The 125,347-nt window shown below is 35.6% G+C and overlaps 1 protein-coding gene across 2 annotated transcripts; it reads right to left on the bottom strand.

Annotated features, from left to right (window-relative positions):
* Positions 1–31,435: 31,435 nt before the first annotated feature.
* On the bottom strand, positions 31,436–114,903 carry LOC149544002 (P-loop containing nucleoside triphosphate hydrolases superfamily protein). Of its 2 annotated transcripts, none has more exons than XM_089798641.1 (10): positions 114,841–114,903; positions 109,892–110,125; positions 109,318–109,426; positions 109,027–109,108; positions 106,423–106,508; positions 106,134–106,237; positions 105,867–105,997; positions 105,642–105,735; positions 31,970–32,025; positions 31,436–31,872 (listed from the first exon to the last, which is right to left on the bottom strand). In XM_089798641.1, exons 2-10 carry the CDS (start codon positions 109,934–109,936, stop codon positions 31,755–31,757), a joined length of 825 nt encoding a protein of 274 aa, XP_089654767.1. In that variant the 5' UTR covers positions 109,937–110,125; positions 114,841–114,903; the 3' UTR covers positions 31,436–31,754. The 2 variants fall into 2 exon arrangements, with proteins under 2 accessions (XP_089654767.1, XP_089654768.1); XM_089798642.1 differs by having other exon boundaries at positions 114,691–114,903.
* Between the last annotated feature and the right edge of the window lie 10,444 nt (positions 114,904–125,347).

The following is a 125,347-nucleotide window of genomic DNA, read 5'->3' on the forward strand; positions in this document are numbered from 1 at the left end:
ACTATTCTCTATTGTTTGCTTCTATTGTGTTTACTTTGCAAGGTGGTTTGGACATTTGGGTGTGCCCTTGGCCCTAGTTATTTTGTTCCTCCTTACATCAAGTGGTATCAGAGCTCAAGGTTCGTCCTTGTGTAGATTGGATTGTGTAGAACCCTAAGTGAATTTTGGTTGTGGGGTAGAAGATCTGAGGATTTGACCTACAACTTGTAGAGGATTACAATCTTGCAGGAACCTTATTTGTAAAGATGGTTTGAGGTAGAGGAAATGCTAATAATACAGTATTGGATACATTGAGACAGATTGTAGCTAAATTAGATGTTGTAGAGATCACCCAAAGGAGAGGAGTGCATCTTGATGATGTGACTGATGATGTGATTGATGATGAAGTAGTAGCACCAAACCCTAATCCAGAACATAAAGAAGTTCAAGATGAGACAAGATTGTTGAGGGTGTTGCCTAGGTCAAATTCGAAGCATACTATAGAAGTTGTTCCTTATGATGGAAAATTGGATACCAATGTTGTGTTGGATTGGATCTCTCAAATGGAGTTCTTTGAGTATGAAAACACTCCTAATAATAGGAAGGTGAATATTGTAGTTACTAGGTTGAAAGGACATGCCTCACTATGGTGGGAGAATTTGCAAACTGATAAAAAAAGGAGAGGAAAGGAGAAGATCGAAACTTGAGTGAAAATGGTGAGCAAGGTAAAGAACAAATTCCTTCCTATTGATTACCAAGTTAGCTTGTCGAGAAAGATGCAAAATTTGAGGCAAAGAGACATGAGTGTGAAGCAGTATAGTGAGGAAATATATAGATTGGATATCAAATCTGGACACGTGGATGATGATGTTGAGAAAATTGCAAGGTACATAAATGGATTGAGATCTGAAATTCAAGATGAGATAAGTTTTATGAAATTGGAAAGTGTGGAAGAAGCATACCAATATGCCTTGAAAGCTGAGGAGATCTTGACAAAGAACCATGAACAAAGACAAAGAGGTAGAGGTGGTAACTTCCAGAGAGGTAGAGGGAGATCTTATGGAGAAGGTGGTAGATCTGACAATTTTGTGCAAGATAAGGGAAAATTTGAATGGAAGAATGATGACAAAGGCAAGACTAAGTGGAAAGGTGGTGATTCTTACTGAGGAGGTATTGATTCTTACCAAGTAAGAGGTAATTCTTATTCTAGAGGTGGATTTCGTGGTAATTATGTCAAATGTGGTAAAGAAGGGCATAGATCCTTTGAATGTAGATCTTATGAAAGTGGGCAAGGTAATGAAAATGTTGTGATTCAAGGAGATACCAAGGGTTCACCAAGTGTACCTGAGGTTGGAGAAAATCTAATGGTTAAAAGAACCTTATGTAATAAGGGAAGTGATGAGGAACCTGTCCTAAGGAGAAGTCTTTTCAAAACCAAATGTAAGATGGATGAAAATGTTGCAAGGTAATCATTGACATTAGAAGTTCTACAAATTTGGCATCATAAGAGTTGGTTACAAAGTTGCAGTTGAAGAAGCTGAAGCATCCTAAGCCCTATCATGTTTCATGGATCAAGGATGAGCATAAGATATTGGTAAGTGAGAAATGTATTGTGAAGTTCAAGATTGGACATTACTTTGATGAAGTTCTATGTGATATTATGCCTATGGATTGTTGTCATATTTTGTTAGGTAGACCTTGACAATATGATAGAAATGCTATACATGATGGAAGATTGAATTAGTATACTCTTTGGGTGAATGAAAAAAAGAAAATATCATTGCCTTTGATTCAAAGTCCAGATGAGGTTAATTGTACTACTATGAAAATTTTCATGGTCAATAGGAAACAATTTGAAAAAGAAATGAAAAGAAACCAAGTTTTTTTTGCTATAATTCCTAGAGGACCAAGTTTTGGTAGTAATGATTGAGCAACAGAAGCTGGTAATGACCGAGTGACAGAAGAAATTGGTAAAGGTCGAGTACTAGTTGAAATTGAAAACTTGCTAAATGTGTATAAGGAGATTGTTGTAGAGGATATACCTAATGGTTTACCACTAGTAAGGAGTATAAGTCATTGTATGGATTTGATTCTTGGAGCTAGTTTTCCAAATAAAGCCCCATATAGATTGACACCTATAGAGAATGAAGAACTTAATAGACAAGTGCATGAGTTGTTGTAGAAAGGTTTGATTAGAGAAAGCTTGAGTCCATGTGTTGTACCTATTGTATTAGCACCTAGTAATGGAGAATGGAGAATGTGTACTGATTCTAGAGCTATTAACAAGATCACAGTGAAATATAAGTTTCTTATATCGAGGATGGATGGCATAATGGATTGTTTGAGTGGAGCAAAGTATTTTACCAAGATTAATTTAAAGAGTGACTATCATCAGATTAGAATTAGACAAGGTGATGAATGGAAGACTGCTTTCAAGAAAAAAAAAAATTATGAATGGTTGATTATGTCTTTTGGTTTGACTAATGCACCTAGTGCTTTCATGAGGTTGATGAATGAAGTTCTAAAAAGATTCTTGGGTAAGTTTGTGATTTTTTATTTGGATGATATACTGATATTCTGTAAGACTAAGGAAGAACATCTTGAGCATGTTAGACAAGTATTGTAGAGATTGAAAGAAGAGAAGTTGATAAATAATTTGAAAAAGTGTTCTTTTATGTAAGAAGAGTTTGTGTGTTTGAGATTTGTGATTTTAGTTGATGGTTTGAAGATGGATGATGAGAAGATTAAAGCAACTTTGGAACGGCCTACACTTGAGAATGTGAGTGAGGTAAGATGATTTCATGGTTTGGCTAGTTTTTATAGAAAGTTTATAAGGAATTTTAGTTCTGTTTGTAATGCTATGAATGAGACAACAAGAGGAGATAAAAAAGAATTTAAGTGGACACATGGAGCTAATAAAAGTTTTGAGACTTTGAAACAAAAGGTTTTTGAGTTACCTTTATTGGATTTTCCTGATTTCAATAAAGTATTTCAAGTTGAATGTGATGCAAGTGGTAGTGCAATAGGATTTATGTTGAGTCAAGAAGGTAAACCTGTTGCTTTCTTTAGTGAGAAGTTGAATGATACTAAAAGGAAGTATTCTATGTATGATCAAGAGTTTTATGTTATTGTTCAAGCATTGAAGAAGTGGAGGCATTATTTGATTCCTAAAGAGTTTGTGTTGTATACTGATCATAAAGCTTTATAGTAATTGGGAAGTCAACATAAATTGAATCAGAGAAGTGGGTTGAGTACTTATAGAGTTTCACATTTGTTATCAAGCATAAGAGTGGAGTTACTAATAGAGTTGTTGATGCATTGAGTAGAAGACATTCTTTAATTATTGAAATGAAGGTCAAAGTTCTTGGTTTTGATGAAATGAAAGAGTTGTATGATATTGATCCTGATTTTTCTGAGGTTTGGAGACAGTGCAGAGCACCAAATCTAACAGATCACATAAGTAAGTATGATGAATATTTCATTCAAAAAGGTATATTATTCAAAGGAATTCAGTTGTGTATCCCTAGAAGTTCTATAAGGTTAAATTTGATTAAAGAAAAGCATAGTGGTGGATTGGCTGGACATTTTGGAATTGATAAGACATTGACTTTGCTAAAAGAGAAGTATTACTGGCCATAAATGTATAAGGATGTTCAGAAATTTGTAAGGAGTTGTGGAGTTTGTTAAATTGCAAAAGGAGTAAGTCAGAATTCTGATTTTTATACACCTATTATTGATCCTAAGAAACCGTGGAGTGACATCAATATGGATTTTGTTCTTGGATTTCCTAAGATAGTGAAGGAGTATGATTCTATATTTTTTGTTGTGGATATATTTTTTAAGATGGTTCATTTCATACCACATAAGAAGACATCAGATGTTGAGCATATTGTTGAACTTTTCTTCAAAGATATTGTGAGATTACATGGATTACCAAGAAGCATTATTTCTGATAGAGATAGTAAGTTTGTTGGTTAATTTTGGAAGACTTTGTGTAAGAAGATGGGTATTGAGTTGAAGTTTAGTTCTATATTCCATCCACGGATAGATGGACAAATAGAGGTTGTGAATAGAAGCTTGGATAATTTATTGAGATGTTTAGTTGGAGACAAACCAGGTAATTGGGAGATGGTATTGGCACAAGCTGAGTTTGCATATACTAATTTTGTGAATAGGAGTACAAGAAAAACACCTTTTGAGATTGTTACAAGAATGTAGCCTAGAGGAGTATAAAATTTGAGGTATGTTCTTGGTGAAGAAAAGAGAATTGTTGTAGGGGAAGAATTTGTTGATTTCATGGGGTCTTTGCATAAGGAAGTAAAATTGAGGATGGAACAAAGTAATTAGAAGTATAAGGAGAATGTTGATAAGTCTAGAAGACATCATATTTGGTGATGGTTCATTTGAAGAAAGGAAGATTTCTTGTTGGAACATACAGTAAACTAAAGATGAAGAAGTTTGGACCTTGTAAGATCTTGAAAAAGTTTGACAATGGAAATGCTTATGAAGTTGAGTTACCTGATCACATGGATATATCTCCTATATTCAACGTTGTTGATTTGTATAAGTATCATGAGTCAGATGATGAGGTTGGTGTATCAGATAATTATCTAAGAAGTAGATTGAACAAGTTGAAAAGCTATTGGATTAAAGAGTTGGTAAAAGCACAAGAGAAAAAGACTAATGAGTATTTGGTGGAGTGGAAGAATAGATCAATTGAAGATGCTACATGGATTTCTCAATTTGAGTTGGATTCAGCTCAGGTTGTGACACTTTCATGATTCAGGAGAATCGTTTCTTTCAACCTTGGTTGTCTAATGCAGGAGCATCCTGGGTTGCCTTGTAATCCTGCACTTTTGTTTATTTTGCCAGTTGCTGTCGAGTTCTAGTTTCCAATTACTCCCAAGTTCTAGCTGTTGTTGAGTTCCAATTTCCAATTGCTATCAAGTTATCCAATGTATGTCAAGTTATCCTTCATGTGTCAAGTGAGCCTATTATTTGTTGATGCTTAGTTCCTTCTTTTCCCAAGTTGTTTGTATTTTGGTTCTTAGTGAGAGCTAACGTGTGTATTTAATTTCGATCATGAATTTAATGATAGGCTCTTTTTTAGGGATGAGTGTTGACCATTTTGGGGTCAGCCTTTCTCTTGTATAATATTCTAGAATCTTTTGTAAGCCATTTTGGCAAGTATAAATAGAGTGTTTAGGCTTAGGTTAAAGGAAGAACTTAGAGGGTTTTGAAGGTGGAATGCATATGTGTCTAGAAATGTGAAGTTGAAGCTAGATCGTGGATTTGGAAGTTGTATTTTCTATCCAGCTATAACCCAGAAGGCCTTACAGCTAGGCATGTATGTTGATTACGTGATGAATCAATAAAGTATTTTGCTCTCTCTCTCTCTCTCTCTCTCTCTCTCTCTCTCTCTCTCTCTCTCTCTCTCTCTCCTTGGAACTATTCTCTATTGTTTGCTTATGTTGTGTTTACTCTGCAAGGTGGTTTGGATAGTTGGGTGGGCCCTTGGCCCTAGTTATTTCATTCCTCCTTGCATCAAAAGGGAAAATGGAAAAATGTTGAACTCATGGAAAGGCATTAGAGTGTCATTTGGGTTACTTTCACCATGGAAAATTGGGCAGGGCACAAACCGATGAAAGGTTAAGTGGTCCCCTCCACAACAAAACTTTATTAAAATTAATTTTGATGGTTCTTCAAAGGGGAAACCAGGTATGTCAAGTATTGGGATATTCTTGTGAGACCATCAAGATAGTCTCATAGCAGCGAAAGCTTGTCCTATTCCCTTTGGTATAAATAATGCAACAGAGGTGACTGCATTATTACAGGGGCTAGTTCTAGCCAAAAGAAAAGGGTGAAAATTAATTCATATAGAAGTTGACTCTATGGTAATTTTAATGCATGTGTATAGAGATCCCCTGTCAATTGGAAGTTATATTATATTTAGATTCAATTTTGGCAGCACATTGTTTCATTACAAGTCTACAAGGCATCACATATATTTCGTGAGGGGAACAAAGTTGTTGATTTCTTAGAAAATTGGGATTGTGATGATAATTATAGAAGACCTTTGTATGGATGATGTGTCCCATGTTCTCCCTTAAATTTGGGATATCATTCAGCAAGAGTCCTTGCCCAATAGTTAATTTTCAATTCCAGTCATTTATGTGCAACATGCCCTTGTTCTTTGACTCTTTTGTTGCTATTGCTATCACAAAGCTTTCTTGAGAAGGATCGACCTGGAGGTGCCCATTGGGGTAACATAATTTGAGTTATTTATTGTTCACGGGCTAGGAATCAGAGTTTTCTTTCTATTTCTTTCTCTAAGGAGCCCCCTGAACTAGTTTATATTAATTAAATATTCAAATGCTCCGTAACTTTTTCTCAAAATAAAATAAAATTTAATATTATTAACATTAATTATACATGTTAATAATATTAACATGTAAATTTTTAGGAGCAAGACCAGTTCTTGAATCTCTTAGAAAAATGGTTTTAAAAAAATGGATTATTCGAGGAGAAGTTGATATTGCCCCAATGTTGAATGGTTTCTTCTCTTTTGTTTTCAATTGCATTGAAGATATGAATATGGTTCTTTGTGGGGGACCATGGTCTTTTGGTAAATGTTCTCTCACAATTAAAAAATGGGAGCCTAACATGGATCTTTCAGATTCTTTTTTCTTAACCACCCCCATTTGGGCTAGACTTCCTGGTCTCCCTTTAGAATTCTGGCATGAGGACATTTTCAAAGGTATTGCCAATTCTTTTGGTGAATTAGTGGCACTGGATAATGCTACGGTTTCCAGAACCAAACTTCAAAGTGCCAGACTTTATGTTAAAGTGGCTGACCTGAATCATCTCCCAGACAAGGTGGAACTAATTTCCAAACTTGGTAAAAAGACTCAAGAAATTATTTTTGAAGATCTGCCTAACTCTTGCTATGCTTGCAAGAAACAGGGGCATCTGGTCAAATATTGTCCTTCCAAAAGTAGAAAGCATCCAAACAATGTTCCGGATTGGAAAAAGACCAAGATCCAGCAAAAGAAAGTATGGAAACCCAAAGAAGATTCTAAATCATCACATGCAAAGGTGGATAAAGAGCCTTCATTTGAGAAAGAAATCTTTGAGGAAGAAGGACATGGTTTTCAATCTAATACCATAATGCCTAAGCAAAGAATAGATGATCTGGCTGATTTATCAAAACAAATTGTTATTTATCAAATGATAGAAGATCAAAGGAGAGAGTTAGATGATAAATCCATGCTTGAGGAAGGTGAATTCTTGGCTGAAGATGGAAATCAATCAGAGATGGGTGATCTTCCTGTTTCTTAGTCCAAGGAGTTCCAGATTTTATCTCAAACTGATGATGACCTTCCTTTGGATGAACCTCCCCCCTTAGATGTTGCGATTGAAAAAGGAGACAACTCAAAGCATAAACCAAACCAAAGAAAAAGAGCTGATATTAAGAACATTACTAAAGGGGTAGAGACTAGAAGCAGCAAAATGGTCCAGCAAACCAAGATAAATTCTCTTGCTTCTACTCTGGATAAATTTGGAAAAAGAGCAGAACAGCAGTCCAAGGTGAAACCGGATGTTGGTCGTCCAGAAAAATCTGGAAGAAGAACCACTAAGAAAACCAGAGAGTTAGAAAGTATGCAGAATATTGCTGATGGCAGACAGGCTACTATTCTAGATTTTACCCCTAAAAAATAGATATGAAAATTATTACTTGGCATATTAGGGGGTTGAACAGTATTCATAATCTGGATATTGTTAGGATTTTGTTAGATAACAAAAGTATGAGCTTTTCCTGCTTCAAGATAAGTGTTGGAGAAAGAACGTTTTTAAGGAATTTGTAACTAGAAGAACAAATTTGATCAGCAATCCTTGGTGATTTTCCTGGTCTGGGAGGCTTCTCAGGTCGCCTCGCTTTCCAGTCTATTTTTCCAGGTTCCAGTGTCCTCGTTGGTTTCTCTTTTTGATCACTTCTGTTGGTTTTAGGTCCTTGCTTGACCTAGTTTAATTGTATTGCTAGTTTCAGGTTCGCTTAAAACCTGATAGAGCTTCATGGTATATCTTTCTTTTTGATGTAAAGGGTTTCAGGGCCCCTTCAAAACCTGTTTTTACCTTAACCTAAAACATTAATTATACATGTAATGCATATTATTTATATACTTTAACTTATTTTATTTTATGTATTACTTAATTTATTGTATATAAGTATATTTTATTATTTGATATAATAATATTTAATTTCCATTTGATTCAATACTATAAGATTATTATTATGGTGTAGTATACTATGTGATATTATAATATGGTTATAATATTATAGTTATATCATTAGTTATATATAATTTATTTATATTTATTATGTAATTCTTATTTTGGTTGGAATTTTATAGTCCTACCCTCTCAAATTTTTCTTTCCCTCAAGCAAAAATCATTTATACATAACTTTTCTCATAGAGCCGACAAACAAAGAATATAAGATGCAGGAAGATCATGGTATGCTTGAAAAATGAATCTTAAAATAAATAAATGCACAAGTCCACAAAGACACAAAGTAGACATGAAGTAAACACATGAATGCATGAAGACACAAAGTCAACACATAAATGCATAAAGACACAAATCAGACACAAAGTGTAGATATTAAAACTTTGTTAGATTTCTTTTCACATTTTTTAATAAGAAAAGATAAAGAAAATGTTTTACCAACTTTGATTGTGAATGTCACACTTTCCCTATTTTGAAATCAAAAGTTCTTAAAGATTTTTCCTTTAGCAACATTCCCCTAGCTAGTACTATAATAGGGTGCCCTAGTAGTTCTCACTTAACTACCAAATTTCTCTCATGTGCCTAGTTTCATAATGGATGGTAGATTTACTACTCCTCGAGTTTGAAAACAATCTACTTGGAACTCCCTCAAATTTAAATCAATATTGGGACTCACTTGCCCTAGTGTGATTGAATTACTCCTCCCCTATGTAAAATCTCTACCCATTAATTATATAATGGATGGTAGAATTATTGTTGCTCGAGTTTGGAAATGATCTACTTGGGATTCCCTAATATATACATCCATATTGGGACTTCTTGCCCCAATGTGATCAATTACTCCTTCCCCAGTGCAAAATCCCTACCACTATGTACTTAAAAATAGTTCTTCTCTCTAGATTTGTGTTTCAAGTGTACTCATATTTGCCCTTGTTATCCTTGTTGGTGTTATACTTCTTGTTATGTTCTCATTGTTCTTTTGATTGTCTTTTATCTTTCTTTTGTATTTAATTACATAATAGACAGTATAATCATTACTACTTGAGGAAAGAAACAATCTACCCAAGGCTCCCTCATAGTTCTCACCCATATTGGGACTCAAATGCCTCAATGTGATTGAATTACTCTTTTCTATGTGCAAACTCTCTACCCATTACAAGATTTGACTCAAAGGCTTTTTATGAACCTACAGAATTTATTAATAACATTATCTTCTAAATTTAGAACAACATTAACATTGACATATTACAAAATAACTTTACTATTATTATTTAAAATATATGAATCTCTTTATAAAAAATGTGCTTAGTGAGTTTGATCCTTTCAAATAATATTCATTCATATAAATTTATAACTATTTATAATATCTATCTATATGTTTAATAAGTACCTTAGAAATGAATTACTTGCATTCCTTACCAAATAGGGTTCTTAATATTTATAGGTGTGGATGGATCACTATTTTCCACCTTCCACGTATGCTTTGTACATTTTTTCCAAGGCTTTGACTTGTCGTACCTTTTTCTTACTTCTTTTAGTCAAATCCAATATACATGGGTAAATGCTCTTATGTTATTACTGATTTTTTTTTGGTCCTACCTTTAACTAACTTTTATTAGCTGATAGGCTATTATAAGTGGAGATTCAATTCTAAACCTACCCAACACTTAAAACCAATATCATTTTTTAAAGTGGTTTGCAGTACAGCTTGGATTGCTTATCTTTCAATATCAAATTAATTTGGTAGTTTTATAATCCAACCAATCTTCTGATATTCGGATGAAAATGCAATCAGACCAAATATTTCATAAATATAGAAAAGGAAAAATACGAAGCTTTTAGCTTGTACTTTTTTTCATGCAATTGACGAAGGAAAATATTCACAAATGCAATTGATTGTATCTAGTTTACAAATCTAAATCAATTAATATTGAATCTATTCTCGATTTGGGGGAATACCATTTATGTTCTATGACTTCACTTCCATCCATGCTTTATTAGAGCTCTCTATTTAGCTCTTCCGGGTGAGTTCATAAGGGAGTTGCTTCTCGAGAAGTTTAGCTACTTCATGTCTACTTCGTGTCATTGTGGACTTACGTATTTATTTAGCTCTTCTAGGTGAGTTCATAAGGGAGTTTCTTCTCAAGAAGTTTAGCTACAACATATATTTGAAAGCCTGAAATTTATAAATCTCATTTTTATTTATTGGCCCGAGAAGCAAATTGACGATTTACTATAACTATTGTTTCCATTGTGTTATTTTTCAATTTTGGAGACCCTGTCTAGCAAGATATTAGATCGAAGATTGATGACTTCTGTATTTTTTTTGGGATCTTGAATTTCATTTCTATATTTTTTTAAAATCTTGTGTATATGAAACAACAGGTTGTTTGCGCGTAAAACCACTAAGATTGTTGGGTTTTCTTCTCCTAACTTCATCTCGATAAGTGCCTAGATAAATTTGATCAGATCCAAAGTTTCCTAAAATTGGACCCTCTCGGTCTTAAAACTGAAAGTTTTCCTTTAAAAATTAAGCATATTCGTTTCTTAAACTAAAGGAATTTTATATGGAGAACTGGGGTGCCCAATTATATCTCCATCAAATTCATGTGTGCATGCCCTACTGTAAATTCAAATAATACCAAGTTTTTTTTATATCAAATGATTTAGGATTGGGGTTGATGATGCTTGGAGGTTGTGATTCAATATAATCATGTTTGGAATTGCATAGATGAAGGTGGTTTTCAACTGACATGTGATTTAATATTGAATTTTTTGCTAGCATGAGGCTTCTTACATGTTTAGGCAAAAGAAGTGATACTATAATCACATCCATTTTGACTCAAGTTTTCAGGCAGTGCATCTAATGGCATACAAGTTCATCCAAACTTATTAGGATGTCTGAGTCTAAACCTCAATGGTGAAGAGATTCTCTAGCAAAGGTATGGTAGTGACCAATTGCTAGAGGTTAGTCAATGTAGGTGACATGTAGATTAGACCAATGTTCCATATAGTTTCTAGGTAGGGGATGACAATATGCATTTCTAAGAGACCAAAAAAATCATTCTTGTCAATGTGCACATAGGTTATGTCAAAAGTAGGGAGTGAGGAAGATTATATTATTTTCTCTACCATCACTAGATCTCGAAGGAACATTGTATTACTAGCTATTACAAACTACTTGAATTTGAATAATTTTTTAAACACTATAAGAAATAATAGGTATAAGTATGCTTACTTGGATATAATCAATAATCACTCATTCATCGTTGGCACTTTACCTCAGCTCCTTTTCTCAAAAAATTGTATTTAGGTTTCCTTCAGGTCACTTTGGTAGTCATTGTACTTATCTAATTGATGCCTCTAATGATGCACTCAAATCAACTGGTTATTCACTCAAAAGATTAATTTACCCCAACCCTACAAAAAGAATTTTTGTTTGATAAATTAGTATTTTCGAAGAGTGTATACCTGATAGAGTCTCCTAGTATGGAGGTATGCTAGAATGACATTACTGTAAATGGTGGGTGTTGGGGCATTAATGCCTTTCAGTGCTAGCATGAATATCATTGAGTACTCATAGAGAGAATCAAGTTATATTAGAAATGGTCATCCTCTAAAGATGCTCATAGCATGAATGACATCACTAGTGAATGGAGAATTCTTTTTATATTTTGGGCAAATGGGGACAACCATGGTGATCAGTTGTACCCTACCATCCTCAGGTCCTTTCTTTATATCCTAGAAACATTTGCATTTTTTTCATGTAGAGATGGCCCTTGCGATGTATGTCCCTACATCTAGAAACATCTTGGAAACATGAAATATGGATTTTCTAGTTGATTGGTCATTGTGTATCATAGGATTACACCTAATGGTAGGTTAAAGTCCATTATTCCCATTCATGTTTGCTGACAATGAATTTTAACATTGTACTTGAAGAAAGCACAACTCTATTCTTATAGAAAATTAGTGTCATATTGATTTTGGAAATAGAAATTTAGTAGCCAAGTAGAATCTATTTTGGAAATGGTTCCCATCTTGCATGTTATAGGAGTTATTTGGCCAACACGTGACTACTAAAGTAGGCCATCCAAGTTCAACATATTTTTACTTTAAAGAAATGTCAATGAATAATTAAAGTGCATAAGCAAACTACAAGTATTTGACTTTGAAATTTAAGATGATAGGGGGAAATTGATTAATGTTGTTGTAGATTCCTTATTGAGGCTATCTGAGCTACATGTAGCTTGGGACTAAAGGAAGAAATATTTGTGATGAAAGAGTTGGTCCTATGCTATGATGTCTAGAAAAAATACTAGAGGAAGATACTAGGTATACCTTTTCAAATGATATAATTCTCTATAATAATCGCATATATCTTTTACTAAATTCTCTAGTTAAAAAGAAAGCATTGGAGAATGGCATTCCTTAACTACTACTAATAAATATGTTTGGAAGGGACTGAAAGTATATGTAGAAATTTTTGTGGTTGCATGTGAATCTTGCAAAAAGACAAAGCATAAGTGAGGAATTAAAGTTTGTTGTAGTCCTTGCCCACTCCTGACCAAAAATTGTTGTTGATTGGAATGGACTTCTTGTGCGCAGAATGCCATTGGGAAAAAAACCAAAGCTCATGTAGTGAATGGTTGATTGATAAAGTATGTCCATTTTATTTCCATGGATATTATATGCATTGATAAAGCTTCACAGGTTATTGAACTATATTAAAATATTAGGTTGACCTTTGTTGAACTCTTGTTTTGTTGTTGGTCTCATAATTTTTGTAGTAATTTTTGGAATGAGTTGTTGAAATGTGGGAATTCTCAACCACCTGAAATAAAACCAACCACCATCACCCTGAATTGTATGGGCAGCTCTTGTAAACAATTGTCTAAAAGGTTACTTAAGGGACCATGTTGCAAAACAATAAGCTCTTGCCCAATATGGTTATATTTTGTTGAGAATGAGTAGAATGCATAATATCATACATATATTGGGATGTCTACCATAAAATATCTGTACAATTATTCTTGATACCCCTTATGGATTGATTGAGTCATCAAAGAGACCCAAGTGTGAGCTTCCATTATTTTGTATGATGGAAATTAACATATCTTGAAATAACCAATTAAAAATCATGCAATGGTCTAATATAAGATTAAATCTCAACAAGATGAGTATCAAAGTGAGAAAACTTGAGAGAAGTGGTTGGTTTTTATAAAGCTACAACACTATAAGCAAAAGTCTATTAAAGGGAAAGGAAATAAAGAAGCCTGGACCTTGTTACCACATAACTTACAATGTTTTTACACAAGTAGGAGAGGTTTCTTATACACCGGAGATGCAAATGTGAACAAGATTACATAATACCTATTATCCCTCATGTTCAAACAATGTATTTGGGAAAAATAAATAAAGTTTAAGATGCTTTGCCACCTCTGGATGATTAAGGTTGGGTTATTGGTTTTAAAATAATACTGGCCAACTATATGGGAAATAAGGTATTATAAGAGTACCATTTCTTGTTAATCGACCTCCAAAAGTATTACATTAAATACTGCAATTGCTAAGAAAGTAAGCATCTCAATGAGTAGGGATCGCTATGAACCTTAGAATCTATCTTCTAATCCTCTCATTTCTTCTTAGCAATGTGTGAAGTTTCCTTCTTTACAAAATGTTTCTCTTTTCATGTTTGACATCTTAGCTAGTTGTAGATTGAACAGATAAATTTTAGTGCTATTTAGTCAAAGCATCATTAAAATAATTTGTGTAGGACATCTGAGTGAAACCTGGAGCAGAGAATGGGTCTCCTACATCTTGGCTTTTAACATTGTATCTCATTAAAAGCAAATAACTTCATTTGTTTCAAGAAAGTGGCATATTTGAATTGTTGTTTACAAGAGTGTTGATAATGGCTCTAGAATCAAACATGAGATATTCTTTTGTTTGTTCAGAGAGTGTTTCTCTCTCTATGATTTCTTCAGCTACTATGATCAGAGATGCCTTGCACTGTATCTTCGTGAGGCTACTATGCTCAGGGATAGTATGATTCGGACTTCACTTCTACACCCACCCTCATCTACTCAGCTCATTACTGCCTTTTTTACACCTTTATCCCCCTTGCGTGGTGTGAAAAGGCCCTCTAGCTCTATTCGGCTTGATGAGCCTTCTAGACATGTCAGATCCCGTTTTGCTTATATGCACCAGCGACATTTTTTTGGGAATGGTCCGAGACAGTATAATATTTCTATGCATCGGCACATGTTTCATGCTGTGACTGATTTCTTTTTACCCATGAAAGCATCATAGTGCTTTTTGTTGTGTTTTGTTGCTTCTCTTCGGACACCTTTGCGTGCTCCTGCGAGTTTCTGTCCTACTTTGCTGTAATCTTTCAGTCCCATAGACCTCTTTCTGGTCTTTTGTTGGACATTAATATTTTTATCTTATCTTATTTCTGAAATTTAGTGCTAAATTTATTTACAAGCTTCTTTGGCCTCATCCTAAAGATGGATCATAGAGTGTGATTAGAAGCATTGATACAAAAATTTACACTGTTTTCTGCCGTAAGCTCTCTAATAAGAACCAACAAATATAATCATATAAGATTTGGTTCTAGAAATATCTAATAACTAAGTTTGGAACGTTCATTGCAAGAATTTAGGAGGGAAATACCTATTAACAAATTCAAAATTGATTTGTCAAACAAAAAATATTCAACATTTGTCTTTTAAAGGATGAGGTTTATTCCTAGGTTGGAAGAAAATGAATGTCTCTTTTTTGAACTCCATCAAGGACATAGTATCTTCATTTATTATCAGATTATTATTTTTGACTCTACATTGTCAATTATTGGAAAAACAAAAAAATCACATGTGAATACCCATGCCCTCGGGATTTATTAAACTCAAGTTTGATTATCTATAAAAGGAACTCAAATTCCATTTGAGAGGTGTAATACAATATGGAACTGGGAAGTTTAGTGATCCACATCATGGACATAGTAACTGAAACCAATAACCAAACAAATGCAATCACAAAGTTGAGGCACCTCTACGTTGCTAATGATACTGTGAGATAAGGTAATCATTGAAGACGATTGCAGCATTGAATAAAGGAGAAGCAACTTCATGACAAATTGAAAATGTCTTGGAAAAACATGTAACAACTTGGGATTCTGGTACCTTGTACAATCCCAGCTATGAAATTTCATCCAATATGAACTTGAGTAGTTTACTGATTTATATCATGAACATGTTACTAACACTAACGACCAACCAAAGGCAATGGCAAAGTCGAGGTGTAGCCATTTTGAAATTGGTAGCAATGGAATCAATTCATCATTGCAGATGATTGTTGTATTGAATAAAGGAAACTGGCTTCATGATAAATGAAGAAAGCTGTGGACAACGTAAAACTTATTTAATAACTTCATATTCTATTACCTTCCTCCTTAATTATTTAGCTATAAATTTTACCAATCTACCAACGCTCCTTAAAGATATTGATCTATATCACAGTAATAAATAAAATAATGTACAAGAGTCCATGTTTACAGGTTCTTATCTATAAACGTGCACTCCTTTAAAGCTTCAATTTATGGGTTTAGGTCCAATTCTATATGAAATGCCCTTCTGTAACTTATTTAAGCTTATACTGGAAAAGAAAAATAAGGTTTAAAAATTTTATTTGACTTATTCTTATAGAAGCCTTCTCATTCATTCCAAGATTAATTTGAAACAAGAATTACAACATATTGTCAAATTAATTTTTTTTTAAATAAAAACTTGAATAAGTAAACCTCATTTATTTATCTCCTTATTAAGAGTATGATAATAAATCTAGTGGTGGTACACAACCCAGTTGGCTACCATTTAATGAGTCTTTGCTAAAGATTCCTCGTCTACAACTAAAATCTTTGTAACCCTTGCAGTCACTACATTCAAGCTTTGCTACCTGAAGTCAGTCATGCGCTTTCTTTCAAACACTAAGTTTTTGAATCCTGTAATTATCTTAGCATATGTGGCTTGTATTCCTCCATGGCTAAAGTTTGTCCATTAACATCCAAGTTCACCAATTTCAAAGGGGTTCATCTTGGTAATATTGTAACCTTATTGCAGAATAAGAAAATATGAAAACATAGATAGTAGAATCCTAAATAATCTTCAGCGTTGTCTTATGAAGTTTTCACAATCCAAAAAATATTGAATAGCTGCAAAAGCCTAGATTTTAGGCAATTTTTCCAGAAGAAGAGCTTGCCATTTGGGTTCGAAGATTATGTTGCCTTAAGCTCATTAATTTTCCCATCGATAAGGGAGAATCCAAAGGCCTGTTGAAGATGACACAAAAGTGGGAGTCACTTTAAGTGACTTAAGTGGAACTGGCCCCACTTGCTCATATCATTGTTATCTCATCAAATTTACTAAGTCTAGGAGGCACACAACTGAAATGGACTTAGCAAAGAGATTATTGCAATTTGTCTCTTTGATTGAGGGGGGCATTTCAATATTTTCAATATTTCCTTCCTAAGATTTTTGGTATTGCAATTTGACTCTTCAATTGAGGGGGGACATCACATCCCTCCCTTCCTAAGATTTCTGGTCTATTGGTAATCACAAATTAGGATGTAGTAGTATCTCCTTACCTTAGCTTCTTTTCCTTCTAAATTAAAATACCTCCAAGCTTTAGAACTAACTATTTTTCTTCATCCAGTAGTGGCAACTCAAGAGAGGCAAATGTCTATTGTCCTAATAACTTCTTTAGACAAGAGACATGGAAAACATTATGAATCCTATTTTGCATTAGTAGTTCAAGTTCACATGCAACTTCTCCAATCTCCCTAAGTATTTTGTAGGGCCCATAAAACCATAGTTTCAGCTTTTCTACTCCACTTCTCTTCAACAAAGACTTTCTTTAGAGCTACAAGCGTAAAAAAACCAAGTCTCCTACCAAAAATGTCTTCTTAACTCTATATTAGTTTGTATTCAGTTTTTGTTGATTTTGTGCCTATAAGATATTATTGTCTTTTAGTACTTTGAGAATATATCTATAACTTTGTATGGTTTTCTTTGCCCATGAAATCTTTCTATCATCAAAAGCTAAATCTACAAATGACAAATAGTCTTTAGGTAGTATTGTAAGAATAATAATCTCAATGCAACTATTTTACCCAAACATGTTGCTTCCTTGAAACATAGTTTTTGAGGTAGCCTTTGACCCGTTTGTTCTGAATTTCAGTTTACCCATTCGTCTAAGGTGGTATCTAGTATTGGGTGTCAGGTCTGTCCCTGCCAAGCAAAACTAATCCTTCCAAAACATGATCATAAAATTGTTGTCCCTATCAATCATAATGGTCTTAGGAGGATCGTGCAATTTGAACACTTCACCAAAAAAATCACCAACCTGTGAATCTAAGTAATTTGTAGCAAGGGTGTAGAGATGGGAATATTTAGTCAACTTGTCTACCACCACAAATATACAATCTTTTCCCTATACTTGTGGAATCCCTATGATTAAATCCATTGATATGCCTTCTCACTTTTGTCCTGAAATAGGTAGTAGTTGTAGAACACCTACATAAAATATGTGTTTTGATTTGTTGTGCTAACATATTAGACATTTGTGAACATGTCACAACATCATTCTTAAGCTCCTTACAAGAAAACCTCTCTTACCTGCCTGTGAGTTTTGAAGAAGCCTAAATGTCCAACAAGAAGAGTATTGTGTAATGCATTCAAAATATTGTGCTCCAACTTGAACTCAGGTACAAGGTAGGTTCTATTTTTTGTAATATATCACATACTTACTCACAACATATATATTATCATGTACTTTCCCATCCATTAAATCACAAGTATATGAATTCTTAGTATACTCAAACAACAGTTGATAGTTTCAATAAGAAAAGAATGGGTCTCCTAGAGAGAGCATCAATAATCACATTCTTATTTACTTTAATATAAGGTACACCAATGTCATATGTTTGGAATTTTCTTACCCGCTTATGTTAACGTTCATTAAGATCCTTTTGTTCAAAGAAGTGTTTCAAACTACTATGATCAATTCTACTCTTACCAAATATTGTTTGAACTTGGCTAAAACACACATGATAGCCAACATATGTGTCATATATAGAATGCAATTTTTTTGGATCTCTAATTTTCTTGCTTTCAAATACAATGGGATGTCTATCCTACATTAACATTATTCCAATACCCTGTCTAGAAGCATCACACTCTATATTAACAGGTTTTGTAAAGTTAGCAAGTGTTAATACTAGACATTTACTCATGGCATTCTTGAGCCTTTCAAATGTATTTTGTGCCTCTAAAGACACCATGCTCTAGGGGATTCTTTCAAACCATATAACAAAGTTTTGTGCAACGTACATACCATATCACTTTTGTTTGGTTGAACAACTCCTTCAGGTTGTTCAATTTAGACTTCCTCTTCCAAAATTTCATTCAGAAATGCAAACTTGACATCCATCTAGTACACTATGAATCATTTTTAATCATAATATGCAAGTAGAGTTCTCACTCCTTCCAATTTTGCAATAGGGGAAAATGTCCCTCCATAGTCAATACCTTCTTCTTGTGCATATCCCTTACAAACTAGCATTGTTTTGTTTCTTGTTACTTCACCTTTTTCATTCAACTTGTTTCTGAATACCCGCTTTGTTCCAATAACATTCTTGTCTTTTGGTCTACGTAACAGTGAATAGGTTTTGTTCTTTTTTATTTGCTCAATCTCTTCACTCATTGGTTGGATCCAATGTTCATTATCCAAAGCATCTTTCATTAATTTACGCTCATATTCACATAGTAGGCATGTGTCATTTTTCATTCTTTGTCTTTTCAGAACTCCAAAGTCTTTCTTTAATGATTTGATCAGGTGTATGGTGTCTTACATATTTTTCTAATGTAGAATCTTTTCTTCTTTCTTCTTCTTCAGGTTTATCTTCCATATATGCACTTCATGTATTTCTACTTGTTCTTCTAGTTGTTTGGTATTCACCTGTTGATGTTTGACATGCTCAACATGACGCCTGACATGCATTTCCTAATGCACAGCACCAACTGCCTGTAACTCGACATGTATTGGCTACTGCTACTCGACAACTTTCTTCTTAGGTTTAGGTAAGGTGTTAGGCTCACCTTCAACAATGGATATAAAGCTTCTATAATCTTCAGGTTCCTTTTTACATCCAACTTCATCCTTTTCTACATATTCATCAACTTTCACATTTGCACTTTCCACAACTTTGTTTGTGTTAAAGTTCAAACACTTATATGCTTTTCTCTTAGTGGAATAACCTAAGAAGACGCCTTCACCACTTTTTGTATCAAGTTTTCCATTTCTATTATCTTTCAATATGTAGCATTTTCTTCCAATTTTTTCGAAATATTTCACATTAGGTGTATATCCATACTAGAACTCAAAAGGTGTAAGGTTTGTACCTTTCTTGACTTGTACTCTGTTCAAGGTATAAATAGTTGTACTTATAGCTTCTCTCCAATATTTATGTGCAACATTTTTTCTATCATACAGTCCATGATTGATCTATCCCTCCTTTCAGCTATACCATTCTGTAGAGTGGTCATGGCTGCAAACATATGTCTTTTGATTCCTTTGTCATTACAGAGTTTGTTGAATTCTCCAGATATGAATTCACCTCTGCTATCAAATTTCAAATACTTCAAGCTCTTACCTGTTTCATTTTCAACTCTATCCAAATACCACTTAAACATTTGAAATGCATCATATTTTTCTTTAAGAAACATTATAGTGATCATGCTAGAGTAGTCATCAACAAATAGAATAAATTATTTGTCACCACAGTAGCTTTGTATACCAATAGGTCAACAAAGGTCAGTATGAACAAGCTCTAAAATAACATCAGAAGTATACATCTTGTTCTTGAAACTAGACTTTGTCATTTTTCAAAACTAACATTGTTTGCACATCACATTATCAGATTTCTTCAATTCTGGTAACCCTCTTACTTTCTGCATCTTACTAATACTTACCAAATTATCAAAGTTCACATGACATAGCCTCTTATTCCATAACCATACATCATCACATTGTACAAACAAGCATGTATCATCAAATAGGTTTAGATAGAACAAGTTACATATTGTTCGATCTCCACTTTCAATCAATTCTCTTGAACCATTGTAGATCTTAGCCTTCTTGTGTTGAAATTCAACTTTGTATAGCTTGAGCTATTCAACTATGTCACAACAAATTGTAGTTAACTCCTTCAACCCAATAAGCATTATCACATCTGATCTTATCAAACAATTTTATTGATCATTTACCTTTCACAAGACACAGTGCATCATTACCAAACTTAACACAACCTCTTTTATAATGTTTGAGGTTTTCAAACATACTTTTATCACTAGTCATGTAATGAAGGCAACCACTATTAATTATCTATCTATCACCTTTACTCACATATGAAATAAGTGTAGTTTTCACATCTTCATTAGAATCATCTTTTATAGCAACATAAACTACTTCATCATTACTATCAGAATCACTATCATTCTCTTCTTCAGCACTGTAACAAGACTTCTTACATTTGCCTTTGTAGTCTTTGTATCTTTTCTTTTCTTTTCCATCTCTTCTAACTTTGAACTTGTTGTCTTTCCTCTCATCCTTGTCATCCATGTTAGGACATCATGCAACAATATGACCAACTTTATTGCATGAAAAACATATTAGAGGGAGTCTACCTTTGTATTTTCCTTTGCCTCTTGGTATTCTCCTAGCCATTAATGCTTCAAGATCATCAAGATCATCTTTAGAAGATTCACTTTCACTAACTTTATACTTTATTTTCTTCTTCTTAGACTTTATTTAAAACCATTGTGACTTGAAAGTAGATTCAATAGCAAGGGCATTAAAATCATCAAAATTTGACAATTCAAAAGCAATAAGTCTACCAACTAGACTATCCAAGGTTAGGTCATTACCAAGAGTACATCTCAGTTCTTGTATTGTAGAAACTCTAATAGCATAAATAGGAAATAAAGTTATCCATACATTGTTGATCACAATCTCATCACTAATCTTTCCATTAGCTCCTTTGATAGAATTCACAACTTCTTTGACTCTTTCAACATATTGGGCAATGTTCTTGTCTTCTACCATTCTCGTGTCATCAAACTTTCCTCTCAAGCTTTCTGATTTGGCTCTTAGTACATTCTTATCTCCTCCATAGATCTTTCCCAACTTTTCCCACATCTTTGCAAAGTTGCAATCCTTAATATCATCAAACTCTGAATAGCTTAGGGTAGATGCAATCTCCAACATTGCTTGATTGTGCTCTTGTTTCTCCTTTATTTGCTAGGTTGTCAAAGCTGCAAGGACAGTTTCATATTCATTTTCCAAATAGAGTACTATTGAATCTTCAATTCTAGCATTGTGCAGCTTCATCGGACTTTGTCATGCAGGAAAGTTCTCCTTGTTCAACTTGGGTATCTCCTTTTTGTACATCTTAATATTTAGCTTTAAGTCCCTTCAAACTTTTCTCTACAAGCACCAATGCTCTAGTACCAATTGTTAGAATGATTTAGAATAAATAAGAGTGGTGGGGGTGTGAATCAGTTATCCTCAAGTCCAGATGTACCAATTAAAGTTTTGAACTCATCAAACAACTTAGATCTAATCATTAAGTAGCTTAGTCTCTATAGTAACTTATGAGTGACATAAAATTGCAGTCTATTATCCCAATAATAACAAACTTGCAGAATGTAAAACATTAACAGTAAAACATCTCAAATAACATCCACACAAGTATGACACTAGATTTTACGTAGAAATCCAATTTGGGAAAAACCACCAGCAACATGTCACCAAGTTTTCACTCTTTTGAAGTGATCTCTACTAGGAGCCAATCCTGTTAAAGGTTACAATACACGTTGTTAGGTGTGACCTTGTTAAAGAATTTAATCACCTTGTTAGGAGTGCCTTGCTAGAGGACTTAAGAGCATTATATTAGCATGTCACCTTGATTAAATGATTTACAAATGTCTGCTTGGTCAACCTTGATTAAAGGATTTCAACTAATACAATGGTTAGAAAGTAACATTGGGTTGATCTGAATAAATACAACTCACTTTGCAAATACAGATCACAAATTTGGTTCAACAGTTGATTCATTGGCCGGCCTTCATTATCATCTCCATCATTGATTCACTTGGCAACCCTTCAAGCAATCACTCTTCACCTCAACACTTCATTGTTCAACCTTCTATTCAGTTTGCCAATCAATAGAATCAACAATTGCTCAAACCTTTTCAAGTCTGCTAACCTTTGCCAACCCTTTAGATTAGCCCTTATGCCTCCTTAAATAGGTAGCTTGATCTTTTCCCACTTAAACACCGCCATTGATCTTAGGGTTAGGTTAGATTCACCAAATTCTTCCATCTTTTCATTTCTATCTTCCTCTTCTAGAAACTTCTCCAAAGTAATCTTTGAATCCATGCATAGAAATGCTCAAACACGATTTCACTTGCATTAAATATTCCATCTCATCAATCTTTAACTTCAATGTGCTTTACATATTCTAAGAATTAAACTCTGTCAGCAAGGAATCTCAATTCCTTCACAAACTGTAAAATGTTGTCGCTTCGGCCCTGTTCCTTAGCCTCAGTCATCACTAAACTGTCTTGTTTGACTTACATTGTCTTTGCTCAGTCCATTTATTGGCGCTCAGTCCAACTTCTCTATTACTCTGTCCTTACTAATGCTCGTTCAACACTAAATTTTCTCGACTTCTACTATTCACTCGATCGACACTAGCACATCTCAACTTCAACTATAAGTTTCTTAATCTTCTTTTTAGAAGCTCGGTTAAGCCTAAGTATTTGTTCTTCATTGATCATCTCTTCTAGGCTTCAACTCAACTATCTTCTCCACTTAGTGTTATCATTAAACTACACATTACCTTGCCAAAGTCCAACTGATCAAGTGCCCATTGTAATTCCACATAACTCAACCTTTTCACTAGGTCCTCTTCTTATCTCTTCTTATCAAATCCTCTTCATCAATCATCTCAATGACAACTTAACAATTGTTCCAATTGTAGTTTCCAACAAATCTATCCACAACACCAAGTTATCCTCTGAATTTGGCAAGTTTATTAGGACCAAGAAGCTTGGTGAGAATGTCTACAGTCTGATCCGTTGTAGGAACATACTCCAAGTCTATTGTCTCATCTTCAATCGGTTGTCTTATGTAGTGACAATGAACATCCACATGCTTGGTTCATTCATCGAAGATTGAATTTTGTACTAATTTGATTTCGCCTTTGTTATCAAATAATAAAGTGGTTTATCTTGCAGGTGATATTTGTACATCCCCAAGCATCTAACAAAGCCAAACATCTTCTCATCTTGCCTTAACAATCCCTCTATGTTCAACCTCTATAGAGGAGAGAGAAATTGTATGTTGCTTCTTATTGGTCCATGTGAGGCCATTAGATCCCAAACTCAACACATATATATCCAGAAGTAGACTTTTTATCGTCAACAAAGTCTGTCAATCTAAACCTATGAACCCACTAAGTTTAGGATTAGAACTACGAGAGTAAAGAGGTCCATAATCTGTAGTGCCCTTCACAAAATGAAGCACTCACTTAGTTGCCATCCAATGATCGACATTAAGAGCTGTCATAAAATGTGAGATGTAGTTGATTGTGAAATTGATAGCGGGCCTAATAGATGGGAGGTAGATGAGGTTGCCCACTAGTTTCTTGTATGTAGTATCATCAATGGAGGGAGAATCAGACTTGGTTGATAACTTGACACCTTTCTCCATGGGTGTAGATGCAGGCTTGCAATCCTACATACATAATTTGTCTATTAGAGCTCTAACATATTTGGACTAAGAGATGAATATACCAAAAGATTGTTGCCAAACCTCAACACCTAGGCAATAATGCATGAGCCCAAGGTCAGTCACATCAAAAGACTGACATAAATTATGTTTGATTCCTTGAATCAAGGATGTTGAATTGCCAGTGATGATCAAATCATCCACATAAATAACCAAAAGGATTATGTCACTATTAGTAGTCTTGATGTACAAATTTGAGTCTGAAGAACTCCTTTGGAAGCCTTAATCACTAAGGTACTTGTCAATTTTCCATGCCCAAGGGGTTTGCTTCAAGTCATAGAGAGCTTTCACTAATCTGAGAACCCAATGTTCTTTACTGACAACCTTGAAACCAAGAGGTTGTGTCGTGTAGACCTCTTCTTGTATGTCACCATTCAGGAAAGTACTCTTGATGTCCATCTGATGGACCTTCCAGCCAATTAAGTTTCTTCCCTGGTGGAAGATCGGAAAGGACCTAGGTGTTATTCTTCAGCAGGCTCTGGTATTCAAATGTCATTGCCTATTCCCACTTTGAAATTTCTTTAGCTTTGGAGTATGTTTGAGGTTCAAACACACTGTGAATGTTGGCCATGAGAGTAAAGTTAATAGACTCTATTGGTTTGCTCTTTTTTCGAGAAGTTCTCCCATCAATGAGCTCATCATCACAAAGATCAACAAGTGTCTTAGCCCACCACTTAGGCCTAAGAGGAGAATAACCAACATTAGTACCATGAGATGGTCTGTGATCAGGTTCCTCATTAGAAGAATCTGGATCAAAGTCAGGTAAAGTATCTACAAATTTGGGTGATCATGTAAGAGAAGTTGAAGGTGTTTGTATAGGGATCACTAGTATAACTAGAGCTGCAAGATCTATTGAAGCCCTCGCATCAAGTGGACCTAATGAAAAGTCTAACTCCCAAATTATGAGCCTTCATAGGCTAGTCTGGTGGACCAAGAATAAGAGAAACAAGCATGAATGGTCCTTGCTACTCATAAAAGAATACATCACGACTCTACAGGAGACAAGATATCTAAGTGTCAATCAAGTGTTAGGCTTTGTGAATACTAATGTATCTAACAAGCATGAGTTTCTAACTCTTGGCATCCAACTTGGTGCGGGACACATCAGGGATCCAAACAAAAGCAAGGGAGCCAAAAACTATCAGGTGACTAATTCTAGGCTTGCGACCTACCTAGGCTTCTTCCAGAGTCTTACCTTTGACCGCCATTGTGGGTGACCGGTTCAAAATATAAACCACAATGTTAATTGCTTCTGTATAGGACTTCTTTATAACATGTCTGTGTTCGAGCATGGAGCGAGCCATGTCGGTGATTGTTCTATTCTAACATTCAACTACACTATTTTGTTGTTGTGTGCAAGGTGTGGTTAACTGGCATTTGATGTCATGAGTATCGAAGAAGCTAGAGAATTCATTAGAACAAAATCCCACCCCCCCCATTGTTTGACCTAAGGGTAATAATAGATTTCCCATACTCTTTTTCAACTAAAGATTTAAACTTTTGAAATACAATAAATGAATTTGATTTCTTTTTAAGAAAGTATAGCCACATTTTTCTACTAAAATCATCAACAAACAACAGAAAATATCTAGACCCAAGAATAGGAGTGGCCATAGGGCCACAGATATCGGCATGAACAAGTTGAAGTACCTAAGAAACTCGCCTTGAATTGCCACTAGTGAAAGGTGTGCAATGTTGCTTCCTAGCCTAGCATGCATCACAAACTCCAAGTTGTTGAGACTAAATCTTTGGCAAACCCAGGACAAGCTCTTCCTGAGCAAGCTGACAGAGATAATGCACATTTAAGTGCCCATACCGCTAATGCCAAAGTGTGCTGAGAGAATAGCACCAAGCAAGCATAGCTAAGTCCTAAGAATCACCAAAATCAGTAAGTATGAAAAGACCATGATCCTCAAGACCCACTGCAACAATAGATTGAGTCATCCTATCAATGATGATACACTAATGTGAACTAAAGGTGACATCCAACTGTGAAGAGTGTCACAACAATTGACTGATAAGAGTAGATTTAGTTTCATCCCTGGAATGTAGTACACATCGAGAAAAATGAAATTCCTCGCAGTAGACTGAATTTGGATGTTGTCTTTGTCAAAAACTGTGTGCTCTTCTTTGCCACCAAAAATAACAAAATCTGAATAAGGTTGGTAGTTAGTGAACCAGTCTCTATGGTGGGTCAAATGATGAGAGGCACCTGAATCAATATATCAAGCAGACGACTTCACATGATCTATAGGTCTTTCGGCCATGAAAGCTTAAACGACAAATTCCATTTTCTTAGTGGCCTTTGCACTATTCACTTTGGGCTACGAACCAGATTGCTTAGATTGGATAGCTAAGTGTTTTCGACATCAACCTTCATGTGACCAAAATTGTGGCAATAGTTGCAATAAATGTTCTTCTTTTGAGTCTTTTAAAGATGGAGTAGAGGACTTTTGCTAAGAAGACTATTGAGACTTGTCTTTATCGTTCTAAAAGGATTTTGCAACAAAGGCTTGCTCTATGGAGGGAGAGTTGAAATTGCTACCAAACTGTTATTTCCACCGATCTTGCTAAAGCAGAAATGTGCAAAGATATGTGAACTTTATATCAACACCAGTAGAAGTGATGTTGAGAGTGTCGATAAAATGCTTGTATGACTTGGGAAAACTTTTGAGAGTTATGACCACAATGTCCTCTTCCTCCATCTTGCGTCCAATGTCAAGCAATTGATTACGGATTTCCTAAATCCTATTTAGGTGTTCTTGGAATGATTTTCGCTCATCCATGACAATAGAAAATATTGTGTTCTTGAGAAAAAAAAATTTGCTTTTGTCTGATGTCTCATGAAGTTTCTTCAAATGCTCCCATATATTGGCAATTGTTTTGCCAGATGGAATCTAAGGGAGTTGATCATTAGCTATAGATAATTTGAGAAGCATCACCGCCTCCCAAATATTGAGATCTCATGTATCCTTATCAGTATTAGTTGCAGTCAAACGCATTGTAACACCAAGAACAATTTGATCGGTATTCTGATATTCAAAGATTGTTAGAAGCTATTGCTTCCATGTGCTATAATTCCGACCATTAAATTTTGAATTTCCCTCGAGTAGAATATTAGTCAAAGGTGTCATAGCTCATTTTTCAATAGAAAAGCATAAAAAATTATGAAGGCATGTACTTCGAAGCAAAACATAGAAGACCTTGAAAGATTGAAGGGGATCCCAAAAGAGACTTTGAAAAACCCAGAAAGAATATGTTGTCGATTTTTGCATTTTTTGGATCAAAAATTGAGACACCCAGAAAAATATGACAACCTAATTGAGCTCTCAAAAAACTCACCAAGAATTTGAAATCAAAAAAACATCTTAGCCCAAGAATTAGGGTTTTTGAACAAAACCCTTGAGGTAACATTTGAAGCAACAAACTATGCTATCAGTGATTCCACATTCAAAATGAGGGAAGTCAAAGCTATAACGTCTAACGGAGGCTATCCTCCATTATGCTTTGAGAGGTGTGCCTGAGAAGGACAAAGCTTCTTCAACCGTTTTGCACGAGTTATGGTTGCAAATCATCCATCAAAGCATTTCTAATTGCAAAATAGATCACCATTATACTCAAATGGATGCAAAGAATGGTTTTTTTTCATGGCACGAGCTAAGAATATTGGGACAACTTGTGTGGGTGCAACTGATTCTATGCCAATCGGTTGTATTGGTCTCATTACTATACATCTCGGTTAACAAGACTTCGGTCACCTCCTTGTCTGGTCATCCAACTCATTCTTATCACCAGTGCTTTCGATAAAAGGCTACCCCATATTGGGATGAGCAAACGAGTACTGTGGGTATTTGGTAGTGTAACTTATGACCAATCATATACACGTGGTTCCTGACTTATATCTGATCACATCCATGAGGCATTTTGTCAAACAATGTGTCTTGTCCTTGTGCTATGTCACTGTTCAAGACAACTTCCATGCATTTGGAATGCCAAACTTATTACAGGTGTGGATTACTAACTTCCCAATGCCATGGAACGTCGCGGACTAGAAACAAGATCAAAGTCATTGCTTATACTCCTTAGGATCCTAAATCTCCTACACCAACACTTTGAAACTATCCAATATGGGTGTGCATTAAAAGATACAAGGCGTTCTCACTGGAACTTCCTCTGACCGCGTGGAGTAATGACTCGCAATCTCCTTCAATCATGTTATATGTTGTAGCCTAAGTGTATGCTTCCATATTCTTTCAATCTACCATGGCTTATTGGTTTGTGTTCTTTGTTTGTGATTCTGCACTCACATATTTGCTAATTAGAGGTTTGCACCTACATTATCTGGCACACCTACTTTTAGTCATTGAGGGACACACGTGTCGCTAGCTGGAGCACCAAAATCAAAATCGAACTAGTTGGAGATGGTTCATCTTTTAATTTTTAAATCCCATTAACTAGGTCAAAAGGTTAATAACAATCTTTAAAATACGTGTTTTGAGCCCCACTCTTAATATTTTTTTATTTTTGGAGGCTAAAGTTGTTCAGGGTTCGATATGCATGTTTGGGATGCTATGCTTAATTCTTTTGAGATAAGAGGTAACAATCTTGGATCAATACACATGTTTTATACTCCTAACCTTAACCTCTTAAAGATAAAAGGTTAATATTGTGGATTAAAACACGTGATTTAACACCTTTCCTTAACCAATGATATCTTGAGACTCAAAGTACAAGAATTCAAAAACTTGAAATGCTGAGCGAAGCTGGAGGTAAGTCGATAACATTAATATAAAAAGACCATTGATTGCAAGATCCTTAAAACTTCGATGTCAACATACTTTGACCTCTTCCTGATGAATAAATCTGAAATTTTGTCAAATTGACGAGCGTAAAACCTAGGCAACAATTTCTAAACTTTGTAGAATTTTTTTTTAAAAAACTAACTTAAATGCAGTGGGCAACTCAGTCTATCCACGCTCATCTTGTCGCAACAAACAATAGTCAAAGCAAACAAGTATAGAATGTTCGTTCATCGCAGCAAGAAATCTGAGACTATCGTGTTTGGGAGCCACTTGCAAGCACAATCCGTTTGGAATGTAGCAATGTCTACCAACAGTCTATTTGGAAGTTGCGTTTAGGTTTTAAAACAACACAAAAATGTCAAATGGATATATTATCCAATATTTGTGCGGGGTCTTATGAATATGTTATTCAATCTTACCATACATTTTCACTATATACTATAATTAAATAATCCACATGTAAATTTAAAAAAATCAAATGTTGATAAAAATTAGAGCAATATTTGAACACATAAAAACTTACGAATATTATACTAAAAGCATATAAATAAATTCATTAACAAGTGAAATAAATAACTTTTTGCCTCAAATAAAATATCTTACCTATCTATTATATGTGTCACTTAAAAATTAATGTCTTCTACAAATACCTATTCTCGTGTACAACTATTAGAATAGAAACATATGCATTAGAATATTTCATATTAACAATTTATTTTATGCAATAAATGTCTTGTATTTTCCCATGAAATGTATGAGATTGTCTATTTATGTTGGATATAAGTTATATTAGTTATATTATTTTATATAATAATGTGTTACATATAACAAATATTTATGATTACTAATAACTATTGGGTCCATTTAAGTTGCATATATATTATATTTCATATAGTTATACAATATTCTATTAATAACAAATGATATTTTTTAATTCAATTACTAGAGATTTTTTAATTTAATTATGTTCAAATCTTTAAAAAGTCATTTTTGGGACACATTTCACTAGGTGTGCTATTTTAATGAGTTGTGTGATGAGTCATGCTTTCAAACCTTGAGTTTATAGGTAGTAAGTGTTTATTTTACATTTCTATGAAAAAAGGTCTTACGATATTCCATCCAAACTACATGTTGACGAAGTTAGCCCTCATGACTACAAGTCCCCCTCCCCTACAATGGCGCAGAAATGGACCTGTGAAAAGATTGTTCTTTTTAGATTTTCTCTTTTTTTTTGGTCACTTTCCTAGTCAAATGGATCGAAATCGATCTAGGATCAACATGGATTCACCACGTCATCACCTGAATAGCCTATCATCATTTCAATTTTATCAAAAATGATTCAGCATTGGAAAAAACGAGCCGTGTGTGTCCACAGGGATTCAATTTTGATTTCATTCATAACCGTTTCCAGAAACAATTGCTGCAAAGAGTTGATTCTGCTATATAGATCTCCTTATTCAGAGTATGCTAAGAAATTTGGTGGTGTTACACAGCCCAGCCAGCTACCATTTGCAGAGTATTTGCTGGATGTTCTTCATGTACAGTTCAAACCTCTCTAACCCCTGCAATCATTCCATGCAAGCACTGCTACCCCAAATCTATCCTGCACTTTCTTTCCAAACACTAAGTTTTTGAGTTGCATGACTTGTCTCAGCATCCATGCCTTGTATTCCTCCATGGCTGAAGCTTAGGTGGACATCCAAGTACACCAATTACCAAGGGTTTCATCCAGGTAATAGTGTAACCTTATTGCAGTATAAGAAACATTAAAACATAGATGATGGAATCCAAAAAATATCAAACAGCTGCAAAAGCCTAGATTTTAGGCTATTTTTCCAGAAGATGAGCACACCACTTTTGTTGGAAGATTATGCTGCCTTAAACTCATTAATTTGCCCATCAACAAGGGAAAACCCAAAGGCCCCACTCAACACGACTGAAAAGCAGGAGTCACTTAAGTGATTTGAGTGAAGCTGGCCTCACACACTCATCTCCTTTTATTTCATAAATTTGCCAAGTGTGGGAGACGGACAACTAAAACAGACTTAGCAAAGAGATTAATGAGGGTGGACACTATAATGTTGGAGGATGATTAATCCTCCACTAGATATAGATTCTAAGAATTTGTATGTGTTGGTTCACGATATATTTATTATGCTGCTATACTTCCTGATCCAAAGTAGTTTAGGAACCTTCAAACTTATCAAAACTGCAAGTAAATCATGTTTTCCTCTTGCCATGGCACAATCAAGTGACATAGTTTGTTCTTTATTAGCCAGAAAAGTTGAGGAAAATGTTGACTTGTTACTCAACAGGGATTAGGGATAAGTTTGTTCTTTAATAAGTAGAGTGCATATACAAAAATTAAAACAATTGTATATATCAGACATTCAAGAGTTAGATTGAACATATTTTTCAGAATATAATTAAGAAAATCCTGAAAGATAGGATAATATGGATTGGCAAGCTTGGTCTGATAACCAGAATTCATATAGAAAAGTTAGAACATTCATAGATATCACATATGCAAGGCTTCCAGTGGATGTCTTTTTTGGAAAATGACATGACGAAACTGGTGTTCTCAGATCAGAGCTAATTCATCTTAAAAGAAAATATGAACTACTATCAAATAGGGTTTACAAAATTTAGTACAAAATGTGTTTAATTTGGATCATAAATATGTATTTACAAGCCATAACTGATATTTTCAAAGTTCAAGTGTCAAACATCCCATCAAAAATTAAAAGCAAATAAATAGCATCACCAGATATCTCTCACTCAATCATCCTCTCCATTATTTGCATCATTAAAATCGGGATCAAAATCCTTGACCTTAACATCAGCATCTTCTCCAAACTGAATGGCATTGTCAATATGGGACAAGATGTATTGTATGCTGCAAAATTACATATATGCTTAGAAAGAATCATTAGTATTCAAAATGACCTATATAGTTTGCAATAACATGGTTACCAATCAGAGCTGGAACATACCTGTTTTCTTTTGTTATATCAAGAGGTAAGAAGTTCACCATACTGTAGTCATCAATCTGAAAAACAATTCACCACTCAGTTGACACTCAAAAACAAGAGCCAACCACAAGACACCTACTCAATTCCCAAAATCTGTGTTGTTTTATGCCAATTTTCTTTCAAAAAACAAATTTGTGGAGTAAGAAGGTTTGGTTTCCATACTTCAAAAATCTACCTCCAGTTACTACCCCTATCATAAATTCTTCCTGATGGTTGTTACAGTATAGATGTATTCTTGGAAGGAGAAAAAATTCAACTCCATATTTATGCATGGTTTCTAATGCACTAAGAGTGCAGACACAAAGTATTTCAGGGGTCCAGAGATGCAGCGGTGGAGAAAATTTCCTAAGCAGCGTAGGAATGGAGGCCGAGATCAGGGATTCAGAGGGGGGAGAAGTGTTTCTCAGAAGGAATTAGCAAATTGGATGATGGAATCAGGGAATCTGATTGACATTGAAGTTTCTGAAGAGATTGAGTTGAATATTGATCTTTGGAAGAAGATGGCAGTTATTGGTAGATTTATTGGTGCGAGGTTTAACAGATTGCAAATCAGAGAATGGATCTCTAAGTATTGGTGTGAAGAGAATGTTCTGAAATTCATTCCAAAAGGTTTCTTCATTGTTGTTTTTTGGAAAGAGTCAATCAGAAATTAAATCCTAGAGAAACAAAATTGGTTCTTCGACTCTTCCCTTTTATATTTGCAGTCATGGCAAATGAATTTTGATCCGGTCACATCAGCAGTATACAAGGAACCGATTTGGATCAGGTTGTATAATCTTCCTATTGAGTATTGGGGGGGATGAGTGTTTGGAGCATATTGGACGTTCAATGGAAGTGGATGAAGAAATCATCAATAATGATTCATATCTCTATGCAAGGATTAATATTGCAGCAGGCAAGTGAATCCTGTCAGTTATCAATCTCAAATCAGGAAGCGGAATTTGGAAGCAGAAAGTAGAAATTGAATTGCCTCCGACAATAGGAAACAGGCCAATGTTCTTCTTGGTAAAACCAAAGGTGGTAGGGGAAGCAGATCTAACAGGCAGAAAAGAGAAGAGAGGGCTAATGAGAAAGGGATCAACAATTTTTTTGATTATTTAAGGAAAGCCAAGGGAGTTGGATGCTCCCTTGGTGAGAAATGAAAATCTCTACATGGAATGTCAAGGGATTATCGGCCCCTAACAAGAAACACTTGGTAAAACAAGCGTTAAACAGAATGGAAGGGGATTTGGTTTTCTTACAGGATAGGAAAATCAATCTTTAATAAAGCTCTTAGTTTCTTGCGGTTTTGTCATAAGTGGGAAGGTTTTTTTCAGGAAGCGGTTGGGGCTTTGGGAGGTTTGGGTATATTGTGGAATCCAAATCTCATAAAGGTCTCAGAATTAGAAAGATCTTCCCATTGGATCTTTGGAAGAGTAATTTGTCCGAAGAATAACTTGGACTTCCCCTTTTTTAATGTCTATGGCCCCACAAAATCTGGTGACAAACTTAAGGTCTGGAGAGAGATTTCAGAGAGGCTCACCTTGATTGATAGCAACAAGGTGATTATAGCAGGGGATTTTAATGCCTTACTAGATCAAGAGGATAAGTCTGAGAGTTTAAGGATGTCTTCTCAAATCATGGAGGATTTTAGAATGTTTGTGCATCAAAATCATTTATTTGATGTAGTCCTAACAAACAGTAAATTCACATGGACTTTTAATGCCTTACTAGATCAAGAGGATAAGTCTGAGAGTTTAAGGATGTCTTCTCAAATCATGGAGGATTTTAGAATGTTTGTGCATCAAAATCATTTATTTGATGTAGTCCTAACAAACAGTAAATTCACATGGACTAACCGTAGGAAGAAATTCACCAAAATCTCGGAGAGATCAGATAGATTTCCAGTTGGTTCTTTTTGGGTTGAATCTTCTTTTAACATGGATTCTTGTATTCTTCCATTCTCTCTGTATGACCATTTCCCAGTTTAACTTTCTATTAAAGAATCTCCTCAAAGGGGCAAAGGAAGCTTCAGATTTCAAATCATGTGGTGGAGAGAAAAGGAGTTTTTGCCAAATTTGGAATCTTGGTGGCAAGAGAGTAATATTTTTATTGGGACACCGAGTTATTGCTTCTCAAAAAGATTGAAAATGCTAAAAAAAACTATTAGAAGATGGAATAAGGATTCCTTCAAAAACATATTTGTGGAGAAAATAACGATTGAAGCAGAAATGGATGTGCTTAACAACCACGTCATAGTGGACAGTATGTCTAACGAAGATTTCCTATAGGAAAAAAGGTTAAAGAATGATCTAGCAGAAATCCTACATCGAGAGGTGTTTTGGAGGGTTAAGTCCAAAGATAATTGGATTTGTGCTGGCAATCTCAATACAAAGTTCTTTCATGCTTTGGTTAAATCGAGGAGAGCCAGCAATAGGATCAGCATATTCAAAAGGACCAAGGAGTTTAATTAGAGGATGAAGGCATTATAGAAAATAAAGCAATTGATCATTTTATATCTCTATTAGGGGAATCTGTTGACTCTATTTTTTCGGATCCTCAATATTTGCTTGATGTGATTTTGAAAGTGGTTTCGGAAGAGGACAATTTGGATTTGATGCGTTCTTTTTCCATTTTGGAGGTTAAAAAAGTCGCCTTCGACAATCTACCGGATAAGACACCAAGCCCAGATGGTTTTCCTTCAAAAAAAATTCAAAAATGTTGGAGTTTTATGGGGGAAGACATTTTAAAAGTGGAGTATTTCAGGAGAAAAGGGAGATTTGTGAGAGAGATCAATAATACGGTCATCGTCCTGATTCCCAAGAAACAGGAATGCTTGTCAATGTTGGATTTTAGGCCAATTTCCCTCTGCAATTCTGTCTACAAAATCATCTCTAAGGCTATGGATAATAGATTGAAGACAAAGCTCGACAGGTATATTTCGGCTGAACAACATGGTTTTATCCCTGGGCACAAAATTTCAAACGGTATTCTAATGGCAGGGGAAGTTATTAATTCTATGAAGTCGGGCAAGAGACCAAGTATGATTGTCAAATTAGATGTTAATAAAGCATATGATAAAGTAAGATGGTCTTTCTATGTGAAGTTCTTTCCAGATTCAGCTTTTGCCAAGAGTGGATTAGATTTATCATCCACTGTTTATCCTATGTCCACTTCTCGTTTCTGGTCAAAAGTTCTTTGTGGTTTTTTTCAAGCAACCAATGGTTTGAGGCAAGACGATCCTCTATCTCCATTCCTTTTTGTTTTGATGACAAAAGTGTTTGGCAGGAACATTAGTAAACAAACAAATTTGGCTCAGTGGAAAGGGAGTCTTATCCATAATTTTTCTAAACCAATTTCACACTCAAAATTTGCTGATGATACTGTGCTGTTTGGGCAGGCTTTGGTTAGGGAAGTGTTGGTTGTCAGGGAGGTGTTGGAAAGTTATGAAAGGGGTTCAGGACAATGCATGAACAGGTTGAAGTCCAAAATTTATTTTCTCAATTCCAGCAAGTGCTTGCAGAATAATATTATTAATGTATTGAGATTCATAGTAGGTGAATTCCCCATTGTATATTTGGGGGTCCCTCTGTTCGTAAGTAAGTTTGACCCCAAGATATGGGAGGATATATCAAACAGATGTCAGCAGAAGTCTCTAGGGTGGAAAAATCGGTGGTTATCTCAAGCAGGTAGAATACAAATGATCAAATCGATGCTATTAGCCATTCCTATATACTACATGTCGATCTATCAAATGACTAACAAAGCAACAACATCCATTGATGGTTTGTTAAAAAAATTCTTGTGGGAAGGATCAAAGGAAGTGAAAAAGATCCTGCTCATAAGTTGGGTCATGGCCTGCAAATCCAAAAAAGATGGCGGTATTGGTATGAGAAAGATGGGACTACAGAATCGTGCTTTGGGAGCTAAATTGGCATGAAAGGTGTACAAATATTTGGAGAAACCATTGTGTAAAGTTATGTCAGCTAAATACTTGGGCTCTGCTAACCCTAGCAAAAAATTTATAGTGGCCAATGCAAACAAAGGATTTCACAGGTGGAGCTTCCTTTGGATCAATAGAAATCTTATTACTGAACATCTTACTTAGATAATTAGAGACGGGTAGAGCAAAGTTTTGGCACGATTCTTGGAACGGAGATCCTCAGCTAATTAATTATTTCGAGGATATTAATTGGGTGACTAAAACAGAAGTAGTGATGGGGGCCAAAGTAGCTGATTATTTTAGTAGTCAAGAGAAAAAATTTTGGTAAGTTGGAAATCGATGGGATCAGGCTTCCCAGAGTATTAGAGGAAATTGTCTAATCTCCTTTCAACTAGAATTGTGATTCCTTCGGATCTTGAAGATCAACTGTTATGGAGTGCATCTAAATCAAGGGATTATAAGGTCAATCTCGGTTATGAGTTGCAGAGGTTCAGAACAAGAGATGTTGAGTGACCTTCAATTCTTTGTTGAGGAAAATGGCTGGTTCCAAAAGCAGCAGCATCTCTATGGATTGCTCTTCACGACAGGATTCTCATAGGCAATCGTTTGAAGAGCATTGGTATTGAGGGACCGAGCTGGTGCATTTTGTGTAATAAAGATGAGATGGTGGATCATCTCCTTCTTTGGTGTCCTTTTGCACAGCAATGTTGGGAGTGGTTAGTACGTAGATTGAATTGGAATGCAGTCAAGAATGAATTGTTTAGAGATTTTCTGTTATCATGACCATTGGATAGGAGATTTTCCAAATGGGGAATTCTCTGGATAGTAAGTCCATCTATGCTAGTATGGCATATCTAGAAGGAGAGAAATTGTAGGATTTTTGAAGAGAAAGAGATGGGAGTTGAAGTTCTGCAGGAAAGGACTAAAGATGCCATTGAAGAAGTTGTTAATATCAGGACCCAAGGGCTGAAGTATAGATACCAATCTAAATGGGATCATGATATGGAAGTTTTATGGTAATTCAAATCCAGAGGGGATCACCTCATGAGAGATAAGAAGGCGGTCAGAAATTTGGTTACTTGGCAGCCTCCTCAATAGGGGTGGTTGAAATTGAATTTTGACAGGGCTAGTAGAGGTAATCCGGGTAGAAGTGGGATTGGTGTAATCATTTGAAATGAAGAAGGGTAGTTGGTTAAAGCAATTGCAAGTCCCATTGGCATCACTTCAAACAATGTTGTAGAGATCCCTGCATTGGAAATTGGTATTAGATGGTGTGCATCAAATAGAATATTCAACTTGGTCATTGAGGGAGATTCAAAGGGCGTCATCAAGGGAGTAGTGAAGAGGGATTTCCAATTGTGGAGACTGGTAGATTGGATCCCGAAAATCTCAGAAAATTTGAGGTCAATGGGCAAATTTCAGCTTCAGCATGTTTACCAAGAAGGTAATAAGGCGGCAGACCTGCTGGCGAATTTGGGGATTGATTGCAATGAAGTGTTGGGCTTTGAGTACGGTGATCATATGCCGTTGTATTTGAAGGAAATTCTTTCAGAGGACATTCGATCATTCACAAGTAAAGGCATTGGATAATGACAGAAGGTGGTGCTTCGCCTGCTGGAAGCGGAGTTTCTCGCAAGTTCAGGACCTTTCTCTTCCACTTTCAGATTGAGATAATCTTTTTTCAGAATTCATAGCAGAGATCAGTCAGTTCAAACGGCTTTGCAGAAGATTGTCACGTGACCCTTGTACATCCTTTGTCAAACCATACAGTCCAGAATCCGTGGCAGGAATTCTTTTTAAGGAGAAGCGTCTTCATCCATTTGCCTCACACAGATGGCGAGTGTCTTGGGTATCAGCTGTAGGTGTATGCGGGAAGTGGTGTTGGTGGAGACACCAAGGGAACAAGTATCCAGGATTTTCAAGCATGCCAATGATCAAGAAAAGGCAACCATGACCGATTTGTTGGGTGTTGACTATTGGACAGGAGGCCATGTGCACGATGGGAAGATGGTGTTTCATCTTTTTTAGCCCATTATCCAAGCATTGGGACATCCGGTGACTGCAAATGGCATGATATGGAGAATGATTGCAGAAGAGATTTATTTCAAGGTGACTATTGCCCTGGATTTGATTGACATCAGCCTCTCTGGTGGAGGTATGTTGAGCCTATTTTGTCTGGAAGCCGAAGGTAAGAAGAAACTGATGAAGAAGGCCTGGGAGCTGTTTAAGACTTGTGTCACCAAGGAGTATGACATAAGCAAGTTCGAGGCCTCTTGTCAAGCTAATGATAACCTATTCCCAGAAGAAGGAACAAGAAGGCTGCTTTCTATTGAAAAGGGGATTGGGTATCTCTTTCATTGAAATGGATAGCATAGCTTGTTTGTAACTGGTTTTGTAAATGGAGAGATAGCTCCTACATTCTATTTAATCTTTTCTGTTTTCAGTAATACAAAGGGTAATGCCCCCTAGGCAGAGCTTACCTAAAAAAATAAAAATTTAAAAAGCGCAAACACAAAATGTGCATTGATTCCATGAGTATGCTCGTATGTTTGTGCATATCCCAACTATGTATCAACAACAACAAATACTGAATATAACATTTAATCACTAATCCCCAAAGGAATGGCATGGATGAGAACAAAAGCTCATCTACTACGTCAGGCCCACTTGTGGTTGCTAGATTGAGATTTGATTTCAAGGCGACTTATAAAGACAATTTGAGGCTACAGGGATAGTGGTGTTCTCAGATACCAGGAAGAAAAACAACATAAGCTTTCTATGTAGATTATGGCATCGAACCTGTGTACACATAGCAATCTGACTTGGATGACCAGAAATTCTTCGCAAAGACGAATCTATAGTCATTTTATTGATGCAATAAACAACAGATGATATTGGATGATCAAACATTCCTTGCAAAGAAGAATCTAAAATCATTTTATTGATGCAATAAACAAGAGTTGGTATTGAAACTGGTATGTTAGTAAAATCACAGAGGGCAGATAATCCTGATTATCTGACAACCTACCTAAGAATACTTTTCAGCACTATAAAGGAGCAGGTACTCAAGTCGCAGTTGTGTTAGCAGCAGTTAGCCAATAAGGATGTGTCAGCGAGTTGGTTCAATGCCAAACTCTGCAGATCTCTAGGTTCAAACTTGCTTGGACTACTCAGAAAAGAGGATTCCTCGAAAAATGTTAATGGGACCATTCTCTTTGTTTATTTCTGACTGCTTGGAAGTTTCTGCTACTTTGTCTGGCATCATAAACCTCAGAGCTTGTTGATTATGATTTCATAATTTTAGATAAGACCTTAAGAAGGGATTGTAATAAAGGGTCCAACAGCCAATCCATGGTAGTCATTTTGGGCTAGCACCAATTTTGCTAGTGAGAGATCTTTTCAGGTACTCATAGCCCATATGTGAGCAGTTCAGCAATAACTATGCTTATTAAAACCAAATCAATAGTGGAAAAGCGGAAATTTCCATATATCCTTATTCAGAAGCCAATATACATGTTAGATAGAAGTCTATAAACAAACATCTCCATGTGGCTTCTTGCATTTTTAATGCAATATGGAGTAACAACAAAGGGACAAAACTAACGGTCCCTTTAAGGATGAATAGTATGCTTGACTGCCAACTGCATAAAGCACATTACCTTTCTGAAGTCAGTCCTATTCTTTTACATTCTCAGAGTTTGTTAGCTAAGTGAAATCTTTGTGAGCTGCCAACATTTACTTGGTTATGCTGTGGAGTCTGTTGATGTATAGCATCAATTGAAGTAATGATTGATGTTTATGTTTTATGTGAATACAGTTCTTCAGATAAAATACATTGATATGTGTGTGTGTGTAATTACATTTGAATCATTCACATAACAATCCGTATAGTTATTGGGCTGATGTTGTGAAGGCTATTATCATTATCGGGGGACCTTATGGTCTGCCACCGATCACAAAAAGGATATGTGTGAAGTTGTGTAAACAAACTAACTAATGTTTAGTTATGCATCCATAGAGGCATGACCCTACGTGGCACCACGTAGAGTCATGACTCTACGGAGAGTCGGAGACATGACTCTCCACAGTAATGTATATGTGCAAAGCAAATCGTTGGGACAGATATCAATCCATGGCAGTACAAGTCCCAGCGATCTGCCTACTTCTCTCTGCAGGTTAACACATTCAGATTTGTTGATTCTCCATTGGTGGTATAGACTAAAAATCAAGACACATTGATTGTCATTTGAAGACCAAGATCAAGATATTCATTATTGTTCATATCTGTTATAATAGTTTAATCTATCAGAGATCATTAAAACTAACATGGTATCAGAGCCATTTTGATAAGAAACTCTATTATTCAGAATTAAATCTAAAATCTCAGATTTATAACATTTAAATTATATCCTTAAATCAAAATGGTGAATCATGTAAGGTTAGAGGATAGACTTGAGAGAGCATCAAATTTTTCATCATGGAAAATTCAAGTCGTGATAATATTAAGAGAAATCGAATTAGAGAAGTACATAAAAACAAACAAATCCATGCCTAAAAACGATCCAAATAAAACGAAATGGAAAAGACACAATAACAAGGCAATGAAAATTATAATAGACTCCGTGAAAGATCATATTCTTCCCTCTATATCCAGTCTTAAGACTGCATTTGAGATGTTCTCTACTATCAAAGACACATTTGAAATCAACAATACTAATAGACTGTTAACCCTAAAACAAGACCTAATATACATAAAGATGAAAAATGGAGAATCTATTACATCCTATTTTCTAAGAATCTCTGAATTAAAAGATCAACATGCAACAATGTAAAATCGAGTTGATGACAAAAAACTTAGCATGATAGCATTAATAGGACTTCCTCTATCTTGGGAAACATTTATACAAGGTCTAAGCTCTCAACTCGAGCTTCTTAAATTTGAATTACTAAAAAATGAATGCACACAAGAAGAATCAAGATTAGGCTCAAGAGGACTAAGTATAAATCAAGAGGGAGACATTCAAGCTCTTCATGCAAATTCAAACAAGAAAAGAAAATCTAAACATAATAAAAGGGAAACTGACAAATCATATAAAAACATGATTGGTCCAAAGTTAGATGTTTCGAATGTGATAAAATTGGTCACTCATAACTTATGAACTGAACGGAAGAGAATTCAAGTAGCCCTAACAAAAATCAAAGAAGAGGAAGAGAAAAAAGAAAACTATGCATTTTATTTAGCTCTTTCAAGTGAATTAAACTCAAACAAGAACACTTGGGATTATAGGCAGTGGAGCATCTTGGCATATAATAGGTTTTAGAGACAAATTTGAAAATTTCTCAGAATTTCCTTAGAAGTCACCATTCTACTCATCCTATCAAAGGTATTGGCTCCTGCTCAATTCACCAAAATTCAGGAATTACTCTCCAACTCAAAAATGTTTTATATGTACCTCATATAAAAAGGAATTTGGTCTTTATTTCTAGTCTTGCTGATCAAGGATTTAGAATCACTTTTCAAGAGGACAAAGTTCTATTTTGGCCAAAGAACTCTAATATCAAAAAAGTTATTTCTATTAGATTTAGAGACGGAAGTCTATATAAACTTTGTAATAATCAAAACTTAGCCCTAAGTCATGAAACCTCAAATTCTACCGAAATTTGGCATAGGAGGCTAGGTAATCTTCACTATCGTACATTATCATCTATAGGAAAAATTGTAAAAGGTTGACCTAGTCTCAAAACTGATCACTTAAGCATCTGTAAAAGATGAGCCCTAGGCAAAAATACAAAGCAATCATTTCCTAAAAGTGTTCACAAATCAAAATCCATTCTTGAACTGATTCACACTAACCTTTGTGATCCTATGTCTGTACCTTCACTAAACGGTGTCTCTTTTATGTAATTTTTATTGATGATTATTCTAGAAGAACTTGGATCTACTTTCTAAAATAGAAGGAATCAAAGGAAGTATTATCAAAATTCAAGGAATTCAAAGCTCTAATTGAAACCAGTCAGGACAAAAAATAAAAATAATAAGGTTAGACAATGTAAGTGAATACATCTCCGAAATTATCAAAAACTTTTGCATTACTATTGGGATTAAGAGGGAGTTTTCTACACCATATAATCCTCAATAGAATTGAGTTGTGGAACGTAAAAATAGATCAATTGTTGAATCAAGCATAGCAATGATGCACAATCAAAACCTTCATACTTCCTTCTGGGTTGAAGCATCTAACACTACAATCTACATTCAAAACAAATGTTCACACTCAATATTAGAGAACACCACTCTTGAAGAAGCATTTACGGGCTATGTTCCACGGAGTTTCCGGGACGGGGACGTTTTAGGGGACGGGGACGTGTTTCCGGTACGGGTACGGGTCGAAGCCAAAATTTAGGGGACGGGACATCAGGGGACGGCGATTAAAAACATAGGGGATTTTTTTTAATATAGAGACAAAATTCAAATATGTATATCATAACATTGATAAACCATTCACCATAGACATTTTAGAAGATAAATACATGGAATATTATCAAATGGCAAATACTAAGTGCTTCCATTATAACAATATCACATACATATATAGCAAAAATTAAAATGCCTAAAGGCTTCAAGTATCATGCTGAAATCAGAATGAAATAAAGAGAAGTCCAACTAAAATAGTTGGTAAATAGTAAATACCGAACGCAGTCTTGCCTCACTAAACACAATCTTTGCTCATTGCTGCTACTGCTCTTATGTTTTTTTCCTTCCTCTTAGCAAGTATGTTAAATCGAAAAATGAGTAGAAGAGTTAGTGTTTTAATGGACCAAATATGGGTTGCATATTGTTATTATGTCTTTAAGATGACTAGGGGCCACACGAACAACAAAAATTAGGAAAAAATGTTTTTTTGGGGATGGTTTGCCTTTACCAGATTGATTGGAAAAAAGGGGACGGCCAGCAGTTTCGGGGACGGATAGGGGACGGCAAAACTGTCCCCGATACTGCTGGCCGTCCCCAAGTTTCCTGCCCAAAAAAATTGGCCGTTTCGGGGACGTTTCTGAATTCTTCAAAAAAGGGACGTCGCAGGGTACGGCCAAAATCCGTACCCGCGTCCCCGTTTCGTACCCGGTACGGGTACTAGGGTACAGAGGCAGGGGACGCGTCCCCGTGGAGCATAGTTTACGGGTATTAAACCAGATCTAAGTCACCTAAGAATATTTGGGTGTCCTGTTTATATCCACATTCCTAAAAAGAAAAGAACAAAACTAGAATCATCTAGAAAGAAGGGGATACTCATTGGATATAGTGAAAAAACCAAAGGCTACAGAGATTTTGTTCCGAGTCAAAGAACAATTGAGATTAGTAGAGATGTGAAATTTGAAGAAGATATTGCTTTTAATATTTCTAGAAACAGTGATGAATCTCTTACAGAACCTGTTCTTGAAATAGATGAAAATCACCCAGCAGATATTGAGAGGGAGAATGATATTGAACCATCTAAAAAATCATAACAATAAAAAGAGGCCACTTTGGGCTAGGAAAATGATAGAAGAAAATCAAGTTAAACCTAATGAAGTGATTCGAGAAAGTAAAAGAACAAGAAACCAGTCATGCTATGATGCATTATTAATTGAACTTACAAAAACAAAACCTTCAAATGTTAAAGAAGCACTATCAAGCCAACCTTGGAAAGAAGCAATGATTGAAAAATATAATTTCATACTAAAAAATGATGTATGGGATGTTGTACACAAACCTAAAAAAAATTAGTTGTTTCTTTTAAGTGGTTGTTTAAAATTAAGCATGCACCTGACGGCAGCATTGAAAAGTACAAAGTCAGATTTGCAACATGAGGTTTCTCACAAAAAGAAAGTATCGATTATGAAGAAACATTTGCTCTAGTTGGTTGATACACTTCAGTTAAAACTACCTTGGCTATTGCAGCATTCAAAGGATGGAAAGTTCATCAAATGGATGTTAAAACAACATTCCTAAATGGTAAAATTGAAGAAGTTGTTTATACCGAGCAATCAGAAGAGTTCTACATTCATGATAGTAAAATTCACATATGTAAGTTGAAGAAAGCACTATATGGTCCCAAACAGGCTCCCAGAGCGTGGCATGAAAGAATACACAACTATCTAACAAAGTTAGGATATTCTAAAAATGAAGCCGATCCTAACTTATATTTCAACATAGATGGCGATGATATGATTATTCTTGTGTTATATGTTGATGATTTGTTGATAACAGGTGAAGAACATCTCATAAAGAAATGCAAACAAAAACTAACAACAGAGTTTGATATGAAAGATTTAGGTCTTCTACACTACTTCCTAGGATTGGAAGTCTGGCAAAAGGGTAACTACATTTTTCTAAAGTAGCGAAAATATATAGTTGATATTTTAACGAAATTTGGAATGATGGAATATAAACTAGCTTCTACTCCTATGAAAGTCAATCTACACAAACTGAAGGATGATATGATCAAATATGAATCTACAGATCCTACTTACTATAGGCAAATTATGGATCTTTAATATACTTAGTGAATACTCGTCCTGACATATGTTATGCAACTAACACTTTGAGTCAGTTTATGTGTGCACCAAAGAAGATACATCTACATGCAACTAAATACATTTTGAGATATCTAAAAGGCACTATTGGCATGGGAGTCAAATATGATCAAATAAACATCAACTTTCATGGATATTTTGATTCTGATTGGGCAAGCAGCCCTACTGAATGTAAGAGTACTTTTGGATGTTGCTTCAGTCTTGGATCTAGAATGGTTTCTTAGTTCAGCAGAAAACAGTCTTCAGTTGTATTAAGTTCTACTAAAGCAGAATACATTGCCTCTTCTTTGGGAGCTAGAGAAGTTGTATGGCTATGAAAATTGCTACTTAATTTGTTTAAAAGACCTTTAAAGCCCACTGTGATTCATTGCGAGAATCAAAGTTGTATCAAGCTTTCAGCTAATCCAATCTTCCACAATTGTTCAAAGCTTATTGAAATTCCTTATCACTACATTAGAGATATGGTGGATCAAGGAGTTATTCAACTGGAGTACATCAATACTAATGAGCAAACAATAGATGTCTTTACTAAGCCTCTTGCTAAAGTGAAGTTGGAATACTTCAGAGGAAAACTTGGTATGATCAAATTGTAATATTGTATATTGAATTTTCAATTTTTAATTTATATGAGTTTATGCTTCTATTGTTGTTTAGTTACATCAGATATGTAATGAAAGGTAATGATCTTTCATAGACATATATATTCAGAAGGTAATCATTTGTAAGGTGACGATCTTGCAAATGATAGGCTTGTTATCATGAAAAACTCTAAATATTGTTTCGGACAATTAGAGATCATTGATAACTGTTGATGCGAGTTTTGTATCACTTACATAACATATTAGGATTTGAATATTCAATATGGGATATCAAACATGCAACTCCTCTCTTGAAAAGTTATTACTCATGAAGACATAAGCAATAGCTCCAATGTTCCTTACACCATTGGATACTCAATCAATTTTATCGATGTGATTCGTTGGTAATCACATAGGCGACCTTACGCAAATTGTTGAGGATGACTTGGACTTTGGTGGGATGAAGGTGATGGTGGCTCGGTTTGCGAAATGTGCGGAGGCAGATAATGTTGATGGTGGAGATGATGGAGGATGTGTCTGCCAATGGTGATGTTGATGGTAAAGTGATGGTGGTGGAAGGTGAGTGGATGTGTTCTAATACTCGACCTACTCTAACTTACTTCTCTCTAAACTTCAACTACTCAGCTACTCACTATTCTACTCCAACTCTTATGAATGGAAGGTTAGCAAATGGACGGGGATCAAACCTAATGAGAACTGATCAGCGGCCTCACTTCCACAGGTGCAATGATTCGAAGGAAAAATACAATAGTTTACCACACAAAGCTTACCAACCAGCCGCTAGGATGCTAGTGGCCTAGTATTGATCCCTATCAAACATTTACCAATGCTACCATACAACTATCCATCTACTTTAACTTCACTTAAACAACTTCAAATGCAACCAACTTTAACAACTTGAAAGGAAATCTAAGTAAGTGGAAGTAGAAAACATGCAATAACACCCAATGTTCTTAATAAACATGCAAATCGCAACAATGAAAAAGAGAGCAATTTTGGTATTATCTTTGCAACAATTTCTCCAACCCCTTTACAAATGAGAGCAAACGGCCTTTTATAGGGGCCAGAAATACAACGGACGGTGGAGATCAAAACAAGATCAACGATCCAAATTGGATCCTCAAAACCCTAATTAGGGTTGCCACCCCATCGACCAATGAGAAGCCGCCACCTCATCAATGAACCAATGAAAAAAGTGCAAAAAGTGGCAACCAATGAGAAGGCACCAAAATGGTGGCCAATCAGAAATAGACACTTGTCCTATTCTAAAAGAAAGGAAAATTTGCCACTTGGACTTGCATCAAATGATCTTCTAATATAAATCTTCCCTTTTCTTTCATCTTCTTAGTTAAGGCAATGAACTTAGCTAGCATTTCGTTAACTTCTTCTATAGGAGGACAAGGTGTGTGCTTTGCTCTGAGTTCCGCTGACTTCGCCACGTTGCTTGCTGCTTGTAGTATCTTTTCGTGATCCTTCTCATATTCTTTCGCAAATCCAATAAAAGCACTTAGAGAGGAAAGGGTGCCCAAATGCTTTTTCCTGATGGCAACCTTTCCCAACTCATCCATCCTCGATCCAAAATCTGTCTCATTGATATCCTTTTCTCTTATATCCACAAAATCAAGTGCCACCCCAACGTCGCTCATCATGGTTGAAATAGAAGTGTCGACGCTTGGACTGTGATGGGCAACTTCATTATGTATTTCCTCAAGTGTTATAAATTTGGTAGTTAATGCAACAAACCAAGATTCAACAATACTCAATCCTCCCTCATCAACCAACTTGGCCCTTTGCAAATATGCCTCTGGTAGCCCAATGAACGCCTGTAGCCTAGGAATAGCTAAATCTCTGATGGGAAGGAAACCTTTCCACTCCTCTTCGAATAATCTAAACTTGTCTCTAATGGCCACCAATGACTGAAATGTCGAGATGAAGGAAGGCAAGAAATTTTGCCCATCTTGGATTGTATCATGGATCCAATCCCTGACTTCATGTAGCTGAGCTGATATCTCTCCTGAATTGCTCCCGCTATCTTGAGGAAGGGCTGCCTGGTACAACTGTTGGATAGGCTGGCTATCTCTCCAATATTTGTTCTCAGCCTCCAACTTTACTATCCTTTCATTTGCCTTCCTTAACCTTTCTCTGATTGATGCCATACCGTCCTGGACCTCCTCACACTCCATATCATCTGTATTCCTTCCCAAGTTATGTTCTACTATCTCATATTCTTGGGCCACAATCTCATTTACTACCTTGTTGACTGTTGGAATAGCAATCTAAACCTTTCGGTCATCATCATTGTCGCTCCTGATTACCCTTGCCACTGTTCTTGCCATCTTTTATTGGTTCTTGCTAGCACCCTTTTCCGTTAACCCTTGGATGTCCTCAGCTATATGGGTCGTTACCACCTCGTCTCTTGGCATAAGCATTTGTCTTAACCATAGTGGTGCAGTGCATCTCCCCAAATCTGGATTTGGTTTGACTAACAAAGCATCACCAACAGCCTCGGGCTCCTGAATTATTGCCTCGATGTCGATTGGTCCATCTTCTTCTCTACTAGTTTCTTCCATATCATTTCCTTGCTGATTCTCCGAGAGAGGGGAGTACTCTGTGCTTTTACTATAGCCACTTGATTCCGAATCAGAGCTCACCTCCACCACGGCCCCTTTATCATTTGAATTGACCTCTTGGCTTCTAGCCTCAATTATACTCTCTCTTGATGGCGCTGCATGCTGTCTCTTGGCTAGAGGCTCTAGATGTTCTTTGCCCTTCTCTACCTCCAAAACTTTTTTCTTGCTATTTCTAATCATTTCCTGTTGCCGGCTATTTCCTTCATTCCTTTGCCTGATTGATTCTGTTTGTTTCTCTTTTGGCATCATCATCTCATAGGTAAGGGGAATCCTTTGTCTTTGTAGCTTCCTTAGTCCTTCATTATACCACGACTCAGTATGTAAATCCACTACCCTTGTGACTGCTTCCAAGGAAAGATCATGATGGTCATCCCAATCCACTGGATTCAATTCTGTTCCTTCTACTGTATCATAGTCTTCTCTCAACACATTTCCATCATCCTCCAGTTGATCCAGAATATCGAGGCCTCTCCATCTAATAGCCCTCATCATGTCACCGACAGACTTGAGAAAGCTAGCTTTCTCACATGAAATTCATCTTTGGCATTGGCCCAAAAGTCTTCTATGGTGGGAACATGCTTGAATTCATTTCCATGAGATACCTTGATAAGACCATTGGGATCGAATCCTTGCCTTGCTTTGTAACATCCTAGATGATACCATTCCAATTCCTTCTCTGCGGCTTCAAAGGAGGCCCAATTTGGGCAACTATCATTGCCAATTACGATTGAAAACGAAATACCCGTTTTCCCTTCGTTTCTCATTATTCTATCATAGTGCTCAAGTTGCCTCGCCAATTCTAACAAAACTACCTTGTCAGGTGGGTACCTTGGAAGCCTCTTAGGACAAACTGTACTTCCTGCCACTCTAATGTATGTAAATTGCGAAAATTGGATGAACCAACTCCCACATTTCTTTATCTTTGCTTCTGCTTCTGGTGAAAGTCTCTTAGCAAGTGTCCCTTGTAGTACCCTTACTGTCTTCATGGCGAAGGCATCACAAAATATCTTGTAATCCTTGTTGTTATGCAAATGGAGCTGCGGATAGCATTCATGTACCAAATATTGTCCCGGTCTGCTACCAACTTCTCCTACGGCCTTAAGTCCCCAACTCTTGTACAATCTAGCAATTAGGTAGAACAGATAGGAGCCCATGTAGAATTGCCTTTGGTTTTGATGGGTTCTAAGTTGCAATTCTAAGTTCTCGCTTATGATCTTGACCCAATCAAACCTTCTTTTCCCTTTCTCGATCTCATCAATGAAGAAGTACATCCAGTTTTCAAATTGCATCCCTTGAGCTAGGCCCATGATCTGACTGAGAAGAACAACGAGATCACCATATTCTGGTTTGAAATCTGCCATTGTGAGCCTCGATGATCTGTTAACTCCCTTCCTTCCCTCGCGTATCCAATTCTGCTTTAGATACGTGTAATAGGCCTCTTGGTTATCTTGAAATGATTTAGTTGCTTGGTCCATCATCACACCCGTCATGCCCTTGAATTGGGAAATGTTGAATGTTTCTTCGATTGCTTGTTCGCCAATGCTGGCCAACACTCTCTTCCCTTCATCAAAAATGATGGATTTACTGTTTAGATCAAATCTAGATGCACATTCCATAATCAATTCTGGACAAGGCAATGTGGTAGGAGAAGCCGTTGCATGTACAATTCTGCTCTTGTATATTCTTTTTGCCAAGGGGGATTCTCCGTCCTTTAGTCTGTCCCTCATCCGTATCATGTCCACTGTACCGATATTGGTGTCGGTTATTCTCTTCATTTTTGAGAAGAAGGATGTTTTGGACATCATATCCTCTTTGTCTTTCTTAGTGTTTGCTCGCTTCAAATTCTTACTTGCACTACCATTCTCATGCTCGTCACCCTATTACGGGATGGTAGAGTGGTGGACCAAAAGGCAAGAAGAACCAAGAGGAGCAATCCTTAGACTAGAACGAAAGATGGATGTCAGTTTAAGCACCCCTTGCAACTCTAGATGATGAAAATTCACCTTAACCAATGATCTTACAGCGACTTTTCAGAACCTAGGATGTGACTTCAAGAATTTCAAATCCCTTTGCAAATTAGAAATTTAAACTTCTAAAACTATCCAACACTTGCCCAACAAACAAAATCAAACCTTCATATGCATCCCTTTTCCCAATAAAATCGCCAATTCTGATATAAAAAAAAATGCAGTCCTAAATAGGGAAAAATCAGATCTGCCTCAAGAAAACGCCAAGAGTGGAAAGTTATGCCCTTGTCTTAATTCACCCAAGCATGGAAGTCCTCAATTTGCCCAAAAATATCACCTAGGGCACAAATTGCAGCACATAGAAGGAGAACAAATCACCAAAAGTCTGCAAAAATCTGCCCACAAGGAAAATCGCCAAGGCCTGAAATCTGCTCAAGAGAAATTCGCTCAACAATGGAGAGAAATCTGCCTTAGAACAAAATCGCCTAAGCATGGAAATCTGCTCCCAAGGAAATTCGCCCAACAAATGCAAGAAAACTGCCTTCCACAAACTCGCCAAGTCTAGAAAAATCTGCTCCTCAAGGAAATTCGCCCAAGTATGGAGAGGAAGAAATGAATTGTGAAAAAAGAAATGGGAAAGAGGTCTCTTTTATACCCAATTTCTTTTCCCTCTAAGCTGGCCGACCTGGTCCTGGAGGAGAGAAAAAACCAAAAATTAACTCCAAGTCATGGCCCATAATTAAGTGCTTAGCTCAAAAATTTAATTTTGCCCAAAAGAAAATTGCATTTTTAAATTTGCCAATTAGCTCCAAATTGCAAAACGAAATTAAATGGTACCTTGAGGGTGTTAAATATTTCCATTTAATGAGGGTTTAGTAATTAATGCATCATTAAATTTGAATTTTGGTTAACCAAAAGCCATTTTTTCAATATTAAATTACCAAATTCATTAAAAACTAAAAAGTTTTCAAGGCAAATTAATCCAATTAAAGCCAATTTTTTGCAACTTTCTACCAAATCGATTTTGCTATGCCAACCTAAAAAAAAAAAAAACAAATTGCATCTAGAACCAAAAATTGATTTTTTGCAATTTAGCCCTATTTCAACAAAATTAAAATTTTCACCAAAGAAAAATTTGAGATTTCCAAAACTTAAGTCTAATTAAAATTTCCCTTTTGAAAATCATCCAAATTTACACAATTAAAACCAAATTTTCAAAAGAAATCGTGTAAATACAAAATTCACAATTTTATCCTGCCAAGTTGAAATTAACTTAGAAAATTATTCGGCCTAAGGATAGAATTGATAGCTCTGAAAAATCAAATTGAAACGGGGTGAAAATAAGCTAAGCCTCCCCACATTTGTCCTGAAGGTGCCAAGGCATGAAATTTCAAAACTCAAAATTTTTAGGGCAATCCAAAAATTTGCCGAGGCGATAAAAAAAAAGGGGGTCCCCAAGATTTGGGGCGATGTGTGAAAACCTCACAACAATAACAAATGCATTATGCTTACTCTAGATATTGTTTTAGACAATTAGGGATCATAATATATGTTATGATAGTGTTCATAGCATGGTGATTTTAATTGTTTGACAAGTCACTATTTTAGAGTGTTAAAGTCAAATAATGTGCTCAGATATTCTATTCTGAAATCTATTAAAAGGTGTATTACTTCTCCCTTGCTAAGAGGGAGTGTTGATGTATAGCATCAGTTGAAGTAATGATTAATGTTTATGTTTTATGTGAATCTTGTTCTTCAAATAAAATACATACATACATACATACATACATATATATATAAATAATTAATTACATTTGAATTGTTCACATAACAATCTATATAGTTATCAGGCTGATATTATGAAGGCTATTATCATTATCGGGGACCTTATGGTCTGCCGCCGATTACAAAACGGATATTTGTGAAGTTGTTTAAACAAACAAACTAATGTTTAGTTATGCATCCATAGAGGCATGACCCTACGTGGCTGAAGGCCATGTAGAGTCATGACTCTACAGAGACATGACTCTCCACAGTAATATATATGTGCAAAGCAAATCGTTGGGACAGATATCAATCCACGATAATACAAGTCCCAGCGATTTGCTTACTTCTCTCTGCAAGTTAACACATTCAGATTTGTTGATTCTCCATTCGTGTTATAAACTAAAGATCAAGACACATCGATTGTCATTCGAAGACCAAGATCTATATCTCTATTTCTACAATCGATCAAGTAAGGATATTCATTATTGTTCTATCTGTTATAATAGTTTTATCTATCAAAGAGCATTAAAACTAACAGAGTTGCTAGTATTTCTTTATGAAGAACTAAAAATTCAAGGTAAATTCACCACTTCAAATTAAAAGTGAGAGAACCTACTCATCTTTAGCAACTCGACAAATGTCTTGTAGACATTCACAATGGTGAGTCTTCAAGACAAGGGCAATCAATTCATATATAATGGCATGTGCAAGGAGAACACAGATGGTCTTTATTATAGAGAACAAGATTGATTTTGTTGACATGAGAAGATCAGCCATAAAAACTTTCTTGAAGCATCTCTAATCATATGCTTCATCGTAACAAGTACTTGAATAAGCATTCCAGGGAACCCTTTGGAAGCCCTAAAACAACAATATTTTAAACCATAACTAAAGCTAGAAAAATTTAATCCAACACGTTGGTGTTAGGAGTTATTTGGAGGTGACGTACGAGGAGTTATTTAAATTTAATTATAGTGATGTCGATTTTTATGTGTTTAAACCGGTAGGGTAGTGGTACAAGACAATCATTTCCAACCCAGTCTAAAAAAGAACCAAAACAAGAAACGTGTACACAAAAACTCAAAAACAGTAAGTAAGAAACCAGGGAGTAGGAAAACGAAAAACAGAGAGAAGTAGGCTACTATTGGAGATTGTCGACCATCCATTAGTGTCAACGTTGTGCCACAACTCCACCAACTCATTCATGCAACAACTAAGTTGCTGGTTTGGATTTTGGTAGGAATGCGGGTTTGAGATTTAGGTTCAAAATTCGTCCAAATATTTTTTGGGTTGGGTTCGGATTCATTTTGGGTAAGTCTGTACCAAAAAATATCTTTTTAAAAAATGTGTGCGTGCACAAGAACAAGCAAGTCCATAAACCACTTTGCTAAAAGTAAAGCAACACAAGAAAATACACCACCATATCTAAGTTTCAATTTTATAGGATACTAATTGCATCATTTAGCCATGCATACATCATACACTTGCTTGGTCGCATGCATGGGACATATTTCCATATCAAGGGATAGTTGGAGAATGAAAGGAATCATCAAAAGATAAGCGCAGTTATCTGATGTATTTTTATATTGGTTAGAGGATTTCTAACCAAGCTAGATCAAAATTTGAGATTCAGATTGAAGCCCTAGATTCAAAGAATATATAATAGTTTTTTAAAGAAATTCCTCTATAATCGTCAATTTCGATTTCCTCTATAAGAAAATTTTCATTTTCACTCACAAATGCATAAATGACATATAAACCATATTTTTTGGCCTTTTTAGTGGTCACTTTTAGGGTTGGGAGGATCGAATAAACCAAATTTGGCAAAAAAAAACACTTTAAAATTTTAAAAACAATTTGTTTTGAGACCAAATTCAGCTCAAGTTCGGCTGTTGCGCAGCAAGTTCTTCACAATTCACTCTGAATTCTGCCCAGATTCCTTTGACAAAATTTGCAGCGAATCTATGGCTCTCTAGGACAATTTGGCGAGAATTTGACAAGGACCAAACTTTGGATAGGATTGAACCAAGCTTTGAGGATTGCTGGAGAGAATCAAGTACTTACTGCAACAAGACATTGATTCTTGCTTCTGGAAAATCCTTGCCACAATTGCCCGCCTTCTTCCTTTGTTTGAGTTTTTCCTAGAGGGCTTCATCATCCTCAATCCACCCAACATTACACTTCATTCTTTCAATGTCTTCATCAAGGAAATGGATCATGACCACCAATTTCACAGCAAACCAGCCTTCCCTGGCCTCTCCAACCATTTTGTTTCTGAACCTTTCATCAAAATGCTACACAAAGGGTATGAACTTTATGCCCTCAATTTTTGCAAGGCTGCTTTGTTTCAAAGTAACGTGACTCGCCGCGAGTACAGTGAGTCACACGAGTCAGCAAGTCACCACCTACTTGCTGAGTCAGAATGACCCGTGACCCATGAGCGGCGGGTTATGTGGCGTGACTCCCCTGACTCATGGGTCATGTCGTGACTCACAAGTCACGAGCCACTTGACTCGGCCGCAGCAACAGACGCCCAATTGGATTAAAAAATGACACTAATTTTTTAATATTTTTTGTGTTCTATGTTATGCTTATAACCCTAAAAGGCCTTTCATAACACTCTATTGTGAGAAGAAGAGAAATAGAGTGTCATTGTTTTGCAACTAGTTAAAAAGAAAAGGAGAAAAACTTGCATTTGTGACATTGGAGCTTGCATTTAGATCATCAAGGAGTTTATAGGAGCTCTTCTCAACAGTTCCCAAAGCATTTGAAAGAGGTAAGAGTTGATTTTGATGATTTTTTTCTCTATGTTTATGGGTTTTTTGGATGAATTTTTTTTGTATGTTTATGGGTTTTTTTTTTTTTGTTTTACTTTAGATCTTCATAAAATACAATGCTTAAATGGTAATATTTGGTCTAAAATGTCTTATTGCAGCAACTTTTACATTTTTCCTTACCCATAATGGCTCCTAAAGGTAAAAAACCCAAGCTCTCTAAAGGCAATAAAAAAGATGAGTGTTGAAAGTACACCATAGACTTTCCAGGTAGAGCTAGAACTCAAACAAAATGCCTATTTTGTAAAACCGTTAATAGTGGGGGGATAAATAGATTGAAATACCATATTGCTGGCATACGTGGTCATGATACTGAGCCTTGTAGAGCTGCAACTGTTGAGGCGCAACGTTTTTGTTATGTTGCCTTAGAAAAATATGAACAAGAAAAAGAATTTAAAAAAAAAAACAATTAGCAGAGTTAGCTTAGATTGGTTCCAATTCCCTTCCACGCTCATCTGGAAATGTTTCTAAGTCAGTAGGTTGTGTTGAAGAAGGTTCTTCCCTTCCCCACTATCGTCCTAGTGCTTCTGCTAGTTGTACTTCTTCTACATCTATTCCTTGCACTGCTAGTGGTGCTATGGCTACTGCCCCTTCTAGTAGTACTGGCTTTACCTTTTGTCCTAGAGTCAGAAAATCTAGGTTGGACAATTTTTTGTACCGCATTCCACTCCTGGTGCACAACCCTCACTTGAGCGCTTGGGCTGTAATAAGGAGATACATGAAGCTGGAAAAAAGAGCAATTTGCAAGTTTTGATTTTTCTACAATATTCCATTTATAGCAGCCAGGTACTTCAACTTCATTGATATTTGATTGTTTTACGTTTTAAACTTTTAAGTTTTAAAATTTTTATTCAATTTTATACTTTTAACTTGATGTTGAAAATTTGAAATATGCTTAATTAAAATGTTTTTATAAATGTAACAGGACTCCTTATTGGCAGGGGACGATTGATGCAGTTTCCATCTGTAGTGCAGGGTTTAAAGCCCCCACTAAAGATGAGTTGAGTGGCCCCCTCTTACTAGATATGATTGAGGAGATGAAACTTGAGTTGGAGGACCATAGAAGATTTGAAGCCAAAAGGGGTGTACCATTATGACGGATGGATGGACAGATAGGAGGAATAGGACCCTCCTAAATTCTCTTGTTTCTGGTGGAGGTAATTCATCATCCTCTACTTCTTGAAGTCTAAAATTTAATGTATTATTGAATAACGAAAATTTTGTTTTATTGACTATTGATTCTTGAATGATAATTATTTTGTCTAATTTTCACTTTCCGGATCCACCATGTTTTTGAGGTCTATAGATGCCTCCTCGCATGTGAAAAATGCAAAATTCTTATGTGAGGCTATTGAGCTCATAAGGGAGGTGGGAGAAGAGGATGTTCTCCAAGTGGTGACTGATAATGCAACTAATTATATTGCTGCAGGTAAAATTTTAACTTCTAACTTTCTAAGTTCTAAAAAATTTGTCTTAGTTTTTCATTAAATTTTAAATTAAAAGTTTTTTAACACATCACAAAATTGCATTGTTTATTAACTAATTTAAAATTGCTGCAAGAAAACTTTTAATGGAGAGACACCCAAAAATCTTTTGGACTCCATGTGCAGCCCATTGCATCGACCTCATGTTAGAGGATATTGGCAAGCTTGAATGGGTGAAATCATGTGTTGCTAAGACCAAAATTTTTTGTAAGTTCATCTATAATCATGCCTTGGTCCTCAGCACTATGAGGCAATACACGAAGAGAAAGGAGTTGACTCGTCCTGGTATCACAAGATTTGCCTCTAATTTTATCACACAAAAATCCTTGTTGAGTTCAAAGTTAGCTTTGAGGTGCATGTTTGTTGGTCCAGAATGGAGTTCCTCCTCCTTTGCCACTAGCCCTACAGGGATAGATGCAACAAAATGCATTTATGATAATGAAAGTTTTTGAGAGCCATGTTCGAAGATTGTGGAGGTAATTTAAATTTTAAAAGCTTAAAGTCTTAAAATTTTATAAATTAATTTATCTCATACATATTTTTGTTTTATTTTCATTGTGCAACTTTGCAAAGTTTCATCATTCACTAAATTGTTTTTTTGTTTAATTGTTTTATAGATCACTGAGCCCCTTGTAGCCCTCCTATGAGTTGTTGATGGGGAGAAGCCCTCTATGGGCTACATATATGAGGGCATGGATAGAGCCAAGGAGGCTATTAAGGCCAAATATGTAGGAGTTAAGGAAAACTATGGCCTTATTTGGGACATAATTGATAAGAGATGGCAAAATCAGCTTCGTAAGCCCATCCACGCAGCAGCCTATTACCTCAATCCAGCATACTGTTTACGTGGAGATTTCAAGGTAGATGAGGAGGTTCTTAGTGGCCTATACACTATGATATCAAAGATGGCCACTAATGCCATAGATATATTGCTTAAGATGTATGTCTATAATAATGCATTAGGGCCCATTTTTTCAAGTCAAATTTGCAAAGAAGGTCGTACAAAATTGCAGCCAAGTAAAAATTGCAGCTTAAGCCTTATAAAATCTAGTTTCTAAATTTTTAGCTCAAATGTTTGGGCCTTCAACCAAAAACCTTCAGCAAATTGCCATCTGCATCATGAGCCAGCCAAGTAGCGTTTTTGGATGTGAGCGCCACTAGAGCATGTTCGAGCACAGCCACTCGAAGAGGCATAACAAGTTGTCTGTGGAGAAAATGAATAGGCTAGTCTTTGTGCATTACAACCTGTGCATTAGGACCAAGGAGATTTTGGATAGTGACACCTCTCCGATTACTCTAGAGGAGGTTGATCCAAAGTCTGAGTGGATCACTGAGGCTATTGATCATGTCTTTGATAATGAGGACCTACTATAGGTTGACCAGGCAGATAGAGAGGGCCAAACTGAGGCTGTGGCTATGGCAACAGAGGACTAGAGAGCTCCAATTGTTCCTAGTGGCACCTCACAGGCATTGGTAGAGCCAGAGACTACAGTTGGTCCTAGTGGCACCTCACAAGCATTGGTAGAGCAGGAGAATACAGTTGATCCTAGAGGCACCTCACAGGCTGATGCTATGGCTAATTAGTCATCCAGGACCTAACTTCGACGCCTTACTAAGAGGCATTTTATAGATTATACTGAGCCTGAGGTTGAGGTTGAGGTTGGGGATGAGGATGACGATGACGATGACGATGACGACTAGGAGCCATAGCTATAGTCTTGTTTTAACTTTTTGTTTAACTTAACATATGATCAGAATTTGGAACATTTGATGATGACTATTGAATCTTGATGTGTTGGATTTCATAATACATATACATTTTGATGGGTTGCATGGATTTATCATTTTATATATGATTCTATGTTTTACTTTTATAATATTTCCTTTAGCTATTGTTTAATTACTAGTAATATAGAATTTAGCAATTTACCTTTGTAGTATTGTACTTATGTAATCGATGTATGTTTTACTTTTAACTTTAAGTATGTGCATTATGATCAATTATCTTCTATTTAATGATGTTATGATGTCTTTAAGCTTTATTCAATAATGGGTGCATGGAATGTTCTTTAAATCCTAAAAAATCCCAAAATTTCGAGGTCTTTTCACTTTGCGGAGTCACCGCTGAGTCACTTCCGAGTCTGAGCTAGGTCACGAGTCAAGTTGCCCTTGCCGAGTCCAAGCCAGGTCTGAGTCACGTTACTTTGCTTTGTTTAACTCCGAAATTAATTCCTTGTCCAAGAATAGATTTTGTTACAATCTCGTCAAATCCTCCTAGTGCCTCCCGAGGGAGAACATTTTCCATGATCAGCTTGATGATGAATTTATCTTCACCAAGCTGCAATGCACAAGCCAGCCTTAATTTTCTGCTATGCCCATAAAATGGGTTCAGCTGCTTGGTGCAAGTGAGGGTAAAGGAGGTTTCCATCTCTCCCAATTGCAAAGAACTTCAGAAATGAGGATGAAATTACCAGAAAAGAACTCCCATCAAAATTTTATTCCTGAAGGCACACAAACCAAACATTCCACATCGTAATCAATCTAATTGTCAGTTATTAATTGGCAAGCACAACAAAATTCACATTGTAGTCCCATCACATCTCTGTCATCACCTGCCTGCCACATTTAATGGTTGCACAATAGAGAGTTGTATTTATTATGGAGCATTGCCCACATCCATCCTTAAGTCTTGGAAATCCTCTCGTAGGATTTCATGCATGTTGAGAGTTAAGGCACAATTTGACAATGTGTTACAAGTGTCACGGACTTTGGGATCGGCCCGTACAGCACCACCAACCTAATCTCAAATTGCCAGCCTGGCTCAGTATGAAAAGGGATCCCAGAGTACCCCTATCCCAAGAGTAATGCAAAAGCTTAAAATTATTAACTGGTTACCTCCCAAGCAAGACTTAAATAATGCTATGGCATGGCAAAATGTGCTAGATGATACCACTGTTGCACAATTTAGTATGGCTTAAACAAAACGGCACAGTCCCAATCAGATATGCAATCAACACAGACCAAAGATGTATATAGTGGGGCAAATCACCCAGATCTTCTTTATAATTTGCAAACAAGGTCACAAATATAAAGACAGATCAATACTGTATTCACAAATACAGATCGCCCCAAGTAAGAATGAGACCTCACAGGTCTGTTACAAAAGAGCTATTGGCCCAAATACAAGTTTAAAGCAACACTACAGAAAGGTGCCAAGGTTGCTCGGCCTCCAAGTGTTCGCCACTGTTCATTTGGCATGATGATGGAATTCGGAAAGCATCGAAAGTTGGAGCAGCAAGAAGACAGTGAAGTGCAAAGGCCCAATTTGACAATGTGTTACTTCTTTATTGACCTACCTTCTTATATGTGTTAATTTGAAATCCTCCAAATAGGTTTATTCTGCAATATTTTGGTTGATGTAATTCTGCAGGTGCCAAGCATCTATGTCGCCATTGATAATTGCATTAACAATGATTTGTGAATCACCTTACTCATGTAGTTTCCAGACACCTAGCTTTGTTGCTGCTCGTACTGCTAGTAAAGCTACTTCTGCTTCAGCAACATTGTCAGTTTCATCCAATAAGTGTTTCCTGCTGCAAGCAATAATATCACCATTTGAATCTTGAACAATAAATCCTGCTCTTGAAGGTCCAAGGTTACCCTTCGGATTACCATTGAAATTACAATTCCACCACCCTTCAATAGATTTTTCCCAAAAAACATCAGCAAGCACACCAATACAAGGATTAAACCCATCCCTGCCCATTCACAGGCTTAGTATTTAGTTTATTAAGTAATTTCTATTATCGTATTTAGTTCATGATTGTTTCTATTGAAAACATCGTCTTTGTAAATCTATATAAGTTTCAGCTCCTCTATGTAATAACAACATCGATTTACCATAAACTTCTTTACATTTTGCATAAGACTCCTTGTGCTGGGAGACATTTTGTTTGAATGATAATAGGTAAATGGAAGTTTTACAAGGACAGCTTCATACATATTTTGCTGAAAAACTAATTTTTGGAAAGGGCATTCAAAGTTTAGCGGAGGACATCTCATGAGCTTGATTCATTAATATATTTCAATCTTATACTGGATGCAACTTCTCGTATTTGTGCAAAGTCTTGCTGGAGGCGAATTTAATATTTATATACAATCTCCACCAGCCCATAGTGCTGTGAGTTATGGAATTGTTTGTAACTCCACTGAAGGCCTCTTCCTTAGTTTTCTGATTCTTTTTGGAATGGCTAGATCTCTTTGGCAAGATCGCTGATGGTTTTATCACCCTTCTTCACTTACACACATGTTCTTTGACACAGGTTTATTCAATCTGAGAATGATACTTTGGCAGCAGCTTCTAATCTTGTTACTGAACGCTATTACTGTGTACTAATGATTTTGAAGGCTCTCTTTGTGACACAGATCCTTTCCTTTGGGGTAGCTGACTTACCTTTGGCATGATTTCAGATAAAGAGTTTGATTGCTGTTTCCTTGGGTATGGCTTCAGGTTGAGCATGGCATTAAGTTTACTTCACATTTGTAAGCCATCAATGAGGTCGCTATAAATGTTTTCAGCCTACATTATAATCTGATTCAAAACTACAGTTGCAATCCTTGTATGGAGGTGTTCACTAAAAGTGGAGAACTTTTTTGTCAAACACTGCATGTTTATGAGGTCAGAAGTTATTCATCTCTTATTCTGATACACTGTTTACCCAGCAAGTTGGAGAATGTCATAGCTTGTGAAGAATGCTTGGAATTCATACTCTCTGTTTAAGCATTACAGAGCATATCTGATTTCTTGAAACAGCAGGTAACATAAAATTCAGGACAACTTTAAATATTTCAGTAAGCTACCTTTCAAGGATTGAATGAAAACTGTTTCACAAAATTACTCGGGGAATATGAGTTAAATATTTGTTCTACAACAGGGCAGCCTATTACATTTTTGTGATTTTTCCCCAATCAGATTATCTTTCAGGCCCTTTTTACACCTAGTTTGTTATGCTTGCATAGGGCATTCAATTTGTGCCTCAAATCATGCAATGAGGACAACTGATCATGACACTTTCCCTAATATCATGTTGCCCTATGTCTCACCTTTGCTCATATATACAAGGGTCCTCTGTTAATTTCAGTAGGTTTTGCACTGTACACCATTATTATATTATTTAATTTTCAATAGTGGTGGTATATTTTCATTCATTCTCTCATGTGTGGAAGGTTGTTTTGGTATTGCAGATGATTCTTGCTCCCATGAGTTCTTTTGGTGACTTCAACATGGTATTAGGACTTTAAATCTGCAAACCTCTTCTCTCTTTTCGAGAATTTTTGCCTGACCTTTTCATCTGATGTATTAGGTCCATATTTCCCAGACTCGGACTCAGCTCAGACTCGGCAAGGCCAGCTCGACTAATGACTTGGTTATAACTCGGAAATGACTTGGCAAAATGAAAAAACCCTTGAAATTATATATATACATATATATTCCATGACCTGGGTTAAATCATAAAAACACAGCAAGGTTTGCACAACTCGGCGACTCAGACTACTCACACAACTCACAGAGAGTTATGGAACTCTGATTACATCATTGCTCCAACACTACATGCTCTAGAATGAACCGTACAATATGCATTTCCTAAAGGTATTTTATTTGATGGTTTTTTGCAAGTTACAAGTACATGCATCAGACATATGCACCTCTGTGTCAAGTTCATTAATCTTGCATCAGCCTTCTATGTGGGGCATACTGCAGATTCTATAATAACAATTTTCAAGTTGCCAAGGGACACTATTAGAATATGCAGACAAGGTTTTAGCAAATAGTTGCATTGGGTTTCAATCCCTAGTTGCATTCAACAAGGGTTACTATAATATGTCCCACCTGGATCTGCATGTGCCACCCTAATAGTGCTGCTCCATGTTTGCCAAAAGAGGTGCTATTGTAGTATGAGCCAGAACTTTCACCTATAATGTTGATTTCTTTTGTTCTTATTGGTTACAACTCTTTCTAACACTTCACAATGGTCTAAGTGATTATTCCAAATTTTGCTCTTGGTAACAATAATATTTATTTCACGTTGTTTGTTGCATTTCTTTGTGGTAGAGCTGACTTTGGTCTAATAATGGAACTTTGGGAAACAAAAAACATTAATTTGTCAAAAAAATCATGAAGAATCTATTTGTATCATCCAATTTTCTATTTGGCAAGTATTCTTTTTAAAATTGTGGAGATTTTGGATGCCTTATACAGAGTCAATTTAGACTCGTTCATTGTAAAAATTGCACTTGTGTGCCCATTATCTCTCTTTCTCCAGAAGTGTTTGATTGCTGTTGTGGCTGTACATCAGGCTGTTGAGCTTCTCAATTCAAACATTTTCCCAGCAAAACTCAAACCATTAAGTAAAGCCAATGATCGAAAAATGAGCTCAGAAAACTGCAAAAATCTTCATATCTACAACCCCAAACTGGAATACTTCGATTTGAAAGACAAAGGTGATCTTTATATGAAACTACACAGCTAGCTGCGGGGTCTCATCCCTGAAACCAGCAACTCCAAGAGGTTTTTTGTCCTCAAGAAACTTTGGAAGAACTCAAGTTGTCTCCAAGAGCATGACAATTTAATTCAGAAGTTGAACCTCTCAAATGAGTACACATTCTCCTTATATAGCTTTTTGGAGTCGAATAATACATTTAAAAATATGATAGTTTTCTTTTTCTCCAAAGTGACCTTTTCAAAAAGCCAATAATATTGTCCATGGGGTTTAGCTAAGTTGGTTGAAGCAATGAGTTCTCGTTGTGAAGACCTTGGTTCAAATCCCAAGAGAGACATCTTTGTGGAACTATAAGTTGACTCTTGGTCTTCTATTGGTTGTATTTGTCTCATTGTAAAATGTGGATTCTAAGTTGTCACTCTTGGTCTTCCAAATATTGTTTCTAGTGTGGTTGCTCAAAAGGAGCTTGAATAAGTTTGTAATTCTCATGTTGTTGCTTGATTGAGCACAAGATTTGTAAATGATTTCAATATAAAAAAGCTAATAATATTTTTGAAGTACAAAAAAGCCTACAGTGTCCTAGGTCAAATTTGAAACCACTTGGAGGCCTTTTGAAAGAGATATTACACTTATTAAGATAATATCTTATACTTTCTATAATAGTCAACTACTTGTCTGTAGTTCGTCTTTCAGTCTAGATAGGAATGTTTCCTATCCCGTCTCTTTTTTCTTCAGTCCAGATAGGAATGTTTCCTATCCTGTCTCTAGTTTTGTTTCTAATTCCGTCTTCAGTCTACGTTGTTTCTTTTAGAAACAACGTCCTTGTAATTCTTTATAAGGAACACATTTGTTCCTCTGTTAATCAATGAATCATCTGAAAATCCGTTAATCTGCCAACTCTTCTTGAATCTTGTAACATGGTATCAGAGCTATTACTTAAATTTTTTCGAAAAAATTTATAATTTCTTCGTTAAATTATTTGTTTAAATTTTTTCAAAATTATTTCTGTTGAATTTCTCTAAAACCTGCTTAGGGTTTTTGGCCTAGAGAAATTCCCGAACTCGGGTCTGCCTGTGTTTGTTCAGCACACTCTAGCCCCATTCGTCCATGCACATCGATCCTTGAAGAAAAATCTGCCATTTTTTATCAAGAAATCTTAAGTGTTTTCAACTTAGTTACCGGATTCGCCTGGGAATGGCCGGATCCGGACTCAGGTCCGATTTTGATCCGGATCCACGTATGGATCCGTGAGGATCCGGGCAGGATTCGTAATCCTGCCTGTGGATCCGTAAGGATCCGCGAGATCCACAGGCAGGATTACAAATCCTGCCCGGATCCTCGAGGATCCACGCGCGGATCCGCGTGAATCCGCGGCAATGACAGCCAGAACTTGCAAAAACATGGGCCCATTATCATTTTTTAATGTTTTTTTTTTGCCCTAAAGGCCCTAAACCCTAAAAACGACCCTCTAAATCACAATGCAAGTTCATTTGCTCTCTATTTTGCTCTCTATTTTGCTCTCTCATTTTGCTCTCTCATACTTGCTAGTTTGAAGTGAAGTGCTTGGATTCGAAGGAGATCGGTTGTGGAGCTTCAAATACCTTGCAAGAAGTGTTTAAGGTATGCATTTCAACCATATTCTTGAATTCTTTCATAGATTATTGATTTATTTTTTAGTTTTCCAAATTTTCAAGTTTTTGTGCAAGTGTGAAGCATGGTTTTCTTTCACTTTTTTTTTCTAGATTGCAAGAATAGAACAATGAGTAATCAAGGTTCAGTGGGTGGGGGTGGGGCTGCATCACCAAGCTTCAAAATTGATAAGGGGTCTCCTTTATGGAGACACACAACAAGAGTTGCACAATGTCCTAGGGGTGGGGCATACATATGGAAATGTAATTTTTGCAACATACAACACAGAAGCAACTATTCCCGAGTGAAACTACATTTTTTGGGCCCTGCGGGTGAAGGAATTCACATGTGTCAAGGTAGTGATAAGAAGGGATTACCAGCTGCACAAATAGCAGCATTAGCAAAAGAGCAAGATGATGCTGATAGAGCAGTTGCAAAAGCAAAATGTGGTGCTTCCAAAAAAACAAATATACCAACAGCATCATCTGATCAAACAAACACAAGAACACATCCTTTTTTGCCTATGCCAACTACAAATGATAAAGATGAAGACCCATCTCCACTCACCCGCAAGAGAGGCCCACTAGATAGGGCATTCCAAATTGAAAAGAGAGACATTGCTGATCACAAAATTGGACATTGTTTAATTGCAAATGGTGTTTCATTTAATTTTGCTAGATCACCTTATTTTAGGGAGATGGTGGAAGCAATAAATGATGCACCCCATGGTTACAAACCGCCTGGTTATGAGAAGTTGCACACTACCATATTACATGATGAGAGGAGAAATGTAGAGGCTCAACTTCAATCAATAAGAGATTTTTGGGTTCAATCGGGTGTGTCTATTATTTCGGATGGTTGGAAAGATTGTAGAAACCGTCCATTGATCAATGTTATTGCTGTATGCCCTAAGGGGGCAATGTTCTTGAAGGCAGTTGATTGTGAAGGGCAAGTGAAAGATGCAGAATTTATTTCACGCATTCTCATTGATGCCATAGAGTCAGTGGGTCCTGATAATGTTGTCCAAGTGGTCACGAACAATGCAAAAGTTTGCAAGGCTGCAGGGATAATTGTAGAGTCTAGATATGATCATATCTTTTGGACACCATGCACCGTCCACTCTCTCAATTTAGTGATGAAAGCAATTGGCACCGAAATAGATTGGGTGAAAAGGATATATGAGGAAGCTGAAGAGATTCAAATGTTTGTGACAAATCACCACATGTCACAAGCAATTTTTAGGAGTTTCTCGGACTTGGAGTTATTGAAGGTAAATTTTTATATTTAATATATAATTGAATATTATTGGATTCCACAATTATTAATTTTTGTTGTTGTTTACATTAACATGTTTTAATTTTTAAATGTTTTACTAACTTGAGTTTAACATGTTCTTAGGTTGCTGAAACCCGCTTTGCCTCTCACACAATCGTCTTGAGACGACTTGTGAAGGTAAAAGAAGCATTGAAGCATATGGTCATTAGCCCCCAATGGGGCATTTGGAAGAATTCCAATACAGCAAGGGCTTTAAATGTGAGAAGAATGATACTAGATGAGGATTGGTGGGGTCTTGTGAGTTATGTGTTGGAAATCACCGATCCAATAATGGCAATGCTTCGCTTCGCAGATAGTGATGAGCCATGCCTTGGGGATATTTATGATTCCATGGATAGTATGCTGGAAAAAATTAAAATGGTAAGTTTTACGCTCTCTTACAACAATTTTTTATTTGAGAGATATCTAGATTCTAAAGTTTAAATTGACATATTCAATAATTATAATTATTATTCATATTTCATATCTTAGGTCATACAGAGGATGGAGAATGATCCTGAGGACACCCTTTACAAGAAGGTGGAAAAAATTGTTCATCATCGATGGAACAAGATGACCACACCTTTGCACCTCCTTGCATATGCTCTATCCCCGAGGTACTGTAGTTCTTATCAAATGTTTGTGCTTATTTTATCCAATGTTTGTGCTATTGATATTTGATAGTGTTCAATTGTCTTTTGTTATCCCCAGGTACTATAGTGCAGATGTACTTCGCCTTCCAGGTAGAGTGCCACCATTTAGAGATGCAAAGGTTGCAGATGGGTATAAGAGGGCACTAGCTAAGATATTCCAAGATCCAGAGATTGGGGCAATTGTGAGGAGTGAATTTGCTGCTTTCAACTCAGGTGAGGATTTTGACCCTATTGCCATAGCAGACCAAAGCAGGATGGGTGCCATCAAATGGTGGTACCTTCATGGGCAAGCCTTCACGTACCTCCAACCTCTTGCCATAAAGGTCCTATCCCAAGTAAGTTTGTAAAATTAAGCTTAAGGTTAACATTCTCAATTCCTTGAATTTATTATTTAATTTATTTATCTTGATTGTTGTATTGATAATTTTTAATTTCTCTTTAGGTTGCCAGCTCTTCTGCCGCTGAGCGGAATTGGAGTACTTACTCCTTTATCCACTCAATCAAACGCAACTGGTTGGCTCCAAAAAAATCAGAAGACCTTGTGTTCATTCACAACAATTTGCGCTTGTCACGGAAAGACCCTAAGTACAAGAAGGGGCCCGAAAAGCTTTGGGATGTAGCTCCCGAGACTCCTGATTTAGATATGACCATCCGGGATCTTGCTAGATCCACTTTGATTGATGTGGATGATGAGGAGGAGGATTATGAGTTAACAATCCCCTCTACTACTAGTGGTTTGGGTTCCTCTACTGATACAGATGCAGCACTTGCAGCTCACCAGTACCCCTCTGATGCAGATTTTCTTGAAAATCCATTTGATGATTAAATAAAAAACTTTAGTGTTGACTCTTGACTCTTTTATGAGTAAATCATGTTATAAACTTTAAGTTTAATAATCTATATTTTGAATGTTACAAACTTTCACTTTCAGTAATTCAATGTGAATGTGTTGATTTTCTTTATAATCGTGAAAATAGATTAATTATCAATGTCATTGATCAAGTATACTAGATTCATAGATGCATACTAGAATCATAGATTCATACTATGAAATGATTTAGTTTTAGAATTATGTATATTTCTCTTATTTTTTAGTATATATAATGCATATATATATATATATATATATATATATATATGCACAAATCCTCCACGAATCATAATTGGGAAAAAAAAAAATTCCCGAATCCACGGATCCGATTCACGTGCCCGAATCGGATTCATGTCACAAATCGGCAACCAAAAAACGCTTTTTTCAGCTAGGGCCATTTTTTTCGAAACCCTAATTTTTGGGGTCGAAAAAATATTTTGTTTGCAAATTCTTGGTGGGTTTTTTGAGAACTCAACTGGGTTGTCGTCCGTTTTTTCTAGGTGCCTAGATTTTTGTGCCTCGATTTTCGAGCCAGCAGATCTAGAAATCGACAGCAGATTCTTTCTGAGTTTTTCGAGCTCTCTTCTGGGTCATTCTTTGATTTTTTTGGGTCTTTCGTATTTTTGCCTCAAAGAACATGCCTTCACAGATTTTCACAGTTTTTCATTGAAAAACGTGCCATGGCATCTCTGACAAATATTTTGCTCGAGCATAATTCCAAATTCAATGGTCGCAATTATGGAACCTGGAAGCAGCGCATCATCGCAATCTTCGATTATCGAAACACCGATCAACTTGTTCTGGGTGTTACACAGCGTCCGACTTCTCCGGGTCCTGATCAAGGTGAATCTACATTTTTCGCCTTCTGAATTTGTTTCTGAGATTCTGGGTTTGTTGATTTTCTCCTCAAAAATCATTTCAAGTTGTCTGTAATACGCAAGGTTGCGTGAGATTCTGGGTTTGTTGATTTTCTCCTCAAAAATCATTTCAAGTTGTCTGTAATATGCAAGGTTGTGTGAGATTTTGGGTTTGTTGATTTTCTCCTCAAAAATCATTTCAAGTTGTCTGTAATACGCAAGGTTGTGTGAGATTCTAGGTTTTACCGTTTTTCCCACAAAAACGAAGTTTTGTAAGTGCAACCTATTTTGAGTCATAGCACTCTTCTGGCAAAGCTTCTTGGTTTCAACATTCTGTAGATCCAGGGAGGGTCTCAATTATCCCAGAATGTTCTGACATTCGTACGTTGACCATTAAGGGAGGGTATTAAGATAATATCTTATACTTTCTATAATAGTCAACTACTTGTCTGTAGTCCGTCTTTCAATCTAGATAGGAATGTTTCCTATCCCGTCTCTTTTTTCTTCAGTCCAGATAGGAATGTTTCCTATCCTGTCTCTAGTTTTGTTTCTAATTCCGTCTTCAGTCTACGTTGTTTCTAGAAACAACGTCCTTGTAATTCTTTATAAGGAACGCATTTGTTCCTCTGTTAATCAATGAATCATCCGGAAATCCGTTAATCTGCCAACTTTTCTTGAATCTTGTAACAACACTTAAGTTGTTACTTTAATATTTTAGCATTAGAAACTTGAATGAATAGTTAGATGATTTCACCCAAGCTGCAAAAAGCGTTGAAATAGAAAAGAAACCAAACTTTGATCATTAAGACATGATACTAAAGACTTGAGATGATGATCAAAGGCACGTATGTGACATACTAAAAATAGACTACTACTCTAAGAAATTTGAAGAACTCCTAAAATAGAGAAAACCACTTCTAAAAGTGTAATTAGGATTTGTTATGACCTTTTCACACATCACCCCATCGCAGATGGGGATCCCTATTTTTGCTGAATAAGCCTAGTCTATTGGTTTTCGTTCTTGATAAGGTTCCCCGTGACTCAAATGGGAATAGGTGAAATTGGCCAAGTCTAGAGGAGAAGTGTTGTCCACCTTTGGCTCCTAGAATGGAAACTATGTTTCTCAGTGAATTAGGTCAAGCATGAGAAGGAATTGAACTCTCACAGAAGATGCTACTAAAGTTTTAAACATTTTGACATATTTGCTATTTTTAGAACTTCCTATCTTTTGTTAGTTTCACTTTATCTCGAAAAGGCCTTATTTTGAGTTTTGAAGTCCTTACTATTAGTACAGTATACTTTTAGAAAGTTTCACTCTACCTCCAATTGGCCTAGTTTTGTGTTTGAACAAACTTACTACTTATACTAAGTCTATTTTTGGCAAGTATTGTTTGAGAATTGAACACAAACAGAAGACGGGGAAAGAGGTATCCAAATCTATATTAAGAAACATGATCAGACCATGCAGTTGTTCTAAGAAGCCCTTTGTTCATAAAAGCAATTTCAAAAAGCATCCTCGAAAAAGTGGCTAGGAAAGGCATTTCCAATAAACGAATTAAAAAAGCAGCCGAAAACATGTGAAGTTTTCACATCATTGTCCCAAAATTTTTTGGGACCCCCTTTTTTATCGCCTTGGCAATAATTTTTTGAAGTTGTCCAAAAATTTCCAATTTTAGAAAATTTTATGCCTTGGATGCCTTCGGGTGAAGAGGGAGGAGGTTAAATTTATTTTTCACCTGGTCTTAGCTTGATTTTCCGAAGCTTGTATTTTTATCCTTAGGCCAGACAAATTTCAAAGGCAACATTTTCTCGATAATTTGGACTATACTTGGCAAGATAAATTTATTAAATTTTGGGTTTAGACAATTTTTATTTTGAAAACTGGATGTAATTATGTGATCTTTAGCGTTTTCAAAAATAAATTCTTTAGGTTTAATTATTTCGGAAATTATAATTTTTGGTGAAAATTTTGATTTTGTAATAGTGAAATTGAATTATAAAAATCGATTTTGGATTCTAGAGAAATGATTTATTGCATTGCAAAATCGATTTTGGATTAAAATGCAAAAATTGGTGTTAAATATGTTAAATTTGCCTTGAAGATTTTTAAATCTTTTAAGAAATTGGTAAATTAAAATTGAAAAAATTGATTTGGCTTGCCAAATCCAATTTTAAATGATATTTTAATTACTAAAACGTCATTAAATGAAAATGTTTAGCATCTCCAAGGCTTTATTAATTTTATTTTTGCAATTTTGCTCTTAACCGACAATTAAAAATGTAAAATTTCACTATGGCAAAATTAATTTTTAGCTTGCCATTTAATCTAGGCCAGAATTGTGCACTAATTAAATTTTCTTTCTCTCTCAGGGCTAGTCGGCCAGCTAGGAGGAAAGTGTGGAGTTGGGTATAAGAAGGCTTCCCCCTTCCTTCATTTCTCATTCCACAAGCAGGTCTCTTCCTTTCCTTAGCGATTTTGAGGCAACCTTCTTCCATTTTGGCGATTTTTCTTTGCAAAGGGAGAACATTATCAGAGTTAGTGATTTTTGCAAGGAGCAGATTTTCATGTTTGAGATCTGATTTTTTTTTTTTCCATAGAGAGTTGGGATTCTTGCCCTAGCCGAAATTTGTGGAGCTGAACTTTGTGGAGGTCTGATTTTCCTAGGTTGGACGATTTTTGTTGACATGATCAAGGACCTAATTTTTGGCACATGCAAGGGCAATCTCAAGAGGACAGAATTCTGATTTTTCCAGCTAGGGCATCATTATTTGCAAAAGGGCTTGAAATTCTTAGGTCTGATCCGAACTTCAAAGAAGACCAAGATATTGGTAAAGGTGAATTCAATTCATTCTAGAGTTGAAAGGTGGTCCTTAAGTGGATTTCACTCCTCGTTCTTGTCTAGTTTTGTTTCTCTTGATTCTTCTTGCATTCATCATCCACCACTTCATCATCCCATCTATAGGTTGAAGATTGGAGAGATAAGTGTAGAATCCATGATAGGACATTTGGCGAGGCAAAAATAAGCTAAACCACCCTAGGAATGAAGTTGGGAGATATAAGTGCAGTCCATACTAAGGTAATGAAGGGGCAGAAATAAGTGGTAGTCCCACCCCTAGGTTGAAGATTGGAGATTAATAAGTGTAGTGATAGGACTTGGCGAGGCAGAAATAAGTTAGAATCCATCGATAGAAAGAAGTTTGGAGATTGATAAAGGTAGTCCATATCACTTAGAATGAAGGGGCAGAAATAAGTGTTTAGGATGGTAAATGTTAGTGCAAGCAAGAACCCTAAGGGAACAAATACTAAGAAAGACAAAGAGGATATAATGCCCAGAACTACCTTCTTCTCAAAAATGAGGCGAATTACCAATACCAATATTGGTATAGTAAACATGATACAGTTGAGAGACAAACGATGGATCAGGCTGCCAAGTTCCACCAGGATAATCAAGATGCCTACTTCACTCTCCTAAAACAGAATTGGGTACATGAAGGCAAGAAGGGAGTCACCAAGGCGTCAAGGTTCACCAATCAGACTTCAAATCAGAGTATGGTGACCTCATTGTGCTGCTCAACTAAGTCATGGGCGTCTCACAAGATATGCAATTCGAGAATTGGATGTATTACTTTATTGATAAAATTGTAAATGGAAAGGGCAAATTTGATTGGGCTAGAATTATAAGTGAAAATCTAGAATTACAACTTACAGCAGTGCAAAACTAGAAGCAATTCCATATGGGGTCCTAGCCCTTCTATTTGATTGCAAGTTGGCCAAAGTTGAAGTGCGAGCTTTGGTGAAGAATGAAATCGGGTGAAGGACGAATTTGATTGAAGATTGAGATTTAAGAAGCCCCACGATTTCAAGAAAGAGCGGATTAGTAGAAGAGATTTGAAAATATTTGAGGTTGGGCAAGGCTTGGCTATTCGTGCAAGCTAGCTTGGTTGGATACGAATGGGAAAGTGGAAAGACTAGGAAGGTTAAGGAAGGCAAGGCTAATGGGGGAGGTTAAGTTCGATTTCAAGGTAGTGGCCAAGAGCAAGGCTCTCAAGTTGCAAAGAAGTTAACATCCAGGGAAATCATCGAGGCCAAGGCAAGATTACACCAAGTGTATGAAGACCTCATCCTTTTAGGGTCAGGACATCAAGTACAAGCACGTTCAAGTGGTGATGAGAAAGTTTCCAAGGACAAGCTCAAGCATCCAAGGCTCCACCTTATTTCAAGGATTGAATAAAGTTATAAGATAAGGTTGATGAGGTGGCACTTTCATGTGCATGCAATCAAATCATGCCAAGTGTCCTATGTTCACATTGGTTGACAAATTATTGTAATTTTCTCATTGGCCCACAAAGTTGGTGCCCTCATGTAATTGGTTGAATAATGCCAACCCTAATTAGGGTTTGTAAGATATAATCTTGGCCCTTGATTTTGCCTCTTAATCTCGTCCATTCATTGTAATTTGGAGCCTCTATGTAAGGCCATTTTGCTCTCATTTGTGAGAGAGTTATGTTGGAGAATTGTTGCCAAAATACTATCAAAATTGTTCTTTATTCATTGTTGTGACTTACATGGTGGATATACATGATCATTTTGGTGTATTGCATGATTCTTCTCATCTCTCAAATTAAAGTAGGATTTCATTTCATGTTGTTAGAGTAGAAGTAGATGGCTAATTGTATGGTGATGTTAGTGAATGTTTGATAGGGACCTATATACTAAGCTACTAGCATCCTAGTGGCTTGTTAGGAAGCCTTGTGTGGTAATCTAGTCCAAATGCTCCTAAGTTCTACTTGCATATCATCTTTCCGCTTGTACTTCAAGTTGGGTTGGAAGATCGGTGTCAGTGTGAAAATCCTAAAAGTATCCCTTAGAATCATCGCACCAATGGAGGTAGTGCCACTGGCAAGCTTTCATTTGGTTAGATACCCATCCATTTCCTAATTTCTCCATCCATAGGAGTAGTAGTAGAGCAATAAGCATTTAGTGGTAGGAGTAGTTGAAAGTGAAAGTGATCAAGGAGAAAAGAACAAGTCAAGCAAGCGAAGTACCACCAAGTTATCTTCGAATGAATAACATAAGCCCACCTATGTGATTACCAGCAAATCACATCGATATACTGAGCTAATATCCATAGGTGTAACGAATATTTGAGTTATTCTCATGTCCTCATGAGTATTAACTTTTCAAGAGAGGGATTGAGTATTTGATATTCCCTATCAAGTATTCAATCACTATATGTTATGTAGTGGTACAAAAACTGACATCAACAAAATAGTGATCTAAAAAAGGGTGAAAAACACTCAAAAGCATATAGCTCCGCAATGATTCTGAAATGGGGTCATGTAGTGATGTTTTCACACCATCGTGCCATTGTAAATGAGGACCCCTCTTTTTGTTCTAGTTGTAGGCTTTAGTTGTCTTTTGGGTCCTTGATAGTAGTTGTTCTTGGGTCTTTTTGTCCTCGGCAAGATTTGAAGAGATGAAGGTTTGGGCTTAAAGTTCGAAAGCTTGCAAGGGACTTCTGAAATCATTTTGAGGCAGTTTTTGTCGCCCGAGTTTGGTAATTGAATAAGTTTCAGTCTAAACAATGAAGGTTTGCACACTTGGGAAATGGGAGTAGACTTGTGAACAAATTTGGAAAGTGGTGGAAATCTTCCCCATGGATATCCTCAAACTCCAGTATTTCTACCAACTATCATCTCTCCCCAAACTCTCAAGATTTTTCCTTAGGACAAAGGGGTATGGTGCAAACTTGGTTGTGGGAGATCCTTACTAAGGCAACAAACTAATTGATGCAATGTTAAAACAATGAAGTGAAGAAGGAAGATATTTTTTATTTGACAAAGATCACTCCTGCAAATGTGGTGAAAATCCTCTGATCAAAGGATTTCTCCATGGATATACTCTCTCCTCAGGATTTCCCCTCCATGATGAATCTCAAAGAGGTGCAAAATAACAAGTTTTGAGTTTCAGTTGTCAGCAAGGTCATGGTGGAAATCCTCAAAGTCTAGGATTTCCACTTCTTTCCTCTCAAAGGCAAATTTCCCCCACCTTCAAGAGCACCCAAACCAAGTCTAAGACAATGGATCAATAGCTTTAGAAGCGGAATGGAGCAAAGAGCTGTCAAAGCAATGTTAAATGGTAAGTTTGTGGGCTGAGGTAGTCAATGAGGTAAGATCTTCACCACATTATTCCTCAAAGTTCCAAATTTCCGCCACATTACAGTTGCCAAAACCAAGTAGACGTTGATGAAGTCTAAACTAAGTGATAAATATGCTAAGAGGCATTATAATTGCCAAAACCAAGTAGAAATTGATGAAGTGTGAACAAAGTGATAAATATGCTACGAGGCATCAAAGGGGGCAGATTTGAGGTAAGTAATGGCCTGATAAGGTGGGGGATTTTCATCAAAGGACTTTCACTACATTTAATCCTCTATATTTCAAATTTCCACCCTTCCACTTTCAACCTAAATATGTTTTAGGTAAAGTGGAGACTGTGGGAAGTAAAAAAAGGTGGAAAATGAGATCAAGAGATGAGTATTTGAATTGGAACAAGTAAAAAATGTCCTGGTGGAAATCCTCAAAGTCTAGGATTTCCGCCACTTCAATCCTATGATAATGAAAATTCCACCCTCTTAAAGAAGCTTTTTTTTTTTCCTTTGAAAAAGGTATAGGCAGGTCAAATGAAGTGAAGACAGTGAGATATACAGTCAAAAACACTGAAAAAACCATGTCACAAGACTCTGGTGGAAATCCTCATTGAAAAAAAATGCTCTAGGAATTCCACCAAAATTCTCAATTATCTAAATCTTCAAAGTTCGCCCAAGGCTGGGCCTTTTCAAATTCGAAATAAGAAAGGCTAGGTCGGCCAGCAGAAGGGGGCCCAAAACATTTAAATTTCATCATCTAAAAAGCCAGTTCAGCCCTCTAGGGAAACATGCGCTTTGGACCCCTAGGCTACCTACATGATGGTGGGGCTTTCCAAATAATTTTAACATCACTCCATGCCTAATTCGTTTCTGCAACTAGTAGTAAATATTCCTTATAAGGCAGCGATTTGATCATTTCCTGTGATTCTTTCCACGAGTTAGAGATTGAGGGGGGATAGAAAACTAAATCTGGACATGTCCTCTCAGTCCAAGGTCCATCCAAAGTTCAAATTTAACAAACTCATTTCAGAATTGCGATGCAATTAAAATCTAGGAGATTTATTTTGGAAATTAGAAAGGTTTAACAATGGAATTAGAAAGTTTCTGAAAGAACAGAATCTGAAAGAGACTTTTCTTCATGAAAATTCTGAGTTTTCTTTCATTGTATTTATTTACTCATCAACTTTTCACAAACTTAATGCCTCTTGCCCATTGATTATTGTAGGGTGAATTGAAAGCAGGATAATAGCAAGGTGGTGATCAATAACTTTAAGGCAATACAAGTGAGAAGGAAGGGATGAACTTGCAAGTCAAAATCAAGATCAAGGTGGATTCCAGCTACACGAAGAAGCAGCTCAAGATGGGATTAAATTCACAAATGTAATCAAGTTCATATCTACAATTTCAAAGCACAAGTTCAAGTTCGAAGATGAGGATTAGAAAGTTTACAATGCCAATGCAAGTTAGGGCCCTGATGAAATTCCCAAAGGATAGAGAGGATCTCAAATGTTGAAAGTTAATTTCTACATAGGGATTCAAAGCACATGTCCTTAATTAGATCTACAAGATAAGCATGATGAGGTGGCAATCAGTTGTATCCTCCAATCAGAAAATTCCAAATTTAATCACATTCAATCACGGCATACAAATTGTCCTAATTGGTTACAAATTTGGCAACCCTAATTAGGGTTTGTAGGAAGAAATATCGGCCCTTGCTCTTGAATCAATCTTGGCCCTTCATTGTAATGCAACTGCCATAAAAGGCCAAGGCTGCCTCATTTTAACTCGTTAGTTTTAGAGTAGAGTAGGAGAGTGCCTTATCCGATAAACCAACGATTGAAAGCACTTACATTAATGGGAATGAAGAGAGTAGATTTTGATTTGAATACTATTTGAGTATTATCTTAAAAGCTTGCACTAGGTGGGTGGAGTCATTGATTAAGCTGCATCTGGTAGAGTCCAAATCATCCATGATTCCTTGCATTCACAGTTAGGAGTAGAAGTTAGCTAGTTTAAGTTTGAGTTGAAATGGAAAGGTTTGAAGATCAAGACTACATTTTCATTGCACATAATGAAGCTAAATCTTTAGAAGTGCAAGAAGTTGATATTCATTTCATGAATAGTATAAGTCACTTTGAGATAACTAGCATATCACATCATAAACTGAGTGAAGTCCACGATTGAGAAGGAACCTTGAAGCCATTTCATGATCTTATGCTGCAAGCTTAGCATGACAGATGACCTTATATCAAGAGAGGATTGAATATTGATGTTTCATCTCGAAACATTGGATATTTGATTCTACATGTTGTAGTAGAACAAAGCTCACATCAACAGGTCAATGCACAATACATTGCTTGTTCTGCAAGGCCCTATATGTGATTAGGCAAGACCTATGTGAATGTTACTTATAAATAATAGGTCTGGTCCTATACTTGGCACCAAAACTACAAGGTTGACAGGAGGTTTATTAGGAGACATTAATTCATAAATATGCAAGTCCATTCTAAAATCAATAATGATGAATTTTGTGATGTGCAAAATATGAAATGTGATGGGGATGATGATAAGAGCTTATCATCTATGGTTGGGAAGGTTTAACATACACATTTCTTGGGTCTTAACTAACAACTAACATTACTTCATTTTCATAGGAAGATAGTTATAACAATTACGTTCATGTGAATGAGATTAATGGTTAAATTTAGTTGAAGTCATAATTAACAATTGAAAACACTATCAATGAATTTACTATGGAAATTAAAATCTACACACCATGGAATTCGAACTGAAAATCAATGTAGGGATGCTTCTGCAATCACCCAGATTAGTCCACAAATATCACTTAGGATCAATTGACGATTACCGTCAAATACCACTATATCAAAATCAAATAACGATAACTATCAAATACCACTATATCAATATCAAATATCGATTATCATCAAATACCACTATATCAATATCAAGTGATAATTACCATCAAATACCACTACATCATTTAGGGCATCACATACCACTGTATCAATTAGGACATCAATTACCATTGGATCATTTAGGGCATCAAATACCACTGTATCATTTAGGGCTTCAGATACCACTACATCATTTAGGGCTTCAGATACCACTGTTTCATTTAGGGCATCAATTACCATTGGATCATTTAGGGCATCAGATACCACTGTATCACTTAGGGCATCAAATACCACTATCATTTCTTTTCTTCCTATTGCTAATGGTGGCAATAACATAAGATTAGAAGATATGCTCATATTCGTTATTCATATAAAAGAAAGACTAAAATAACAATCCTATAGATATATTCTATATTCAATTGGGAGATCATCTAATCTATTGGTCACCAATCACATTGACAAGAAAGGTTGCTTACATCAATAGAAATAATTGAATTCATCAATATAAATTATCCATCATACCTTCTACTTGTATAAATATCATAAAAGTAAAAATACCTGTTACCAATAAATGTTTGAATGCTCAAATTATTGTTATCAGATGCATGTCCTAACATCCTATGGAGAGGGAAAACATTGTCAGGGGCTTAACCACCCAACCTCGGACCAAAACTTATCCCCACACAATCTCTAATGAGAAAGGCTCTCCCTACCCGGAATAGACATGAAACAGCTTATCATCCACTGAGCATCCTGGTATTTAATCACACCACTCGATTTGACAGCAGAAGAAAACAATAAACATGATCATGCATGAGCTATTAAACAATTCCTTTTAAAAATAATAAACATTTTTATGTTACATCTGATTTTGTTTCATGTTATTGCAGATTCCTTTCTCTCGCCTCTTCATCCTTTTCCTTGGCTATACAGCTGAGTGAGTCCTAAGTGTTTGAATCTCAAAGCAACTAGCTCTTTTTGTTGATTCTCAATTGTTTTATGATTAATATATGTTCCAACTTATCACAATCTATGATTTGACGAATGTGTTCTTTAAGACTTGCAAAAAATATCATTTGAATTTTAATCTCCAATGGCATAATAAATCATGATTTCATAATATGGTCACTTGGCATTTATTTGCCATAAACAACTCTAATCTAGACAAGGTCTAACCTATGATATCAAGCAAGATATTTTGCATCAAGATATAAGGTGTAGCTTACTGCTATGTAATTTGGATTTGCTGTAACAAATGAATAAGAAAATCATATTGTATTGTTTGGATTTTGGATCTCCACATAACCTAGAATAATCTGAAAAGGAAAGGGTTCTTGCTGGACGCTCAGCACCCTGCCTCACTTTCGACTGTGAAGATCTTGAACGCTAATCCCAGTATGAAAATAGCTCATGATTTCAGCAAAAATAACAGTATAAAAAAATCATGGAAAGGAACAATGCAATGATTACAATTGATAACAGAAGAGTTATTAGTGTTGTGAAATATGTGGTCCGTAATATGGAAGAAGACAGGTGATGAATACATAAGTCGTATGTTATATCAAGGAAGTTAGGTGCTTGGAAAATTATAATAAAATGCCACCTTCCGTCTCCTTCGACTTCAAAATATATAATGAGTAATGTGACTCCTTGGCTTCCAAGAAGCCGTAACATAAGGAAATGTATTGGCTCTTGGACACCAAATAAATGTGCCAAGTGTTCAATCAATTTCAAACAAGAAAAAGAATGAAAAGGATGGAAGAAGATTTTAAGGTTATGATTCGAAAAATAATATGCTTTATATCTATCTACGTATACGTAGATATATTGGTGAGGTGGCATCATTTTATTATAAAGAAAATAATATTTTATGGTGTCACTTTATTTTTATATCTGTGTATATACATAGGTATATATTATAATAATATAGTGAAAGATCAAACAAAACCTTTGAGGTACGCATTATATTTTAATTAAATTAATTAATATTTTAAATTGTTTAATTAATAGCGCATTCAGTTCCATCGATTATATCCTGATGTTCAAGTTACTAGGTCCTCAACCATGGTGATTCACGATTCATACCCATTTGCCCAATGATGGTGATGCTCCTATGCCCAATTCTTTTCTAACAATGCTTCCACCCCTTCGACGTACTTCCTACAAGGAAATTCTCCGCAGTTAAATCATATTACCATGACAAGTTATTTAATCATAAATAATCATAACGGCTAACCACCTTTTCAACTTCATGAATTCATGATAAATAATCAACTAGTATGTTATCTTCATATGAAATTATAACGACTAACCATCTTACCATTTTGCGGAATTATAACAAATTTAACTATCAACTGACTTCATGCAAACCTCAACGGCTATATGAACATTTTAAATTAGGTCAAAAATTGGGATGTAACAGAAGGCAACAGATCTAATGGTTTGCCTATGGTTAACAAGTACTAACATAAAATTCACATGGTATCAATGTAAGTGTAAGGAAACGATCCGAACCAGAATAGGAAAATTGGATTCTAGAAGATTTGTGATGACTAATGGGTGTCAAATATGTGGTTCAAAGGGTTATTGAATACTGAGAAATTCTTGCCATTTGCATGTTGTGTCATTACGAATAGTTTCTTTGAAGAGGAAAAATGACATTTAGAGGGAGATTATTTAGCTACAGAAAACAGATTCAGAGGAAGCCTGAATGACAAAGATAGAATATAAAGTACTTTGCAAAGTATCAACAAGCTTGTGTAGAAGTGTGACTGCAAAAGCTCTATTGGAGCCAAATTCCAAGTATTGCGATAATCAAAGCTATGAGAATGTTGCTCCTGTTGAGAGGGGGTCTCGATTGAGACAAAATCTCAACATTCAAATGATCCTTTATGTGCCTTAATAAGGGAGAAATTCAAGGTGCAAAACCTTGCTAATGAGTTTGTCTTTGTGAGGGAGAAGTTCAAGGTGCAATCCCTTGTTAATGAGCTTTTCACTATGAGGGAAAAATCAAGGTGAAATCTCTTGTTAATGAGTTATTCTCTGCAAGACCAAGTTCGAGGTTAAATCCCTTGTTAATGAGTTCTCAACAAGAGAAGTTCGTGGTGCAATCCCTTGTTAATGAGTTCTCCTCAGTGAGAGAAGTTTGAGGTGAAATCGCTTGTTAATGAGTTCTTATTTGTGAGAGAAGTTCGAGGTGAAATTCCTTGTTCCACCCTCTATGAGTAGGTATGGTCGATCCACCCTCAACAATTTACCAAAAAGAACCATAGATGGAATTGAAAAATGTGAGATAACTTGAAAACAAAGGACAAAGGTTTGCATTTTAGGAATGCTGAATTATACAAGTTACAAGAGCAATTATGGGAGAAGCATACTGAAGTAAAAGGTTCTATTGAAGTTTTTCTTGGGAGCAATGGAAGTAGAAAATATGAGAATAGTTGTTCAATTAATTGTCGCCTTTCATATTTTAAGCAGAGGGCGTCCTATGACAAACTACACTTCAATGAGTGGTTTATTGCGCTTTTTGAAAATTTGAAACTATCCCAACAATAATTGGTCAGTAGCTGATGGGAATGGGGAAGTTGTCTTGCAGAGGTTGAAAATGAAAATATGAAGGCAAAAATAAAATAGCCAAATCTTATTCAATTGTCTCTAGGCAAAGTTACAATGATTGATAATACTTCTTGGGTATGCATGCATGTTTATATTGCAAACAATGTTATCTGTCAACCTTATCTACTATCCGTTGCTAAAATGAAGTGTAATGCAACAACGAAAAATTTATAAGACTTGTTGAAGAATGGTCTAATTGAATATGGAGGTATGGATAACATGGAGATTGCCCAAAAGTTGGTGTGTTGGAGCGAATGGAGCTTCAATTATGCAAGGTTAGAGAGGCGGCCTTTGCATAAAGATCCAAAGTCATTATGCACCCTACATTATTCACATCCATTGCATGGCCCACCAACTGAATCTAGCTTTTGGAGTTGTCACCAAGTTTGCTTCTATTAATAAAGTTAAATCTTTACTCAAAGAGATCTACCAATACTTTTGTCAAAGTCCGAAAGGAGTCAGGGAATTTGAACACTTTGCTAGAGGACTAACCACTAGGAAGAAGCTTCTTAAAGATAATGATACCAGATGAATCTCTTTGGATGGACCAATGCATCAAAAAATTTCAAAATATCCATCATTGCTTGGACTATTGAACTTAATTCAAAACAAACGAGGGTTGCCTTTATTTCCTTAAATCCTTTCGAAGTTAAGTAATGTGAAGACACTCTTAAGTTTAACAACTCTTCTACCCACGTAGAAGAAATGAGAGAGTTTATGAAAAAGGTTCAACAAAGAGCTATATATTGCAGAATATGCTAAGCTACATAAAATCACATGTATGAAACTCAATAGTTTGTATTGAATAGAACCATTAACTGATCTGAAGTTTGCTAAGTGGATCAGAATGACTAATTTGAACTCCCAAAACTTTTTAAACATCAGTGCAAACAACGAGGTATAAGCCAAGGTACATATAGTTGACATATCAATGCACTACTATGCCAACCTTGACCTCAACGAATCAAGAAGCAAACTAGGGAAGCGAGTCTCACGTGTTAAAAGTGAAGACTTTAAGAAGATCGTTGGCTCTATACTTGATTTTGTCAAGCAAATTTGCTATAAGCTTTCCTCACAAATTAGAATAAGATACCTTCCAGACCAAATGCTTGAGGCTATGTTTATTGTGTTTCCTCAATATTGGAATCTCAACTGTCCGAATGATTTTTGAAAAAGAATATTTACTTTGATAAAGCATTTCTGCAAAAGTCAAGAAATCAATGAGGGAATTTTAGATAGTAGTCATTTTGTTTTTCAAACATAATGAGGGAACAATATGATCTTATTAAGAACCTAGAGGAAGGTTGGGATAGTAACAAAGCTCTGGAAAAAACTAGCTCAAAGCAAATAGTTGAGAGAATCAATACCAAAATATTTCAAACTTGTTGATTTATGTCTCACTGTGATAATGGGTTCAGTAGAGGTTGAGGGAGTTTGTACTTTGGGGCTCCTGAAGTCAAAGGTTGAAAACAAATTAGACAATATTTTGGAAAATTGCTTAAGGCTTTATACTTCTAAGTATGAGGTGGATAATTTCACTTACAATAGGGCTCTGAACATTTAGAGGAAGAAATATCGAAGAAGACGGTTGGGCAACATTTCCTAGACTGGTACTGGTGTTGGTTGTGTTGAAGTTAACTTTGAGATGCATACTGAGAGTAAATCTGAACAAAACACAGCAAACAATGAAATGTTGTATGAACTTGATGGCGAGGAACCTGAGGATGCTAATGATGAAGCGTTGTGGCAACTTTAGAAGCTGTAATAGCAGGTCCTAGGTATTTAATTTCACAACTATAATCAACTAAGCACTAAGTAGTAGCTGGTCCTAGCAAATTGAATTTAATTTATGTGCAACCAACTTTTACAATTAATATTGATATTGAATTTAATTTGTTCTATCTATGTTATACTTCTCTATCTAATTCTATTTGTAAAAGTCAATTTAGACCCTTAGCTATAGATGTTTATTTAGACATGCTGAGATTTTCATTGATTTTTTCAAAATATAGCAATATGATACATATCACAATTCATTCAATTCACAACTTTGTGTGTCAGCGTAATTCTCTATGTAGAAATCTTAGAGAATGCAAATTTTTAGTGGTAGACTGTAGAACCCTTTGCAAATGACCCTGAATTCCCTTTCATAGAAACAAAGGAGCAACAAGAGCTTCAGGCTGATCTGTAATTGTACAATAATAAAGTTGAACACATTTACATTGTACACTTTTTCAACTACTACAGCTATCCTGGTCAAAAAAAAGTTCAAATTTCATAATTAATTCAAGCCACTACAATAAAAATATAAAGAGTACCATTAATTCTATAGTACAAGTAACAAAACCTTGATATTATTGTCACTTATTTAGTGCTATGATTGATGGGATGAGCCTGGGAGGTTTTGTAGGGTGCTCCATTCTGCATTGTTTGGAAGCTCCATATTTTTGAGGTTATAGAAAAATAGTTGCAACCTCATCAGCGCTGCATACTTGGAAGAAATATATTCATTTGATTCCAACATTTCATTCACTACTGCATTGAAAGTTGACAATGGTTTGATGCAACTTGCAATGCTTTCTTGAGTTGTGTCCTAAGGTATCTTGCCTAAATCAGACATCATTCTGTCATGCAACTTTTTTGTCTGCTTCCTTTAGTTTCTAACAATTTTCGATGGCACTTATTACCATCACGGAGGCATGACTGCAATTGTTTATTACCCAGCTTGCCAAATCCTTTCACTGGTTGTGTGGACTACTTGTAAAATCTGTTTTGCAATATGTTGGACTCGGATAGATGTTTTTCTTCTCCTCAACAAGTTTTTATTTGTTTTTCAAAGACATCTCTAATAGTGCCATTAAATTCAAACTATTCTTACCACCTATCAGTGCTCTGTATTATACTCCCACAAATGTCTTGTTTGATATGCTTCATCATGTTTCTTAATTTCTCGTTGACCCGGTCTTTGGAAGTTTTGATTGTATTTTGTGCATTCTCCAAGTCTTTTCTCATTTGTGGCATCTGTGTTTCAATTGTTTTCCTTATTTCCTATGTTTTCCCTTGCCAATGAGTTTCTTTCTTCCTCTCATTCTCCAATTCGTTCTTCAAATTATTATTTCTTTGCAACATACTCCTCTTTTTCCTCTCCGTCTCCAATTCAATCTTCAAATTACTATTCGCCTTCACGGTAGATTCCAATCCATCTTTCAATTTATTGTTTGCCTATGCACTACACTCTATACTCTTGAACAACCTTGCAGTAGAGGCTTTTCATCCTCAAGATTTTTATTGCTATCCACCAATTGTTTCCTCCCTATTTCAGTTCTTCATCCATATGTTCTTGTTGCGCAATTGCTTATGTAGAAGATGAATTTTTTTTCCCTTGCTTGTATTTCTTTGCACCAGTTATCTACTACTTTCTCCTTTACCTTTACATTTTCCAAGATTGCCTATAACTTTTCTTTTTGCTTCACAAGCCTTCGATTCTCTTTCTGTCTTCAGCATTAAAGAGTAGATCACTTGGTTGGTCTTTTTTGATATATTGATTTTGTCAATATTTTTTACTTTGGAAAAGTCCATTTCAAGAGTGCAAACGTAAAATACAGAAGGATCTAGTTGAATCTTTGGTTGATTATCATCTTTACCTGAGTGTATAACAACCATGAGCTCCATCATTTCTGTGTTTGGGTCATATGTGGGATATATGCTATTAGATGTAGGATCTTCATCACAAGCTGCAGCAACTACATCCCTTTTCAATGTCTTCGTATTTTGCCTTTTTTTTTTTGACTAATCAAAGTTTGTTACAAATTCCTTGAAAGGAAAATTTGGGTTTGTTGAGACAAGTAAATGTTTAAAAGATGAAATAGGTGCATTTTCAAGTTTGCCAAAAACCTGAAGCTCACCCATTCCTAATCATGTCCCATTGTCACGAACAACTAGAGTTTTAGGACTATTTTGAGGGTTTTGTCCTGAATCTGCATTCAAAACATTAGTACTAGCAATTGTTGTAGTAATTGTTGGCATTGTAGTAAACGTTAGAGCACTTGGTTGGTCTTTTTTGATATATTGATTTTGTCATTATTATTCACTTTGGAAAAATTCATTTGGAGGTGCTAACCTGAAATTCATAAGGATCTATCTGACTCTTTGGTTGATTATCATCTTTACCTAGGCGTATAACAACCATGAGCTCCATCATTTCTGTGTTTGGGTCATATGTGGGATATATGATATTAGATGCAGGATCTTCATCACGAGCTTCAGCAACTACATCCCTTTTCAATGTCTTCATATTTTGCCAATTTCTTTTTTTTGACTAATCAAAGGTTGTTGCACATTTCTTGACACGAAAAATTTGGGTTTGCTGTACAATTGAATATTTGAAAAATGAAATAGCAGTTGCAGTAATGTATGCACCTCCACCTATACCAATGGTTCTAATAGTTGCATTTTCAAGTTAGCCAAAACCCTGAAGCTCACCCATTCCTAATCATGCCTCATTGCCACCAGCAACTAGAGTTTTAGAACTATTTTGGGGGTTTTGTCCTGAAGCTGCATACAAAACGTTAGTACTAGCAATTGTTGTACTAATTGTTGGCATTGTTGTACTTGTCATAACATTTTTCTTTTTTGCTCCACCTTGATTCATACCAATGGGATCAACTGTTACATCCCAAATTTTGACCCAATTTAAAATATTCAAATAGATGTTGAGGTTTCACACGAAGTCAATTGACAGTTAAAATTAGTTATGATCATGTGAAAGGGTAAGATGGTTAATCATTATAATTTCATATGAAGTTGGCATGCTAGTTAGCCGTTATGATGGTTTATGAATAATGACTAATTATGGGAAATTGTTATTATATTGAGGAATATGATATAATCGTGGGGAATTCCCTTGCAGGAGCATGTCAAAGGGAGGGAAGCATTGCCAGAAAAGAATTGGGCACGGGGGGCACCACCATCACTGAGCGAATAGGTACGAGCCTTGAACTGCCATGGCTAAGGGTAAACGACTAGGCAAGCAAAAGTGTACGTTGGACGAACATGAGCTAACCTATTAAATTACACATCATTTAATAGTAAAAGAGATCACTAAGAATGAATTGAAAATTGAGCAACTTTGTACCTTTGTATTTGTGTCGTTGATTGAAGCCTTCTAGTGTATAATCATGTCTTATCATATCAACATCATGATACCTAAATATCTATACATGTACATACATATATGTGTGGACATACGTAAACCAATTTTATAAATATAAAGACGTATACACATACTTGATATTTGGTGTATATGTAAGAAATATATGGTTGGGGTTTACACATGTACACGTATATACAAACATACATATATAGGTATCTATAGATATCATGATACTATATACTAAGACAATATTATTATTTCTTTCACCTTGGCGGTGGCGTAATATTATTTCATGCGTGGCCACCTTTCATATTCTATTTTACTTTCCATCAAGCCTTATAATTTGAGATGGCCATTTAAATATTTGTGCAAATGATTTCTTGTTGATATTGTAACTCCTCCACCGCCACCTTCTTGTTCTTTCTTCTAACCAAGCATGGATTTGCTTATATGGGATAAGACTTCTACTGCGACATATACCTCAACTTGCTCCCTATTGTGAATCAATCAAATTGATCCTTGCTTTTGTTATGTGTGAAACCCAATTGCAGTCCTGTGATAGCGATTTGCATTTCTTTTGAATAGAGTTGTATTCTTCTCTCATAATGGAGAATATCGAAGCATATTCATGTCATACCATGTTTGGACCACTACCCAACCACCTATCTCTAAGCCAAGCTCGATCCACAATACTAGTTCAACTCCTGACGACTTCTTTTATGGCTTCCATGGTATAAGCATTTATTTGTTTGTTCATGATTTTATCAAGCCTCAATCTCTGTTGCTTCTCCATATATTTTGCATCGATCATGTGCTTAGATTGTTGTCTATACGACCATTTGTGGACATGTATGAACCCCATTCTCTCTCTTTCCTTGAAAAAGCGCGGGTGGTAACACGAAGGAATGCTTTTCGCTTCTGTTGGTGGTTATATTATATACAGTATTCATATGCGTTTAGATTGGTATTGATACCTTGAGTTACGTATCCTTGTGGTCTAAAGCAACTTTATTCCTATGAGGATGCTTTCCATGTTAGTAGCCAATAGCTTCTTACTATTTGTCACGGATGCATATAATGTGGTTTTCATCTTCAAAACAGTGGCATTTACTTTCTACCTCTAAATATAATTTGTTTGTTGTGTATGATCTTCATGATCCCTCTTCAAATGTGATGGAGCGCAAGGTAGGAGAATCCCCAAAGGAGATGTCCTAGCCCTCAGCAAATAACCACACAGCGGAAACACAATAACAATGAAAGCTCTGATATCAAATCACAATCTTTATTCATAAAATAACTATTACATGCAATGTGTCAGGCTGTAAGGCCTTCTTGGTTATGGCCAAATACAAAGCAATTACAATAACAGTTATGCAAGATCCCTCAAGATCCAACCCAAACACTAGCTAGTCTAGATCCACACTCTGGTAGAAACCTCTAAGGAAGATCTAAACTTGTGCTCACAAGCCCACCAAGCAATCTCCTTGTCTTCCAAGCCACAGCTATTAGCTCTTCTCAAACTCTATCCAAGATCCAAGTGTAAACTGCCTCACATTCGGCGCTCTATCCACATACAACTCCACCATAATCCTACTGTAAACTGCCTCGCATTTGATGCTCTGTCCATAGACTCAAGGAAACTCACTCCTCGCTTCCTCCTTCTCTCCAAGCTTCTACAAAGAAGAGATCACCCTTCAAGCTTTCACACCTTGAAGCTTGATTAGAAATGCTCATATGCCTTGCTTAAATAGGCACTTACCACCCAAGATGTTACAAACACAATCAATGTGGGATAAAAGGTAAATACAACTACCTTTCAACAAATATTTAATTCCTACCCAAATACAACTAAGCACCATCACATGACCCAACAAATATTAAATGCATGATTTAATAAAATGCCCACAAACTTCTAGAATTCTACCTACACACCTCGATAAATGGAATGACAACCATTTTTATTTATTTTTCTATTTACGCCACCTATGCACCTCGAAAATCGAAATTCTCTCTTTTTTCCTTCCTCTTTTTTCCTTTTTTTTTTTTTTAAATTTTTCCTCTAATTTTCGTTACTTTCTCTCTCCTCCTCTTTTTTTTGAAAATAAATTTTCCCTTGCAAGATGCTCTTACATCAAAATGTTTAATATTGGAAAGGATTATAATCTTTCATCTATAATGTTGTAGAGCAGTTTTGAGCATTAATGAGACATCAGTACTTAATAAACAATAATCAAATTCCATTTATGGAATCACCCAAGCATTCATCCATGAGGACCAACATGGTCAAGATGGAGGGTGAGAATGAAAATACTCCTACATGATAAAGTAAACATAAATCAGTAGCAAATAATCGCATCTAAATAATTGAGTCAAATCATGATAATCCATTGTTTAGATCTTGTTGTCTAGTCGAGTTGTAGGTTAATACTCTAGTACCAAGATGCAAAGTGGATGGACAAGGTGATCCATGTCTATTTCCGAGTAGGGAGGTCCTTTCTCAATAGAGACTGTGTGAGAATATTCAAGGGTCCGCGGCTGGGAGGTAAAGCCCCTGACAATGCTTCTCTTCTCCACCAAATGCCAGGACATGCACCAAGACAACGATAAGTTATGCATTCAAACATTTGTTGGTAACAGGTATTTTACTTTTACAATGTTTTTACAAGTAGAAAATAATATGGATTGATTTATATCATCGATTCAATTATTTCCTTTAATGAAAACAATTTTTCTCATCAATGTAATTAGTAACCAATTGGATCGGTTGATCTTCCAACTAAACATGGAGTATATCTATATGCAAGAGATAGGTTTATTTGATGGATTGTTATTGTTAGAAAGGTTAATCTTCCCTTGGATGTATTAATTGGGATATTCCAAGGATCCCTAAATGTAGTTTGTCCTATTGTACACATGTGGAGGACATGTCATTGTTTGTCCTTTATTCCACATGTAAGGACGACTCTTTTTTATTCCTTTATTAAGGAATTTAGTTTATCCTCCTTAAGAGGATTGTGACACTTTGCACACACCTATTATGAATGTGGCATTCATAGAAATGGGAGTTACACATGCAACTCCTTTCTCATCTCTATATAAGAGATGCTCCTCCTTCTTTCTTCTACACTCTTATCACTTTGATGTTATTGTATTGAGCTATTTTGCTCCAGCACTCTCTCTCTCTCTTCTCTAGGCATTTGCCTTCATTCATAATACTCACAAGGGGTTTTCTTTGCTTTCCCCTTATAAATCCTTGTCTCCATTGTTGAACCATCTTGGTGTATGCTCTTGGATTTTGCTTATCTCATGGTAACATTGTTTCACACTTAACTTACTTGGATTGTTTCTCGTTCCTTGCTCAATATTATCATTTCTTACATGGTATCAGAGCATGGCTATCTAATCCTTGTTTTTAAGTTTTGTGTTGAAGGTTGCCATTCATTGGAGCACACCTTATTTGGAGACGTCATTGAGAGGAGAAGTTTGTGTTGCGATTTTCTGCTCATTCTAACATCTTTTGTGTGCAGGTTTTAGTGTATCATTTTTTTTATCATTGCTTACTAACCCTCTTTGAAAGGCTTGCCGCCAAAGGGTTTTTTTATAAAAATTTCAATTTTTTTTTTCTTCTTGTTTTGGAAGGCGTGTCGCCAAAACAAGAAGTATTACTTCAGACCACTTATTTATTTTAAATTGTGCAATTTTTTTACAAATATTGTATATATTTGCTCTATTTATTCTTCTTATCATTTAATTAAAAAAAAAATATTTCCTTTATATAATTAAAGGAAATAATATATTTGCATCCTTACGAAATAATAATTTAAAAAAAACTCTTAGGACTTACATGGGTTAAGTTTTCAAAAAATATATATATAATTTTCCTACTCTTTTTTTTTTAAAAAATCTAATACATTTTTTATTTTAATCTATATCTCAATTTATATATTTGGCAAATCTAATTTTTTTTTTTTAAATTTTATGAGTTTTTAATTAAGAACTCTTTCATCCATAATCTTTCTATCTTTTACCTTAATCTTTCTATCTTTTTCTTACCTTTTTAGATCTTAAAGATCGCTCAGATCTTTTCTTGTTTCCTTTAGGAACTTTCCTTTATTCTGCCGTCTTCTTCTGCCGTTTGATAGGTTGTTTTTTATACACCTTTCGCTGCATTGTCAATCAAAATTTATACACAAGATTATCGTGATCTTGATGAGGAATTGAAAGTTGCAGGTCATGTCTAAAGGAAAACGCTGTTTTCTAAATCGCTGTGTCTAATTCAGAGGATTGTGGACCTTTATTACGAGTTTTTCATCCTCCGCTTCACCCTGCTCTGGTCTGGATTGTCTCAGCAAGAGAGAGACAAAGGTGCCTTGTGAATCTTGCTCATAAACAACCTCTTCAAAACCACCGCATTGAAGTTGCTAATGGTTCTTCTCACTAGAAACCTGTAAAGCTTCACGAGAAGCTTGAGGTAAATATCATCACTCTTCGGAGCGGTGCGTTTGGTCTTTTTGCTCTTCCCTCTCGCTACCAAATCAATACCCATTATTTCCTGCCGGTAGCCTGGAGTTCGATTTTCGCTCCTCCCGCTCTGACCCCCGAAAACAGAGCTCAAAACACACTTCTTCTACATGTCTCTCCTAGGGTTTCTTCTCTGCAATGGCAGTGCGAGTCTTCTCCCCTACCATTTTTCTCTCATCTGTCTTTGTCTCAGCAGGCTTCTTCTCTGTTTTTTTATTTCAATCATTGATTAAAGCTTTTCAAATACAATATCCTAATAAGATCTCTTGTTCCCTACTAGAGGACTAAGTTTGTTTGATTCAGAGCTAAGTTTGTTTGTTGCGAATCTTGCTTATCAAGTTTGTAGTGCCGCCTGTGGGAACTGCCAAACGTCAAAGGTTGAAGGCCCATGCAACTGCCAAACGCTCTGTCAAACCTGCTCCAGCTGCGACAGTAATGTTTTCTATCATTTCTTTTCCTTGCATGCAGTAATACGTTTACGATTTCTACTTATACGTTTTCTTTCTTCAATCATTTTGTATCTTAATTATAGCAAATTAGATTCCTCAATTTTTTTTTTCAATAAAAAAGACTTACATGCTGTATTCCATTTTTTTTAATCATTAGGAATCATTAATATAGCCATCCTAAATATAGAAATTTGGATTCGTTTTTTTTAGGCTATAATCATTCTAAAAACGCTTCTGCCGGATTCTTTTTATTTTAATCCTTGTACTAACATTTTGTTGCAGAGTTAACACATATAAACTTATTCATAGTTCAATCATCATGTTTTGGTTTCATTCAAGTTAACGTATAAGTCATATTTCTATTAGGGGGGACATTTTTTATTCATAAAAATGTCAACCTTAATTCCAGAAATAAAACTTAGTTATTCTAATTATCATTTCTGGAAAACTCATATCTCATTCATTTTTCGTTTTAAACACCTCTTCGAGATAGCCACTGATCCTTCTCTTCAACCTAGTTCAGCGGCTACCCAAGACGAAAAAGATACTTGGAAAACTAAAAATGAAGAAGCTTTAGGTTTAATTGGTATTTCCATTATTCCAGATTTATATGTGTTAATTGCTCACTGTTCTAAAGCTCATAATGCATGGTCCATCTTGCAAACCAAGTATGACAGTGGAGATGAATACTGCAAAATACAGTTGCAGGATCAACTTGAAGATCTCAGGTATACAGATTTTAAGAGTATGGATGAATTTCTGTTAAAATTTGATTCTCTTAAAAGCCAAATTATTGCTTTAAGTGTTCAGTTAGAGGACATTCGTTTAATTCATCTTATTCTTAAAAAGTGATTTCCTAGACAATTTCAACAGTTTATAACTAATATTCATGCTCAGCTTGCTATTCCTACTTTGACTACTCAGTTAACTTATATTATTTTTCAAACTTTATTAAGACAGGAAGAAGCTAAGCTAATTCAGTTTGGTACCCTTAAATCAACTGAACATGCATTTGTGTCTCGAAATTCAAATAATAATTTTCGTTCCAATAATAATAATAATAATAATAACAACAAACAATATAATACTAATTCAAATAATTCCAACAATAAATTTCATGCGAAATATAACAATAATAACAATCATCATAATAACAATCGTAATACTAATAATCAAAGGAATCATTCCAATTCCAAACCTCATTGTTCTTATTGTGGCAAAGATGGTCATATTGTCAATAACTGTTTTAAAAAGCAAAATGATAAAAAACCTATGAACAACAGTAACCATAATCAAAAATCAAATCATAAAAAAGGTAACTCTACTGGTTCTAATTCTCGTCATGCTTTTACGTGTAGCTTTAATCTTTGTAGACCTTTAGAATGGATTGTTGACAGTGGTGCATCACAACATGTAACTTCTCATAAAGAAATTTTTGATTCTCTACAACCTGTTATTGCTAACATTCCTATTCAGTTAGCTAATAATCAAACTTGTAAAGTTGAAGGTTTAGGTGATGTAACTATTCCTAATGGTAAATTGCATGATGTATTGTATGTACCTGATCTGAAAACTAATTTGCTTTCTGTTTCACAGTTATGTCAGGACTATAAAGTTGAATTCTATAAAGATACATGTTATGTCATAGATCCTCACACTCAACAAGTGATTGCTCATGCTAAAATGGATAATGACAATTTGTTTAAATTCCATGAATTTGCTAGTTCACGATATTTGTTACATACTTCTATTGATTTCAATATATGGCATGAAAGACTTGGCCATTTAAATTCGGATTATATTACTTTCATGCAAAAACACAATATGGTTGATGGCTTGCCTCACATTATTCCTTCTAAGATTGCCTGTACAGGTTGTATGAGTGGTAAGATGCATAGGGAGCCCTTTCCAAGTGGAAAATCATGGCGGGCAACTCATAAGTTGCATCTTGTCCATAGTGACCTCTTGGGCCCCATGGAAAATAACTCTATCCAAGGTTCTCGGTATGCACTTACCTTTGTTGATGATTTTTCTAGACGAACTTGGATCTATTTTTTGCATAGCAAGGATCAAGTTCTTGATATATTCATTGAATTTCAGTTATATGTTGAAAGGCAATCTGGTTTTAAACTTAAAATTCTCCGCACTGATAATGGAAAGGAATATGTGAATAATGCTTTTCACTCTTATTTGAAATCATGTGGAATTAAACACGAGCTTACTATTCCTTATACACCACAACAAAATGGTGTGGCGGAAAGAAAGCATCGGACCATTGTTGAAAAGGCTAGAAGCATGTTGCATGCTAAGAATTTGCATTATAAATTTTGGGCTAAAGCCATGTTTCGTGCAACTTATATTCTTAATAGGACTCCTACCAAAGCTCTCAAGGATATTACTCCAGAAAAGGCTTGGTCTGGTAGGAAACCTAATTTACATCATTTGTGGATTTTTGGATCTATTGCTTATGTTCATACTCCTAAACAGAAAAGGCATAAATTAGATGCTAAGTCATCTCCTTATATGTTTGTTGGTTATGATGAAAACACTAAGGGTTATCGTGTTTATGATTCCACCTCTAACAAAGTTCAAGTTGCTAGAGATGTTTGTATTGCAGAAAATGGAGTCCATGACTGTTCTACTACACATGATGCAGAATTCAGTGGCACTAATATTGTGCTGGTGGAGGACCAACCTCCTTCTCTTAACCCTACTCCTCCTCTTAACCCTTCAACTCAAGTACCACCTATTATTTTTGCTCCTACAAGTCATGATATTCAAGTAGCTACTAATGATGCTTTTATTGCTAATGATTCTTCCTCTAGTGATAACTCCATTGCAACTAAACGTAAACCTAAATGGGCTCAAAACTTAATCAATGAAGGTGATGACTACATTTCTAGATTTGGTGGAATTAAACATAGAAGGATTAATTATTGTAATTATGCTTTGATGACTACTATTATGAATTCTAACGATCCTAAGTCTTTTGATCAAGCTAACTCTCAACCTCATTGGCAAAAAGCCATGCAAGAGGAATATGATTCTTTAATTGCTAATCAAAACTTGGGACTTAGTCAAGTTACCTCATGGCAAGAATATAGTTTCATGTAAATGGTTATACAAAACAAAATTGAATACTAATAATGAAATTAGTAAATTTAAGGCTAGACTAGTTGCTAGAGGTTTTTCACAAATTGAAGGCTTAGACTATAATGAAACTTTTGCTCCTGTTGCTAAAATGCCTACTATCAAATTAGTTCTTGCTTTAGCATCTAAAATGAATTGGCCCATTCATCCAATGGATGCTAAAAGTGCCTTCTTAAATGGTGATTTACATGAAGAAATCTATATGGCTCAACCTCCCGGATTTGTTAAGAAAGGTAGTGAAACTCTGGTTTGCAAATTGAAAAAATCTATTTATGGTCTTAAACAATCACCTAGAGAATGGTATTCTAAAATTAATTCTTTCTTTATTTCTCAAGGTTTTTCTAGAAGTAAGAATGATCCTAATTTGTATATTAAACATACTAACGATGATATTATCATTGTTATTGTTTATGTAGATGATCTAATTCTCACTTCTAGTTCAGATGCTTTGATTTCTGATATCAAGTTTCAACTTAAACAGAAATTTCAAATGACTGATTTAGGTATCTTACATTACTTCTTAGGTATGCAAATTTGCCAAACTCCTAAGGGTATCTTTCTTTCTCAAAGCAAGTATGCTCATGATCTTTTAGAAAAATTTAAGATGAATGACTCTAACCATGTTTCAATTCCATGTGAATTAGGAACTAAATTAATGGCTGATATGAATACTCCTTTTGTTGATGAAACTTTGTATCGACAATTGGTAGGAAGTTTAAATTATTTAACTCTTACTAGACCTGATATTGCTTATAGTGTTGGTTTAGTTTCTCGATTTATGTCTAAACCTCAACAAACTCATTTTAAAGTTGCTAAACGAATCTTAAGGTACATTAAAGGAACTATTAATATGGGATTATTCTATGATGCCAATTCTGAATTTATTTTACATGGCTATACTGATTCCGATCTAGTTGGAGATCCCAATGATGGGAAATCCACTTGTGGCTATTGTTTCTTTGTTGGTTCAGGTGCAATTTCTTGGAAAAGCAAAAAAGAACACTCTATTTCCCTTTGCTCAACTGAAGCTGAATACAAAGGTTGTACCAATGCAGCTAAGGAAGCTTTATGGATTAGAAGACTTCTTGACGATTTGGGTCTACCTCAACAATCACCTACCCCTATACATTGTGACAATCAAAGTGCTATTGTCTTGGCAAAGAATCCAATTTTTCATGCACGAACCAAACATATTTCACTTCAACATCACTTCATTCGAGAACAAGTTGAAGACAAGCAAATTGCTCTTCTTTATTGTAAAGGAGAAGATCAAGTGGCTGATATTTTAACCAAACCACTTTCTAAAGAGAGATTTCAGTTCCATTGTAAAAATTTGGGTTTACAACCCATTGATGTACACTCCCCAAGTAAAGATTAAGGGGGGATGTTAGAAAGGTTAATCTTCCCTTGGATGTATTAATTGGGATATTCCAAGGATCCCTAAATTTAGTTTGTCCTACTGTACACATGTGGAGGACATGTCATTGTTTGTCCTTTATTCCACATGTAAGAACAACTCTTTTTTATTCCTTTATTAAGGAATTTAGTTTATCCTCCTTAAGAGGATTGTGACACTTTGCACACACCTATTATGAATGTGGCATTCATAGAAATGGGAGTTACACATGCAACTCCTTTCTCATCTCTATATAAGAGATGCTCCTCCTTCTTTCTTCTACACTCTTATCACTTTGATGTTATTGTATTGAGCTATTTTGCTCCAGCACTCTCTCTCTCTCTTCTCTAGGCATTTGCCTTCATTCATAATACTCACAAGGGGTTTTCTTTTCTTTCCCCTTATAAATCCTTGTCTCCATTGTTGAACCATCTTGGTGTATGCTCTTGGATTTTGCTTATCTCATGGTAACATTGTTTCACACTTAACTTACTTGGATTGTTTCTCGTTCCTTGCTCAATATTATCATTTCTTACAGTTATTTTAATCTTTCATTTATGTGAATAGTAAATATGAGTGTACCCTCTAACTGTATGTTATTAACATAGTTAGCAAATGAAAGTGAAATGATACAATGGTATTTGATGCCCTAGATGATACAGTGGTGTTTGACGGTATTTGTCATTTCAATAAAGTGGAATAGACATTTGTTTCCAAGCGATATGTATGGACTAACCTAAGTTTTGCACAAGCATCCCCAAACAGATTTCGGTTTTGAATTCTATGGTATGTAGATTTTAAATTCCTTGTTAAATCCATTGATGGTGTCTTCAATTATTAGTTATGAAATTTCCGTTAACTAATTGTAACCATCAATTTCATTCACATGAACATAACTCTATAACTGTCTTCCTATGAATATGAAGTAATAACTTTATTTCTTTGATATGCTAGTTGTTAGTTAAGACCTAGAAAAAGTGGTTGTTACATCAACTTCACTAGATTTGAAGATTGAACAAATATTGTAGAGGGTTGAGAACGTCCCTTGTCCTTTTTGGATGAATCATCTTGATCTCCGATGAGTGGTCTACTTTCACATTTCGTTGGAGCTGGTACTTTAGGTGGATGCCAAACCCCTACACCTCTTGGACCCAGGCCACCCAAACCTGCATAATTCATTTATTATATCATATGTGCCCTGCAAGATACTTTTTTTTCAAAGGCCCACTGAATGCACTAAAACTTCTTCAACTCTCGGTCAATCTAGGATCTCAATTAGCTTCCATCTCTGTCACTTTCATTATCTTCAATATTATACCTATCATATGGCTTCAATTGGATGATCTTTATTCCAGTAACTGTTAAAAGCATGATCCTCTTCAACTTCCCAAAGACTTGCTAAGGTCTTTGGCTCACCTAGATTCTTTCCCAAAAATCAGTAATTTTGGTTTGAGTCCAATATTCATCTATGTATACACCTTTAATTTCTTTTGGAATAGATTTATTAGAGGGTTGAGTGGCTTTCTAGTAGAAATTGAGTGGCTTTCTATCCACTCATTGCATTGACATATTAGTGGACACCTGTCACGATTTCGGAAGAGGGTTAGTAAAAGAGATATCATTGCCCCATAGCAGCCCAAAATACACCTTGGGTCATTGATCTATCTTCCATCAAAAATCGTCAATAGTCAGTCAAACCCAAGGTACTGCGGGTGTGCGTCCCACTTCCCGATTAAACAACACATAACATTGTAACAATAATATATTATAATATTTATTACTTACAAATATTTTAAAACTTAACAATGAGTCATGACAACTGTCAGCAATTGGACTAGGACACATGTCTCCAATTTTGAGAAGTTGATAGAATGCCATAACGTTTCAAGCAAGGCTTGAAATAGAGCTCTAGTCGTTGATCTATCTTACATCAACAGCCAAGGATAATTAGTCAAGACTCAAACTCAAGGTACCCCAAGTGTGGGTCCTACTTCCCGATTAAAACAATACATAACATTGCAATGTATTATGTACTTTGAATTATTTTACGACTTAACAACAACAAATGGATGAGAGTGATGATAGTGATAGTGACTAGATTGGGACACGTGTCCTGATCTTGGGAATAAGTTTTTAAAATGTGATAACATTTCAAGTTTGGTTTGAAATAGAGCTCGGGTCGTTGATCCATCTTAAAAACAAAATGAAAAGATTTTAATATTGCAATTTATTTAAATATATATATTGCATGTCGTGACTCATTGATTAATGATTGAAATTTTGTAATTATAATTGTTAATGTTATCAGGGATTGTTAATTGTTATACCTTTCAATAATGGTTATCATGCTAACCAGAGTGTTGCTATTATGTAATGTTTGCTAAACTGTCTTAATTGAAAAATGATTGAAATTTGATATTAGTAATCTTAGTTTTTAATTAATTAAATATCATACCCTTCACAAATTATGAAAATTCAAACCCTAAACGGAAAGCAGACTTTTATTTTTAACATTTTAATTTTTATAGCAGACTAACAATAAACATCATTTTCAACTATTGAATCCTGATAGAAATATGATATATAGGAGACATAGGATTGTGCTTCCATAGTGGAATTTTAACATCCATTAATTGACAAAATCATTAATTATTAGCAATAACAATTGAAACTAACAAATAACAATGAAATTATGAAATATTCAACAATAGTTCAAACATTTACAAGAAATTGTGAAGCTAAAATTTTTGAGTTTTCATTAATAATAATCGGCAATATTTAAATTGCCAAAATATTCAAAATAGTTGTTATTAACAGCCACTCTGACTCATAGTAATAGTATTTCACGAAAAAAAATATCCGAAAACATTTTTTGCCCCTAGAGCAGCGGGCACAGGTTGGTTGAGCAGGGAACAAGGAATAGTGCGGAAAGTTGGTACCCTTCAATGGAAAAGCCTTCAATCCAAAAGGTCTTCAAGCCCCTCCACAAAAAATCTTTTTGAGATAATGATCTTGCTGAATTTGTCCAGCCATTTGTAGTCCATCTCATTGACGTCATTCAAAATAAACCACTTCCAAAGGAAATCCCTCCCCACCTGCACCCACTTCTGATGGCATGTCAATTATCATTCATCTAGGCCCAACAGGAAGGGCTGCCTTTGCACATTGCTGCGTGGGTTAAGCAGCTTGTGCACATTGCTGCTTGCGTAAAGTGTTTAAGGATGAATATTTGGAGGATGTCCGTTTCGCCTACAAAAGGGATCCCCAACCCCAATTGAGACAATACAATGAGTTTGATGTCATCCTCCAAATATTCATCCTTAAAACACTTTACGCAAGAGCATGAGAATTTTTGTTCTCTGCCCTCCAAGGTTGAAAAGAGACGCGAGGAAGCGGGATTATAGTCCGTACACACGCGGTATCTCTTCTTGTTCCTTAGGAATTCATCGTTTACGACCATGAACACAACAATGCGAAAAAAAGGCCCAATGCACCCTTCGGCTTCTTTGCAAACCAAAGCGAGCACATCCTCTGGTATCCTGTACAAAAAGGGCTTCTATAAATGCATGGATCTGCATCTCAACCTACTAGGTGTACCCATGACTAGAAAAAGTAACTGCTGAAAAACTAAAACCTTCTGCAAACTATAGATAAAAATACTTCAAATCACAACCTCTATTACCAAAGCCCAAAAAGGAATTGAAAGTGTTGAATGAATTAGAAAGCCTCTTTAAATGGCAGTTTCATTGAATGTTTAGTGATCTTCCATACCTTTAGTTTAGGTAGTCCAATCAATGCTAAGTGTGGGAAATGATGTCCCATTAATGTAGGAGTATCCAAAATGTACTAAATATTAATGATACTTATCCTTGATAAGACGTTCATTCCATTCCAGTTACAGGTTATCGTGCCAGACTTGCCACATGTCTCCATTCCAAAGAATTTCAGAGGAACTCTGTTCTTTTCAAGAAACCGGTTCGAGATACAACTTCAGTCATGTGATGGTGTTTTATCTCCTCAGTGCCATGCCGACATTGATTTGGACCTAGTCTCCTTTATTCACATTAGCTGGCAATTTTGTCAGATGTTCATGTGTTGGTATGAGTTGATGCTTCGTCAACAGTTTAAATTTGTCTGTTACTTATTCCTTTATTTCATGTATTACTTGAGACATCTGTCATTCCTTCAGCATTTGAGATGTTCTTCTTGGATGGGATGACCGTTCACATTCATGCCCAAGCGGTCACGATTTTCTTTCAATGGTATGTGTTTTGCTCCGAATTAAAGTCACAGCTTGGCAGTGAATTTATCACAGTGAAGAGATTGGATGTCTGATTCAGTGTGGAAGCTAGATCACTTTTGGTGGTGCTGTTTTGTTCAGTAACCAAATGATGATTGGTTCATCTCTGTCCTGTATCATTTTCTGGGGTTCTAATGTCATGTCTTCCTCTTGTATTGTGTTTGGTTCTATTCTTGAAGAGATGTCGTTGCAAGAAATGAATCTGCAATATTATAGATATTACAATCTGAGAACTTTACAGCAGGTAAATTTTCTATCAGTATTGGATAGATCAAAGTAGCGTCACGCGAGTCACGCAAGTCAGCGAGCCGCGTTGACCCCGCCGAGTCACAATGACCCGTGACTCGTGAGTAGCAAGTCACGTGGCCTAACTCGCGTGACTCGCCTAACCCGGCTGAGCTTGACTCGGCCGTGGCAGGCAAAAATTCAACCATTAAAATATAATTTTTTTGCAACTTTTTTTCATGTTTTTTTTTAATCTTTCTCACTCTTATAACCCTCAAAGGGCTCCCATAACACTCTATAGTGAAAAGAAGAAAGAGAGAGAGAGAGGTAGAAGAGAAATAGAGTTTTCTTATTTTGCAACCAGCTGAAAGGAAGAGGAGAAAAGCTTGCATTTGTGACAGTGGAGCTTGCATTTAGATCATCAAGGAGTTTATAGGAGCCCTTCTTAACACTTCCCAAAGCATTTGAAAGAGGTAAGAGTTGATTGTTTAGATTTTGATGATTTTTTTCTCTATGCTTACTAATTTTTTGCATGAATTTTTTTGTTTGTTTATGAGTTTTTTTTTACTTTAGATCTTCATAAAATACAATGCTGAAATGGTAATATTTGGTCTAAAATGTCTTATTGCAGCAAACTTTACATTTTTCCTTACTCATAATGGCTTCTGGAGGTCAAAAACCCAAGCTCTCTAAAGGCAATAAAAAAGATGAGTGTTGGAAGTTCACCATAGACTTTCCGAGTAGAAAGAGAACTCAAACAAAATGCCTATTTTGCAAAATCATTAATAGTGGGGTGATAAATAGATTAAAATACCATATTGTTGGCATACGTGGTCATGATACTGAGCCTTGTGGAGCTGCAACTGTTGAGGCTAAACGTTTTTGTTATGTAGCCCTGGAAAAATATGAACAAGAAAAAGAATTAAAAAGAAAACAATTAGAAGAGTTAGCTTAGATTGGTTCTAGTTCCCTTCCACGCTCATCTACAAATGTTTCTGAGTCAGTAGGCTGTGTTGGAGAAGGTTCTTCTCGTCCCCCCTATCATCCTAGTGCTTTTGTTGCTCATTCTTCTTCTTCATCTATTCCTTGCACTTCTAGTGGTGCTACGGTTGCTGCCCCTTCTAGTAGTACTGGCTTTGCCTTTCGTCCTACAGTCAGAAAATCTAGTAGGTTGGACAATTTTTTTGTACCACGTACCACTCTTGGTGCACAACCCTCACTTGAGAGCATGGGCTGGAATAGGGAGATACATGAAGCTGGAGTAAGAGCAATTTGCAAGTTTTGGTTTTTCTACAACATTCCATTTATAGCAGCCAGGTACTTCAACTTCATTGATATTTGATTGTTTTACGTTCTAACTTTTAAAATTTATATTCAATTTTATACTTTTAACTTGATGTTGAAAATTTGAAATATGCTAATTAAAATGTTTTATAAATGTAACAGGACTCTTTATTGGCAGGGGATGATTGATGCAGTTTCCATCTGTGGTGCAGGGTTCAAAGCCCCCACTAAAGATGAGTTGAATGGCCCCCTCTTACTAGATATAGTTGAGGAGATGAAACTTGAGTTGGAGGACCATAAAAAAATTTGGAGCCAAAAGGAGTGTACCATTATGACAGATGGATGGACAGATAGGAGGAATAAAACCCTCCTAAATTTTCTTGTTTCTAGTGGAGGTAATTCATCATGCTCTACTTCTTGAAGTCTAAAATTTAATGTATGCTATTTGAATAATGAAAATTTTATTTTATTGACTATTGATTCTTGAATGATAATTATTTTGTTTAATTTTCACTTTCAGGATCCACCATGTTTTTGAGGTCCATAGATGCTTCCTCGCGTGTGAAAAATGAAACATTCTTATGTGAGACTATTGAAGAGGTCATAAGGGAGGTGGGGGAAGAGAATGTTGTCCAAGTGGTGACTGATAATGCAGCTACTTATGTTGTTGTAGGTAAAATTTTAACTTCTAACTTTCTAAGTTCTACTCCTAAGAAAATTGTTTTAGTTATTCATTAAATTTTGGAAATTAAAAGTCTTTTAATACATCAAAAATTTTCATTGTTTACTAACTAATTTAAAATTGCTGCAGTAAAACTTTTGATGGAGAGACACCCAAAAATCTTTTGGACTCCATGTGCGGCCCATTGCATCGACCTCATGTTAGAGGATATTGGCAAGCTTGTATGGGTGAAATCATGTGTTACCAAGGCCAAAAATCGTTGCAAGTTCATCTACAATCATGCCTTGGTCCTTAGCACTATGAGGCAATACAAGAAGGGAAAGGACTTGGCTCGTCCTGGTATCACAAGATTTGCCTCTAACTTTATCACACTAAAATCCTTGCTGACTTCAAGGTTGGAGTTGAGGTGCATGTTTGTTGGTCCAAAATGGAGTTCCTCCTCCTTTGCCACCAGCCCTGCAGGGATAGATGCAACAAAATGCATTTATGATAATGAAGGTTTTTGGGAGCCGTGTTTGAAGATTGTGGAGGTAATTTAAATTTTAAATTTTAAAAGTTTAAGTCTTAAAATTTTCTAAATTAATTTATCTCATACATATTTTTGTTTTATTTTCATTGTGCAACTTTACAAAGTTTCATCATTCACTAAATTGTTTTTTGTTTAATTGTTTTGTAGATCACTGAGCCCCTTGTATCCCTCTTACGAGTTGCTGATGGAGAGAAGCCCTCTATGGGCTACATTTATGAGGGCATGGATAGGGCCAAGGAGGCTATTAAGGCCAAATATGTAGGAGTTGAGGAAAACTATGGCCCTATTTGGGAGATAATTGATAGGAGATGGCAAAATCAGCTTCATAAGCCCATCCATGCAGCAACCTATTACCTCAATCCGGCATACCGCTTCCGTGATGATTTCAAGGCAGATGAGGAAGTTCTTAGTGGCCTATACACAGTGATATCAAAGATGTCCCCTAATCCCACAGATATATTGCTTGAGATGGATGCCTATAATAATGCATCAAGGGCCATTTTTTCAAGTCAAATTTGCAAAGGTCGTATAAAATTGCAGCCAAGTAAAAATTGCAGCTTAAGCCTTATACAATCTAGTCTCTAAATTTCTAGCTTTAAACCTAAAATTCAAATTTTGAAATGAGACTAATATTTTTTTGTTTTCTTTTTTTCAAAATTTAGATAGATGGTAGCAAATGTTTGGGCTTTCAACCAAAAACCTTCAGCAAATTGCCATCTGCATTTTGAGCCAGCCAAGTAGCACTTCTGGAAGTGAGCGCAACTGGAGCATGTTCGAGCACATCCACTCGAAGAGGCGTAACAGGTTGTCTGTGGAGAAAATGAATAGGCTAGTCTTTGTGCACTACAACCTGCGCATTTTGGATAGTGACACCTCTACGATTGCTCTAGAGGAGGTTGATCCAGAGTCTAAGTGGATCACTGAGGCTTCTGATCCTGTCGTTGATGATGAGGACCTCCAGTGGCTTGATCAGGCAGATAGAGAGGGCCAAGCTGAGGCTGTGGCTATGGCAACAGAGGACCAAAGAGCTCCAGTTGTTCCTAGTGGCACCTCACAAACACTGGCAGAGCCAAAAGCAGAGACTACAGTTGATCCTAGAGGCACCTCAAAGGCTAATGCTATGGCTACTGAGACATCCAGGACCTACCTTAGATGCCTTACTAAGAGGCATTTTATAGATTATACTGAGCCTGAGGATGAGGATGATGATGACGATGAGGATGACGATGAGGATGATGATGAGGACTCCAACTAGGAGCCATAGCTGTAGACTTATAGTCTTGTTTTAACTTTTTGTTTAACTTAATATATGATCAAAATTTGGAACATTTGAATTTGATGATGACTATTGAATCTTGATGTGTTGGATTTCATAATACATAATACATATACATTTTGATGGTTTGCATGGATTTATCATTTTATTTATGATTCTATGTTTTACACTTTTACTTTTATAATATTTCCTTTAGGCTTCAACTACTGTTTAAACTTTAAAGTTAAACTTTAAACTTTAATTACTAGTAATATAGTATTTAGCAATTTACCTTCGTAGTATTGTACTTATGTAATCGATGTTTGACTTTTAAGTTTTAACTTTAAGTATGTGCATTATGATCAAATTATCTTCTATTTAATGATGTTATTGTGTCTTTACGCTTTATTCAATAATAGGTAGATGGAATGTTCTTTAAATCCTAAAAAATCTCAAAATTTTGAGGTTTTTTCACTTTGCCGAGTCACTGCCGAGCCGGGTCACGAGTCAAGTTACCCTTGCCGAGTCCGAGTCTCGTTACTTTGGGATAGATATCTTCTAGTCTCAACACTACCAGTACTCGATTATTAATCTAGCATTACGAGGAAGATTATACAAGTGCAATCTATATCTGATAGTTATATCAGAAGTTGTGAAAACTAATATAAGTTTTCCTCTGGCTTATTGACTGATTGATTGATTGTGTTGGACTCAATCATAAGCTTAAATTTTGTATCTGATTCTGAGATTTTCTAATAAATGTACAATCTTTCTGTGAGCTGGATTGCTTCCCTTGCTGAGGAGGGTTTTTCCCAGGATAAATGCATTGTGTTATCTGATTGTTTTGCATTTAAGTTGGTTTTATTTCTGCATATATTATTCCTGGTTTCAAAAAAAAAAATCCAACAGCCCGAGGATGCTCCTGCATCAAGTACTTTAAATGATGACAAACTTCATGAAGATGAAGCAATGTGGGAATATGAGTCATCACAATAATCAATGATTTGGAAATGTTGAAGCATCAAGAGATATTGCTAGAGATGCACAAACTTCTTTATGAAGATAGAGAAGCTGAATTGATGGAGTGTAAAAGATTAGCATGCTGGGGTGGTGTCCATTCATCGTCAACCAATATCATGCCAAGTGTTCCAATGGAGAGCTCAACAATATTATCTCCAAATTGATTGAATTTGCCAAAAGAAAAAAGGTCAAAGCAAATAATCTTCTAAAGTAAGGTTTGTTGTAAGCCATCTGACATTTTATCATTGGCTTACAGATTGGTGCCTTTTTCTATAAGCTTCTACCTAACCCATTTTTTCATTTAACAATATAAGATATATGATTTTTTCATTGAACCACAAGGTGGTGTCTGTTGTAATTGGACAAACATTTCATGCTTGTAGTAGTTAGTTACCCTACGGCTATGTTGGCTTAATCTTGACCCTTGATCTCAAATCAATCAAAGCCCTTTATTGTACTTGAACTACTACAAAAGGAAAGGCCTTCTCATTTGTAACTCATTATATTAGATAAGTAAAAGTGAGAGAGATTTGTTGAGATTGTTGTTATAAAACTACCAAAATTGTTCATAAATCATTGCTGGTTTTCATGGTGGATTACTTGTAGTAATGCATGGTTTCTACATTTCCTCACTTAAAGTAGGATTCTGTTAATATTGAGTACAAATAGCTTAGTAAGATGAAAGTAGTTGTGAATCAATCTTTGTGGAACTCGCCTAATCTATACCACTAGCAATTTGATGATGATAAGTTCGCCTTGCATGGTCAGCTGAAAGTTTAATGAACTTTATTTTGATTACTGTTTGCACATTGATATCCATCCATTGATGGTGTTCATGTAATGGTAATAGTTTGAAAATTTTATTAACTGTGCCTTCCCGTCTCTATTTATTAGGTTTTTGGTCTGCAATTCTCTCTAGCTCTCCATCCTGATCATGAAAACTAAAGTATGATTCAAAACATTGATGAGAAAAAAGAACACGGTACAATCCAGAAGTTCATAATCACATCTGATAAGTGTGTTATCATTTTTATGATTGGCTGACTGGGAAAGTTGACATGAATTATGCAATATTTATAAAATATATAAGCACATGCACACAAACACAGACATATGTACAAGAAGATTCGGCCACAAACACAGCCAATTTGCTCGTGGCAACTCCGAAATGGCTTATCTAACAGTTCAATTAGATGGAGGAATCTACATATCATACTCAGAGAAATTCTGATGGCTTACTTAATGGTTGAATTAGAAGAGAGAAACATTCTAAAGGTTGAGTTAGAAGTCAGGAACCTATATACTGTTCTCGGAGAAAATCAGATAACCTTTAGTGGGCTTACCTCACCTAATTTCTTTCATGAAATTCGTTGCAATTATGTCAACTCACCAGTTCTGCCAGTGACTTGTTTAATTTTGCAAAGCGTGGAGCCATGTTTTCATTGAGTTCAGACAGCAATAACCTTGTATCTGGATCAAGAAACCTAATTAACAATGAAAAATAGTGTTAAGGAAACTTACAGGAAACAATAATTAATATGCATCTATGTGTAATGTGAATAGCTATGGAATATAGAAACCAATAGCAAACATCATAAAGTCCAATCATACGTACTTTTCAATCTCTTTCTTGTTCTTAACAAGATCCATTTTTGTCAGGATATTAACATGAGGCAATTCAAGTTGAATCATTGCTGAAAGGGATGCCATACAACCGCTTAGGTACTTCGTTATGTCTGAAACAAACTACAGAATGATATTTATCAGTTTTCTATTCACATAATAAGGAGCAACCAATAATAACTGGCTTAGTAAACTAATAAATTAAAAAAGTAAAACCAAAAGACAAAAAGAGAGTCAGACAATATGATATACAGCAAACCTGTGAATCAAGCAAATATACAGCACAAACGTTGTAGTTCCAACGCTTGAGTTGATCAACAAAAGTTCGAAATACAGGAACGTGTGAATAAAGCTCTATTTGACCTGGATAAAAGAAAAAGAAAAGTTTTACAATTCAATGTAAAAACAGAAAACCTGGTTGAGGTAAAACTTAAGTTCACAGAATTTGAGGATGTAAGTGCCATTTAGCATGTTCTATAAAGAGGACCGATCATAACAAAAGAAAAAATAATAAATATCTTCTGAAACAAAAATTGTTTGGCACTGACCCGGACAGTCAAACACAAGATAATCATCATCTAGATAACCTTCCAATTGCTCCGCAAGCCAATCATCTAGATTCTCCTCAAGGTGTCTTTTAGAGTCAAGACAACAATGGTTAACCAGGAGAGAACAACAATACAGCTAAGTTAAAATGGACCTAAATATTAAATAAAATATCATATTTCTTGTATAACCATCTATCAACTTATATAAACACAATATCACACCCATTTTGTATGTTAGCTAAAGTCAAACTAACTGCACGTATGATACCAGACATGAGATTTTGCAAGCTTGAATGGAAAATGTTGCAAAGACCTCCTGTCAGATTGATTGACTCAGTTCTGCCACAGATTTCAAAAAAAACTGGTATCCTTGATTTTAGATTTCCTAAAAAGAAGGGGTCTCAAAAAAGACACCAAATGTTGGAATCAAAAAAGCTTTCCACAGCTAGCTAAGTGAAATTATGTTTACCTGTGAAAATCCCAAATCCCTAAATCTAACTTTAGAAAAAAATATGTATGCTGCAAAAACAGCCATTTTGTAGTAGAGGCCCAACATGAATAAACAACCAAAAAGTGGATAATACCCTTAGCATATCCTTCATCCTAAGGCAGAATGTAACAAACTGAATTAGATTCTCAGAATGTTCCTATGAGAAAATTGTCATCTGTACACCTAAATGATACTAATGAAAAGAGGTCGTTCTTTAAGGTAAAATGGATGGATAATTTATAAAGCAATCATAGGAACACTCCATGGCAAAAACTGGTCAATATGTGGCTACTTCTGTATATGTTGGGATATGCTTATTAAAATGATGCATAAATGCTCAGGATAGTACTTCTTTCAGTTTCCCATATGTCCTATTCATAAGGCGTAAAGGAAGTTGGCATGGCTTATTTCAAGAGAATCCCATTGAAAATTTGAGAACCAACAATAGGGGTGTAATCTGATTCTGCAATCCTAATGAGTCCTATATAGTCAGGAGTGGCTGGAATGCATATCTGATTAAAACAAAATAAAATGAACCTCCTTTGTACAGCCTCTCAATCCTTTTGGAATAGACAAAGGAAACAGTTAACTGGATTGGAGGGAGATCAACAACTATCAGTATCAGTCCACTTAAAAGTAAACTGGCACTCTTTGAACTAAGGAGCATGATTCCACAAACAAGCACAAGTATAGAGACCCTGGAAAGTTCCACTTGATAGACATTTCACACAGAGAAACAAGATGTGGCTCGGACTGGTCATGAGTAATCAATAGAATTCAGAACATTGTCAACCTTGAGTTCAACAACAGATTAGAAACATTTCCTTTATTACCAAACTTGTAATTAAGCCATCTAAATCTCTGAAGTAGTAACAAGTAGAAATTAAGAGTTGACCTTGAAAGTAACAAAAAAGGTCTAGAATTGTGGGTATGCTATTTACTATTGACAGGTAAATTGTTCAAAGATAGTAATTTTAGTTGCATCCAAGATGCCAAAAATTAACCCATTAACATATTTTCAAGCGTCAGTCCCAATGGCTGCTAAATGAAGAATAATGAAATGATTAGGCCACTAAAAATATTGAGAGACAAGTAAGAATATTCAGGTTCCTACATTGTACAATGAGTTTGGCAAAAGATGGTAGTGGACTAATGTTGGAGGGATGCATCCTAGTTGACAGATTCTAACTCGATGCACAAATAGCAAAACAGGTTGCTGAGGATGCATTTCAAATTGGATTTTCAAGGTTTTCCCAGGGGTCGAGGACAAATAGTGTGACGAGGAGTTTAAGTCAGATTTGCATTTCCAATATTTAAACACAATGCTTAAGTTGACTACCAAAACTCTTTGTTTTCAAATCATCCATAAACATAATCATCCCTTTTGTGGAAAGCAACTGGTTTGGACTCACCTGCATTCTATTTTATACAGATCAAAAGGGGATTACTGGAAATGCTGTTGATATGAACAAAGTTATGTTTAGTGCATTGCAGCTTCACAATTTCAAGTGAGAAACTCGAGACTGTTTCATGCTAGCCGAATTCTGTGTGTGTCTGTGTGTGTGTGTGTGTGTGAGAGAGAGAGAGAGAGAGAGGAGAAACAACAGTTAAAAACTTAAAAAATAAAAAACACAAATGCTAAATAGTAAAGCCTCAAAACACTCAAATAACCATTTTTACTCTTCACTGGCCCATTCCATTTTTCACCCTCAGTAACACTCATTCACTCTCATTCCAGATTTCATTTTTACTTTAAGGAGTTGATTGTTCATGTGCAAAGGGTTAGATACAACTTGATTTTGGAATTTATAGAAAATTAAGATAGGTTCCTTCTTTCCATAACAAATTTGGTTTATCATAATTGTGTGCATAAGAATAGATGATAATATATTAAAATGGATTTTTTTCTTTAACAGAGATGTATATCTAAAATGGGTAAAAAAGATAAGCCCTAAATTTTACCTCTTTTGTTCTCTATTAATCCTATTCCTTCATTCTTCCATGTTTATTTATGTATAGATTCTAATCCTTAAATCTAAAGTAGGTTTAACAGAGCTGAGATTACAAATTGTGCATTTCAAAGTAGCTATGCATTAAACAATCTTTTGGGATACTCCATACAGTAGACAAGGCCTCCATTTGGACCTAAATTCAGTTCCTCCATGACATCTTCCAAAGAAATCAGATCCCTAATATCTGCAATATGAAAAAATGAATTCACAATTTCAGCAACAATCAAAAACTTTGCTACAACTTTTGACAAAAACTACAGTCTCTCAAGCATCCACTGAAAACCCTCAAAGGCATGCCCATCACTTAAGCAAGTACTCAAATACAACATCAATCCCTTGTAATTTCAAACCATTCACATATATTACTTAATGTTGAAAAATATAAGCTCCTACCTATAGAAACTGGATAATCAAAATTTTCAGCAGCTGGATCAAGGTTCACAATGTTCACTGTTCGACCAATACTTTCACAGTGCTGATGCAAATTATTGCAATATGTTGACTGCAGAAGAAAATCTTAGTTAGTTGAACCAAGCACATCACCAATAAATCAATCTCAAAGAAACATGTGTTTAAAGCTCAATATAAATTAAAACTGCAAATTCATAGATATGCCTACAAATGGGTGATAAGAAATGTATACCATCAGAACATAATGCCTATACAACTCTAGTAACTGGTAAAATTACAACAATGTTGTTTGAAGCTTTTGGATAAAACTCTATAGTGCTTTCGATCAAACTCTGTGATCTACCAATAAGACGATAAAGAAAAATGAATGCTGATGATGGATCAGTAGGATCTGAAACATTAATGTAAAAAAGCAATACATGAATTTATTCCAAAGCTTCAAACAGACTTGTAACGGACTGTGGAAACCTAGGGTTTCTAAGCATTCTTAATTTTAATGCATCAGTAAATAACCTTGCCCTTGGCAGAAAATAGCAACAAATTGGAAGAATATTACCTTTCCACTGCCTGCAGGCCCAATGACAAGTTGTGCATAGCCCATTCTAAATATTTCACAAATTTATCTCAGTGAACGAGAACAAAAGGAAAACCGTTATGGAGCAATGGAATTGGGCAAAGGAAGGCCACAGCAACATAAGCTGCACACCACACAAATCCTCCCAGCAATATACTAAGAAACCTCAGACAATTCATATTCGCCAATAAAATCCCTTGGAAGGCCAGAATGAATCTGCAATGCAAAAGTAATTATTAATTCCTGTAACTCAAGAATATTTGAAATGCTAGGGCTTTAATCCATTCTTTTAGGACACCAGAAAACAGAATAGCATGTGAGGTAAAAGCTTGTATAGAATTAGAAAGTGAAGCTCTATTCTAGAGTATATAACCTAACTAAAACCCCTCCCTTCCTCCCTCCCTCTCTCTCTCTCTATCTCTGTAATGCCTAGCCCTAGTTTACTTTTCATGTTATATTGCCAAATTCTTTTAGGCCAGCTTTTATGGTTGTGTTATGATTTAGTGGTACTTGGTTACCTGATTTGATGTATGTTACTTCATTACCAATATTTTCCATTACAAAGTTGCTTATTCAATGCCATATTTAAGTAAATGAAAAGCCAAACCATCCCTAGCAGTCTTCTTAATATTTTGGGAATATATTTAATTAGTTTTTGCTCTTTAACAGATCTCATTTTGAGACTGCAAAAATATCAATCTGCTAAGCACTTTTCAATTTTCTTTTTAGCAGACCCATTTGTAAAAGGCTATAAAATCGAAAAGCTAATTTTAGAGATAAACGTTGAGGTGCCAGAAGAAGATGGATGTATTTTTATAATTGTTTGTAAACATGGATTTTATGTTCTGTTTATATTTTTTGCTTAGGCATCATGCCAAAAACAAAATCTGCTAAAAAAATAATCTTTAGCAACTACTCACGTAAAAAGGCTATAAATCAAGAAGTTGGTTTCAGACATATTGTATTTGTGGAATCTCATTCACGGCAAACAACAATGATCATCAAGTGCTCTTGACTATAGGTATTTAACTTTTATAGCATATTTGATGATGAACTTGACACTCCCCTTGCATTTCCCTAGAGTTTGATTAAGATTACGCAAATACTAGTGTTCAAAATTTAAACCATCCATGCGGATGTCTTCTTAAAGTATATAGTACAATTTTTGTACAAGGTAATTGAAAAATGGAAGGAAAAGCAACCTGTCTGTGAATATCCTTACTCTTCTCGAATCAAGATCTTATGTAAGAGGCCCATTTTTATTTCCACCTTAATGTCAACCACGAATGTGACTTGACATAACAACAGGTATGCAAAACTAGAGCATATGGGATAACAATATTGTCACTCCCATTAATAACTTTTGCTCTACCACAATTAACTTGAATACTTGATGCTTTTCTTTCTAGGAAAATTGCACTGCATGTTAAGTAGTCATGATTCAATTGCTAGTCAAAAAGAATTCAGAATCTAGACATGTAATGAAAACAATTTAAAAAGCAATTGTTGAAAACCCACATAAACTAAAAGTCTAAATGTCTTTGCTATCGAATGAGTAGCTTGACCAAAATAAGCAAAATAGATCATCCATGCTTGACAAATCTAACTAGAATTTAATTCCAATAGAGTCATGAAAGGTCATTTATATACTCAATGACAATTGAAAAAAGCATTACAGAAAATAGTCATAAAATAAGAATTAGCTCTCTGATAAAGCTCAAGCAAAACTGGATAAACATCATTGTTTCTCCAAGCTTCGAGGACAGTGTGCAGGTTTAATGATGGCCATTTCTTTCCAGATTTTTGGGATGGTAAATATACAGCATATAGAAATATTAATTAAAAAACATTGTACTTTCTCATTTATATAAACAATGTGAGTAGAAAAAAAGTGAAATTTATATAAAATTGTAATTAAAGCCTTCAAAGCTACTGAGCCATTTATGCAATGCCATTTTTTTTATTTTATTTTTAATGTTAAATGACTGTTTTACTACATTTTCCAAGGTACTTCCTCTTCTTTTAATGATTGCAATATAAAATGGACTTGGGCATTTTCAAATGTTTTACTTGTTTTAATTAAAGGGGTCTTTTTCTTTTGGATGACAGTGTGCATCCTGCTGTCCTCAGGACAATAAAGACACATCTCAATGTCCCCCAGCTGCCCCACGAATGATCAGATGCCTCACCTATAGAGAAAGATCCTGAGGGGCATCCATGCATGTGCAAGGTTGTCCAGGGATAGGCTCCTATGCAGGTTCAAACTAGGGAGACAACAGAGGGATGTTTAAACTTTCATCTGTGTTCCACTGCCCCTGGCACATCTTTGTTTTGGCGAACAGGTACAAAGCAAAGTTGCATGGACATGGATACAAATATAAATATTTATATGGTATCAGATATGGCTACTTTTAAGAACCCTAATATGGATATGGTTGGATACAAGATTCAAGAAAAACACATGCACATATATTTAAAACAAATTTCTAAGTTATTTTAGCGGATTTTCATTACTTTAAAAACATCACAGACACATAATTGCTACATAAATAATAATATGTTGATTTAACAATGTAGAAAACAGGACCTTAAGTTAAATGTCATTTAAATCTAAAATAAGAAAAAATAAAGTAAATTCAAATATTAATTAAAAAGAAATATATATAAATATGTTAAAATTTAAAATTAAAATATAAAGAACTAGATAAGCAATAATCTTAACTTGAAAAATAAAATTTCAAAAAAGAATAAGAAAAAGAAAAATTGAAATTAAAATTGCATTAATGAAATTACATGTGAAGCATTTTTTAAAATCAAATCACAGTGTCTGACACGGCTGGAATATTAGACTTTCATGGGCACATGTGGATACTCTACCCAATGCATATTCAAGCCATATCCAAATAAGATATGGCAGTACACAAATCCAGGGAGCAGCATGGGTGTATCCGACTGCTTTGGAAAAAAACCAGATCTGAGGAACAATAATAAATTAAGCCCTGGTCAAATGGCGTCCCTCGACAAACCAAATAAAATTAATTCCAATGGGAAACCTAAAGGTAACCCAGGCAGAGCTGGAAGCAGTGGAGTTTTCTAAGATAGTATAGGAGACGAATTCTAGCATATGCATATAACATCATAATATCATCCAATAATATGGTTTAACGTAACCATGAGGAGAATTGAACAAATCTGACCATTGAGGGTGATTCCAATGTTACTGCAGATATGATAAAAGGCATTACTTATCCAAATTGTGAACTTGAAGAAATCATAAAGGTAGAATCATTCTGGACCAACTTGGGGTCTCTGTATCCCACAAATGTAGCAAAGACAATAGGCTAGCATATCTCTCGCAAACAAAGAGGTTGGCTTAGAAGACTTGTTCCAGCATGGTCTGATTATGCAATCAAATTTTCAAGGAGGTATACAGATTCTGCACATATAACATTTGACTTACTTGCTCTGCATAAATTCAAGGGGGGATTTAGTACTCTATTATATGCAGCGGCCATGTGATATTCACTGTCAGAAATTATAGGAATCATACCAAATGATAACAAAGAGAAAGAATTTGTTGTGGAGAATTATTTGGCCTAGGAATCAACTGCATCCTTGGTTATTAATATACTTTTGAGTTCAAAACAGAAAATGAAAACTCTGAAAGCATTGAAAGGAAGAGCAGAACCATGGTAGCAGTAAAGGATATCATATCTTCCAATGAGAAAGACATGATAACAGAGGAAGGCCAGGCACTTAGTGAGAGCTCAATGCTCTCGTGGATATCATATAGCTTTGGTGGGTCCAATAGAAGCTCTAAGTACTGGTCCACATTTGCTAGTTGTAGAAAACAACTACCATCCATGTTTGACTATAATGGTATTGGGTAGCCATACTGATCTCTCTACGCATGGTTTTGTTGAATCCAATGCCTAGATAACATGGTTGAGTACTCCATTTTAGTTTGCAGTTTTCTTGGATTAATGAGACTCCCCAATATTAATCTATCAAATACATCTGCAGATTGGATGAATCAGCATGCCCTCTGACTATTTTCCAGTATCGGGTACTTGTATATCCAATTATCCAATTAAACAAAAACAACGGAGATTCTGTGTCCCGCGCTGGAGAAATTCTGCCTAACTGACCTCTCAATTCGTCCCTTAAGGCAAACAGCATCGTTTTTCACAAATGAGAGTCCTAATTCAAAATAAAGAACAGTCTACACATTATGTTTTACTTGGGCATCACTTTTTTGAGCAAACAAAACCCTAATCATGTGCCAATTTAATATTGATACATTAGTGACCAAAGGACTTCGACGTACAATGAAATTAAGGCGCTCTCGCATAAAGCTGACCAAGTTTCAGACTCCCTAAGAAAAATATCGGCCAATTAATGGCGAGATTGCGAGATTCCTGCGTAACGCCTATAGAATAAAACTTCGGCCGTAACTTCACTCAAGTTTTACCAAAGAATTTAAATCTAAATTCGTTTCTTCCCCACGCCCCAGAAACCCTTTGCGTGATCCTAAACAAACTGGTTCCCTCGGATTTCTAAGTTTAAACCATCATAAACAGAGAAAAGTAAAATGTGTCATCCAAAGAGGCCTGAGAGTCGGCTATAACTAATGAATAAAACATTAAATTGCGTAGCAATTCAATCAGAGTTCAGACAAACTTGCTCTCGGCCAAATATATTCACATCAATAAAATCAATTTTACGTAAGAATTTGGATTAGTAAGCATAAATACATCAAATTCTATATAAATGTCTCTGACCATTTAACAATCTTCTGCCAACGGCCTCCGACCGTGCTTTCAATTTTGGCCTAAAGTCTCTGGTAAACCTTTGTGCTGAAATTATTTGGAAAAATCATACTAGGTAATACAGCATACTCATAAATTGTTAGGGTATCGATAATTCCATACCATGATTTAGGGCGGACACCAGAGAATCCGAGAGAAAATATGAAAGTCGCAAGTTACATTGTTGAGGATTCTCATAGTGAGACCAGTGTATATATACTCTTCAATTTCTGGCCATCATAAGCATCGGTGGCCGGTATGTTCATGTTTGTCTCCATTATTCAAGAAAGAGGAGAAAAAGAGTTTGGATGTCGTTTGAAAAAGCAATTTTCAAACAATTGAAATTTTTTTAATTCAAAAAAATAAGAGGATGCATTTGTATTATGTTTATGTCATAATGTGGTTTTATATTGAAGTTAAATTGTTATAAATTATAGTAATGCTATTAGATTTTTAAAATAACTAGCACTTGTATTGATACGGTTCTAAGGTTATACCGATAGAGTGAAATAAAAGCTAATCAAGGAATCGTAAAACTATTGTAGCATACATCTGAATGTCAAAACAATACATTCAACCATACTGAAATGCATTCCAATTAAAAGATTTGAAATACAATTTTACAAGTGAAACTCAGACCCATCAAAGAAATCAATCAATCATATTTTAACGTCTTCAAAACTTGTATGGCTTGCTCTCAAATCAATGTGCACTGTCTAATGCTTATACTCTATCATAGGGTATACAACAAATATGAAACTCAAATACTTAAATTTCTAAATGACTCATTAAATTGCTAGAGTACTTTCATATCTGAGTAGTGCATAACAAACAAATAATCTTTTAAAAGGAAAAATTCATTGCAAACTCTCTTCAAAGGAAACATTGTCAAAGATGTAGAAATAGCCCACATTGAACTACCACTTGGGCATTCAACTAAAAGAGTACCATACTTGTCTTTTCAAATTTGCTTGATGAATCCAGAATATTAATTCTCCTTATCCGTATCTATTATATTTTTCACATATTCTAATTTAGTTAATCAACTCTACATTGCTCTAGTTAACAACTAAAAGAGTACCATACTTGTCTTTTCAAATTTATTTGATGAATCCATAAGATTAATTCTCTTTATCCATATCTATTATATTTTTCATGTATTCTAATTCAATGAGTCAACTCTACATTGCTTTAGTTAACATTAATGATAAATATGATCAAAATGAGTCAAAATTGCATTGTTAAACAATATACTCACCTACCTAATAGGAAGTCCAATTATGACAGATTGCAGCTGCTTGATACACTCTGATAAGTAATCCTTTGCATGATAATGTAATGCCACTGATATGGTGTAGAATAATATAAGAAGAGGGTACTTTTGAAAAACCCAAGTTGACGTAAGGAAGATACAAAGCTAAAATGCATCCAAAGGAATTTGAATTGTCTTTTTAAAAATTTGTCTTATCAAATGAAAATTATTTTTCACATTTATTGAGTCAATTCCTCAAGTATTATGTCTCTTCCTTCTAAGCAACTACTCGTAAAAATTTTTAAGTATGGTAGTTCAATTATATCCGCAACAAAATAGAAAAATATAAATAAAAGCAATGTGAGTAAAATCCAGAAAATGCCAAGAATATATAATTATATAGTAGAGAGATGATATTGTCAGTACTAAGAATATATAATTATTTAGTAGGGAGATGATATTGTCAATTCTAGTAAATATTTTCATAATTACAAAATTCATAAATGTTTAGTAGCCCATCTATTTCAAATTTGGGCTAAAATTGAAATCTCTGTTGATAAATAAAACACTCCAGATTTAGTCTAGCAAAGCTCATTAGTATTAAAAAAAAATTGAAATTCAGTTTGATGAGTAAACAACCAATTGCTTATGTAATTAATACATAAATATTGTAGAAGCATCTTAATGCATAAATGTTGTAGAAGAATCCACATAGATAAAACTAATAACATATAGTCTAAGATGAACATGTGTTTATTTCGCATAGAGCACTAAGAAATATCCAACTATCAAATCCATTGGCAAAAATCATATACATCTTTACAAAATGTAAGATATAATGATGAGTATCTTGAAAAGACCTTTAGTTTTAATGATTTTCTAGACAATTCTACAACACTTTTATTTATTTTTCCCAAAACTAAATAGGGTAAGAAGAACCCTCTATAAGGTTTCCTACAGCTTGAAACTCATTAATAAAATGGATAACATCCTATGTGCAATTTCATTAAACAAAAAATGTGACAACATCTATGTTATGAAAAGGATGAAATGATCATATCTCATTCCTTCAAAATGGTGATTACTGATCTATAGATAAAGTCCAATAGTAGGGAATGATACATGTGGGACATCATTGTCACTAAAATTATTTATTTCTTAACCAAATTATGAAAGTTGAACAACTAAAATCAATCTAAAAAATGTATTTGTGGTAACCAAATGAAATGTCCCTTTTCTGATTTTTCATGATATTTCCAACCTTTAATCAAATCTTTAAGATCAAACAACTAATATCACAAAGATCCTCCAAATTTCTCAAGAAACCCCAAATCGGGTATGCCAGAAATTGTGCCAAAAGCTTCACAGCTTCACCAATTATTAATAAATCTGAAAGTGGACATTTTTACAAAAATTTCAGCAGCATAATAGGCTACAAAATGACATTTCCAGATCCGTATAACCTTTACACAACAATTCTCAAATGTAGGACAAAAACTATGCTCATCGGGCTCCCGAAATTAACACAAAAATGTCCGGAAACACCACACAACACTAATAAACTATCTCAGAAGTTTAATCACGTCCCAATACATATATTCAGCTCTATTTTAACAGCTTAAAGTCTGAAATACAGCAGCAACCAAAACTGATATGAAATGCTCAACTGAAAACACCAAACTCATGCAAAAAACACACCCAAAAACCCACAAATCTACACTGTTCAGCACAAAGGCAAACTCTGTATGAGCATGCACATGGAATGGCTTCAAACTCCCGTCCTTAGCCTTCCTGAAAACCTGCAAACTCCCGTTCTTGGGTCTCCTTCTCCACAGGTTTGGCAGCCTCTGAAGAATAACAAAGAATGAGCAAAAATCAAGTTCTCCCCCCTGCCCAAAATGCCTCCAAACCCCTTAAAAGAGGCCATAACCGTAACTCACGTCCAAGAGAGGTTAATGAAACATATTTTAATAATAATTTCATTTATTAGTCCAACGGTTTCCAAAGATTAACCCCCCTTTTTCTGAAACTTCACTTTCTTGGGCCTGCCTGTCTTAGCAAAGATTATTATTATTTTTTTATTTGAAAAGGGGACATGACAAGTCCTCCCCTCCCCAAACATTGCTTGTCCTCAAGCAATGGATGAACAATAAACCAATCAATCCACCTGGATCCCAAATGTAGTCATGAACTATACTACTACCAATTAACACAGGCTCCTGCAATATCCTCTGCAATATGACCAAGAGGAATCCATAATCAAACTGACAATTATAGCTCAACCAAACTCCAAAATCACCACCACCATAGTCAAAAACCCATGAGACACAAACTCTTAGAACATCAGAACCCAAGTAAAGTGGACAAATCAAACTGCCAACACAATAAATACCATCAACGCATCCCACTGGCCTATATGAAATGTACAATCCAACTCTGCAACAATGGTGAATGCTCTCATATGAAACTATACCAAGTATGGAGAATCCACACACTGTACAACTCCTGCAATCAACACAACTCTGTAGATCATCAGCCACTGTCTCATAACCATAACTCCCATGCACCCTTGATGGTGAAAAGCCATCACAAGATAAACAACAAGAAATGGAACCCAAACCAAATTTTCCTGCCATCAACTCCTCAACACAAGGATCAATTGCTAACTGATGTACATACCCTGCAATATAATGTTGATTAAAAAAACCAACCTCAGTCAACAACTCACCATGAACAAGTGATATAACCCACTGTGACTGATCACTAGCTAAGTCAGGAGATGTCATAGCCAAAGGAGTAGAATCAATAACAACACGTGCTGAAGCATCACTCCAAAACTCCTGCTCTAAGTCATGTATTATCAAGCTATCAACTGCAGGACCTATCACCATGTCATGCCCATCACAACTCTCATCCCGAGGCATCAAACTATTCCATAACTGATGATAAGCACTAGGAACCAAAGTACATCTCTATATCATAATCTCATCAACATGGTCATCAAAGGTAAATTGATGAGCGTACCTCATAGTGTAATGTCGATAGAATGCGCCAATCTCAGTCAGTGGCTTAGACTGTAATCTAGATGAAACTAACTGCAATTGATCATTAACCATGTTGGAACTGACTACTACCTCCAAAGATATCACCAAGGGAGTAGTATTACTAGCAAGAACCATGCCAACTGTCGACTCACCAACATCACACACGATCTTTGATGCATCTCTAGTCTTTGTGCCATCAGTACCAGAGGCCACCACCATGTCAGGTATACAACAATCTACTATAACACCCAACTCAACTGAACCTGACTCTAGTGGTAATGAACCTGATATGCCAATGTTAGTATCAAGGATGGATGCATCCCCATCTCCACTATCTCTGACAATCTCGGCCATGGACATCCTTGGATCATCAAACACCATAGCTTGTGACTGTATAGAATCAGGTAAAGACTGTAGTTGCTCTAACTCCATGGTCACCTTAGCCAAATGAAGTTGTGACTCCTTGAAAGCCAACTGTGTACTCTCAAGAATCTCAGAAGTCACCTCAAGCTGCTCAGTAAGCTCACTCACCTCATCTTCCTTGGACAACAATGCATCATATGTTGTACTACCCCACTCCATAAGATAATCTCTGTCGGCTAGCAACTGCGTATAATTCTGTCTCAAAATCCGAATAGCCTCCCATAAAGAGTGGATCTCTGTCAAGGAAAGATAACTGCCTTCCTGCTCATCACTAGTAGGAGAACCCCATCCATAAACTGCTAACAACTGACAAACAGCATCGAAATGCTGGCAAGTGATAGCAATGTCTTGGTCACTAACTCTCAACTGATTAGACACATGATGGCGCTGGCTTGACTGTCTCCTACAAACCTCCTCTGATGCATTGTCTAAAAGAGTATCCTCAAAGTTAGTAGTCTTTAGAGTATTACCATCCATATCGTGTGAATCAAATCTAAAGCTCATATCAACATACGAAGTATCAAAAACATTAGCATTGCTGTCCAACTCCTCTATACCCAAGGAAACTAAGTCTTCAAAACTGCCCACTGCATCCTCCTGGATGTCATCAATGCCAATATGATCCTGGGACTCATCTATACACATTGCCAAATATGAAATATCATCAACACATTCTAGCAAGTATGGTCGACTAGATATATGAACAAAGTCCAACATCGGTGTATAAAAACTAATACCAACATCAGACAAGATATTGGCACAAGAAAAGACAACACCGTGTAATCTGCTAATCAACTCCATGATAGCACCCAAACAAACACTGCTACCAAAAAGTGTTAAAGATCTCTAGTCAACTGAATCCCAAACACCAATATAACAATCTTGAGTCCATATCCGTAAACTAGAATCAACTGGTAACTCAAGAAAACTCCTCACCTGAGTAATATGACCAATACCAACTAACTCCACATACTTGTCATGATGAGATAATGAAGTCACAATACTATCTTTGTTCACCTTCAGCTGGCTGGACAAATCATGTGAAGTACTACCAGCCTCAACCTCATGTGATGAAGCATCTAACTGTGCCTGGTACTCTTTCTCAGCAAAGTCATGAATGCTCAATGTCTGCTCATCTCTACTAGGTATCTCACCATCCTGCACAACAACATCCTCATAATCATCATCTGAACCCACTACACTGTAGTCACTGCCGCTTGTAACTATACCATCCTGAATACCTGTGGCATCACCCTTTGACGACCTGTAAACAATTGTCTCAATCTGAGTATCAAGTTGACCGTTACTATCAATCTGTGTAATATCCTTTCCCACCACCTCCTGTGGCAGAGTAGAATCTGAGACCTCTACCTGGCTATCAGCTAGTTTCTCAAACTCCTCATGCAACTTCTTGGGAATTGTGTCATCTGTCCTGTGAGAAAATATGCCAAATAGAAATCCAGTCAACTTATCCACCTTAGCTAGGTCAGATAACATGTCATTCATTATACGGTGGTGCTCAACCAATTGTTCAGACATGTCATGGCTTATTTTCATAAGTTTATCTCGAATGTCTAAATAACCATCCTTTCTACTGTTTTGACTCTGGTTATCAATTGTCCAAGATCGTGTCCTCTGAGACTCTGTACTATACCTGTCCATTATGAATAAAGTAGAGTGTAACCCCAATAGGATATAACTTCTTCAAACACCAAGAATTAACATGCAAATGATTAGAAGTAGCATGCAACCATAGATTTGGACATGCAACTGATTAGAAGCAACATGCAACCACCAAATTATGACATGCAAGATCTGGGTAGTTGTCAAAATTGACATGCAAGATCTGGGTAGTTGTCAAAACTGACATGCAAGATCTGGGTAGTTGTCAAAACTGACATGCAAACTTCTACAAACCCTCAGGCTAGCAAGATCATGGCTCTGATACCACTGAAATGTCCCTTTTCTAATTTTTCATGATATTTCCAACCTTTAATCAGATCTTTAAGATCAAACAACTAATATCACAAAGATCCTCCAAATTTCTCAAGAAACCCCAAATCGGGTATGCCAGAAATTGTGCCAAAAGCTTCACAGCTTCACCAATTATTAATAAATCTGAAAGTGGACATTTTTACAGAAATTTCAGCAGCATAACAGGCTACAAAATGACATTTCCAGATCCGTATAACCTTTACACAACAGTTCTCAAATGTAGGACAATAACTATGCTCATCGGGCTCCCGAAATTAACACAAAAATGTTCGGAAACACCACACAACACTAATAAACTATCTCAGAAGTTTAATCACGTCCCAATACATATATTTAGCTCTATTTTAATAGCTTAAAGTCTGAAATACAGCAGCAACCAAAACTGATATGAAATGCTCAACTGAAAACACCAAACTCATGCAAAAAACACACCCAAAAACCCACAAATCTACACTGTTCAGCACAAAGGCAAACTCTGTATGAGCATGCACATGGAATGGATTCAAACTCCCATCCTTAGCCTTCTTGGAAACCTGCAAACTCCCGTTCTTGGGTCTCCCTGGAAACCTGCAAACTCCCGTTCTTGGGTCTCCTTCTCCACAGGTTTGGCAGCCTCTGAAGAATAACAAAGAATGAGCAAAAATCAAGTTCTCCCCCCTGCCCAAAATGCCTCCAAACCCCTTAAAAGAGGCCATAACCATAACTCATGTCCAAGAGAGGTTAATGAAACATATTTTAATAATAATTTTATTTATTAGTCCAACGGTTTCCAAAGATTAACCCCCCTTTTTCCGAAACTTCACTTTCTTGGGCCTGCCTGTCTTAGCAAAGATTATTATTTTTTTATTATTTGAAAAGGGGACATGACACCAAATGTGTACACAGAAAATAAATGCAACTTGCATCACTTGTATAATTTTACATAATGGGATCACAAGAAAATATCTCTAGAGCTACAAATACTTTAAATTTCAAGAACCTACATAAACTCAAGGACCGAGATGGCTCTATCTACCCACAACGGTCGTCTCATATGGTTCTCTAGCTTACAATCAACTCTCATACTCATATTTCTTCCTACAAAAGTTTCCACATTTTGTTTAATAAAAAAGCTAACCTTTAAAATAATGAACAACGTCTAATCTCAAATTGAGACATCTATAAAGTTGTTGTATAGGGGGGAATTCAAGTACAAAGACCTCTTATATCAACCTATTTTACATAAGAAAATTGAATTATATAAGTTTGACATGGTATACTTCAAAGACATAATACTTAAACAAGACAAAGTGAATCAAGTTTGGAGCGGGGAATCTTCAAAACCAAAACTACAAATAATTAACAACATCATTCGTTATGAAGAGGAATAGTTCTTTAGAAAAATTTAAAAATGAATTGCAATTAAGGCACTTATACAACTAAATTGAAGAATATTACTAAAGGATTCTACAATGTGTTACACTTTAAATTCATTATAGGGAATCAAGAATGAACATTAGAAAATATAATTGAGATACTTATGTTGTTGGTTATATATGTTAGCCTAATGTCCCAAACACCGATAAAAGCTAGGCCCAAACTTGAACTTTAGATTGGAATTTCAAATTTCACCATAAATATGCAAAATTTAATCTAAAGAGGATTAGATTATTTTTATTCAAAAATAGAAATTCACCAATTTCAGAAAAAATATATAATATTTTAACACATTTCATCTACAATTATGAAAAGTGGCAAAATATAACATCGAGGAGCGTCAGACGCTTTTTTTTACGGGAACAAATATGTTTCAATCAAAACAGACATACAGGAAAGCAAGTTTTGACTAGAATCCTCACAAATTTCATTCTTGAAATTCATCCATCCAAGCTTTAAATAAATGAAGCAAAAAAATTTTTTAAAAAATTATGTTAAATTAAAATATTTAAGGTGATTTTAATGTTTTAGTTAGTATTGAGCTCAAAAAAATTAGCAATTGTCTCCAATGGACATAAAATCCCCCAACCTCATTTTGCATTCCAAAGTTTTATTAGAAATTTATTTTTTGGAGAACATATGCACACTCAATTTAGCATACACACTACTACATTTGGGCCCAAATTGCAATGGCCACTCGTCACCCAAGTGACAGTACCATGAATTGGCTCCCGTTGGATGGGCATCGAACTTTTGTTGTAGCAAATTGTGACGGCAAGGGCCTTTGTCATAATTGTGATGGATAAAGCTATTGTAACTTGGAAGAAGGCAAGGGAAAGAGTTTATCTTCATGCCATCACAATTGTGATAGTAGACCATCACATATACGACGGCTTAGGCTTTCAGTCTATTGTCCCAATTGCAATGGTTGTGTGACTGCGGTGTTGTGGGAGCGAGGACTATCCATCAAAATATTTTATCACAATTGTGACAGTTATATGATAACAATGTTGTAGGACCAACAACTATCTGTTAGAGCACATTATCACAATTGTGACGGCTTGTTGAATTATTAAAAAAAAGGTTGGCAGTAAACATTGAATAAGCATTCCCAGATTGCCCACAAGAGCATCACAAAGAGGCTCAAAGTTAGCTATGATGCTCTAGAGGGGCAAGAGAAGGAGATGTTCTTGGATGCAATGTTTCTTCATTGGAGAAAGAAGAAGTGTGACCATTGTAGCATCCCAAATGTTGATTTTTATGGAACACTTGGTTGGGGAACTCTTTTCAACAGATATCTTGTTGAGGAGGATGAAGATGGTTAGATACGAATGCATGATCACTTGAGGGACATTACAAATGGATAGTCGCCATACTGCCTTTGGTCTCCAAAGCAAGCTATAAAGGTGAAGTCAATGCCTTATTGTACGGATTTATTAGTCATGGCATGGTTCCACCTTTGGTCTCACTTAATATTCCTCCTAAATAGGTGAAGTTAATGCCTTATTTTTATGACTTTAATAATCATGGATAGGGCACCAACTTCTCTAGTTATAATGAGCTCTAAAATATTTCTTATGTTTACTCTGATAATTCAAGAAGCAATATGAGTATGAGGAATAAAAATAGCTTCACACAATTAGTTGTCATGCAATCATAAGTTAATGTTGAGGTTCACTTTATTTCGAGAATAGTTTAATATTCTCTACAAATCAGGGCCAACCATGTGAAGGTGGAAGCTCATCTGGCCCCACCCCGCCCCCCCTAATATCTAAATTCGTTGTTAACATCTCAAATTCATTCATTCATTCCATTAATAAATTCCCCATTAACATCGTACCATTGATTTAATAAACTTGTGAATGCTACTCTGAATTGAGAATGCACATGCAATTGTGTTCTATATGCATGGACAATAGGCAACACTTAAAAAATCCACCACGTTTACATTTATTTAATAGGTCTATGTAAACCTCTACAAAAATGCAAACTTGTTGGGTTTTTTTAGCTCCGCCTGATGTCGTATGTATATGAATTGAGATTGCATCTTGAACTATGGCATCCTTTTACATTGGTTGAAACCAAGAGATCCACATAGTTAGTTGTCATGCAATCATAGGTTAATGTTGAGGTACACTTGGTTTTGAGAATAATTTAATATTCTCCACTAATCAAGGCCAACCACGTGAAGGTGGAAGCTCATTTGGCCCCACCCCTTGACATATAAATTCCTCGTTAACATCTAAAATCTTTAAGAAAGGATCAATCTTTAAAGTAATTGGAATGTCCTCATCCCCTCCTGCTACTCTCAAGGGAAGTCCATCTTCATTGCTCAGTAGCAATTCATCACAATTCTTTAGTGATTCTCGTACATCTAACACAGGTACATCCAAGAATGTCCTCATCTTGTCTTGCATAAAATAAATCCAATATTACAAAATGCCCCCTAAGAAATGATAGTTCAAGTGAAATAAACACATGAAAAATGAGAGAGAAAAAT

The sequence above is a fragment of the Cupressus sempervirens genome, chromosome 8 (genome assembly GCF_028749045.1).
Source record: "Cupressus sempervirens isolate cs-2001-9-10 chromosome 8, ASM2874904v1, whole genome shotgun sequence".
NCBI classification, from domain to species: domain Eukaryota; kingdom Viridiplantae; phylum Streptophyta; class Pinopsida; order Cupressales; family Cupressaceae; genus Cupressus; species Cupressus sempervirens.

Excerpts from the sequence above, each read along its gene's own strand:
- LOC149544002 (XM_089798641.1), bottom strand. The coding sequence starts at position 109,936 with ATGGGCTATGCACAACTTGTCATTGGGCCTGCAGGCAGTGGAAAG. Across the intron at positions 105,998-106,133 it reads TATATTTGCTTGATTCACAG|TTTGTTTCAGACATAACGAA; the intron begins GTTTGCTGTATA and ends ATCATTCTGTAG. Across the intron at positions 105,736-105,866 it reads AACAAGAAAGAGATTGAAAA|GTTTCTTGATCCAGATACAA; the intron begins GTACGTATGATT and ends ATTGTTAATTAG.